The sequence below is a fragment of the Salmo salar genome, chromosome 03 (genome assembly GCF_965601325.2).
Source record: "Salmo salar chromosome 03, fSalSal1, whole genome shotgun sequence".
NCBI classification, from domain to species: Eukaryota; Metazoa; Chordata; class Actinopteri; order Salmoniformes; family Salmonidae; genus Salmo; species Salmo salar.
In genome coordinates, this window is record NC_138293.1 from 77,033,187 (window position 1) to 77,176,423 (window position 143,237).

General features: G+C 43.4%; 8 protein-coding genes across 14 annotated transcripts; 3 read left to right on the forward strand and 5 right to left on the reverse strand.

Moving 5' to 3' along the window:
- Nucleotides 1–14,174: 14,174 nt before the first annotated feature.
- Nucleotides 14,175–37,100, forward strand: LOC100380774 (adhesion G protein-coupled receptor E3). Its single transcript, XM_014194019.3, has 19 exons — nt 14,175–14,551; nt 18,448–18,525; nt 18,687–18,863; nt 22,062–22,214; nt 22,365–22,586; nt 22,904–23,032; nt 23,179–23,222; nt 23,393–23,497; nt 24,052–24,205; nt 24,505–24,624; nt 24,783–24,973; nt 25,193–25,357; nt 25,859–26,053; nt 26,415–26,632; nt 26,778–26,844; nt 26,941–27,032; nt 27,206–27,374; nt 28,234–28,335; nt 36,097–37,100. The coding sequence occupies exons 1-19, from the start codon at nt 14,482–14,484 to the stop codon at nt 36,136–36,138; spliced, it is 2,493 nt and encodes an 830-aa protein (XP_014049494.3). The 5' UTR covers nt 14,175–14,481; the 3' UTR covers nt 36,139–37,100.
- Nucleotides 37,101–48,694: 11,594 nt separating this feature from the next.
- On the forward strand, nt 48,695–58,907 carry LOC106601638 (prostaglandin E2 receptor EP1 subtype-like). The gene is made up of 3 exons (XM_014193976.3): nt 48,695–49,002; nt 56,741–57,699; nt 57,953–58,907. The coding sequence occupies exons 2-3, from the start codon at nt 56,782–56,784 to the stop codon at nt 58,214–58,216; spliced, it is 1,182 nt and encodes a 393-aa protein (XP_014049451.1). The 5' UTR covers nt 48,695–49,002; nt 56,741–56,781; the 3' UTR covers nt 58,217–58,907.
- Nucleotides 58,908–59,352: 445 nt separating this feature from the next.
- Nucleotides 59,353–75,529, forward strand: LOC106601642 (long-chain fatty acid transport protein 1). 2 transcript variants are annotated; one of them, XM_045715419.2, is made up of 13 exons: nt 59,353–59,461; nt 60,170–60,343; nt 60,548–60,942; nt 67,625–67,792; nt 70,907–70,976; nt 71,126–71,217; nt 71,378–71,487; nt 71,639–71,848; nt 72,064–72,190; nt 72,390–72,527; nt 72,680–72,844; nt 73,516–73,662; nt 73,807–75,529. In XM_045715419.2, exons 2-13 carry the CDS (start codon nt 60,177–60,179, stop codon nt 73,962–73,964), a joined length of 1,947 nt encoding a protein of 648 aa, XP_045571375.2. In that variant the 5' UTR covers nt 59,353–59,461; nt 60,170–60,176; the 3' UTR covers nt 73,965–75,529. The 2 variants fall into 2 exon arrangements, with proteins under 2 accessions (XP_045571375.2, XP_014049457.3); XM_014193982.3 differs by having other exon boundaries at nt 59,356–59,831; nt 60,176–60,343.
- Nucleotides 75,530–76,206: 677 nt separating this feature from the next.
- On the reverse strand, nt 76,207–85,267 carry LOC106601623 (E3 ubiquitin-protein ligase TRIM35). Of its 3 annotated transcripts, XM_045715420.2 has the most exons (7): nt 81,543–81,649; nt 79,812–80,676; nt 78,777–78,872; nt 78,391–78,621; nt 78,225–78,247; nt 77,047–77,165; nt 76,207–76,893 (listed from the first exon to the last, which is right to left on the reverse strand). In XM_045715420.2, exons 2-7 carry the CDS (start codon nt 80,211–80,213, stop codon nt 76,352–76,354), a joined length of 1,413 nt encoding a protein of 470 aa, XP_045571376.2. In that variant the 5' UTR covers nt 80,214–80,676; nt 81,543–81,649; the 3' UTR covers nt 76,207–76,351. The 3 variants fall into 3 exon arrangements, with proteins under 3 accessions (XP_045571376.2, XP_082828611.1, XP_045571377.2); XM_082972485.1 differs by lacking the exons at nt 79,812–80,676; nt 81,543–81,649 and adding an exon at nt 85,073–85,267; XM_045715421.2 differs by lacking the exon at nt 79,812–80,676 and having other exon boundaries at nt 81,543–81,900.
- Nucleotides 85,268–100,826: 15,559 nt separating this feature from the next.
- LOC123741712 (transmembrane protein 238-like) lies at nt 100,827–101,989 on the reverse strand. Its single transcript, XM_045715423.2, has one exon. The coding sequence runs from the start codon at nt 101,783–101,785 to the stop codon at nt 101,261–101,263; it is 525 nt and encodes a 174-aa protein (XP_045571379.1). The 5' UTR covers nt 101,786–101,989; the 3' UTR covers nt 100,827–101,260.
- Nucleotides 101,990–103,514: 1,525 nt separating this feature from the next.
- Nucleotides 103,515–104,389, reverse strand: LOC145877216 (uncharacterized). The gene is made up of 2 exons (XM_082972517.1): nt 104,304–104,389; nt 103,515–104,026 (listed from the first exon to the last, which is right to left on the reverse strand). The coding sequence occupies exons 1-2, from the start codon at nt 104,304–104,306 to the stop codon at nt 103,616–103,618; spliced, it is 414 nt and encodes a 137-aa protein (XP_082828643.1). The 5' UTR covers nt 104,307–104,389; the 3' UTR covers nt 103,515–103,615.
- A 1,368-nt stretch (nt 104,390–105,757) lies between these two features.
- On the reverse strand, nt 105,758–122,670 carry LOC106601640 (eukaryotic peptide chain release factor GTP-binding subunit ERF3A). 2 transcript variants are annotated; one of them, XM_045715422.2, is made up of 14 exons: nt 122,210–122,669; nt 120,204–120,251; nt 113,861–114,112; nt 113,450–113,483; nt 113,226–113,303; nt 111,510–111,690; nt 111,130–111,284; nt 110,691–110,831; nt 110,364–110,457; nt 109,964–110,044; nt 109,510–109,683; nt 109,286–109,375; nt 108,980–109,148; nt 105,758–106,063 (listed from the first exon to the last, which is right to left on the reverse strand). In XM_045715422.2, exons 1-14 carry the CDS (start codon nt 122,400–122,402, stop codon nt 106,011–106,013), a joined length of 1,743 nt encoding a protein of 580 aa, XP_045571378.1. In that variant the 5' UTR covers nt 122,403–122,669; the 3' UTR covers nt 105,758–106,010. The 2 variants fall into 2 exon arrangements, with proteins under 2 accessions (XP_045571378.1, XP_014049456.2); XM_014193981.3 differs by lacking the exon at nt 120,204–120,251 and having other exon boundaries at nt 122,210–122,670.
- Nucleotides 122,671–124,424: 1,754 nt separating this feature from the next.
- Nucleotides 124,425–140,447, reverse strand: LOC106596339 (pyridoxal-dependent decarboxylase domain-containing protein 1). Of its 3 annotated transcripts, none has more exons than XM_045715425.2 (23): nt 140,220–140,447; nt 138,683–138,759; nt 138,451–138,519; nt 138,224–138,304; nt 137,503–137,649; nt 137,238–137,427; nt 137,016–137,084; nt 132,473–132,551; nt 131,863–131,947; nt 131,704–131,752; nt 131,474–131,575; nt 131,142–131,267; nt 130,980–131,030; nt 129,248–129,308; nt 128,980–129,050; nt 128,800–128,905; nt 128,348–128,519; nt 128,055–128,173; nt 127,790–127,911; nt 127,514–127,606; nt 127,302–127,398; nt 127,115–127,213; nt 124,425–126,973 (listed from the first exon to the last, which is right to left on the reverse strand). In XM_045715425.2, the coding sequence occupies exons 2-23, from the start codon at nt 138,757–138,759 to the stop codon at nt 126,690–126,692; spliced, it is 2,349 nt and encodes a 782-aa protein (XP_045571381.2). In that variant the 5' UTR covers nt 140,220–140,447; the 3' UTR covers nt 124,425–126,689. The 3 variants fall into 3 exon arrangements, 2 of the variants coding, with proteins under 2 accessions (XP_045571381.2, XP_045571380.2); XM_045715424.2 differs by having other exon boundaries at nt 137,503–137,652; XR_014391621.1 differs by lacking the exon at nt 127,302–127,398 and having other exon boundaries at nt 126,687–126,973; nt 137,503–137,652.
- Between the last annotated feature and the right edge of the window lie 2,790 nt (nt 140,448–143,237).

Genomic DNA, 143,237 nt, shown 5'->3' on the forward strand with positions numbered 1-143,237 from the left:
CTTCAGTAAAGACCTAAAGGTTGAGACCGAGTCTGCGTCTCTCACATGGGTAGGCAGACTATTCCATAAAAATGGAGCTCTATAGGAGAAAGCCCTGCCTCCAGCTGTTTACTTAGAAATTCTAGGGACAATTAGGAGGCCTGCGTTTTGTGTCCATAGCGTGCGGGCAGGACCAAATCGGAAAGATAGGTAGGAGCAAGCCCATGTAATGCTTTGTAGGTTAGCAGTAAAACCTTGAAATCAGCCCTTGCCTGAACAGGAAGCCAGTGTAGGGAGGCTAACACTGGAATAATATGATCACGTTTTTGGTTCTAGTCAGGATTCTAGCAGCCGTATTTAGCACTAACTGAAGTTTATTTAGTGCTTTATCCGGGTAGCCGGAAAGTAGAGCATTGCAGTAGTCCAACCTAGAAGTAACAAAAGCATGGATTAATTTTTCTGCATCATTTGTGGACAGAAAGTTTCTGATTTTTGCAATGTTACGTAGATGGAAAAAAGCTGCCCTTGAAACAGTCTTTATATGTTCTTCAAAAGAGAGATCAGGGTCCAGAGTACTGCCTGTCATACTATATTTGACCTATAGCCATACTGCATGTCATACTATATTTGACCTATAGCCATACTGTCTGTCATACAATAAGTAACCTATAGCCATACTGCCTGTCATACAATAAGTAACCTATAGCCATACTGCCTGTCATACAATAAGTAACCTATAGCCATACTGCCTGTTATACTATAAGTAACCTATAGCCATACTGCCTGTTATACTATAAGTATAACCCTAAGGCTCGATCCTAGGCCCCACACTCTTCTCAATTTACAGCAACAACATAGCTCAGGCAGTAGGAAGCTCTCTCATCCATTTATATGCAGATGATACAGTCTTGTACTCAGCTGCCCCATCCCCAGATTTTGTGTTAAATGCTCTACAACAAAGCTTTCTTAGTGTCCAACAAGCTTTCTCTACCCTTACCTTGTTCTGAACACCTCCAAAACAAAGGTTATGTGGTTGGGGAAGAAGAATGCCCCTCTTCCCACAGGTGTGATTACTACCTCTGAGGGTTTAGAGCTTGATGTAGTCACCTCATACAAGTACTTGGGAGTATGGCTAGACGGTGCACTGTCCTTCTCTCAGCACATATCAAAGCTGCAGGCTAAAGTTATATCTAGACTTGGTTTCCTCTATCGTAATCGCTCCTCTTTAACCCCAGCTGCCAAACTAACCCTGATTCAGATGACCATCCTACCCATGCTAGATTACGGAGACATAATTTAAAGATCGGCAGGTAAGTGTGCTCTCGAGCGGCTAGATGTTCTTTACCATTCGGCCATCAGATTTGCCACCAATGCTCCTTATAGGACACATCACTGCACTCTATACTCCTCTGTAAACTGGTCATCTCTGTATACCCGTCGCAAGACCCACTGGTTGATGATTATTTATAAAACCCTCTTAGGCCTCACTCCCCCCTATCTGAGATATCTACTGCAGCCCTCATTCTCCACATACAACACCTCTTCTGCCAGTCACATTCTGTTAAAGGTCCCCAAAGCACACACATCCCTGGGTCGCTCGTCTTTTCAGTTCGCTGCAGCTAGCGACTGGAACGAGTTGCAACAAACCCTCAAACTGGATAGTTTTATCTCAATTTCTTCATTCAAACTCAATCATGGACACTTACTGACAGTTGTGGCTGCTTTGTGTGATGTATTGTTGTCTCTACCTTCTTACCCTTTGTGCTGTTGTCTGTGCCCAATAATGTTTCTACCATGTTTTGTGCTGCTACCATGTTGTGTTGCTACCATGTTGATGTTATGTTGCTACAATGCTGTGTTGTCATGTGTTGCTGCCTTGCTATGTTGTTGTCTTAGGTCTCTATTTATGTAGTGTTGTCTCTCTTGTTGTGATGTGTGTTTTGTCCTATATTTATATTGTATTTATTTATTTTATTTTTAATCCCAGGCCCCCGTCCCCGCAGGAGGCCTTTTGCCTTTTGGTAGGCTGTCATTGTAACTAAGAATTTGTTCTTAACTGTCACGTCCTGGCCAGTATAAGGTTAATTGGTATTGTAGTTTGGTCAGGACGTGGCAGAGGGTATTCGTTTTATGTGGTTCGGGGTGGTGTGTTTGTTGAAGGAGCATTTGATTTAAGTATTCCGGGGTTTTTGGGCACTGTTTGGTTTTCATGTATTCTATGTTGAGTCTAGTGTGTCTGTTTCTATGTTTGGTTAATTGGGGTTGGGACTCTCAGTTGAAGGCAGGTGTTGTCTATTTGCCTTTGATTGAGAGTCCCATATATTAGGGTGTGTTTGTGTTTGTCATTTGTGGGAGATTGTTCCGTGTTTAGTGTGTGTCAACATTACAGGACTGTCAGTTTATCGTTCGTTCTCTTTTGTTATTTTTGTGTTCATTTTGGAGTGAATAAATGTTCAAAATGAACAACCGCATGCCTGCTGCGTTTTGGTCCATTTCTACCGACGAGAACCGTGACAGAATCTCCCACCATTCCAGGACCAAGCAGCAGAGGAAGGAGCAGAGGAATTTCGAATTGGACAAACGAGAGAGATGGACTTGGGAGGAGATCTTGGAGGGAAAAGGCTCCTACACTTGGGAGGAGATCCAAGCAGGTAAAGATCGCCTTCCATGGGGACAGGTGGTAAGCGAGAGAGAGGAAAGGAGTAAGGCTGGTATGGACCGGGAACGTTTCCGAGGGACAAGACTGGCGTTGAAGCACGAGAGGCACCCCCAATAATTTTTTTGGGGGGGGCACACGGGTAGTTTGGCTAGGCATAGGAAGAGCCGGAAGCCAGCTACCCGTGGTTATATGGAGGAGCGTATGGGGTGGAGAGCGCCATGTTTCGCTGAGGAGCGCACTATCTCACCCATACGCACGCACAGTCCGGTGCGCGTTATTCCAGCCCCTCGCAGGTGCCGTGCTAGAGCGGGCATCCACCCTGGTAGGAGGATGCCTGCGCAGCGCATCTGGTCGCCGGTACGCCTCCGAGGACCAGGCTACCCAACTCCCGCTCTACGCACGGCTACCATCAGGCCCCTGCACAGCCCAGTCTGCCCTGTACAAGCACCCCGCTCGTACAGGGCTACTAGTTCCATCCAGCCAAGACGGGTTGTGCAGGAGGTAAGATCAAGACCGACTGTGCGCCTCCATAGCCCTGGGTTTCCAGCTCCTGTCTCTCGTGCGGACCCGGAGGTGCGTCAACCCAGTCCGACTCGTCCTGTTCCCGCTCCCCGCACTAGCCTTCAAGTGCGTAAACCCAGCCTCGCCAGTCAACAGTCGTCAGAGCTGCCCGCCAGTCAACAGTCGTCAGAGCTGCCCGCCAGTCAACAGTCGTCAGAGCTGCCCGCCAGTCAACAGTCGTCAGAGCTGCCCGCCCAACAGTCGTCAGAGCTGCCCGCCAGTCAACAGTTGTCAGAGCTGCCCGCCAGTCAACAGTCGTCAGAACTGCCGGAGTGGCCAGACTGCCCTGAACTGCCGGAGTGGCCAGACTGCCCTGAACTGCCGGAGTGGCCAGACTGCCCTGAACTGCCGGAGTGGCCAGACTGCCCTGAACTGCCGGAGCGGCCAGACTGCCCTGAACTGCCGGAGCGGCCAGACTGCCCTGAACTGCCGGAGCGGCCAGACTGCCCTGAACTGCCGGAGCGGCCAGACCGCCCTGAACTGCCGGAGCGGCCAGACCGCCCTGAACTGCCGGAGCGGCCAGACCGCCCTGAACTGCCGGAGCGGCCAGACCGCCCAGACTGTCCCGAGCGGCCAGACCGCCCAGACTGTCCCGAGCTGCCAGACCGCCCCGACAGCCTGGAACGGCCGGAGCCACCTCCAGAGATAGGTGGGTTGGGGAGGGGGGGTGTAGCACAGTGCCGTCGTTGACGGCAGCCACCCTCCCTTCCCTCCCTTTAGTAGGGGGGAATTTTTCTTTTTTGGTGTTGCTTGGGGTTATTTTTGTTAAGGTGCTTCCGGGGTTAGCACCTTTAAGGGGGGGGTACTGTCACGTCCTGGCCAGTATAAGGTTAATTGGTATTGTAGTTTGGTCAGGACGTGGCAGAGGGTATTCGTTTTATGTGGTTCGGGGTGGTGTGTTTGTTGAAGGGGCATTTGATTTAAGTATTCCGGGGGTTTTGGGCACTGTTTGGTTTTCATGTATTCTATGTTGAGTCTAGTGTGTCTGTTTCTATGTTTGGTTAATTGGGGTTGGGACTCTCAGTTGAAGGCAGGTGTTGTCTATTTGCCTTTGATTGAGAGTCCCATATATTAGGGTGTGTTTGTGTTTGTCATTTGTGGGAGATTGTTCCGTGTTTAGTGTGTGTCAACATTACAGGACTGTCAGTTTATCGTTCGTTCTCTTTTGTTATTTTTGTGTTCATTTTGGAGTGAATAAATGTTCAAAATGAACAACCGCATGCCTGCTGCGTTTTGGTCCATTTCTACCGACGAGAACCGTGACATTAACTGACTTGCCTAGTTAAATAAACGTTAAAAAATTAATAAAATAAAAAGTAACCTATAGCCATACAGCCTGTCATACTATACGTAACCTATAGCCATACTGCCTGTCATACTATACGTAACCTATAGCCATACTGCCTGTCATACTATACGTAACCTATAGCCATACTGCCTGTCATACTATGCATAACCTATAGCCATACTGCCTGTCATACTATACGTAACCTATAGCCATACTGCCTGTCATACTATACATAACCTATGGCCATACTGCCTGCCATACTATATGTAACCTATAGCCATACTGCCTGTCATACTATATGTAACCTATAGCCATACTGCCTGTCATACTATATGTAACCTATAGCCATACTGCCTGTCATACTATATGTAACCTATAGCCATACTGCCTGTCATACTATATGAGATAGTGATGGGCTAGTGATATGGGCTAGTGATATGCTGTCACAATCACTAGCCCATTCAAGCTTAACATCCTTACCATTTATCGCCCTCCAGGTTCCCTTGGAGAGTTCATCAATGAGCTTGACGCCTTGATAAATTCCTTTCCTGAGGATGGCTCACCCCTCACAGTGCTGGGTGACTTTAACCTCCCTACGTCTACCTTTGACTCATTTCTCTCTGCCTCCTTCTTTCCACTCCTCTCCTCTTTTGACCTCACCCTCTCACCGTCCCCCCCTACTCACAAGGCAGGCAATACGCTTGACCTCATCTTCACTAGATGCTGTTCTTCTACTAATCTCACTGCAACTCCCCTCCAAGTCTCCGATCACTACCTTGTATCCTTTTCCCTCTCGCTCTCCTCCAACACTACTCACTCTGCCCCTACTCAGATGGTATTGCGCCATCGCAACCTTCGCTCTCTCTCTCCTGCTACTCTCCCCTCTTCCATCCTATCATCTCTTCCCTCTGCTCAATCCTTCTCCAACCAATCTCCTGATTCTGCCTCCTCAACCCTCCTCTCCTCCCTTTCTGCATCCTTTGACTCTCTATGTCCCCTATCCTCCCGACCGGCTCGGTCCTCCCATCCTGCTCCGTGGCTTGACGACTCATTGCGAGCTCACAGAACAGGAAAACTAGCCTCCCTGCGGACCTGGCATCTTTTCACTCCCTCCTCTCTACATTTTCCTCCTCTGTTTCTGCTGCTAAAGCCACTTTCTACCACTCTAACTTCCAAGCATCTGCCTCTAACCCTAGGAAGCTCTTTGCCACCTTCTCCTCTCTCCTGAATCCTCCTCCCCCCCTCCTCCCTCTCTGCGGATGACTTCGTCAACCATTTTGAAAAGAAGGTCGACGACATCCGATCCTCGTTTGTTAAGTCAAATGACACCGCTGGTCCTGCTCACATTGCCCTACCCTATTCTTTGACCTCTTTCTCCCCTCTCTCTCCAGATGATATCTTGCGTCTTGTGACGTCCGGCCGCCCAACAACCTGCCCGCTTGACCCTATCCCCTCCTCTCTTCTCCAGACCATTTCCGGAGACCTTCTCCCTTACCTCACGTCGCTCATCAACTCATCCTTGACCGCTGGCTACGTCCCTTCCGTCTTCAAGAGAGCGAGAGTTGCACCCCTTCTCAAAAAACCTACACTCGATCTCTCCGATGTCAACAACTACAGACCAGTATCCCTTCTTTCTTTTCTCTCCAAAACTCTTGAACGTGCCGTCCTTGGCCAGCTCTCCTGCTAGCTCTCTCAGAATGACCTTCTCGATCCAAATCAGTCAGGTTTCAAGGCTGGTCATTCAACTGAGACTGCTCTTCTCTGTGTCATGGAGGCTCTCCGCACTGCTAAAGCTAACTCTCTCTCGTCTGCTCTCATCCTTCTAGACCTATCTGCTGCCTTTGATACTGTGAACCATCAGATCCTCCTCTCCACCCTCTCCGAGTTGAGTATCTCCGGCGCGGCTCACTCTTGGATTGCGTCCTACCTGATAGGTCGCTCCTACCAGGTGGCGTGGCGAGAATCCGTCTCCGCACCATGTGTTCTCACCATTGGTGTCCCCCAGGGCTCAGTTCTAGGCCCTCTCCTATTCTCGCTATACACCAAGTCACTTGGCTCTGTCATATCCTCACATGGTCTCTCCTATCATTGCTACGCAGACGACACACAATTAATCTTCTCCTTTCCCCTTTCTGATAACCAGGTGGTGAATCGCATCTCTGCATGTCTGGCAGACATATCAGTGTGGATGACGGATCACCACCTCAAGCTGAACCTCAGCAAGACGGAGCTGCTCTTCCTCCCGGGGAAGGACTGCCCTTTCCATGATCTCGCCATCACGGTGGACAACTCCATTGTGTCCTCCTCCCAGAGTGCTAAGAGCCTCGGGGTGACCCTGGACAACACCCTGTCGTTCTCCGCTAACATCAAGGCGGTGACCCGATCCTGTAGGTTCATGCTATACAACATTCGCAGAGTGCGACCCTGCCTTACACAGGAAGCGGCGCAGGTCCTAATCCAGGCACTTGTCATCTCCCGTCTGGATTACTGCAACTCCCTGTTGGCGGGGCTCCCTGCCTGTGCCATTAAACCCCTACAACTCATCCAGAACGCCACAGCCCGTCTGGTGTTCAACCTTCCCAAGTTCTCTCATGTCACCCCGCTCCTCCGCACACTCCACTGGCTTCCAGTTGAAGCTCGCATCTGCTACAAGACCATGGTGCTTGCCTACGGAGCTGTGAGGGGAACGGCACCTCCGTACCTTCAGGCTCTGATCAGGCCCTACACCCAAACGAGGGCACTGTGTTCATCCACCTCTGGCCTGCTGGCCCCCCTACCTCTGCGGAAGCACAGTTCCTGCTCAGCCTAGTCAAAACTGTTCGCTGCTCTGGCACCCCAATGGTGGAACAAGCTCCCTCACGACGCCAGGACAGCGGAGTCAATCACCACCTTCCGTAGACACCTGAAACACCACCTCTTTAAGGAATACCTGGGATAGGATATGTACTATTGTAAAGTGGTTGTTCCACTGGATATCATAAGGTGAATGCACCAATTTGTAAGTCGCTCTGGATGAGAGCGTCTGCTAAATGACGTAAATGTAATCATAAATGTAACCTATAGCCACACTGCCTGTCATACTATATGTAACCTATAGCCATACTGCCTGTCATACTATCCTTTCAAAATATCCCAGGTTTCCCATCTCATTTTAATTTTACCTTTATTTAACCAGGTAGGCCAGTTGAGAACAAGTTCTCATGTACAAATGCAACCTGGCCAAGATAAAGCAAAGCAGTGCGACAAAAACAACAACACAGAGTTACATGGTGAGGTTTGTAAATGTCTAACCAAGATGCCCGGACAAGTGAATACATTATTGCTCCTATAAATGGTGTCTCAGGGAAGCGGTGTTGGCAGATAAAAACAACTGACAGGACTCTAATAGAGGCCAATCATTCTAACCGTTACAATGACGTTGAAAGCTGAATGGAAAAGAGAGAGGAGGAGGAGGAGGGAGGGGTGAGTGCTTAGATGGGGAGAATGGGTGAAAGAGACTCAATGCAATTGTTAAAATTCTATAAATAAAAAAATGTAGATCATGATTTCCGAAAAGAAAAGTTTGCTCAGCCACAAATAGGACAGGCTTCATAAAATGAGAAGATTTTGTTGAAAAATGTGTTTTTAAATACCTAACCAACGTCTCTCTACCTCACTATCCATACCCTGACACAGGAAGCAGTAGATTTTACAGCGTTCCTAAAACAGCTGCCAGGAAATGGAACCTATTATGTCACCATCAGGGTATCTATTCAATAGCCTTGTCCCAGATCTGTTTGCGCTGTCTTGCCAATCCCGTATGGTCATTGTCACGCCATTGGCACAACAGATCTGGGACCAGGCTATCTATTCAGGGATTGGTTAACAGTGGGACCAGGGTTGGTACCCTTTTGCCTACATACTGTACTGTACAGCCAACAGTGCCACGTTGTTCACACACTAGTGAAAGTTCTGAAGCTGTGGTCAACAACATCAGACTGGTGTTAGAGTGCCACTTTCCATTGTGGACAGGCAAGGTGCTCTCATTTTAAGATATTTTTTCCATGAAGAATGTAGTCAAAATGTAATAATCTATCCAGTGCAGTATATTAGCTATGTGGTGGTACTGCTGTAATGCTTGACATGATGCAACAGTTCTGTTTCTGTTTGCAATGCAACAGTTCATTGGTTGCAGAGCAACAGATTGTGTTTTATAAGGGGATGTGGTTTTGAGAGGATGGTTTTCAGGGTTGAGTTAAATATATTCTGCTTTATAAAAGGCTGGCGTAGAGTAAGAGAGCAAGGAAGTCACAGCGCGAGCTGTGAAGAGATGATCTACACTAGATATCAGATAATTTTGTTTTCTTATAATGACTTTTCAGGAAGTAGTTGAGACATGCAGCCCATGTTTGAGGGTTGTCTCGATTGTTTGAGCCTTTAGAAAGAAACACAATAAAAAACAAATAGATCCAAAATAAAGCCCAAACATTTGTCTCATTTATTCATCATCTGCAGGAACAGAAAAAGGGGTGAGGAGACAACAGGATGAGCTGGAACCGTGCCAAGATCATATCTATTGACCTGTGATTGGCTCGCTAGCATATAACGGGATTGTGTGGAATTGTGTGTGTTGAATGGCTAGAAGAGGAACTTTGGGACAGAATAAACTGGTCTGTGAAGTGAATGTACAATGACCCATAAAAACCACTCCAAGATCAGTGACAAACCACTTACCCACTGTGCAAAAACTGGTTGAATCAATGCTGTTTCAACCCCAAAAAACTGATTGTGTTTGCAAAAATTCATCAACGTAAGGGAATTTGGTATTTTTTTCACCTAACTTTTCACCTAAATCCGATGACAGGGTGAAATTTGTGGTTGATTTCACGTTGAATTCACATTCAATTCAAGTTAGTTGACAGCTCAACCAAATGTAAATCCAAACTAGACGTTGAACTGATGCCTATGCCCAGTGGTTATGCATTACAATCAGTCAGGCTATTATGGTGAACATGCCCATTTTTCTAAGTCTGGGGTAATATGATGAAGCAAGAAGGGTAAACTCAAAGGGTAAAACAGAAGTGCGAACTTTAATCTGACATGGCATCTGACATGACATTTGACATGAATTAGGGTTTTCGTGTATTTAGTGAAAAGGTTTATTTTCTTTGGTACTGTAGCCCAGTCTCACTGACTGGCTTTAACGTCAGCTCTGAATAAAGTCTGTGGTGGACCATTTATACATCTGTGCTCCACATCTTCTCTAGTAGGGTCCAGAACATGTACAGTAGGCTAAATACTATTGTAATCCTATGTATAAGAACTACATTATCTAAAGCAAAGGCTTTGTGTACATACTCATTGTGAGTGTGAGGAAGTACAGCTGCCCACTAAGCTATTCTTTGTGTTTTTATGTATTGTAAGAAAGTTATGTTGGGAAATGAGCTACACTAGATGAATTATTGGCAGTGATTATTTTGTAAGGGATAAATGGTAGGTTATCAAAATGTTTTTCAGACCCCACCTGCTCAAATATCTCAAAACTGCATCTCTTTAATCACATTCTGTCACGGTTCTCGAAAGGATCGGACCAAAGTGTAGCGTGTGTTTCGTTACACATATTTATTTAATCCGTGAAAACTATGCAATACATCAAATAACTGAAATCTACAAAATAACAAACCGTGATGCAGAGGAGAAACAAACACTACTCACAAATAATCACCCACAAAAACAGGTGGGACAAACATTAGCTTAAATATGACCTCCACTTAGAGACAGATGACCAGCTGCCTCTAATTGGAGATCATACCAAACAAAACCAACATAGAAATACAAAACTAGAAACTGAACATAGAAATACAAAACATAGACAAACACCCCCTGTCACACCCTGACCTACTCTACCATAGAAAATAACCACTTACTATGGTCAAGACGTGACACATTCCTTTTCTCTGCATTAGTTCACAGTATCATTTGACGGTGTAACTTAGCCAGAGTTCACTCATCACTACCATAAGAATCCTTGACACCTAAGGGCAGTATGTACAACTGACCCACACTAGGAATCTTGATGAATTCTTTGATTCATTGTTGGCACCACTAACGTCTTGCCCAGGTCAGATTCTAGTCACACCAAGGTCACAGTACAGTAAACCTGCTGCTCCTCCCTGGGCACCAGAATGAATCCAGTCAAGGCCATGCCATGCCAATTGTCTGTCACCACTAGGTCCACAGGTCACCAGAGCTCCATGCCTGTGCTATTGTTTAGGAGCGAGGAACACTGACGTATTCCAGATGGCCGTCCCCACCCATCACCCAAATGTCCTCACCCCAAAACCCAAATTAGACAGAGCTATACTTGTATGAACAGACCCTGTATATATTTATTGGGAGCTAAGAGTTATAAGATGGGAGGTAAGGATCCATTAGCATTAGTTAGTATATACACTGAATGTACAAAACATTAGGAACACCTGCTCTTTCTATGACATAGACTGACTAGGTGAATCCAGGTGAAAGCTAAGCTCCCTTATTGATGCCACCTTCAATCAGTGTAGATGAAGGGAGGAGACAGGTTCATGAATGATTTTAAACCTTGAGACAATTGAGATATGGATTGTGTACAGTGGGGGGAAAAAGTATTTGATCCCCTGCTGATTTTGTACGTTTGCCCACTTACAAAGAAATGGTCAGTCTATAATTTTAATAGTAGGTTTATTTGAACAGTGAGAGACAGAATAACAACAAAAAAATCCAGAAAAACGCATGTCAAAAATGTTATAAAATGATTTGCATTTTAATGAGGGGACCACCCAAAGGACATCCCTACAGCTTTGTAGGGCTAAAAGCTACAATACAAAATCAAGATCCCACAAACAACAGGTGGGAAAAGGCTGCCTAAATATGATCCCCAATCAGAGACAACGATAGACAGCTGCCTCTGATTGGGAACCATACCAGGCCAACATAGAAATACAAAAAACTACCCAGCCTAGTCACACCCTGACCTAACCAAAATAGAGAATAAAAAGTCTCTCTAAGGTCAGGGCATGACAGTAAAATAATTATTTAGTATATTTTTTTATTATTTTTACTTTTTACAATACAAAACATACACATACAAACAACAACATTACAAAACACCCATTACATCACACCTGCCCAGACACACATGCTCACACCCCCATCTCCAGCGCCGCATCACTCTCTGCCACATGGCCTCAAACTGCACCACTTTGTTTCTCTCCATTGCCCACGCACTTTCAACATTTAAATAATAAAGCATTTGACCTTTCCATTGTGTTAACAATGGAGGATTGGTTGATTTCCAGTTTTTGAATATATGTTTTTTCAAGATGATTGAATATACCAAAAAAGTATAGTCCAACCTACTGAGTATCTCATTGCACCCTCATATGCCATGTCTTGAAATATGCAGACAGACGGAAAACTTTTGGACTTTAGAGCATTCCCAGAAGGCATGTATTATTGAGTCATTGTTAGATTTATATGACTCTGCCATTGAGCTGTAGAATTTGTGAATGTTGTCTCTTGTATAATACATTCTATACATTAGTTTAGTTTACACTGGATTAAGCATATATTTTTGTTAACTGTAATTGTGTTAGTTAGGTTCCAATATTTCCTCCAACTTGTGCCAATATCAGTTCTTTTTAAGTCTTGGTTTCAATCGTTTTTTTGTTTAAAGAGATTGGATAGTTGGATAGGCTCTCTGTAAGGTTTTTTGTTTAAAGAGATTGGATAGTTGGATAGGCTCTCTGTAAGGTTTTCTATATCATATAAGTATAGTTTTCTGACACAAATAGGATTCCCTCAGCATTACTCTGACGTCCTAAGGATTCCGTAATATAAACGTTTTAAGTTGCATGTTTTTGAAAATATCTACATTGGTCAATCCAAAATTGCTTTTAATGCTGTCATTTTGTTGATCTCTGCCCTTTAGGGTTCCATGACAACAACATGATCTCTCACTCACTCACTCACTCACTCACTCACTCACTCACTCACTCACTCACTCACTCACTCACTCACTCACTCACTCACTCACTCTCAGGAAGATGTAAAATATTGGTCCGGCATATCAGGATATCATCTTCCCCTTTCTAAAGCAATTTCATCCGATTATGTATTATTTGTGTATATTTTTGCTTTAGGACATTTATATATAACCCTTCTTACAGGTTTAGGATCTTCATTTGACCTGTATTGTGAGGCTCTGGCTCAGTTGGTAGAGCATGGTGTTGTCCACGCCAGTGTTGTGTGTTCCAAGGTGCCACTAAAAAGGTGTTGACAACACCATAACCAAAAAGAACACTGTGCCTCTATAACGTTGTCAGAAACGCCGCGTTGCACTCGGCTTCTTTGCTCTCAGCACTCCTTCTTCCTCTTCTAAGACAAATCATAACTGTACACGCAAGAGTAGCAGAAGTACAGTTGATATACTGTTGAAGATGTGTTACAGTATGACAACGAATGTTTAAGAAATAGAATAGTGGCATTAATAGTTAAAATCCTAAAGAAATTGATTATGATTGTGACACAACAGCAGTGATGATGATATTGTTGAATGTGCATTTTCTGTGTGGACCAAATAAATCACACGTTCTAAACCTGTAGTAATCCTGTGGCTTGGGTGGGTGACTATTCTGTTTTCTGTAATTCAAAAGCTATATTCTGCTGTCCTATACTTAAAAAAATATATATATAATAATAAATGTTTACTTTAAATCATAACATTTGATTTACGCACAGAAAGAAAATGACTTGTTTTTAATGTCCATTGTTAGTGGATTCCACTGGGAGTTTTGTATATTACACTACATTGTTACATTGTTACATTGTTATCAGTATGAACAGACACCATCTGCTCAAAGACGAAAAGGAGACAACCATATATTTGTCATCACCACCATTAATAGACAACCACAGCCTATGGGAGTGTGTCCAAGCAGTGTTCTGTATAACAATGAACAGTCTCACAACCCAGACTCCTTAATGTCTGATTCAATTTAGGCCATACAGTTTGATAGAGTGGAGGAAGTGGAAAACAAGGTTGTCGATAGAAAAAAAGACAGAGAGGGGGAGGAAACTATTTGCACATCATTACAACACAGTATATATCCATAATATGACATTTGAAATGTCGAGAGAGAGAGAGAGAGAGAGAGCTAAAAGGAAGCAATTCCCAAACCTTCCATAACAAAGCCATCACCTACAGAGAGATGAACCTGGAGAAGAGCTGGGGCTCTGTTCACAAACAGGCCCCACAGAGCCCCAGGACAGCAACACAATTAGACCCAACCAAATCATGAGACAACAAAAATATAATTACTTGACACATTGGAAAGAATTAACAAAAAAACAGCGCAAACTAGAATGCTATTTGGCCCTAAACAGAGAGTACACACTTATTTCACTTGCTTTGGCAATGTAAACAAATGTTTCCTTTGCCAATAAAGCCCCTTAAATTGGAGAGAGAGAGAGTCCAGTTTAGGTCGTGTTGTTGTCATGGAACCCTAAAGAGCAGAGATCAAAAAATAAAATTAAACAGCAGCAGTTGCTAAACCCCCTCCTCGTCCTCCAACCTCATTTCCCTGCCTCACTGTCTCAGGGGTGTGACTCAACAGCAGCGGCTTAACTGAAACTCTGCCCAGAAACCTCTTAGTATGTCAGTGAGCCAGACACAGCCCAGACCACCACAGCCAAACACACAGGGTGGAAGAGAAGGAGAGCGAGTCAGAGACAGAGAGTTCTAGGCAAGTGATGAGAGCACAGTGACTACTTTTCATTTTATCTCTCATTTGGTGATGTCAGCAGAACTCAATCTACTAGACAGAAGCTTGACTGAGTTGATGGATACGGGTGCCATTTTTCTTCAGTAAAACAACCCTGAGAAGTTTGGAGAAACTCCTGAGAAGAAAATAAGACGGATCTTTATCACACTTTTGAATAGACCGTTCAGATAGGGGCAGAGTTTCAGCCCTGGTCTATGATTCTCATAGAAGAGATAGTGAGATTCTTCTTCACCATGACAGGCAGAGTTCATCTCCTGATTCTGGGTGAGTCCTTTATGTAAACTGTTTACACAGAAGTCATGTTGCCATGAAGAAGGTTGTGGGTTTGGGAGAGAAAGCACTAAATCAGACAGTGTTTATGTTTGGTTGGGGATGATTAGATGAAGAGAAAAGTAGAAGACATGTGGCTGTTAAACTTGAAGAGGCAAATCCTAACTTGAATTGAAATTTCACTTAGTCTCCCACTGATATCAAAGCATAACATAGTGATATTTTGACTTAAATTAGGATTTGCCTGAAATGCTGATGTACAAATTCATTGGCAGGTCATCATGATCAGGGTCCCACAGGAGGTCACTACAGGGTTGAACACCTCTCAGCTTAGCCTGCTCCAAGATCTGTTCTTACTGTCTTGACAACCCCTATGGTCATGGTCACATACCAGACACAAACAGATCTAGGATCAGGCTACTCTCAGATTGCATTAGACATAATTTCTGACATAAGATGAAACTACTTTTAGGAACAACTGAAAAATGTTATTAAGTAAAGCGGAATGGTTGAGTTATCAGTGGTGGAAAAAGTACCCAATTGTCATACTTAAGCAAATGAAAGGTACCTTTATAGAATATTACTCAAGTAAAAGTGAAAGTCTAAAAGTATTTGGTTTTAAATGTACTTAAGTATCAAAAGTAAATGTATATATCCTTTCACATTCCTTATATTATGCAAACCAGACGGCACAATTTTCTTGTTTTAAAAATGTATGGTTAGCCAGGGGCACACTCCAACACTCAGACATCATGTACAAACAAAGCATTTGTGCTTAGTGAGTCCGTCATGCAGTAGGGAAGACCAGAGAATTCCCTTGATAAGGGTGTAAATTGGACCATTTTCCTGTCCTGCTAAGCATTCAAAATTAAATGAGTACTTTTGGGTGTGAAGGAAAATGTATGGAGTAAAAAGTACATTATTTTCTTTAGGAATGTAGTGAAGTAAAAGTAAAAGTTGTCAAAAATATAAATAGTGAAGTACAGATACACCAAAAATCTACTTAAGTATACTTTAAAGTATTACTACTTTACACCACTGTGAGTTATTTTAATCCTTTGTATTGAAAGGAGTCAGATGACAGCAGAAATGTATCTCGTTCTTCTCAGTAATTGCAGGTTTAATGATATAGTGGTTTAATCCTAACATTTGAGAACATCTCTAAGACATAAGGTAGGGGGGAGAGCACAGCATTTCCCGTTGAGATATTTGAGACGACAATGTGACATTGTGTGTGCCAGGGTTGGAATCCATTTAAAATCCTGTTAATAGCCTGTTGAAATTGTTGAGTTGTTCAGTTTATTGAAACTATTTTACAAGTGGCTAATAGATCTGTCTTGCTTCCTTGTGGAATCCCTTTTACGGCATTAGCATTTATAACTTATTTCCAGTAAGTGGAAAATCAGCAGACCGTTGTCATAACACTGAATGACTTTTGGGAATCTGAGGACTAAAAGCCTGAAGGAGCACATTCAGAGGAATTAGCAGTAGACAGAGAGACAGCCAGAGAGACACTCTCCCTATTCTTCATCCTAGACTCTGGGTCCCTCTCTCTAAAGAGACCCTCTGTTCCTCGGCCTTCAACAGTGGTATCTATACTCTGTGATCTCCCCTGAAGCACCCCACAGTCTGATAACATTCACACCCCTCACCCATGTTGTCTTTGAAACTCACACATGTGCATGTACACACACAAATACAAAAACACACACACGTATGCACACACATACACTTTCTGAGAGAGAAAAAAATGTCCTTGTTGCCATGACATCACAGAAAGGTGATAACATTCAGTGTGATTTATCGCTGCCGTGAAGTAGACAGGAAGTCTTTGATGACACGTTGCAAGGGGTGGCTAATTGAGGTGAGGCGACCATCCCTCTTTAGGTGCATTTGGTTAGTTAGTGTCTCAATGGCTGAAACCTTTCATGTCAAATTCTTTAGAATTTAGAAGTATGAAATAAAATTAAATGTTATTGGTCGCACACATATATTTAGCAGATGTTATTGGGGGTGTAGCGAAATGCTTGCAGTAATATCTAACAATACACAACAATTCACACAAATCTAAAAAGTAAAATAATGGAATTAAGAAATATAGAAATATTAGGACGAGCAATGTTGGAGTACGGAGTGTATGTATATAAAATAGTATGTAAAGTGACCAGTGTTCCATTATTAAAGTGACCATGACTATGTACATAGGGCAGCAGCCTCTAAGGTGCATGGTAGAGTAACCGGGTGGTAGCCGTCTAGTGACAGTGATTAAAGTTCAGGGAGGGGTATTGGGGCGGTGGCCAGCTAGTGGTGACTATTTAACAGTCTGATGGCCTTGAGATAGAAGCTGTTTTTCAGTCTCTCGGTTCCAGCTTTGATGCACCTGTACTTACCTCGCCTTCTGGATGGTTGTGGGGTGAACAGGCCGTGGCTCGGGTGGCTGAGGTCCATGATGGTCTTCCTGGCCTTCCTGTGACACCGGGTACTGTAGATGTCCTGGAGGCCAGGCAGTACGCCCCGGGTAATACATTGGGCAGGCCACACTACCCTCTGGAGAGCTCTGTCTTTGCGGACGGTGCAGTTGCCGCAACAGGCGGTGATACAGCCCGACAGGATGCTCTCAATGGTGCATCTGTAAAAGTTTGTGAGGGTCTTATGGGCCAAGACAGTTTCTATCTCAAGGGCCAAGCCAAATTTCTTCAGCCTCCTGAGGTTGAAGAGGCGCTATTGCGCCTTTGTCACCACACTGTCTGTGTGGGTGGACCATTTCAGATTGTCAGTGATGTGTGCGCCAAGGACCTTGAAGCTTTTCACCTTCTCCACTGCGGTCCCGTCGATGTGGATGGGGGCGTGCTCCCTCTGCTGTCCACAATCAGCTCCTTTGTTTTGTCGAAGTTGATGGACAGGTTATTTTCCTGGCCCCACTCCCCCAGGGCCCTCACTCCTTTCGCTGTAGGCTGTCTCGTCATTGTTGGTAATCAGGCCTACCACTGTTTTGTCGTCTGCAAGTGAACGTGACGAACGTGGCCACGCAGTCATGGGTGAACAGGGAGTACACAAGGGGGCTGATCCTGCACCCTTTGAGGATCAGCGTACTGGAGGTGTTGCTGCCTACCTTCACCACCTGGGGGCGGCCCATCAGGAAGTCCAGGACCCAGTTGCACAGGGCGGGGTTCAGACCCAGGGCTCCGAGCTTAATGATGAGCTTGGAGGGTGCTACACAACGTTTTAGAAGACTCTCTCTGTGACCACAACATTCCACTCTACTGCTGCCTCTTCTCTCCACTCATTACCACAATGGACTGACTACCCATTCACTATCATACAGACAGGAGGTTTACAGTCATTATCACACAGTCCCATGCCAGGTGATGGCTTCCTGGTAAAGAGAAAATGGTCACCTCCGGACAGCCGTGTGCAATGCAGGGGTTATTATGGGCATATCCTGTGAGCACAGTTGCCGTAGGAATCATCTGCTGAAATCCAGACAGGGGGAATACCTTTTTGAACAGAGAGAGATAAACCTTTAAACCTTTAAAAACTATTGCTGCAAGTTTCTGTGCCTGAGACCTCTCCAACTGATTAATGTTACAACCTTACAATCATAGTCAAAGGTTGGTTCTACGAAAGTAGTTTTGTCATGTACTTGTCAATATTGCACATGTTCAGGGCACTCCCCCAATACCATAATGTTCTGTGCTATCCAGGATCCTTGGGATGTCCCTACCATATTGAATTTGAAATGTAAAAAGGTAAGGGTGAAGGTTAGGGTAAGGTGAGGGTTAAGGTTAGGGTTAGCTTTAGGGTAGGGATGTTCCAAGTATCCAGGATAGCACTGACCACATGATAATGGGACAACTTATTGGAGAATCTGCCTGTTGCTTACTCTGCAGCTCTTCACCTTGCCCTGCTGATGGAACATGTATCAGGCTGTCCCCCAGGATTCTCTAAAAATGGGAGAAATTGCACTGGTATGTACATGTCTGTCTTGTATTATATCTTCTATATATATATATCTTCTATATATATATATATATATATATATATATCTTTTATTTTGAATGACCATTCCCATTCCCCAACCATTCTACCTCTCTTCACACTTTCTCAATGCCTCTGTTTTTGACCCCAGATGAGAATGAGTGTAATCTTCCTAGTGATGACTATAACGATGAAACACCACACATCTGTGGTGAGAATGCAACATGCATCAACACTGAAGGAAGCTTCTACTGTCAATGTGCTCTTGGGTTCAGATCATCATCACAGAGGGTGAGCTTCACAGCTGACTCACCTGAAAAATGTATAGGTAAACAACTCTCTTTTTTAGTTACCTTATAGCATTTCTGTACATTGCAGTCCTGGCCTAGAGAACACAGCACTGCTGCAATTTTGGAATCCATACACTTATTCGGTATAGTGACTATACTGTACTGAACAAAATATAAACGCAACATGCAACAATTTAAAATATTTTACTGAGTTACAGTTTATATAAGGAAATCAATCAATTGAAATAAATAAATTAGGCCATTATCTATGGATTTCACATGACTAGGAATACAGATATGAATCTGTTGGTCACAGATACCTTAAAAAAAGATAGGGGAGTGGATCAGAAAACCAGTCAGTATCTGGTGTGACCACCATTTGCCTCATGCAGCACAACAAATCTCTTTCGCATAGAGTTGATCAGGCTGTTGATTGTGGCCTGTGGAATGTTGTCCCACTCCTCTTCACTGGCTGTGTGAAGTTGCTGGATATTGACGGGAACTGGAACACGCTGTTGTACATGTCAATCCAGAGCATTCCAAACATGCTCAACATGTCTGGTGAGTATGCAGGCCATGAAAGAACTGGGACATTTTCAGCTTCAAGGAATTGTGTACAGATCCTTGCGACATGGGGCTGTGCATTATCATGATGAAACATGAGGTGATGGCAGCTGATGAATGGCACGTCAATGGGTCTCTGGATCTCATCACGGTATCTCTGTCCATTCAAATTGTCATAGATCAAATGCAATTGTGTTCATTGTCCGTAGCTTATGCCTGCCCATACAATAACCCCACCGCCACCATGGGTCACTCTGTTCACAATGTTGACTTCAGCAAACTGCTCGCCCGCACAACGCCGTACATGTGGTCTGCGATCGTGAGGCCGGTTTGAAGTACTGCCAAATTCTCTAAAACAACATTTGAGGCGGCTTTTGGAATTCTCTGGCAACAGTTCTGGTGGACATTCCTGAAGTGTCACGTCCTGACCAGTGAAAGAGGTCATTTGCCATTTGTGTCGCCCAAATTCTTTTGGGGGTGGGGACAGACGGGTAGATTGGCGAAGGCGAGGTTAAGACCTGAGCCAACTCCCCGTGCTTACCGTGGGGAGCGAGTGACTGTAGAAGCACCGTGTTATGCGATGGTGCGCATGGTGTCGCCCATGCGCACTCACAGCCGGTGCGCTCGGTGCAAGCTCCCTACCGTTGCCGTGCTAGAGTTGGCCGGCAGCCAGGGAGAAGTGCACCGGTTCAACGTATCTGGTCTCCAGTGCGTCTCTTCGGCCCAGGTTATCCTGCACCTACTCTACGCACGGTACCCCTCATTCACCAGCACGGCCCAGTTCGTCCTGTACCAGCGCTCCGCCCTTGCCGGGCTATAATCAACATCGAGCCAGGACGGGTTGTGCCAGCCCTAAGCGCCAGACCTCCAGTGCGCCTCCAAGGCCCAGTGTACCCTGTGCCTGCTCTGCGCACTCTCCCTCCAGTGCGCCACCATAGCCCAGTACGTCCTGTGCCTGCTCCGCGCACTCTCCCTCCAGTGCGCCACCATAGCCCAGTACGTCCTGTACCTGCTCCTCGCCCCCTTCCTCCAGTACGCCTCCATAGCCCAGTACGGCCGGTGCCTGCTTTGAGCACTCGGTCCTCAGTGCGTCTCCCCAGTCTGGTGTGACCGGTTCCAGCTCCCTGTAGGAAGCCTCCAGTGATGATCAATGGTTCGAAGCCTCCAGCGATAATCCATGGCACGAAGCCTCCAGTGATGATCCATGGCCCGGAGCCTGTAGGGATGATCCATGGCACAAAGCCTCCAGTGATGATCCATGGCCCGGAGCCTGTAGGGATGATCCATGGCACGAAGCCTCCAGTGATGATCCATGGCCCGGAGCCTGTAGGGATGATCCATGGCACAAAGCCTCCAGTGATGATCCATGGCGTGGAACCAGTAGTGATGATCCATGGCACGGAGCCTGCAGCGACGCTCCTCAGCCCGGAGCCCCCAGCAACGCTCCTCAGCCCGGAGCCTCCAGCAACGCTTCTCAGCCCGGAGCCTGCAGCGGTGGTCTGCAGCCCAGAGCCTTCAGCGGTGGTCTGCAGCTCAGAGCCTTCAGCGGTGGCCTGCAGCCCAGAGCCTTCCGCGGTGGTCTGCAACTCAGAGCCTTCCGCGGTGGTCTGCAGCCCAGAGCCTTCAGCGGTGGTCTGCAACCCAGAGCCTTCAGCGGTGGTCTGCAACCCAGAGCCTTCAGTGGTGGTCTGCAACCCAGAGCCTTCAGCAGTGGCCAGCAGTGCGGAACCTCTGGTAATGATCCACAGGTCAGGGTCCCAGAAGCAGAGGGATCTGCGGGCAGAACGGGGGCTACGCCCGGAGCCGGCGGAGGGTCTGGGTGTAGCACAGGAGCCGTCATGGACGGTGGCCACCCTCCCTTCCCTCCCTTTTTGTTTAGGGTTCTTTTTGTGGGGTTTTTGGTTTGGTATGCAGTCGGGGTCTGCACCTTCGGGGGGGGGGGGGGGGGGTACTGTGATGTCCTGACCAGTGAAAGAGGTCATTTGCCATAGTAGAATGGTCAGGGCGTGGCAGGGGGGTTTGTTTTGTATGTATTTTGGGTTTTCTGTTTCCATGTGGGTTTGTTCTAGTTGTCTATTTCTATGTGTTGGTTTTCATGTTCGGCCGGGTATGGTTTCCAATCAGAGGCAGGTGTCGTTCGTTGTCTCTGATTGGAAGCCATACTTAGGGAGCCCGTTTTTCCTTTGGGGTTGTGGGTAGTTGTTTTCCGTTTTGTCAGTGTACCTTACGGAACTGTTGTCAGTCGTTTTATTGTTTTTGGTTCTATTGTCTTCATTAAAAGTTTAAAGATGAGCACTATACACGCTGCGCTTTGGTCTACTCATTTCGACGCCTGTGACATGGAGTCAATTGAACGCTCCCTCAAAACTTGAGAAATCTGTGGCATTGTGTTGTGTGACAAAACTGCACATTTTAGAGTGGCCTTTTATTGTCCGCAGTACAAGGTGCACCTGTGTAATGATCATGCTGTATAATCAGCTTCTTGATATGCCGGATTATCTAGGCAAAGGAGAAATGCTCACTAACAAGGATGTAAACAAATGTGTACACAACATTTCAGCTCATGAAACATGGGACCAACACTTTACATGTTGCGTTTATATTTTTGTTCAATGTATATTCTACATATGCATTTGAGGTGTGACTGACTATTCCTTTCTCTGTGCCTCAAGACATCAACGAGTGTTTGGAGAATAAGAACACCTGTGGTCCCAATGCCGAGTGTAACAATATATTAGGGTCCTATTCCTGCATCTGCAATGAGGGGTTTGTCTCCAGTACTGGAGTGGAAAGATTTATATTTGGCCAAGGAGTCACATGTGAAGGTAAGATGCCAAAGAAAACTGGTGATAACACTAACTATCAAAAGATGTGTACAGTACATCCAGAGAGCATATCAGGCATATACAGGATGTCATCATGTATGAAAAGGTGAGAGTTTCCTTTTCCTAATGGTATTTTTTACCCACATGTAGATAGAAACGAGTGTGTGGACAACATCACAATTTGCGAGAAACATGCACAGTGCTTCAACACACCAGGCAACTACTCCTGTGTCTGCAATCCAGGGTTTGGCCTGAAGTCTGGCAAAGCTCAATTCACAGGGAATGGAGAATCATGTGAGGAAATAACAGATCAGAAAGCCACCACAGACCAGACAGCAACCACAGACAGTGAGGACGCTCAAGGTGCTAAAGGTATGGGAGGAATTGTATTATCACCATGGATGGGTTTTCTAGAAATCCTGGTTGGAGGCCTCCAGATTTCCTGCTAATTCCAGGAATCTTCCAACTGGGATTTGGGGAAAACCTGGGAATTTTGAGAAAGTTAAATAATTTTTTATCTATACCCTTTGATGTATTTTTTCTCAATTGCTCCTCTTCCCCATGAAGCACCAGATACTAATTTCTTTATGACCAGAATGTGTAATTGATATTATGTGAATTGATCGGTTTTAGGTAGATCTGAACATCTTATGAAATTGTCACCTGTGCTTTCTGTCATTCCTTTGTAGACTTGTGTAAAATAAATAAGTTTATCTGTGGAGGGAATGGAACGTGCCATAATGCCACCAACAGTGGCCATCGGTGTGCGTGCCATGCAGGATTCACCAACTACGGAGACCCGCAGGGGAGATGTACTGGTGAGAATCACATTTATAGATCATCATTCTCATTGAGATGGAGCTGTTTCAACATGATTAAGTTGTCATCACTTCATCAATAATTTCATTAAAAAATATATTTTCATTTAAGATGCCTTATTCATTCATCTCTTCTGTTTCCACAGAGTTGAACTGTGACACGTTTGCGAGTGAGAAGCATCTTAAGATGGTAAGCCACATGAGTATACAGTGTAATGATTCACACCTACAGGGAATAGGTGTGAATATCTGCAGAACAAAATACAGACTAACTTCCTCCTCTCTCTACCCCCCCCCCCCCCCCCCCCCCCGCCTGCTCTCTCTCTCTCCTCACTTTCTCTCCTCATCCCTCGTTCTCAGGTCATCCCAGGTCTGCAGGATGCTGTGGCCCTGATGAGGACCAGTTGTCTGGAGTTGAGTGAGAGTAATACGGCAGAACAAGTCGATGGAGAGGCCCTGCTAGAGGTACTACTGCTTATTTATATATTTATAGTTGAGGCTCTTATTTATATTTGAGGCCCTTATTTATATTTGAGGCCCTTACTTATATTTGAGGCTCATTATAACCCAGGCATCCATCATAGAGGTTGACATATGCAGGTTCAGACTCAGCCCACACACATTAAGGAAAGGATACATGCAGTGAAACAACGACTGATGACCAGCACTGTTGGTACATCTAGCTTACAATGGAACCTAGCCTCCTTTCGCTGTATGACTTCTAAACATAGCATTGTGGTTAGTGTATGCCAAATATATAGTAATGTACATTTCGGAATTGGCCCTGACCCTGCCGTATATAACATTCTTCTTCTTCTTTTCTTCTTCTCTTATTTCTTGTGTTTTATTTCATTTATTTATTTTATCAGTTATACTATTTTGATATTGAATACTGCAATGTTGCGTAGTTGCAAGTTAAGAATTTCACTGTACTTGTGCATGTAACAAATAAAAGTCTCAGCCTCTCTGACTGTGTCTATGTAACCCCTCCTCCCCCACCTCTCTCTGTGTCTCTGTAGACTCTGTTGTCTGCTATAGACAGGCTCCTGTCTGGCGGGCCTCTGAATAATAACAAGGAAGTGAGTGTCTTGCTGGACCTGGTAGAGACTGCTCTGAGAATGATAGGACCTCTGCTGAAACACCCCGAGACCAGGAGGTTCAACACTCACACCGGTAGGAGAACATCCTGAACTCAGCCATGAGTCCAGACAACATAAACTCAGCCATGATTGTTTTGGTTTTTGAAGCCACCTAACGGAAGACAAGTTGTCATAACTTCCTTCATAGAATATGTTCATTTGTGGCCATTTTTGAATAGCTTACAAAGTTTTTCATTAGGCTATATGGGTCACATTTCATTGCATAATTTCCTGCGCACAAGTCTGCCTTTCTAGCAGATAACCATTCGGAGAGTTGTAACATCTCACCTACTGTAGGCCTGTTTGTGAAGATGTGAATGTATTTGCTTCCAGAGGTGGAGCTGTTGGTGCAGAGAAATGCCTCCTCACCCCAGGGACCCCTCACCTTGTCCTCTACACATGCTCAGCTAGACAGCCACTGGGAGACTGCTGCTGGAGACACCTCCTACCCAGGTTACCATCTTCATCATCCTCATCTTCATGATCAGCTTGAACACTGCCAACATAATCCCACCACAATCATCAGAACCAATCTTTATAATGTAATGATATAATGTGAAATTAATGTACACAGTGTACAAACTCCTAGACTTAAACATTTGCTTTCTCAGGATTTGCAACGGTGTCCCTGCTCAGCTATAAGGGTCTGGAGACATCCACCAACCATTCCTTCTCAGAGCTGAAGGCACAGGAGGGCCACAGCTTCCAGATCAACTCCAAAGTGGTGACGGCCACCATTAGTAACAAGGACACGTCCTTTCTCAAGGAGCCAGTCACGTTCACCTTCTCCCATTTGAAGGAGGTGAGGAGCAAAAGCATTACCCCTCTATCCCATTATGATGGTCTATGTGAATGTGGCAGTATCAAATCTTATTCATATGCTGCACTATATTTCAAGATCTATGCAGACATCTGAGTGAACCTGCTTTGCTTTTTCTGGGATGGTCACTATGTGAAGTGTCCTGGAGTAACATTGTTTTTCTACTTCTCTTCTATGGTAATTGTGAATGTTGTTTCCCAGTCAGATGAAGGGAACTACACCTGTGTGTACTGGGATGCTGAGTTGGGAGAAGGGACCTGGTCTGATCGAGGCTGTTTCCTGGTGAAGTCCAATGCCACCCACACGGTGTGCTCCTGCTACCACCTCAGCAGTTTTGCTGTTCTTATGGCTCTCTATGAGTTCAAGGTGAGGGGGATTTTTATTTTAGTCTAGCTGTACTTCTGCTGTAAGACAGAGCAGGAACAAGGCCTTTTCTAATAGTTTCATTTCACTTTCTATGTAATAGTGCAATAGGAGATCGTTTGGCTTTTAAAAAGTTTGCATTCCTTTGAGAACAGTGAATCCATGAAGATTTTTTTTTATTTTAATGTGTTCTGTGTCTTGCCTGGCTAGATAGGGCTCCATTATTATTGATCCAGGGGTATGTTGTCTATATTATTAAGACACATCCTTGAAAGTTGTCAGTCACTGTGACTCACAGGGGGTTGGTGACACATTACCTGGGGCTCGTAGTAATGGAGTGGAATAAGTGGAATGGTATCAAATTCATCAAACATATGGTTTCCATGTGTTTGGTACCATTCCATTTACTCCGTTCCAGCCATTATTATGAGCCATCCTCCCCTCAGCAGTCTCCACTGCTGTGACTATATGGTGACGTGTCTTCGCCTCCATTCCTCCCTCCAGGACACATTCCAGCTGCAGCTGATCACCTGGGTGGGCCTGTCCCTGTCCCTGCTGTGTCTCTTCATCTGCATCCTCACCTTCTCCCTGATCCGCTCCATCCGGAGCACCCGCAATACCATCCACCTCCACCTCTGCCTCAGCCTCTTCATTGCCAACCTGGTCTTCCTTGTCGGCATCTCACGCACCGAGAGCCAGGTAAGCTTGCATCCAACCAATCACATACGCTCTGCCCTCGAGGCAGAATTGCCCTCGGAACAAGATCGAATAAGGAAAACTCCACTGAGCTTTTCTGGCGTGGGCGGTCAGAGGATGTGACAATGTGTGTAACATTTACATGTGGTGTAGGTACTCTGTCTATGTGGGTGGTGAGAAAAATGTTTTAGTAGGAAGAAATGTTAATGTATGCAGAGATTGTGTGTTCAGTTGTGGGTAACTTATTGTATTGTGAACCTTATCACTATCTACAGTATATGTCATTTCGCTCACATTTAGTTTTCTCGATCACTCTCACCCCTTTATTTCCTTTCTCTTCATCCCTCTCTCCTCTCTTCCTCAGTCTGCTTGTGCGGTGGTGGCTGGGCTGCTTCACTTCTTCTTCCTGGCAGCGTTCTGCTGGATGTGTCTGGAGGGAGTGCAGCTCTTCAGGATGGTGGTCCTGGTCTTCAACACCACCTTCAGGCCCCTCTACATGATGGCGGGGGGCTACGGCGTTCCTGCTGTCATCGTCGCCATCTCTGCCCTCGTCAACGCCAAAGGATACGGAACCGAGCGCCAGTGAGTGACCACTGCATCGATCCCTGACAGTGTCATCTCCTGACTGGATTCCCTATATATATTTGTCTGACTCCCTGTCCTTCTCTGTTGTGTACTATAGAGATCAGGTATTGATGTGTCTTCATGTGTGCATTGTGTGTTTTAGCTGCTGGCTCAACCTTGAGGATGGATTCATCTGGAGCTTCTTTGGCCCTGTCTGTATCATCATCATGGTGCGTATCACAGATGAAAGGTGGAATAGTTTCATCACTCCTACTTACAATGTTTTGTGTCATGTTAGTTCTACTTATCTCCCTCTCCCCTCCTAGGTGAACGTGTTTTTCTTCCTCATCACAGTGTGGAAGTTGGCCCAGAAGTTCTCCAGCCTGAACCCTGACCTTGACAAACTCCGCAAAATCAAGTGAGCCGGCAAAGAAACGGACGTTCTCACACAGGCTGTGTTATAGCCCATAACAAAGGACCACTGTTTTTCCTGGCCAGAACATGTGGGAAAAAAACAGGCCTTACTATAAAATGACATGTTGTGACCCATGCCCTCGATCTAACTTTATGTGTGTTTGTCGCCTCCTGCAGGGCATTCACCATAACTGCAGTTGCTCAGCTGTGTGTGCTGGGCACCATGTGGATCTTTGGCTGTTTCCAGTTTGAGGAAAGCACGCTGGCCATGTCGTACCTGTTCACCATCCTCAACAGTCTGCAGGGGGTCCTAGTGTTCCTCATGCACTGCCTGCTCTCTAAACAAGTACGTCACGACTCAAGACTCTGTCAACCAGGGGCCTTGAAACAGTTCTAATATGGACATTGTACAGATGAGTCCAAACTGTTGGGCTTGGTGGGATGAAATGTAATCTCAGTAGTGGGCCGTGAACCAAAAAACCTGAAATAACATTGTTCATCAATACATAAGATCATTCTGGAAGCTTCTGGCGGGCCAAACCAAATGTCAAGGACAAAGTCAAGGACCCTCCCCAAACAAAAGCCTAGGGGGAGGAATTCATCATTGTTTAAATATTCCCCATGTAATGTTAAATGGGGAGCTAACATGGCTGTCATAGAATGTTGTAGTGTCATGTACATGCACCATTATGTTCATTCTATATAGTATTTTTTTGGAGCTAACAGTGTCATGTAAATGCATCAAAATGCAGAAACCACACTGGCCCAACTCTCTAAATACATGGCTTTGGGTTATTCTACTTTGGATAAATTCCAAATGAGTTGTTAAGTGTTTAAATAATACTGATTGAGTTTAGTTTACTGTAGGGCCTACAGTTAAGGGTAGGCGAATATGTGCTTGTTGGACTCATAACAAATATGGTGGATAATTAAGATGATGCATAAAAGCTGTTTACCATTGAAATAAATGGTCAAGGTTATGTCTATGTAAATGGCCGTTCCCTGTCTCTCATGAGTATGCTCAAACATGGTAACACTAGAGAACGAACACCCACTTACAGAAACAGGAACAGTGACCATTTTTTTTAAATTGGAAACTGCACAATAACAGCTGGTTCTGGTCTACTTATTCCCTTCCCCCCACCCCTGCTCGACCAGCTTTCTCTACCATCTTTGCTCATAGTGCTCTTTTTTGCACCTTGTAGGTGAGAGAGGAGTATAGCAAGATCCTGGTCAGCATCTGTGCACTACAGAAGATGAAGTACTCAGAGTTTTCCTCCAACCAGTCAAGCAACAGCAAATCACAGGTATTAACTCTTACTAATTGAGTAGCCAATATCTAAAAGAGCAGAAAGTCCTTTAATGTGATGTAAGTACATGTCCTCCAACACTGTTGAATTTGAGTGACAGCGAACACGAAGCGAAGTTCTGCATAAAAGTTCTGCATAAAAGGTCTGCGAGGTAAAGTTCTGCGAGGTAATGTTCTGCGAGTAAAAGTTAGACCATATTTATTGTTTACAGGAAAGTCATTAAATATATTCTGACGAACTGCCCTTGGAAAAAAGAATGGGATGGTAAAATCTATTTCTGTCATGTACTAAGAAATTCTAGATCTTGAGGTGCAATACGTTTAAATAGATCCTCAAGGAAGATGGATTGCTTTGATTATACTATTTGATGATAAACACATGGCTCATACATTTATATGGACCGAATAATGACCATCCAAACTTCTTTGAAAATATTTATAATAAACTAATTAGATACAAATAACACTATTACAGTTTTAAGTAAGTCAGTAGACCGTAAAGGAAATCATACTACCAACTATCACCGTCTGGCGTTCATAGAGATTATGAATATTATGGGCACGTTGGAATTGACTGACATTGGCTCAGAAACCCGGATCTCGTAAGATATACATGGAGGAGGCTTAATCAAGCTAGTCGGATTGATTATTTTCTGGTGTCCTTTTCTATGGTGCCAAAAGTGAAATATGTATTGATTGAGGATCGAATGCGATCATATCATCAACTTATATCCTTCCATATAACTATGACAGACTTTCCACGAGGACAGGGATATTTACAATTTTAACTGGGTTTATTGACTGACAGAACTTTCTTAACAAAAACTAAGGACATAACATACTTTTCTTGCACAATACAGGTTCAACGGATCCACGTATCATATGGGAGGCCAATCAATTGAATCTTCATCCCCAAAAAATTGGTCAACAGAGAAAAGGCTTACAACAGAAATAGAAAATCTAACATTAGACATCAATGGTGTTGATGAATGTACTGCAGAAGCACTGAATAATCTATACACAACGTAAAAGGAGTTTGAGGAACTTATTCATGAAAAAAATAATGCTTAACTTATCTAAAAAACAGAGCAAATTGGATGGAGAATGACAAAAAATGCACCAAGTTTATCCTAAACCTTCAATAAAGAAACACAACCAAAAATAACCTACAGAAAATAGTTACAAAGATGGATAAATCCTTATCCCACCAAAGGATAAAAATATTTTAAACAAGTTCCTCAAACCTCATTTGACAATGAGTTTTGTGATATCTTTCTCCCAAAAAATCATGTTAAACTATTTCAGACACCAAAAAAATATTGTGAAGGCCTAATTACACATGACAATCTATGGTTGGCACTTGACTCCTTTCAGACAGGAAAAACCTCTGACCTTGATGGCATTCCAATAGAGATATATTCAACTTTTTATGTTCTACTGAAAGATCCATTACTATTATGTTTTAATTACTCGCATATTAATTGCTACCTGTCGGACACACAAAGAGTGAATGATCACTCTCTTACTGAAGCAGGAGCCAGGAAGGCAGTACAAACACCCAACATCTTCAACAACAAAAAAAGCAAAAAAAATCATTTTGAATTAAAAATGTCCTACCAGACATTATTCAACACGATCAGACGGGATTCTTAAAAGGAATATATATTGGAGACAACATTACACAACTACTAGAAATAATTGAAAACTACGGGAATGCAGGGAAAACAGGTATAATCTTTATAGCAAATTTTGAGAAAGCCTTTTATCCTGTCTAGAATCTGTGTAAGTGCCTGGATTTTGTTGTTGTTGCAGAATCTCTCATAAGATGGGCAAAAGTAATGTACAACAATTCTTCATGCAAAATAATAAATAACAGTTACTTCTCTGAGAAGGTTGAATAGTTAAGAGGAGTAAAACAATGTGCCCTCTGTCACGAGACTTATTTGTTATAGCCATTGAACTGTTAGCTGTAAAAATCTGATCTAGTGATAACATTAAAGCAACACTGCAGAAATCGCTCCACCATTTCCTGGTTGCTAAAATTCTAATTTTAGTATGTGACAAAACAAGCACATATAGTGTAGGGCATCCTTGAACCATCTAAACCACTGATAAATATATGTTCCATAACCAAAAATATTGTACTTTCAGCTGATGTACAAAACTGAAATTAAAAGACGCAAAAACTAAACTTAAGAATGGGAAGCATAGAAATAGCTCACAGAACAGATCTACCGCTTCTTAGATTTGCTTTTAATGAGAATGACAGATCTATAACTATAACTTACTTTTTTATGTGAATTTGGTCGCCCCAAAAGTTACATATTGCAGCTTTAAGGGGCAAAACATTTGTGAATTAGAGACAAAAGTATCTATGTACGCCGATGATTCAAGATTTTCTTGAGTCCTCAATCTTCAACCTTCAAGGGCCTTATGTGGCCTCTCGATTGAATGGGTGGATGGTGAAGTTTGTGCTTGGTTTACATATACCAGAAAAGTTTAACGATCTTGGAACTATTAACTTCGATAGAAAACAAAATAGAGAGGGAAACACCTGTCCATCTATGGGAAAGTTACCCTGATTCATTCTCTATTGATATCTCAGTTTATATTTACTAATGGCTACTGGCTTCAGGAGAATCCTTTTTCAAGTCATGCGAGAAACAAATATTTAATTTTAATGGCAAACCAGACAAAGTTATATTTATGTAACAAACATGAGTTTGGATATTAAGGCATTAAACCTCTCTCTTAAAGTCTCTATTATACCAAAATTATATCTAAATCCAAACTGGTTTTCCAGATGGATACTAAGAGGCAGATCCAATTTCAAAAGTGAGCTTTTTGCTTTTATACTGATTAAAACAAACCATTGCCGGTGGATTGATAACGTAACCCTGTTTAAAGTATTCTTATTTTAAAATGAAGCCATACAGAGCTGGTCAAAATTCAAATTTCATCCTCCAGAAGAGGCAGAACAAATATTACAGCAAATAATATGTCTAAACTCCAATGTACTGATTTTTTGGGGGAAGAAATGTAGAAGGAAGGTATCATGTTTATGAATGACAATGTAAATAAGGACAGTAAAATTATGTCACATGAGAAATTAACAAATGTGTATGGCGATAAATACAGAACAGAAGTATAACCAACTCATTGCAGCTCTGCCACAAAAATGGAAGAGACAATTACTCAAAACAGAAACAAATTAATTGGTTTGTCTGCCTCCAATGAAAAACCATGCATAGCTTAAAATGACAGGTATAAATCATAAAATGTACCAGTTTCAATATAGGGTTGAGAGGTTTGACAACTATACAGCATAAAATTCAAGATAGTTGGGAACAGGTTTTTGATGTCCCAATACCATTGAATCAGGTTTATGAACTGATATCCTCTTACATCTAGACGTTCCGCTAGCGGAACACCTGCACCAATATCCAATGATGGGCGTGGCGCGAAATACAAACTCCTCTAAAATCCGAAAACTTCCATTTTTCAAACATATGACTATTTCACAGCATTTTAAAGACAAGACTCTCCTTTATCTAACCACACTGTCCGATTTCAAAAAGGCTTTACAGCGAAAGCAAAACATTAGATTATGTCAGCAGAGTACCCAGCCAGAAATAATCAGACACCCATTTTTCAAGCTAGCATATAATGTCACAAAAAACAAAACCACAGCTAAATGCAGCACTAACCTTTGATGATCTTCATCAGATGACACACCTAGGACATTATGTTATACAATACATGCATGTTTTGTTCAATCAAGTTCATATTTATATCAAAAACCAGCTTTTTACATTAGCATGTGACGTTCAGAACTAGCATACCCCCCCCCGCAAACCTCCGGTGAATTTACTAAATTACTCACGATAAACGTTCACAAAAAACATAACAATTATTTTAAGAATTATAGATACAGAACTCCTTTGTGCAATCGAGGTGTCCGATTTTAAAATAGCTTTTCGGTGAAAGCACATTTTGCAATATTCTGAGTACATAGCCCGGCATCACAGGGCTAGCTATTTAGACACCCAGCAAGTTTAGCCTTCACCAAAGTCAGATTTATTATTAGAAAAATGTTATTACCTTTGCTGTCTTCGTCAGAATGCACTCCCAGGACTTCTACTTCAATAACAAATGTTGGTTTGGTTCAAAATAATCCATCGTTATATCCAAATAGCGGCGTTTTGTTCGTGCGTTCAAGACACTATCCGAAGTGTAAATAAGGGTCACGAGCATGGCGCAATTCATGACAAAATATTTCTAAATATTCCATTACCGTACTTCGAAGCATGTCAACCGCTGTTTAAAATAAATTTTTATGGCATTTTTCTCGTAAAAAAGCGGTAATATTCCGACCGGGAATCGGCGTTTAGGTAAACAGACAAAAGAAAACAAAGCATGGGGTCGACGCGGGCACGAGCCTGAGTCTCACAGTACTGTAACCAGCCACTACCCAAACGAGCTACTTTTTTTCAGCCAGAGCCTGCAAAGCCACGATTCAGCTTTTTGCCGCCTTCTGAGAGCCCATGGGAGCCGTAGGAAGTGTCACGTAACAGCAGAGATCCTCTGTAATGGATAGAGATAATCAAGAAGGGCAAGAAATTGTCAGACAGGGCACTTCCTGCATGGAATCTTCTCAGGTTTTGGCCTGCCAAATGAGTTCTGTTATACTCACAGACACCATTCAAACAGTTTTAGAAACTTTGGAGTGTTTTCTATCCAAAGCTAATAATTATATGCATATTCTAGTTTCTGGGCAGGAGTAATAATCAGATTAAATCGGGTACGTTTTATATCCGGCTGTGAAAATACTGCCCCCTAGCCATAACAGGATATACAAAACAAAAAATGGACGCATCAATCCGATCTTTTCAATGTAAACTACTATATAGAATTCTCGCCACAAACATAATCCTCAGTATATGGCACAATGAACAGTCAGCCCTGTGCAGACTCTGTCATGAGGAAACACAATAAAAAGATGATCTCTTTTGGTACTGTCCTTCAGTGGCTCGGTTTTGGAGTCATGTCCAGGAGTGGTTGTTACAGTGCCTTGCAAAAAGTATTCATCCCTCTTGGTATTTTTCCTATTTTGTTGCATTAACCCCTGCAATTTATATAGATTTTTATTTGGATTTCATGTAATGGACATACACAAAATAGTCCAAATTGGTGAAGTGAAATGAAAGAAATTCAAAAAATAAATAATGGAAAAGTGGTGCGTGTATATGTATTCACCCCCGTTGCTATGAAGCCCCTGAATAAGATCTTGGGCAACCAATTACCAAGTCACATAATTAGTTAAATAAAGTCCACCTGTGTGCAATCTAAGTGTCACATGATCTGTCACATGATCTCAGTATATATACACCTGTTCTAAAAGGGTCCAGAGTCTACAACACCAACACCAAGCAAGTGGCACCATGAAGACCAAGGAGCTCTCCAATCAGGTCAGGGACACATTTGTGGAGAAGTACAGATCAGGGGTGGGTTATAAAAAAATATCAGAAACTTTGAACATCCCACAGAGCACCATTAATATGCCATCACAACAAACCTGCCAAGAGAGGGCCGCTCACCAAAACTCACAAACCAGGCAAGGAGGGCATTAATCAGAGAGGCAACAAAGAGACCAAAGATAACCTGCCAAGCTCCACAGCGGAGATTGGAGTGTCTGTCCATAGGACCACTTTAAGCCGTACACTCCACAGAGCTGGGCTTTATGGAAGAGTGGCCAGAAAAAAAGACATTGCTTAAGAAAAAAATAAGCCAACACGTTTGGTGTTTGCCAAAAGGCATGTGGGAGACTCCCCAAACTTATGAAAGAAGGTACTCTGGTCAGATGAGACTAAAATTGAGCTTTTTTGCCATCAAGGAAAACGCTATGTCTGGTGCAAACCCAACACCTCTCATCACCCCGAGAACAACATCCCCACAGTGAAGCATGGTGGTGACAGCATCATGCTGTGGGGATGTTTTTCATTGGCAGAGACTGGGAAACTGGTCAGAATTGAAGGAATGATGGCTGGAGCTAAATACAGGGAAATTCTTCAAGGAAACCTGTTTCAGTCTTCCAGAGATTTGAGACTGGGACGGAGGTTCACCTTCCAGCAGGACAATGACCATAAGCATACTGCTAAAGCAACACTCAAGTGTTTTAAGGGGAAACATTTAAATATCTTGGAATGGCCTAGTCAAAGCCCAGACCTCAATCCAATTGAGATTCTGTGGTATGACTTAAAGATTGCTCTACACCAGCGGAACCCATCCAACTTGAAGGAGCTGGAGCAGTTTTGCCTTGAGGAATGGGCAAAAATCCCACTGGCTAGATGTGCCAAGCTTATAGAGACCTACCCCAAGAGACTTGCAGCTGTAATTGCTGCAAAAGGGGGCTCTACAAAGTATTGACTTTGGGAGGGGGGGGTGAATAGTTATGCACACTCAATTTTTCTGTTTTTTTTGTCTTATTTCTTGTTTGTTTCACAATAAAAAAGATTTTGCATCTTCAAAGTGGTAGGCATGTTGTGTAAATCAAATGATACAAACCCCCAACAAATCCATTTTAATTCCAGGTTGTTAGGTAACAAAATAGGAACATGCCAGGGTGGTGAATACTTTCGCAAGCCACTGTAAGTCATATCTCTGTTCAGATGGACCTACAAACAGTACTGTTAGGAGAACTGAAAAACCACGATCAATCGATGGGAAATATGATTACACTCTTCGGTAAAGTAGTTATCTTTAGGGTAATCTTGGTAGAAATGGTACAAATAGAGAGGTTCAAGACGCTCGTAAGACATCACAGTAAAATAGAAGGATGTATTGCAAAAGGAAATAGTAAAATGGTCGTGTACTAGGAAAGATGGGTTAGTCTGTGGACATTGGAGGGTTGGAATTAAGATTACAGTGTACTGTATATGTGAGCTAAGATAGCTGTGAGTAGCAGTAGAATAAGTATTGTTGGCCGTTAGTTTTCTCCAATCAGCGGAGGATTGATAGTGCTGAAAAAAATATATATAATAATAATAATAATAATAGGGGGATTAGAAATTAGACAAACATTTGCATGATAGAACCCAGAATCTGTAATATTATTAAGGCTGATCTGCAAGTTAAAGTTCTGCATAAAATATTACATTTACTGTATTATACAAAGGATATAAGCATATTAGAATATTTAGATACAAGTCAAATGTGCATTCATCCAAACTTCAGAGTACTTCAATTTCAATTTCTCAGAGGGCACACTCTTATCAGGTTAACGGCCAATTTGGAACATTTGTTTTACAGCGCATTGTAAAATTCTCACTTCTTTCCCCATCCAGAGACATCTTTAATTAATCAGTCCATTAATTTAATCGTTAATTATTACTGACCATGGTTTGGGACATCATGTTCAGGCCTGAGCAGAGGTGTGATCAGTCTAGTCATTTCCTTCAAGTGAGATTGCTCAAAGGCAATTTTAAAAACCTTTCAAAGCACAACAAAGGAGGAAAAGAACTGTCATTTTTTATGGTTTCCGTAAAATAAGCAAACGTGTGATTCTGGGCCAGGGCCGAAGCTCCCTAAAGATGATGAGGTGGGTGAGGAAGGTGTTAAGTGAAGCATTTTGTCTGGCGGGTGAAAGAGAGAGACAGCAGAGCCACTTGTGCATTAATAATGAAGGACTGTGATGACGGAGTCTGATCAAAAAGCAACTGATTGACGTTGTTGTCTGTCTTTGCCCTCTCTCTTTGCCCAGACATCCAAGAGCGCCCAGAACACGAGAGAGTCTCAGATCTAGGGGGCTGGATGCTGGTTGCTGGACATGACCCCATGATGCCTGACCTCGTGACCTCCTAGCAACACCTGGGAGTTTTATAAAACCATAATCACCCTGGTTTAATGACAGGCATAAGTTAATGCTTGCCTGGTCTGAGATCTGTTTGTGCTGTCTTGCCAAAAGAGCACAAAAGGACCAGGATAGATTGATGGGATGGTTGATGTCCGTTCTTTTGTGACAACTATATTTTGCTTTAAGCAGTATTGTGCAAGACGTTTTACGATTCTGTAAATATTACTGTACTTTCTCGTTGGGCTGGCCTGGATATTATTTTAAGCTAAAACTCCAAAGAGTAACAATTACAAAGTTATTCATTGTTTTACACTGATTTTCCTATTGACAGTTTCATGTGTCTTTTTCCAACCTTGATATTCTTTGGATTATATAATGCTGATGAGAAACCCCCCTCCTACTGTAGAAGAGTGGACTAGTCCTGCATGGTTTAACCAGGGACAACTCATCATGGATTATTACATTATGCATTATCCAGGTACTTTCTCTGATCTTAAACATAGCAGATTAAAGCAACAAATTATAAAAAATAGTCATAAGCAATCATGGTTTTATAAAAAAAATCATTGTTTAAAACATAACCACCAAAGGTCGAGTTATGAGAGTCAGATTGAAATGTATATTTTGTGTATATAGTTTTATAATTGTATCTCAATTTTAAAAGAGATCAACCAAAACATGTACAAGAATCATGATCATGACTGTTACATTTGTTTCTAGTAAGGTGTGCATCCTGTCAAATAAGGACAAATTAAAATCATTGTAAATATTTTCTTTGTAAAGATCATTTGTATGACTGTTTTTTTTACTGGGTAATGGCATGCTTTTATCCCTGTACTGTAACTTCTCTGTTTTTAGACTTTATTTGCCACGCGATATTTTAATTGAATAAAATGTAAAAATATTTTGTATCTGTGCAGCTTGATTTATTTTGTTAAATGTGGTTCAAGATACTGTATATCTAAGAAATGTTTTTCTGTCTCATTTTTAGATTAAGGCAACTGCAGTATGTGTAGTCTACCTGAATCTGATGTGGAAATGTTTTGAAAAGGTTTCTGATTGGTTCAGAATTGTTTGTTTTAGTACAGACGTCAAAGTCTGAATGGGTGGGGATAGAGTCTCCATCAGATTGTCTCTCATCTCAGAAGATGCAAACTGACAAAGGCAATTTCAGTTATTTAGAGCCTCAATGGGTTTGCTAGTCAGAGTCACATGGTATGAAAACAGGAAATTAGAAATGTTCGCCTTGAAGTACCTTGATTTATTATAATTGCTTATAAACAGTCACCTCCAAAATTATTGGAACCCTTGATAAAGATGAGTAAAACAGACTGCATAAAATAAATACAAATACTGAGCTATAATGTATGCTAAATAAAAATAGAAAATTATATTGTTTTATAAAAATAAAATTGTAAATAATTGTTAAAGAATACTTTGTGCACCTTCCTCATTCCGTCAGTAGAGGATGCCTGGTTAATCTTTAAAAGTGCTTTCCTCACCATCTTAAATAAGCATGCCCCATTCAAAAAAATGTAACTAAGAACAGATATAGCCCTTGGTTCACTCCAGACTTGACTGCCCTTGACCAGCGCAAAAACATCCTGTGGTGTACTGCATTAGCATCGAATAGCCCCTGTGATATGCAACTTTTCAGGGAAGTTAGGAACCAATGCAGTTAGGAAAGCTAAGGCTAGCTTTTTCAAACAGAAACTTGCATCCTGTAGCACAAACTCCAAAAACTCCAAACTCTCTTTCACATCGTCTGAGATTCCTAAAGATTGGAAAGCTGCCACAGTCATCCCCCTCTTCAAAGGGGGAGACACTCTAGACCCAAAATGTTACAGACCTATATCTATCCTACCCTGCCTTTCTAAAGTCTTCGAAAGCCAAGTTAACAAACAGATCACCGACCATTTCAAATCCCACCGTACCTTCTCCCCTGTGCGATCTGGTTTCCGAGCGGGTCATGGGTGCACCTCAGCCATGCTCAAGGTCCTAAATGATACCATAACCGCCATCGATAAAAGACAATACTATGCAGCCGTCTTCATCAACCTGGCCAAGGCTTTTGACTCTGTCAATCACTGCATTCTTATCGGCAGACTCAACAGCCTTGGTTTCTCAAATGACTGCCTCGCCTGGTTCACCAACTACTTCTCAGATAGAGTTCAGTGTGTCAAATCGGAGGGCCTGTTGTCCGTACCTCTGGCAGTCTCTATGGGGATGCCACAGGGTTCAATTCTTGGGCCGACTCTTTTCTCTGTATATATCAATGATGTCGCTCTTGCTGCCGGTTATTCTCTGATCCACCTCTATGCAGACAACACCATTCTGTATACTTCTGGCCCTTCTTTGGACGCTGTGTTAACAAACCTCCAGACGAGCTTCAATGCCATACAACACTCCTTCCGTGACCTCCAACTGCCCTTAAATGCAAGTAAAACTAAATGCATGCTCTTCAAATTAAATCTAGAATCAGCATCCTATTTTGCAACAAAGCATCCTTCACTCATGCTGCCAAACATACCCTCGTAAAACGGACTATCCTACCGATCCTCGACTTCGGCGATGTCATTTACAAAATAGCCTCCAACACAGCAAATTGGATGCAGTCTATCACAGTGCCATCTGTTTTGTCAACAAAGCCCCATATAATACCCACCACTGCGACCTGCATGCTCTCCTTGGCTGGCCCTCACTTCATATGCGTCGCTAAACCCACTGGCTCCAGGTCATCTGTAAGTCTTTGCTAGGTAAAGCCCCGCCTTATCTCAACTCACTGGTCACCATAGCAGCACCCGCCCATAGCATGCGCTCCAGCAGGTATATTTCACTGGTCATCCCCAAAGCCAACTCTTCCTTTCGCCGCCTTTCCTTCCAGTTCTCTGCTACCAATGACGGGAGCGAATTGCAAAAATAACTGAATCTGGAGTCTTATTTCTCCCTCACTAACGTTATGCACCAGCTGTCAGGGCAGCTTACCGATCATTGCACCTGTACACAGCCCATCTGTAAATAACCCACCCAACTACCTCATCCCCCATATTGTTATTTATTTTTGCTCCTTTGCACCCCAGTGTCTCTACTTGCACATCATCTTCTGCACATCTATCACTCCAGTGTTAATGCTAAATTGTAATTATTTCGCCACTATGGCCTATATATTGCCTTACCTCCCTAATGTTACTACATTTGCACACACTGTATATAGATTTTTTTATTGTGTTATTGACTGTATGTTTGTTTATCCCATGTGTAACTCTGTGTTGTTTGTGTCGCACTGCTTTGCTTTATCTTGGCCAGACCACAGTTGTAAATGAGAACTTGTTCTCAACTGGCCTACCTGGTTAAATAAAGGTGAAATAAATAAATAAAAAATCCCCTTGCGAGGATAATGGTGCTTAGCCTTTTTATAATGTTTTATGAGATTGGAGAACACATTGGGAGGGATCTTAGACTATTCTTCCATACAGAATCTTTCCAGATCCTTGATGTCCTTCGGTCTGCACTTATGGACTGCCCTCTTCAATTCAAGACACAGGTGTTCAATGTGGTTCAAGTCCAGAGACTGAGATGGCCATTGCAAAATTTAAATTTTGTGGCCAATTAACCATTTCTTTGTAGATTTTGATGTGTGCTTGTGGTCATCGTCTTGCTGGAAGATCCACTTGCCGCCAAATTTCAGCCTGCTGGCAGAGGCAACTAGGTTTTTGACTTAAATGTCCTGGTACTTGTAGAGTTCATGATGCCGTTGACCTTTAACAAGGGTCCCAGGACCAGCGGAAGCAAAACAGCCCCAAAATGTGTGGTAGCCTTAGCCAGCCCTAAGACAGATAGGCCTAACATTATCACAGCAACTTGTTTCCAATAAAATATGCATCAAACTGCTTATGCTATTGAACAATTCACATTGAACAGGCTGAAATAAACATGTTTTTTGTGATTTACTTTGTTGTTTATATCACTTATGGCAGTGCACAGGGAATGGAAAGTAGTTGATAGAAGATTCTCCGACTTGGGCGAGCTACACTAAATAGAAAAACATGATACTCAACTTTTACTCAAAATAACATTACTTCCTGTAGCTTAGAACGTGACCATTTTCCATTGATTTCTGCCTGAATCTTCACTGCGCAAGCGCGAATTACAGGAAGTAATGGAATTGCTAGTTGAGTCTCTTGGCAGACTAGCATCTTGAGTTCAATTTTCTCCGGCAATAAAGTTATACATTTTCTGTGACCAAAAGAAATGTCATAAACAGAGCTGACAGAATTCCATATTTACATGTCATACGTATTTTGTTATATAATATATTTTAATCTGAACTTTGTGTTTGCATTATAATGTGTCTTATGTTACCGGCTACAATGGTGTTCTATGAATCCTGAATGCACTATGTAACTAACATTTATAGCAATAACTACACATTCTAGCTATAACAATAACACTAATAATCAATAAACATATCCAACGTTGCTACTTACAAGTGTCTACCCAGCAGAATAAGGCCATCCCTTTCTTGCTTGAATGCGTCTTCCACCAAAACAAGCCTCCATGCTGAACAGCAACTGTCAGGGTCAATGCATTTTGGTGGGGGATGGGCAGTACTGGCCATGTATATGTGACTCAAATAAGGATAGACTGAATATGATGCTGTTGAATGACAAAGACCTATCCAATTGTTTACCAGATAGATACAAAAGCACAGCATACAAACCGTGTGCAATACTGTGTTGTGTGAGAGGCACATGCTAAATCACTGCATAGGGAGGGATACGCATACATGCTATGTCTGCTATGTCGTAATACTTCAACCGAATAGGACATGTTATACATTGTTGTAAAGGTCAAAGGCTGTATAAATCGAATGTGCGTGCATATGTTCTGCGCAGAATATTTATCTAGAAGTCGATTTATTCGTAGCCAAAATGTTAATACAATGACATAAAAACCGGATTTTCTGGCGGGATTTTTGAAATAATGTTTATTCATTATTAAGTCATGAAAAATATTAATAACTTTCCACCCACGAGGCCACTATAGGGTTTTGGTCAGGAAAAGGGTGTTGGAAAAGGGTTTTGGTCAGACTGCAGGAAAAGGTTTTCAGTATTTTTGTTGTTGTAGTGGGGACAGTAAGTACAGTACTTTCTAAAAAGGATACTTCAAGGAAAATTCATGAACATATTTTTACAATTTTAAATGTTTATGTTTAACTCACATTATATAATCTAAAAGTATGCATTAAGGTGTCTATAATATAATAAACATGGCAAAAACAAGACAAATAAATGCATTTCTTTAGCTTACAAAATATTGGTTATAATGGTGGGGGAGTGCCAAGATGGAGGCGTGTAGGCTCAAAACAGTGCCCCCTGTCAGTCATCTAGAGTGTATATATCAATCCTTGAATGAAGGTCATTATCAAAGCCTGCAACCCCAACTTTCTCTCTTCTCCTCTCCCTGTATTTTTACTTCTCTCCAATCCTCCTCTATCCCTCTCTCCAACTCCAACTGCCCTTTGTGTTAGTGCTATTCACCTGGCCAGGAGTCCCATACAGAGCAAAAGATGGATAGGAATATAGAAGCAGAAGGAGAGTGTCCTTCCTTCCCTCTCTCTGCTGTTAATACTCTTCATCTGCTCAGATGGAACACAATCACCCCACTGGGCATACCTTCGTAATTTCAACGTGGAAATTTGGGTAATATTTGGTTGAAACGTTGATCCATGAGATTTCAACCTTTATTCACCCACTCAAAAAGACAGCCAGAAGTTTGTTGAATTCCCAATGTGTATTCACTATGCTTTCAACCATCTAAAAGCACAAACAAATTCCAATTGAAAAACAATGTTTGGTTTTTGGTCTAGTTGTCATCAAAATCTCTTATCAATGTGGTTTCAACCATTTAAATAACAACAAAGTTCAAAATACAATGTCATATATTTTGTATTTATAAAACAACTTAAAGTGTTATCACTGTCCTTCATCTAATAGCACAACCAAATGACCTGGATTGCAGTTCAGATTACATAAAAAATATATAGTGCAAGTGATCAATGCTGTTTGAGATTTTGCACAGATTATTATAAAAATTGTGAAGATCTCCACAGACCTGCAACCTTCGCGTACTATCTTGAACATGCACCCTTTCTATGATTACGTAAGACATTTATAGTTACAGTAACCTCAAAATGTGGCCATGAATATTACTAATTTTAAGGTTGAATAAATACTGGTACATTAGTTTGTAAGATAGCCTTAATTTCCGGCAATTTACTGTATTGCAAAAGTAATATTGAATTGTGTTTGGCTTGGTTGACAATGCAACCAAATATAAACATTTAGGCTAAAGGAGATCTATCTAATGCTTGGATAGTTTCATCTGAGCCACTGGCTATTCTTGAACTTTTATTTTTGGTTTAGTTGGAGACGTGAATCCAACTTGTTAACAAGTTAATAGGCTATTTACTGTATTACATACTGAATTGTGTTTGGCTGTCAACGCAACCAAATATCAACATTTAAAGGAGATGTATTTTCTGTGCCACTGACTTGGTCTGGCTTTATTAATTAATAATACATACATTTGATTCACGTCTCCATCTCAACAAAAAATCTAAGTGAAAGAATAGGACCAAATCAAATCAAACTTTTAATGCACTTTAAATCAACATTGATGTCACGTCCTGACCATAGAAGCTTTTATTTTCTATGGTAGAGTAGGTCAGGGCGTGATGGGGTTGTGTCTAGTATAGATTTTCTATGTTGTCATGTTCTTGTTTCTGTATTTCTATATTTTTCTTTTGGGATGATCTCCAATTAGAGGCAGCTGGTCATCGTTGTCTCGAATTGGAGATCATACTTAAGTAGTTGTTTTTCCCACCTGGGTTTGTGGGAGATTGTATTTTGAGGTAGTGTATGTTTCACCTCTTCGTCACGGTTTGTTATTTTGTATAGTAGTTTATTTGTGTGTCTTGCATAGTTTCACAGTTTAAATAAAATGTGGACCGATACACACGCTGCGCTTTGGTCCCCTTCTTCAGACAGACGTGACATTTGATTTGGTTTAGTCCTATGCTTGAAACTTTTACTGCAGTGTGTTGAATCAGGGTCACACAGTGTATTTCTTAATAGTCTTAAACAAATCTACTTTAGTTATGGTCTTAAAAAAATGCCAGATAAAGAGTTGAAATGTATTCCATTTTGAGTTTGCCTCCCAAAATTACACATTATATACAGTTGAAGTCAGAAGTTTACATACACCTTAGCCAAATACATTTAAACTCAGTTTTTCACAATTCCTGACATTTAATCCTAGTAAAAAGTCCTTGTCTTAGGTCAGTTAGGATCACCACTTTATTTTAAGAATGTGAAATGTCAAAATAATAGTAGAGAGAATTATTTATTTCAGCTTTTATTTCTTACATCACATTCCCAGTGGGTCAGAACTTTACATACACTCAATTAGTATTTGGTAGCATTGCCTTTAAATTGTTCAACTTGGGTCAAACATTTTGGGTAGCCTTCCCACAATAAGTTGGGTGAATTTCGACCCATTCCTCCTGACAGAGCTGGTGTAACTGAGTCAGGTTTGTAGGCCTCCTTGCTCGCACACACTTTTTCAGTTCTGCCCACAAATTTTCTATGGGATTGAGGTCAGGGCTTTGTGATGGCCACTCCAATACCTTGACTGTTGTCCTTAAGCCATTTTGCCACAACTTTGGAAGTATGCTTGGGGTAATTGTCCATTTGGAAGACCCATTTGCGACCAAGCTTTAACTTCCTGACTGATATGTCTTTGGCTATGCCGGATTAAGTGATATGACATGCTATTGTATAAAATCATTTCTCTGTAATTAATATTACCTGACTAAGCTAATCAGGTAAACGTAATTAACTAGAAAGTCGGGGCACCACGAAATAATGTTTATAGAGCTGCTATCTTCCGAATAAACTCTTAAAGACCTAGTAATCTTTTACATCAATAGCAGTCAATATTCAATCGTCACTTTATTTAGTCTCATCTGAAAGTTGTAAATTCTTGGTTATCTTCACGAACCCTGGCTAACAAGGTGAATCAGCAATACAACATTTAGTTTAATTATTTATTTACTAAATACCTAAATAATCACACAGAATTACATCTACACAGAATGGATCATACATTGATTACAAATTATGTCATGAAGGAAAACATCCCTAGTGGACGGAACAGATATGACGGCTGGTTACACAAAGAAAGGGGGTTGGGTTTTGAATGAAAGAGAGGGAAGACTGAGTAACAAAGGGAGAAGCTATGCTATCGTAAATACAGTATCTTATGCATTCAAATTACCACCCATTTGAAAAAGGAAAATGCAAGAAATATTTACTCTGAGCTGCGCTTCGGTAGATTGGTCGTAGATAGTAGACCGGGTTGTCCTTTGAAGAATGTCTGGTGGTAGAACGGATACTTGGTAGTACCGTCGTCGTGTGGTAGACAGATACTCTGTCCGTCCTCTCCTAGCCCACGTCTACAGTTTCTGCGCTAACGCAACGGCTAGGAGGTATCACTTCTTTAGTGAAAAAGAGTTCAAAGTTCATACTAAGTTGCCATACTTTAAGCTCATGCTATATTCCGGCTGGTATAGTCGAAATTCATCCTTCCGGCGTGTAGGTCGTCACCTTCACATTGAAATTCAATGCTAATTTTGTTAGGTTCTTGCTGAGGTTGGCTTAGTTCTGTAGGTGGTCTTTGTCCTTTCAACATGGGGACCTCAAGTCCACACATCCTTGGAACAGGAAGTTACATTTTCGTCAACGGGTTTATATAGTGGTGAAAGAAGGGTGTGTTTCATAGTTTACATCCCATGTCTGTTCACTTGGGCGGGGCCTCTGAGTGAGCAGAGTGGTGTTCTTCTGACAAACCGTTCTCTCATTAAGAAGCTAAAAATTACATTTCATGTTTTCACAAATAGTTTAATATTTAAACATTTAAATTGCACAAAAATTCCATGTGAATCTGTTAACTAGAATGTGTAGATTTTCCAAGATACAGTTTATGTCGTCCTATCATCAGTAATCATTTCTCAGACGCCAACTGAACTGACGTTATATTCATTAAGTCCCAAAGCATATTTTCAACTGGTTGGATTACCAAAATATGGTTCCGTTTCCCATCTTTTGATGTCACCAGACTCTCTCTCAATGTTAACAAAGGCTTTACAAGAGTCAACTCTATAGAGTAGAGAGAGAGAAAAGGGGAAAGGTATTTATGGGGGTCATAAACCTCCCTCATCAGGCCAACGTCATGACACTGAGGTCTTGAGATGTTGCTTCAATATATCCACATAATTTTCCTGCCTCATGATGCCATCTATTTGTGAAGTGCACCAGTCCCTCCTGCAGCAAAGCACCCCCACAACATGATGCTGCCACCCCTGTACTTCACGGTTGGGATGGTGTTCTTCGGCTTGCAAGCCTCCCCCTTTTTTCTCCAAACATAACGATGGTCATTATGGCCAAACAGTTCTATTTTTGTTTCATCAGACAAAGATCATACTTTTTTCTCCAAAAAGTATGATCTTTGTCCCCATGTGCAGTTGCAAACCGTAGTCTGGCTTTTTTATGGCGGTTTATGAGCAGTGGCTTCTTCCTTGCTGAGCGGCGTTTCAGGTTAGGCCGATATAGGACTCGTTTTACTGTGGATATAGATACTTTTGTACCTGATTCCTCCAGCATCTTCACAAGGTCCTTTGCTGTTGTTCTGGGATTGATTTGCACTTTCGCACCAAAGTACGTTCATCTCTAGGAGACAGAACGCGTCTCCTTCCTGAGCAGTATGATGGCTGCGTGGTCCCATGGTGTTTATACTTGTGTACTATTGTTTGTACAGATGAACGTGGTACCTTCAGGCATTTGGAAATTGCTCCCAAGGATGTACCAGACTTGTGGAGGTCTACATTTTTTTTCTGAGGTCTTGGCTGATTTCTTTTGATTTTCCCATGACGTCAATCAAAGAGTTTGAAGGTAGGCCTTGAAATACATCCACAGGTACATTTCCAATTGACTAAAATGACTGTCAATTAGCCTATCAGAAGCTTCTAAAAGCCATGACTTAATTTTCTGCAATTTTCCAAGCTGTTTAAAGGCACAGTCAACTTAGTGTATGTAAACTTCTGACCCACTGGAAATGTGATACAGTGAATTATAAGTGAAATAATCTGTCTGTAAACAATTGTTGGAAAAATTACTTGTGTACTGCACAAAGTAGATGTCCTAACCGACTTGCCAAAAATATCGTTTGTTAACAAGAAATTTGTGGAGTGATTGAAAAACAAGTTTTAATGACTCCAACCTAAGTGTATGTAAACTTCCGACTTCAACTGTACATCACAGAAGACTGAAATATAACAAAACGGTTTGAGAAAGAAACACCAGATTTTCGGACTTTAAAAATGGTTTATGTTTAATAAAATATCAATAACATTCCACCCATGAGGCCACTAGAGGGTGATTTGGTCATTTGGCTGCAGGAAAAGGGCTACATTAGATTTTTGGTTGAGATGAAGACATGTATCCAAAATGTTAAATATTAACTCGTAGATTCAATTTGAAATCAACCAATGCTTGAAACCCTACGCCTATATGTATTGTCTAGTTTTAGTTGAAACCTGGTTTGAATTCAAACAATAGTTGTTGATGACTTCACAAATGCTATAGGCCTAAATAGTATCATTGATGATTATGCTTTATGAAGTATGGTTACATTTAATTTGCTCTGTTAAACCTACCCTTTGAATGACTTTAATAGCAACAGTGAATCTATTTAGTTATTAAGAGATCTCTCAATAATCATTCTCATGATAGCACATTGGTGGTAGTCAGTGACAAATATAAAATCTAAGCAGGGCTCTGTTAAAACTCTGGAAAGGAGACCAAAGGGATATGGCTGGGGTCTTTGACAATTTTTAGGGCCTTCCTCTGACACCGCCTGGTGTAGAGGTCCTGGATGGCAGGCAGCTTAGCCCTGGTGATGTACTGGGCCATACGCACTACACTCTGTAGTGCCTTGCGGTAGGAGGCCGAGCAATTGCCGTACCAGGCAGTGATGCAACCCGTCAGGATGCTCTCGATGTTGCAGCTGTAGAACCTTTTGAGGATCTCAGGACCAATCCCAAATCTTTTTAGTTTCCTGAGGGGGAATAGGCTTTGTCGTGCCCTCTTCACGGCTGTCTTGGTGTGTTTGGACCATTCAAGTTTGTTGGTGATGTGGACACTGAGGAACTTGAAGCTCTCAACCTGATCCACTACAGCCTCGTCGATGAGAATGGGGGCATACTCGGTCCTCCTTTTCCTGTAGTCCACAATCATCTCCTTAGTCTTGGTTACGTTGAGGGATAGGTTGTTATTCTGGCACCACCCGGCCAGGTCTCTGACCTCCTCCCTATAGGCTGTCTCGTCGTTGTCGGTTATCAGGCCTACCACTGTTGTGTTGTCTGCAAACTTCCTGATGGTGTTGGAGTCGTGCCTGGCCATGCAATCGTGGGTGAACAGGGTGTACAGGAGGGGACTGAGCACGCACCCTTGGGGGGCTCCAGTGTTGAGGATCAGCGTGGCAGATGTGTTGCTACCTACCCTCACCACCTGGGGGCTGCCCGTCAGGAAGTCCAGGATCCAGTTGTAGAGGGAGGTGTTTAGTCCCAGGATCTTTAGCTTAGTGATGAGCTTTGAGTGTACTATGGTGTTGAACAGTGGTGTTGGTACCTTGCCTATGGTGTTGGTACCTTGCCTTATCTTTGTGTTACCTACCAGACCTGTAAAGAAATTAACAAAACCTTTTTAGATTTTACGTTGAAAAATAAATAAAAATAAATCTGTCCTGTCTAGTAAATGGTCTGAAGATGGTTTTGAATGTTTGCAAATTGTTTTATCTGATACTTTATACTTTATGAAAACGTTTAAATATGGGTGCTCTACAGTTCCTTTTGAAATGTAATTGTCTACCAATTATCTAATATCTACCAATCAAATTTTCCATGAAGAAGCTCTTTTAGCTTTGAACTTTTCTCCTCACAAAGTACTACTGTGAAACAACAAAAATATTACCATTAAAACAACTCTGTATTCTTCCCTAAATGGTATTATATCTTAGAAAATTGCCTAAGCGGCTAATAAGAGACTGGAATGAAAAATGTATCTAATATGTTACTTGACAACCTTTTTATACTGAAACCAATTAGAATTATTAGTGGAGGCAAAAAGGTGACAGGACCACACAGCCACACATCTGACCCCCTGCAGCCCAGCTGGTACTTATAATCGTTATCACAGACAGACCAGAGACTTTATTAGGCAGAACATCCTGGTGATGATGTCTGTGATAAAGAGAAAACATGAGAAAATATGTGAGAATTATAATTAGATGGACAGTAGGAGGGCTCAGACACCCAGAGAGGGGCTAAGAGAGAAGATTATGCAAGTCCTGCAGGCGAAGATCAGATAAAAGTGACAGAAGAGTCAGAGAGAGGGGGTTGGGAAGGGGGAGAGAGAGTGGAGAGCGAGAGGAGATCTAGACTCAGAGAGAAAGAGAGGAAATGAGTGTCACAATGAGTGTCTCAGTGACTGGACTATGGTAATGAGAGAAGAGATGGTGCTCATCTGCCTGCAGAATTGAGTTTGACAGACTCATGCTGGCACAGCTGCAGACAAGAGAGGCTGATTTGGGTATCGGATGGGTAAGACCTTCGCACCTCATCCATCAATCCTGCATTCTGTATCATTCCACAAAGTGACTTTCATATGAAGAACCATGCCCGACTGATTGTGTAAGGTAAGTGTGATTAACTCAGGAATAATCATGTTGGCACTAGGCATGCAATTGCTTAATAAAATATTCAAAACATTGGTTCAATTACTTACATTGGTTCAGTTATTTTAATTAGCTATGCCACAATTAGGTTCTAACTTGACTATGTCATCTCATCAATCAAAATAGGGGTGGGGGGGGGGGGGGGTTACTAAGCTAACATATGGAATTGTTTTAAGATGGTCATACTATGGATCATTTAGCTATTTGATTTAGAATTGTAGAAAGTATATACAAAATATATATAAAAAATGATTTGATAAATAATTGAATTTGGCCTTTACTACTATAGCTCATAGAAACGCATTGAATAACACATTCAAAAATGAAAGAAAAGAGAGTAAAAAGATAAATCATAAGAAATACAGTTTTGAAGTGTCTGTCTTATATCTAGGAGATATCTGTTTTTTTGGACACATATTTAATCCCTTATTTTTGTTGGCACAAAACTACCTCCATACTTCTATGAATTTGTATGGAAGAGTCTCCTCTTTCCACAGTGAAGTCATATTAGTTTGTAGCCCAAACGGTTCAGAAGCTACAGACGGTTTCGTGAGAAGACCCCTTTTAGGGATGTCTCCTGGTCTGACAAACAGCGCTGTAGCTCTGCCACTTTCCACTGCAGATGCGGAAGGACAACATTGGCGGATGTGGTGGATTGAGACATGCAAAATAACAGATATCTCTACTTTAAATGTAAGGATTTTTATGTGGATTATTGTATTATGTTAATTAGATAGTGTATTTCTAAATATACTGCTCAAAAAAATAAAGGGAACACTTAAACAACACATCCTAGATCTGAATGAAAGAAATAATCTTATTAAATACTTTTTTCTTTACATAGTTGAATGTGCTGACAACAAAATCACACAAAAATAATCAATGGAAATCCAATTTATCAACCCAAGGAGGTCTGGATTTGGAGTCACACTCAAAATTAAAGTGGAAAACCACACTACAGGCTGATCCAACTTTGATGTAATATCCTTAAAACAAGTCAAAATGAGGCTCAGTAGTGTGTGTGGCCTCCACGTGCCTGTATGACCTCCCTACAACGCCTGGGCATGCTCCTGATGAGGTGATGGATGGTCTCCTGAGGGATCTCCTCCCAGACCTGGACTAAAGCATCCGCCAACTCCTGGACAGTCTGTGGTGCAACGTGGCGTTGGTGGATGGAGCGAGACATGATGTCCCAGATGTGCTCAATTGGATTCAGGTCTGGGGAACGGGCGGGCCAGTCCATAGCATCAATGCCTTCCTCTTGCAGGAACTGCTGACACACTCCAGCCACATGAGGTCTAGCATTGTCTTGCATTAGGAGGAACCCAGGGCCAACCGCACCAGCATATGGTCTCACAAGGGGTCTGAGGATCTCATCTCGGTACCTAATGGCAGTCAGGCTACCTCTGGCGAGCACATGGAGGGCTGTGCGGCCCCCCAAAGAAATGCCACCCCACACCATGACTGACCCACCGCCAAACCGGTCATGCTGGAGGATGTTGCAGGCAGCAGAACGTTCTCCACGGCGTCTCCAGACTCTGTCACGTCTGTCACGTGCTCAGTGTGAACCTGCTTTCATCTGTGAAGAGCACAGGGCGCCAGTGGCGAATTTGCCAATCTTGGTGTTCTCTGGCAAATGCCAAACGTCCTGCACGGTGTTGGGCTGTAAGCACAACCCCCACCTGTGGACGTCGGGCCCTCATACCACCCTCATGGTGTCTGTTTCTGACCGTTTGAGCAGACACATGCACATTTGTGGCCTGCTGGAGGTCATTTTGCAGGGCTCTGGCAGTGCTTCTCCTGCTCCTCCTTGCACAAAGGCGGAGGTAGCGGTCCTGCTGCTGGGTTGTTGCCCTCCTACGGCCTCCTCCACGTCTCCTGATGTACTGGCCTGTCTCCTGGTAGCGCCTCCATGCTCTGGACACTACACTGACAGACACAGCAAACCTTCTTGCCACAGCTCGCATTGATGTGCCATCCTGGATGAGCTGCACTACCTGAGCCACTTGTGTGGGTTGTAGACTACGTCTCATGCTACCACTAGAGGGAAAGCACCGCCAGCATTCAAAAGTGACCAAAACATCAGCCAGGAAGCATAGGAACTGAGAAGTGGTCTGTGGTCCCCACCTGCAGAACCACTCCTTTATTGGGGGTGTCTTGCTAATTGCCTATAATTTCCACCTGTTGTCTATTCCATTTGCACAACAGCATGTGAAATGTATTGTCAATCAGTGTTGCTTCCTAAGTGGACAGTTTGATTTCACAGAAGTGTGATTGACTTGGAGTTACATTGGGTTGTTTAAGTGTTCCCTTTATTTTTTTGAGCAGTGTACATTCCAATATTCAACTACTTATATTTTCAAGTAAAAACTATCAAAATAGTTACTTCAAAATGTCTTTGAAAGTAAGTGAAATACCCTAAATAATATTTGAACCCACACCTGTTTCATATGTATTTTAGCTTGTATAGCTCTTCTCAAGTTTGTGAGGGGAGGAGATGTGTTTGCAGTTGTTATAGCATGGTTGCATCTGCAGTTAGTTTTGATAGGGAGCACTTGTGTTCTGTGATTCAAACAGGAGCACAACGCAGTAAGGAGAATCAAGGGGAAACGTAATGTATTCACTTCAGATGACATGACGACTAATGGCTCGTCTTAGGTCATTGTCACTGCCCTGCCTCTACTAACATGAAACCTGTGGTCTTATAATCAGGGAGGTTCTTTGTCAGTTTTACTTACTCTCTCAAGTTGAAATGTGCAGCTTTATATTCGCCTTGGTTCCTCCATGAATATACCTTCATTGGCAAGGAAGCCTCTTAAAGAAGGGGGGAGGGGAGTGACAGAGAGGGTGCAAAAAACTGCAGCAGATAGAAAGAAGGATAAAGGAGTACAGTGAAAAAAAGCTATCCAGCAAGTTTACAAAGCTACTGATTATTCCCATGCCCACCTGGAGATGTCATTTTGCTGTATTGTGCCAGGTGTAATTTTACCCCAGCAGAAGGAAGGAAAGGTAAGGATGGATGGTTGTAATTTGCTGTTTGAAAAGAGCTGGCTCATGAGTGTGAAACATCATTATCCTCTGTCAGGCTAGCATGGCTGAAGTGGATTGGGCAGCTATACTAGCAGACTGTAGAGGAAATGAATGAAGACTTGAGTGCTGGCCATGTTCAGTGATGAGATCAGTAATTTTCTCATTCAAGTGTTGACTACGGGCACAGAGCAATAACCCTGCATATATTTTCTGTTCTGAGCTGCTCAGAAGTGCCCTGTAAGCAATCTGTTTTTCACTCTCTTTCTTTAACCCGTTGAGACCCAAGCATATATCCAAATAAAATAAAAATATATGCAAAATATTGCCCTTCAGAAATACTTTTAATAGGCCTCTGATAATGAAAATAATGTATTTAAGTTTGTAGAACAATTTTCTGGAAACGTTGCAAAAATGCAACATTGTGCTTCAAAGGTATGTGTATTAACACAATTGTGAAATAATATTAAACGGAAACAATCTCTCTAACTTGTCTATCAATTAATTAATGTGACCCGATGCTCCCTGCAAGAGACTAGGTTGTGCAGGAAAAGACTACCATTACTCAAGGACTAAGCATACACAAAGCAAGGACTGAAAACAACCTCCACAAACCAATCTGTTGGCCTGTAACTATTCAGCAAAAGCAGCTGTCACAAAAATCTGCCCCAAAAAATCATCCTTGGTTATTAGGTTTACCCATTCAATTGTTGGGAGCATACAGTATTTAGAGTGTGCGACTTTCTGTCTTTCTTTTTTATCAGCCAAACCACGTAACTAGTACTCAGTTCTGTGATGATGAGTAATCATCGCCCATTCACACGGCTATCTGCTCCCAGGGTGCCCCATGGGTCTTGTTATGTGTCATTTCTGTCACGACAAATACAGAAGCTGTGCTCTTGGAGGACCTTGGAAAAAGGGATATGTATGCCTGGAGAGTGCAGAGTGACACTAAGGCAGAGATTTGAGGGCAGGCTTGAAGTTATCGGGTTTGATGTGTGTGCGTGCATGCCTGGTGTGTGTAACCATGCATACATAGTGCATTCAAATCAAATCAAATGTTATTTGTCACATACACATGGTTAACAGATGTTAATGTGAGTGTAGCGAAATGCTTGTGCTTCTAGTTCCGACAGTGCAGTAATATCTAACAAGTAATCTAACAATTCCCCAACAACTACCTAATACACACAAATCTAAAAGGGGTGAATGAGAATATGTACATGTAAGTATATGGATGAGCAATGGCCGAGAGGCATAGGCAAGGTGCAAAAGATGGTATAAAATACAGTATATACATGTGATATGAGTAATGTAAGATATTTAAACATTATTAAAGTGGCATTATTAACCTCTCTGGGCTAGGCGGGACGAATTCGTCCCATTACGCAACCGCCAGTCTAGTCCAGTGATGCGATTTTCAAATACCGTAAAAATCCTATTACTTCAATTTCTCAAACATATGACTATTTTACAGCTATTTAAAGACAAGACTCTCGTTAATCTAACCACACTGTCCGATTTCAAAAAGGCTTTACAACGAAAGCAAAACATTAGATTATGTCAGCAGAGTACCAAGCCAGAAATAATCAGACACCCATTTTTCAAGCTAGCATATAATGTCACAAAAACCCAGAAGACAGCTAAATGCAGCACTAACCTTTGATGATCTTCATCAGATGACAACCCTAGGACATTATGTTATACAATACATGCATGTTTTGTTCAATCAAGTTCATATTTATATCAAAAAACAGCTTTTTACATTAGCATGTGACGTTTTTTATCCAGCCGTGTCAATACTGCCTCCTAGCCCTAACAGGTTAAGTGGCATTGTATAAAGTGACTAGTGATCCATTTATTAAAGTGGCCAGTGATTGAGTCTCAATGTAGACAGCAGCCTCTCTGAGTAAGTGATTGCTGTTTAGCAGTCTCATAGCCTTGAGATAGAAGTTGTTTTACAGTCTCTCGTCTCAGCTTTGATGCACCTGTACTGACCTCGCCTTCTGGATGGTAGCGGTGTGAACAAGCAGTGGCTCGGGTGGTTGATGTCCATGATGATCTTTTGGCCTTTCTGTAACATCAGGTGCTGTAGGTGTCATGGAGGGCAGATAGTTTGCCCCTGGTGATGCGTTGTGCAGACCGCACCACCCTCTGGAGAGCCTTGCGGTTGAGGGCGGTGCAGTTGCCATACCAGGCTGAGATACAGCCCGACAGGATGCTCTTGATTGTGCATCTGTAAAAGTTTGTCAGGGTTTTGGGTGACAAGCCAAATTTCTTCAGCCTCCTGAGGTTGAAGAGGCGCAGTTGTGCCTTCTTCACCACACTGTCTGTGTGGGTGGACATTTTCAGTGTGTCATTGATGTGTACGCCGAGGAACTTAAAACTTTACACCTTCTCCACTGCTGTCCCTTCGATGTGGATAGTGTGGTGCACCCTCTGCTGTTTCCTGAAGTCCATGATCATCTTCTTTGTTTTGTTGACGTTGAGTGAGAGGTTGTTTTCCTGACACCACCCTCCGAGTGCCCTCACCTCCTCCCTGTAGGCTGTCTCATCGTTGTTGGTAATCAAGCCCACTACCTTTGTGTCATCTGCAAACGTGATGATTGACTTGGAGGTGTGCATGGCCATGCAGTCGTGGGTGAACAGGGAGTACAAGAGGGGGCTGAGCACGCACCCTTGTGAGGCCCCAGTGTTGAGGGTCAGCGAAGTGGAGATGTTGTTTCCTACCTTCACCACCTGGGGGCGGCCCGTCAGAAAGTCCAGGACTCTGTAGTCCACCTGTGGTAAATTCAATTGATTGTACATTATTTGGAAAGGCACACACCTGTCTATATAAGGTCCCACAGTTGACAGTGCATGTTAGAGCAAAAACCAAGCCACGAGGTTGAAGGAACTGTCCGTAGAGCTCTGAGACAGGATTGTGTCGAGGCACAGATCTGGGGATGTATACCAAAAAACGCCTGCCGCATTGAAGGTCCCCAAGAAGACAGTGGCCTCCATCATTCTTAAATGGAAGAAGTTTGGAACCACCAAGACTCTTCCTAGAGCTGGCCAGCTGGACAAACTGAGCAATCGGGAGAGAGGGGCTTCGGGACAAGTCTCTAGCCAGAGCCCGGACTTGAACCCAATCAAACATCTCTGGAAAATAACTGTGCAGCGATGTTCCCCATCCAAACTGACAGAGCTTGAGAGCATCTGCAGAAAAGAATGAGAGAAACTCTCAAAATACAGGTGTGCCAAGCTTGTAGCGTCATACCCAAGAAGACTTGAAGCTGTAATCGCTGCCAAAAGTGCTTCAACAAAGTACTGAGTAAAGGGTTTGAATTCTTATGTAAATATGATATGTCCATTTTTTATTTATAATAAATTAGCAAAAAATTCAAAAAACCTGTTCTTGCTTTGTCATTTTGGGGTATTGTGTGTACAAAAAAGATGGGGAAAATGTAATCAATTTTAGAATAAGGCTGTAACGTAACAAATTGTGGAAAAAGTCAAGGGGTCTGAGTACTTTCTGAAGGCACTGTAAGTGTTTGGATATGGTTCCTGAAAGGGCACAGAGGCAAAGAAAGAGCCAGGCAAGTTCCCATTAGTCTCATTACAGTCTTTTCAGTGCAATCAGGGTCTGTTGTAATGCAAAATCCTCAAGAGTCCTACACAGACCACCTGTCACTATTATAATCACTCAATGTGCCTCCTCAAAGTGAAGCATACAATGCTTGTAATCACACAGGTGCACTTGAGATATCTAGGAGTTTTGTTAAATTAAATTAGTACTAAGTTGTAGTCATGCAGAAAATTAATTTCCCTTCGGAGAGACATTTCATTTTGACAATTCAACATAATTTATTTTTAACTGTTCAATGGCCTTATGTAAGTATGACTCTCAGATTCTCAAATTGTCTCTATTAAAGTCACGACAGTACTCATCCCTGTCCCATTACAACTGATTACACAATCTGGTCTCAGAGCATTTCATATAATTCTGCACGTAAATCCATGACACTCCATTTAGTAAGTTAAGTTTCATATGGTAGTATTAATTTGTTGATGTCCATCACCCATTTCGTATGATATGTTACGAATTACAATTCGTATTATGTCACAAATTTGCAAAAGGGAGAATGTTACAAATGTGCAAAAACATACAATATGTTATGACTTTGCTAAAAGTATGATATGTTATGAATTCTAGCTAGGTGGCTAACGTTAGCTAGGTTAGGGGTTAGGGGTAGGGTTAAGTTTAGGAGTTAGGTTAAAGGGTTAAGGTAAGGGTTAGGGGAAGGGTTAGCTAAAAGGACTATGGTTAGGGGCATGGTTAGCTAACATGCTAAGTAGTTGCAAAGTAGGTAAAAAGTAGTAAGTAGTTGAAAAGTTACTAATTAGCTAAAATGCTAAAGTTGTCCGTGATGAGATTCAAACTCGCAACCTTTGGGTTGCTAGACATTTGCGTTATACACGCACTCATCCACCCCAACTTAAGTAATCATCTGTCTTATGTACCCATACCAAACGTAACATATGATACAAATTTGTGTGCCCTGGATTTACATGTACTATGTTACGTCTAGTCTATGAGACCAGGCTGGATTACATAGATCTAATAAGCAAGTACTGTTTGCTTACAAACGTTTGAACCAATCTTCAACTTAATATCTCTCATTCTTTGCAGATGGCATTGAAGCTGAATACTCCTTGCTCCTCTATGACATCATGGCTACAGTCTCTGCCCTCTCCTCTCCCTCTGTCCTCTACCACCTCCCAGAGCTCAACTTCTCCTCCTGCCCCTGTCCATCCATCCAGACCCTGAATGCCACCACACTGCCACCCCCCATCAACCCTCCTTCCTTTGGATTGTCCTGTTTCACCATGACCCTGGGTGGCCTCTCCAACCTAAGCGCCCTGGGCATCCTGGCCAAGTCCTATGTACGCTTCAGACAACGGGCCAAAGCTCCGTTCCTGCTGTTAGTGGGGGCTCTTCTGCTAACCGACCTGGCTGGTAATTTGATCCCTGGTGCCTTTGCCCTCCATCTGCACCTGGGTCGAAGTCGGAGGCACAGGGTGGCTGCAGGAATGCGTGACACCACCGAGCCTGCCGGGATGTTCTGCCAACTGTTCGGTGCCAGCTTGGTGTTCTTCGGCCTGTGCCCTCTATTACTGGGCAGTGCCATGGCCGTGGAGCGTTGTATGGGCATTACCCAGCCCCTCCTCCACTCTGCCCTGATCACGGTGGCCCACATGCGTCTGGTTGTCCTCCTGCTGTCCTCCTTGGCCCTGCTGCTGGCCGGGCTCCCCCTGGTGGATGTGGGTAGTTACACAACCCAATTCCCTGGTACCTGGTGCTTTCTGACAGTCCACGGGCCGCTCTCCATGGCTGACGCCAGCCTGGCCCTCACCTTCTCCGGCCTGGGGCTCACGGCGCTCAGCCTCTCCCTGATTTGTAACACCCTGAGCGGGCTGGCACTGCTGCAGGCCAGGCTCAGCTCCCAGGGCATCAGGACAAACACTACAGCAGCACCTGGACGATATGGAAGAACCTCCTCCTCTCCCCTACGCTCGCTGGATGTAGAGATGATGGCCCAGTTGACAATGATCACGATGGTGTCCTGTGTGTGCTGGAGCCCGTTTCTAGTGAGTAGCTAGAGCCTCCACTAACATTTGACCTTGTTTATACTGTAGCTGGTTTAACATTGGTAGCCTGCTTATCGTAGACAAGGCTTTTGCTTGTTTAAACACAGACACACAAGTGTTTCTAAAATTAATAGTAGATTACAACATATTCACCTCATTGATTCAGGCCTGTCTCATATACAGTGTGCCTTTCAGTGACCCACAGTGTCTTTTATGTCCCTAACATAGTGGCTTTTCTGTCCACCATCACCAGATCTCCATCTCTCTGCTGGTGGGTCAGTTCTGCCGCGGCGGGCGAGGCTCCAGCCACACGGTACATCAGTCAGAGAGGCTGGTTTTGTTGGGCCTCCGCATGGCCACCTGGAACCAGATCCTGGACCCCTGGGTCTACATCCTGCTCAGACGGGCTGTGCTGCGCAGGGTCTTCCGCATCCTCCAGCCAGACTCCAGGTCCACCCCGACACAGAGCAGCTCCTGCACTACAGCCTCACGCAGACAGGGAATTGGACTACACTGACCCATGAACGTGTGTATAGATATTCCCATTTGTGGATACGCTCTCTGTGATGAACTGAGTGAAGAGAGAACTTAAAACACCAAGTGAAACAGGTTTGAGATGCTGCACATCGATGCATAGGCCTACAGTACAAGAATGTGGACATATACTCATAGCAGAAGAGCAGTTGGCAATCATGGGATAGTCAACTCATAAACACATAGAGATGTTTCACTTAGTTTGGTGACCTGTAAACACCTGCAAGCGTATCAGTCTCTAATTTGTACTACTGTATTTGTGTTGAAATGCTTCTAAACAGTGAAGAGGCGAAGCGACAGGATTTACTCCGCCCAAAATCTTTCCATGAAAATAAGACCACGAAGTGAGGAATTTTTGAATGGCCAATGAGTGTCAAATTTGGTCAACAAAAAAATGTAATTGCTAATTTGCTACGTGAGGCTTATTTGATCGAATATACGTTTTGTAATGGTTAGGTTGTTACACGTGGTATTTCGGCAACTTTGAAAAAAAGTACTTTATATCAGAGTTATGCCTGTTGTTCATACGCTTTTTCTGCCCTCTCATTGGCTAGAATGGTCCCACCTGATCTCGCCTCCCGCACCTGCTTTCCATCTTTGAGGACATGTATTTCCATTGTTAGAGCGGCCACTTGACTATCTTGTCAATATAATAGATCGTCTTTGTTGTAACCCACCAGACTGTAATGTTTATGTTTACTTTAAATGGCTGCATGGAATTGCTTCATTGTGATTCAAAATAAATAGCTGCTCCTTCATAAAGTTTCATTTCAACATTTGTAGAACGAATTAGGCTACTGTAGAGGTCAAAACTATTTGACTCATAACGAAAGTATAACCTACCTGAGAGCCTCTGTATGACAAAGTAGAGAATAGAGCAGGGCTTTTTGCATCACACACATATATCGTTTCAATAGGATATCTGTATACAGTACACAGTATTTGTCTGAATGTGATTTAATATTCTCAATATGTAGCAACACTTGCAGTCATTGGTCAACTGGATGAAGTGAACCTGAAACGGGCGGGTCAAGAGGCGGATTCCCCTTCGTCATCATAACATCGGCCAATGGGATTGAGTCGGTAATTCGATGAGGAGCAAATGGCTGAGTTCACAGAGAAAGGACGATACTATTAGGGCGGTGCTGTTGGTGATCGTCGCAATGCAATAACATTCAATATGGAGTACATAGTACTGGGCTTCTTATATTTCGGCTACTGCAAATAGATAAGTATCCATTAACTGTCTAGTCATTCCATCATTTAGTGAATCTGTTTCGGAATTCTTTAGAGCGCGTAGGCTATGTATTTGATGCATTGTTACATGACAGGCGTTGTTCTGATAGCAATTTGGTGCGGTGACAGTTAAACTGTCAAACTGTTGTAACATTTAGATACGTATTAATGTAGCAATATTTCAAATGATAAATGTTATCCTTGCAACGAACTCAACAGCGTGTGGTGGCGATTCTAATTTGTGTACAAGCTTGGTAGTGGCTAAAGCGCTATTGAACGTATTGTAGAATACTCGGTTACTAGGTTAAAGGTTAGGGACATCGCTCTCAAATAGTTCGTCGTCGGATCGTGTATGATCTTAGGTAAGAGACTAGGCCTACGCTCTGTAGGCAACGCTGTATTATATGATTTGCACGGTGCACTTGAACTAGCCTGCCTAAAACAAATAAATCACGGTTCAAACACCAACTATACAGTATGTAATCCTATCAGGTCGAGGCTACCTCGCATTTAATTTTAATTCATTACACATATTTACATTTTCACTGTTGAAATTAGTCAAGTTAGGTATTCATTTACAGTCAAGTTAGTCATTTTAATAAGAGAGACTGGTCCTAAAGCACTCTTAGCTCTCTGTCCTCCACTGCCACGTGTTGCACACCCTCTATCCTTATAACCCTTTGAAACTCCTCTCCTCCACTGCTAGGATGCGCAATGCAGCGAGTGCCTCTTTGTCTCTGGGATCGCTGGGTCTGCTGCGTCTCTTCGGGGTCCCCTGGTCCTGGAGCTTAGCAGCAGGCTTCGGGGTCTTTCTGGGCACAGGTGGTTGGAAGTACCTCTACATCGTAGTCCGTACTGCCAAAAGAGACCTAAAGTGAGTGCCTTTAATTTGTTAAGAATATGTAGTGTGCTTGCGTCAACTTCTACTACCATAAAAAATAAACACATTTAGACTGCTGAAGCAGGCACACACATTTTCTTCAGGAAATGTAACTTTTACTAGTTAGTCATCATCACTATAGGTAATGGTAAAATAGTAACATTCTCTCCCTAATCTCCCTCTCTGTACTCCTTCCAGTGGCCTTTATGTGTTGTTACGAGTCAAGATAGCCTTGTGGCACCACCTACGACGCAACTCCAATATCCCCTCCATCTTTGCCCAGACAGTGAAGCAGCACCCAAATAAACCCGCCCTCATCTACGATGCCACAGGAGAGACGTGGACCTTCACCCAGCTGGACCTTCTGTCTAACGCTGTGGCCCAATGGGCTCTGGCCCAGGGCTGGGCCCCGGGGGATGTGGTGGCCCTCTTCATGGAGAGCCGGCCCTTGCAGGTGGCCCTCTGGCTGGGCCTGGCCAAGGTGGGGGTGGAGGCAGCACTCATCAACTTCAACCTGCAGAGGGACGCTCTCCTGCACTGTGTTGGAGTGTCTGCGTCCAGAGGGATCGTGTTCGGAGCCGAGCTGGCTGGTGGTAGGTAGAGGTCGACCGACTATGATTTTTCAACGCCGATACCGATTTATTGGAGGACCAAAAAACATTTTTTATTTTTTTATTTGTAATAATGACAATTACAACAATACTGAATGAACACTTATTTTAACTTAATATAATACATCAATAAAATCAATTTAGCCTCAAATAAATAATGAAACATGTTCAATTTGGTTTAAATAATGCAAAAACAAAGTGTTGGAGAAAAAAGTGCAATATGTGCCATGTAAGAAAGCTAACGTTTAAGTGCCTTGCTCAGAACATGAGAACATATGAAAGCTGGTGGTTCCTTTTAACATGAGTCTTCAATATTCCCAGGTAAGATGTTTTAGGTTATAGGAATTATAGGGCTATTTCTCTCTATACGATTTGTATTTCATATACCTTTGACTATTGGATGTTATTATAGGAACTTTAGTATTGCCAGTGTAACAGTATAGCTTCCGTCCCTCTCCTCGCTCCTACCTGGGCTCGAACCAGGAACACATCGACAACAGCCACCCTCGAAGCAGCGTTACCCATGCAGAGCAAGGGGAACAACTACTCCAAGTCTCAGAGCGAGTGACGTTTGAAATGCTATTAGTGCGCACCCGGCTAACTAGCTAGCCATTTCACATCGGTTACACCAGCCTAATCTTGGGAGTTGACAGGCTTGAAGTCATAAACAGCGCAATGCTTGAAGCATTGCGAAGAGCTGCTGGCAAAACGCACGAAAGTGCTGTTTGAATGAATGCTTACATTTTACATTTACATTTTAGTCATTTAGCAGACGCTCTTATCCAGAGCGACTTACAAATTGGTGCATTCACCTATAATATCCAGTGGAACAACCACTTTACAATAGTGCATCTAAATCTTTTAAGGGGGGGGTTAGAAGGATTACTTTATCCTATCCCAGGTATTCCTTGAAGAGGTGGGGTTTCAGGTGTCTCCGGAAGGTGGTGATTGACTCCGCTGTCCTGGCGTCGTGAGGGAGCTTGTTCCACCATTGGGGTGCCAGAGCAGCGAACAGTTTTGACTGGGCTGAGCGGGAACTGTGCTTCCTCAGAGGTAGGGAGGCGAGCAGGCCAGAGGTGGATGAACGGAGTGCCCTTGTTTGGGTGTAGGGCCTGATCAGAGCCTGAAGGTACGGAGGTGCCGTTCCCCTCACAGCTCCGTAGGCAAGCACCATGGTCTTGTAGCGGATGCGAGCTTCGACTGGAAGCCAGTGGAGAGAGCGGAGGAGCGGGGTGACGTGAGAGAACTTGGGAAGGTTGAACACCAGACGGGCTGCGGCGTTCTGGATGAGTTGTAGGGGTTTAATGGCACAGGCAGGGAGCCCAGCCAACAGCGAGTTGCAGTAATCCAGACGGGAGATGACAAGTGCCTGGATTAGGACCTGCGCCGCTTCCTGTGTGAGGCAGGGTCGTACTCTGCGAATGTTGTAGAGCATGAACCTACAGGATCGGGTCACCGCCTTGATGTTGGTGGAGAACGACAGGGTGTTGTCCAGGGTCACGCCAAGGCTCTTAGCACTCTGGGAGGAGGACACAAGGGAGTTGTCAACCGTGATGGCGAGATCATGGAACGGGCAGTCCTTCCCCGGGAGGAAGAGCAGCTCCGTCTTGCCGAGGTTCAGCTTGAGGTGGTGATCCGTCATCCACACTGATATGTCTGCCAGACATGCAGAGATGCGATTCGCCACCTGGTTGTCAGAAGGGGGAAAGGAGAAGATTAATTGTGTGTCGTCTGCATAGCAATGATATGAGAGACCATGTGAGGATATGACAGAGCCAAGTGACTTGGTGTATAGCGAGAATAGGAGTGGGCCAAGAACAGAGCCCTGGGGGACACCAGTGGTGAGAGCACGTGGTGCGGAGACAGATTCTCGCCACGCCACCTGGTAGGAGCGACCTGTCAGGTAGGACGCAATCCAAGCGTGCGCGGTGCCGGAGATGCCCAGCTCGGAGAGGGTGGAGAGGAGGATCTGATGGTTCACGGTATCAAAGGCAGCAGATAGGTCTAGAAGGATGAGAGCAGAGGAGAGAGAGTTAGCTTTAGCAGTGCGGAGAGCCTCCGTGACACAGAGAAGAGCAGTCTCAGTTGAATGCCCAGTCTTGAAACCTGACTGATTAGGATCAAGAAGGTCATTCTGAGAGAGATAGCAAGAGAGCTGGCCAAGCACGGCGCGTTCAAGAGTTTTGGAGAGAAAGGAAAGAAGGGATACTGGCCTGTAGTTGTTGACATCGGAGGGATCGAGTGTAGGTTTTTTCAGAAGGGGTGCAACTCTCGCTCTCTTGAAGACGGAAGGGACGTAGCCAGCGGTCAAGGATGCGTTGATGAGCGAGGTGAGGTAGGGGAGAAGGTCTCCGGAAATGGTCTGGAGAAGAGAGGAGGGGATAGGGTCAAGTGGGCAGGTTGTTGGGCGGCCGGCCGTCACAAGACGCGAGAGTTCATCTGGAGAGAGAGGGGAGAAAGAGGTCAAAGCACAGGGTAGGGCAGTGTGAGCAGGACCAGCAGTGTCGTTTGACTTAGCAAACGAGGATCGGATGTCGTCAACCTTCTTTTCAAAATGGTTGACGAAGTCATCCGCAGAGAGGGAGGAGGGGGGGGGGAGGGGGAGGAGGATTAAGGAGGGAGGAGAAGGTAGCAAAGAGCTTCCTAGGGTTAGAGGCAGATGCTTGGAGTTTAGAGTGGTAGAAGGTGGCTTTAGCAGCAGAGACAGAAGAGGAAAATGTAGAGAGGAGGGAGTGAAAGGATGCCAGGTCCGCAGGGAGGCGAGTTTTCCTCCATTTCCGCTCGGCTGCCCGGAGCCCTGTTCTGTGAGCTCGCAGTGAGTCGTCGAGCCACGGAGCAGGAGGGGAGGACCGAGCCGGCCTGGAGGATAGGGGACAGAGGAAATCAAAGGATGCAGAGAGGGAGGAGAGGAGGGTTGAGGAGGCAGAATCGGGAGATAGGTTGGAGAAGGTTTGAGCAGAGGGAAGAGATGATAGGATGGAAGAGGAGAGAGTAGCGGGAGAGAGAGAGCGAAGGTTGGGACGGCGCAATACCATCCGAGTAGGGGGAGAGTGAGAAGTGTTGGATGAGAGCGAGAGGGAAAAGGATACAAGGTAGTGGTCGGAGACTTGGAGGGGAGTTGCAATGAGATTAGTGGAAGAACAGCATCTAGTAAAGATGAGGTCAAGCGTATTGCCTGCCTTGTGAGTAGGGGGGGAAGGTGAGAGGGTGAGGTCGAAAGAGGAGAGGAGTGGAAAGAAGGAGGCAGAGAGGAATGAGTCGAAGGTAGACGTGGGGAGGTTAAAGTCACCCAGAACTGTGAGAGGTGAGCCATCCTCAGGAAAGGAACTTATCAAGGCGTCAAGCTCATTGATGAACTCTCCAAGGGAACCTGGAGGGCGATAAATGATAAGGATGTTAAGCTTGAAAGGGCTGGTAACTGTGACAGCATGGAATTCAAATGAGGAGATAGACAGATGGGTCAGGGGAGAAAGAGAGAATGTCCACTTGGGAGAGATGAGGATTCCAGTGCCACCACCCCGCTGGCTCGATACTCTAGGGGTATGCGAGAACACGTAGTCAGACGAGGAGAGAGCAGTAGGAGTAGCAGTGTTATCTGTGGTGATCCATGTTTCCGTCAGCGCCAGGAAGTCTAGGGACTGGAGGGTAGCATAGGCTGAGATGAACTCAGCCTTGTTGGCCGCAGACCGGCAGTTCCAGAGGCTGCCGGAGACCTGGAACTCCACGTGGGTCGTGCGCGCTGGGACCACCAGGTTAGAGCGGCAGCGGCCACGCGGTGTGGAGCGTTTGTATGGCCTGTGCAGAGGAGAGAGAACAGGGATAGGCGGACACATAGTAGACAAGCTACAGAAGAGGCTACGCTAATGCAAATGAGATTGGAGTGACAAGTGGACTACACGTCTCGAATGTTCAGGAAGTTAAGCTTACGTTGCAAAAATGTTATTGACTAAAATGATACAGTACTGCTGGCTGGTGGAGTAGGCTAGCTAGCAGTGGCTGCGTTGTTGACTTTGAACGTGTAGCTGGCTAGGTAACCTCGGTAGTTTCAGTACTACACCTTGTCATGATACAAAGCAACTTTGTAGCTAGCTAACATAACACTAATCAAGACGTTCCTTGTAGTGTATTTAGTTTCAACAATGCTGCTCGTCGGTAATAGTTGGCTAGGTTAGGAAAAATGGCGTCGCGGGGGACGGAAATAGCTGGCTAGCTAACCTCGATGGCTGGCTAGCTAACAATTATCAATTAACAATTATCAAGCTATGACAAAGACAACTAGGTAGCTCGCTAGGTAACACTGCACTAGTCAAATCGTTCCGTTGTGAAGTATTAGTAACTACAGCGCTGCTAGTCGGTAACGGATGGCTATCTGGCAGTGGGTTAATGATGACTAGGTGTGTTGAGTAAGTCTGGCGCCGCGTCGCGGCTGGCTAGCACACCTCGATAATACTCAAACTCAAGCTACACAATTATCTTAGATACAGAGACAGCACAGACAACTATGTAGCTGGCTAACTAACACTAACACCACACTAATCAAGTCGTTGCATTGTAATGTAATAGTTTCTGCGGTACTGTTAGTCGGTAGAAGTTGGCTAGCTAACAGTGATGACTAGCTAGCTAGCAGCTAGCAGTGTTGACTACGTTAGGAGGACGAAGATAGCTAGCCTCGATAATTACTCAGTTACTCTAAACTACACAATTATCTTTGATACAAAGACGGCTATGTAGCTAGCTAAGAAGAATTGCTCAGATCAAACAAATCAAGCCGTTGTAATGTAGCGAAGTGGAATATTACCTGTGGAGCGAAGCGTGGTGCGACTGCTTACGAGCCTGCTGGTGCCTACCACTGCTCAGTCAGACTGCTCTATCAAATCATAGACTTAATTATAATATAATAAACACACAGAAATACGAGCCTTGGGTCATTTAATATGGTGGAATCCGGAAACTATCATCTCGAAAACAAAAAGTTTTTTCTTTCAGTGAAATACGGAACCGTTCCGTATTTTATCTAACGGGTGGCATCCCTAAGTCTAAATATTCCTGTTACATTGCACAACCTTCAATGTTATGTCATAATTACATAAAATTCTGGCAAATTAGTTCGCAACGAGCCAGGCGGCCCAAACTGTTGCATATACCCTGACTCTGGATTTCTTTTAGCTAAATATGCAGGTTTAAAAATATATGCTTGTGTATTGATTTTAAGAAAGACATTGTTTATGGTTAGGTACACGTTGGAGCAATGACAGTCCTTTTCCGCGAATGCGCACCGCATCGATTATATGCAGCGCAGGACAGGCTAGATAAACTAGTAATATCATCAACCATGTGTAGTTAACTTGCGATTATGATTGATTGATTGTTTTTTATAAGATAAGTTTAATACTAGCTAGCAACTTACCTTGGCTTCTTACGGCATTCGCATAACAGGCAGGCTCCTCATGGAGTGCAATGTAAAGCAGGTGGTTAGAGCGTTGGACTAGTTAACCGTAAGGTTGCAAGATTGAATCCCCAAGCTGACAAGGTAAAAATCTGTCGTTCTGCCCCTGAACAAGGCAGTTAACCCACCGTTCCTAGGCCATCATTGAAAATAAGAATGTGTTCTTAACTGACTTGCCTAGTTAAATAAAGGAGTAAAAAAATGAAAAAAAATGGAAAGGAAAAACATCGGCTAATCGGTGTCCAAAAATACCGATAACCGATTGTTATGAAAACTGGAAATCAGCCCTAATTAATGGGCCATTCCGATTAATCGGTCGACCTCTAGTGGTAGGTGGGATTCAGAGATGGGGAAATGTGGGGTTTGGGGTCTGTATTCACAAAGCGTCTCAGAGTACGAGTGCTGATCAAGGATCGGGTCACTCCTCTTATTCATTATGATTTAAAAGGCAAAACTGGTCCTAAATCAGTCAATGCAGGCTTCTTCTTGCAAGCATTCCAAAGATAATTTCCAATGTTCTGATGGCCTGTTGCAATATTCCATCTCAGAATTCTGTCTCTGTACATCTGGGTGGGTCAACTGTCTGGCAACAGTCTTACGTCTGCTTATTTCAGACATCTAACTATCATTATAAAGCGTTCCAACAATTTTTTTCTGATGGTCTGTTCCAATATTCCATCTCAGAGTTCTGTCAGTTGATTCTGTCTGGGTGGGTCAACAGTGATGTTTTGTCTGCTCATTTGTTTTGTTGCACTTTTATTGTCAACATTCTATGCATAATGCATCAGTGCGTTATCTTTCTTGTAATTATGATTTGTCTCTTCCCTTGACAAGGTAGTTAATCGATAACTACCTTTCAATTCTGTATTCACTCTCCCAGTGAAAGTCCCCTTCTGAAATATCCTGTGGCTCACTCCTCTACTCTCCGTCTTCTATCCCTCTCCGTCTTCTCTCCGTCTTCTATCCCTCAACTCTTCTATCCCTCTCCCTCTTCTATTCCTCCTCTATACCTCTCCCATCCCTCTCCCTCTTCTATCTCTCTCCCTCCTCTATCCCTGTACTCTCCCTATCCCTCTTCTATTCCTATTCTATCCCTCCATCTCTCTCCCGTCATCTCTCTCCCTTCTTTCTTTCTCCCCCTTTCTCTCTGCCTCATATCTCTGCCTCTATTTCTCGCACTCCTATCTCTCTCCCTCCTCTCTTTCTTTGTTTCCTCAGCCATGTTGGAGGTGAGCTCATCCCTGAGCCCGTCGATGGTGCGGTTTTGTACAGGAGAGCTCAGTGTAGACTGTCTGGCCTCCCTGGCTGCCCAGAATCTGGACTATATCCTGGCTTCGGCCCCTACACTGCCCCCTCCTCCCTGCATCCCACCCAAGAGCTTCAATGGTGAGTGTCCTCCTTCCCCTCACATCTTATTGTTCATCCAGTCTCCTATAACCTGTGGCTGGACACTTATTTTGAAGCATTTCAGAATGTAATATTGTGTATAACATCATAATACTACACACTACTATGCTCTCTTGCTGCCAAGGTAACATATACCTCACGATCTCTGGCCGTCTCCAACAAGATAAAATGTATCTCGCCATATGTAAAACAGTTTAGCTGGAGTCCACAACTATCTGCTAATACCCATCTCACATTGACAGCTTAGTAGGTCAGAGCTGACGGGTAAAATGAGCCCACATGAAAAAAAATGGATCTGTATGCATGGAGTGTTTTCCACATGAATATTCCACTGTCATCCTCACTTTTTCAAGTGAAATAAAATAGTTCAGTCACTTTTCCTTGTCACTCACTGTCTCACTCAGACAAAGAGCTGTAATTACCAAGACTAAATTGGAAGCTCTTTCCCTAAGATGATTGATCCATCCCAATTTCCTGGTGATTTTGTATTCTACTCAGTCCTGGTTATTTTTTGGTATCCGTGTCACAGATTCAATCTAGGGCAGATGTGGCTTTGATTGACAGCTCCAGGTGTCAGCTGAGCTTTGAGTAAATCATGTGTTGTTAGTATGAACTTATCTCCAGGGCAAATTAACTTCTCCTCACATACCCTCAGCCAATTCCATGTATTTTATTTATTCCAGTACTAGCATACCTGATTTAACCTGTCAACTAATCATCAAGCCCTTGATTAGATGTATCAGGCCTCCTGAGTGGCACAGCGGTCTAAGGCGCTGCATTACAGTGCTAGAGGCGTTACTGCAGACCCTGGTTCGTTCCCAGGGCCGTGATCGGGAGTCCCATAGGGCAGCGCACAATTGGCCCAGTGTCGTCCGGGTTAGGGGAGGGTATGGGGGTTAGGCCATCATTGTAAATAAGAATTTATTTAACTAGGCAAGTCGGTTAAGAACAAAGGTTACATGTACAGTTGAGGTCGGAAGTTGACATACACCTTAGTCAAATGCATTTAAACTCAGTTTTTCACAATTCCGAACATTTAATCCTAGTAAAAATTCCCTGTCTTAGGTCAGTTAGGATCACCACTTCATTTTAAGAATGTGAAATGTCAGAATAATAGTAGAGAGAATGATTGATTTATTTCAGCTTTTATTTCTTTCATCACATTCCCAGTGGGTCAGAAGTTTACATGCACTCAATTAGTATTTCTTAGCATTGCCTTTAAATTGTTTAACTTGGGTCAAATGTTTCGGGTAGCCTTCCACAAGCTTCCCACATTAAGTTGGGTGAATTTTGTCCCATTTCTCCTGACAGAGCTGGTGTAACTGAGTCAAGTTTGTAGGACTCCTTGCTCGCACATGCTTTTTCAGTTCTGCCCACATATTTTCTATAGGATTGAGCTCTGGGCTTTGTGATGTCAACTTCAATACCTTGACTTGATGTTCTTGACTTGATGTTCTTCAGCTATTTTGCCACAACTTTGGAAGTATGCTTGGGGTCATTGTCCATTTGGAAGACCCATTTGCGACCAAGCTTTAAATTCCTGACTGATGTCTTGAGATGTTGCTTCAATATATCCACATAATTTTCGTACCGCATGATGCCATCTATTTTGTGAAGTGTACCAGTCCCTCCTGCAGCAAAGTACCCCCACAACATGATGCTGCCACCCCCGTGCTTCACGATTGGGATGGTGTTCTTCAGCTTGCAAGCCTCCCGCTTTTTCCTCCAAACATAAAGATGGTCATTATGGCCAAACAGTTCTATTTTTGTTTCATTAGACCAGAGGACATTTCTCCAAAAAGTACCATTTCTGTCCCCATGTGTAGTTGCAAACTGTAGTCTGGCTTTTTTATGGCGGTTTTGGAGCAGTGGCTTCTTCCTTGCTGAGCGGCCTTTCAGGTTATGCCGATATAGGACTCGTTTTACTGTGGATATAGATACTTTTGTACCTGTTTCCTCCAGCATCTTCACAAGATCCTTTGTTGTTCTGGGATTGATTTGCACTTTTCGCACCAAAGTACGTTCATCTGTAGGAGACAGAACGCGTCTTTTTCCTGAGCGGTATGACGGCTGCGTGGTCCCATGGTGTTTATACTTGTGTACTATTGTTTGTACAGATGAACGTGGTACCTTCAGGTGTTTGGAAATTGCTCCCAAGGATGAACCAGACTTGTGGGTGGAGGTTTACAAAACACATTCTGATGTCTTGGCTGATTTCTTTAGATTTTCCCATGATGTCAAGCAAAGGGGCACTGAGTTTGAAGGTAGGCCTTGAAATACATCCACAGGTACACCTCCAATTGACTCAAATGATGTCAATTAGCCTATCAGAAGCTTCTGAAGCCATGACATTTTCTGGAATTTGCCAAGCTGTTTAAAGGCACAGTCAATTTTAGTGTATGCAAACTTCTGACCCACTGAAATTGTGATGCAGTGAAATAATCTGTCTGTAAACAATTGTTGGGAAAATTACTTGTGTCATGCACAAAGTAGATGTCCTAACCGACTTGCCAAAACTATAGTTTGTTAACAAGAAATTTGTGGAATGGTTGAAAAATGAGTTTTAATGACTCCAACCTAAGTGTATGTAAACTTCTGACTTCAACTGTATATATTTATTTATTTTTATCAGGTGTACTAGAATGGGAATTAATTGAATACGTGGAACAGGCTGGGAGTACTCAAGGAGAGGTTTGGGAAACTTTCTCTTGGGTATTTCTTAGTCAATCTCAGGCGTATCAGTGGGCAGCCCAGTCAGTGAACTGGCCATCCCAGAGTTATGGAGATGCAGGGGTTTTGCTAAATGGGCTATCTGGGGTCTCTGTGCTCTCGTTTAGATGTGGTGTGAGGACAGTGTGAGTGGGTGTCCGCATCTTGGTTTGCGTGGGTACCAGTTACCACTTGTCTCTCTGGTTGTGATTGTCAGTCTCACTGTTGTAAATAGAATGTGTTGTTTCAGTCATGTTATTTAACCTTCCCTTCCTCTCTCCATCCTTCGCTCCCTTCCTTTTATCCTTCCCCCCCGTCCCTCTCTTCACCCTTTCCTCTCTCTCTCCTCTCTCCATCCTCCCCCACAACCACCAACCTCAACAGATCGTCTGTTCTATATATACACCTCAGGCACCACAGGACTCCCTAAAGCTGCCATAGTGGTGCACAGTCGGTGAGTCTCTCAGTCTCAGCATCCTAATATCCAGCAGCGATACACTTGTCTAGTGTTTCTGCGTATGATGATTCCCAATGCTATAGCTTAGCACCCACTGCATTCATGTTTTTGATTATTGAATCCTTTTTGTATTGTTCTATCTTCAGGTATTACCGTATCGCTGCTTTTGGATACCATGCTTTCCGCATGCGCCAGGATGACATCATCTATGACTGCCTTCCCCTCTACCACTCTGCAGGTGTGTGTCTTCTCTTCATTCGTCTCTCCATCTTTTGCTTCTGTCCCACCACCTTCCACTGTCTTTCAGGAGTCATTTGGTTTGGTCTGACAGTGTGGTCCTGATTCTCCTCCTCAACCTGTCACCCTCACTGGCTGTCCAATGTTCCTCTCCTGTACAGGTAACATCATGGGTGTAGGCCAGTGTCTCATCAATGGACTCACTGTGGTGGTGAAGAAGAAATTCTCAGCCAGTCGCTTCTGGGAAGATTGCATCAAGCACAACTGCACTGTAAGTAGAAAAAAGCTTATGTATCCTTTTCTATGAGCATAGGAAGAACATCCTGACTCTTGAGTGGTCGATGTACAGCTATAAGCGTTTTGATTGAAACCCGCATTGAATTTAAATCTGATGTCTACGCTGTTCCCCATCCGTCCACTAGGTGGTGCAGTACATAGGGGAGATCTGTCGCTACCTGCTGTCCCAGCCGGTGCGGCCATCTGAGAAGGGTCACCGGGTTCGCCTGGCGGTGGGGAATGGGCTGCGCCCTAGTGTCTGGGAGGCCTTCACTGAGCGCTTTGGGGTGGCACAGGTTGGGGAGTTCTACGGAGCCACCGAATGCAACTGTAGCATCGCCAACATGGACGGCAAGGTAGGGGTCATGGGCAATGTTGTTAACTGCCTCAATCAACAATTATGTAAATAATAGAGAGCAATATTTTTTTGCTGAAGACTGCGACTTTTATAGAGCCGCAATACAATGTGGTGTACCTCAAGGATCTATTCTTGGGCCATTATTATTTCTTAATTACATAAAAGGATCTTCCTGTGGTATCAAATACTTTTTATGTCTTCTCCACTGACAAGGTGGGAGCTTGTGGGTTCAACAGCCGCATCCTGCCCAATGTGTACCCAATCCGCCTCATGAAAGTGGATGAGGAGACCACTGAGCTGGTGAGGGACAGGCACGGCCTGTGTGTGCCCTGCCGTCCTGGTAAGTAAATGGGCACCGATATCAAAAATCTACATTTTTAGACACGATATCGATAAATATAGGACTTTTACAAAACCAACTCTGTGTGTGAATGTTAACCTGGGTAACTGTAAAGCATGTTGTGAAAAATTTATGTAAAAAGGGATTCATAACTACACTTGGATAGATTGACCTCTCCATGTACGACTCCTCTCTTCAGGGGAGCCAGGGCTGCTGGTGGGAAGGATCAACCAACAGGACCCGCTACGGAGGTTTGATGGCTACGCCAACCAGGACGCCACCAGGAAGAAGATCGCCAACAACGTCTTCAAGAAAAATGACTCGGCATATCTGTCAGGTAAACCCATAGGCCCTTAGTGTGATTAAACAATAATTATGGATTTAATGTTTACTTCGATTATCATACTTGGAATTAATGCTTTTATATCCGTCCTTATCTTTACCACAATGTAATGTGTAATCAACTCGCCTCTCTCTACCTCCTCCCAGGGGATGTGTTGGTGATGGATGAGCTGGGCTACATGTACTTCCGGGACCGCAGTGGGGACACGTTCCGCTGGAGAGGAGAGAACGTCTCCACCACCGAGGTGGAGGGAACACTGAGTGGTCTGCTGGGCCAGGCCGATGTGGCTGTGTATGGGGTAGCTGTACCAGGTGAAATGAAGTTCACATTATGTGCACCATGTTACATGTATGATAGTGACAGGAGGTGAAACCAGGAGTTACTCTCCACTTAAAGGCCCATTGCAGTCAAAATTCTGTTTTCCCTGTGTTTTGTATCATTGTACAGCTGATGAAACAAACTCTGTAAAAGTGTTAACAAAATTGACCAGTGCTATTTCCTGATAGTTGCTGGTTGAAAATATAATCTACACAGGAACTTCTAATCAGCAGGTTTTGCCTGAGTGGAGTTTCGGCTTGCCTGGGGACATCACCAGGTGGTAATTCTAGTTAATCGGCCAATAAGAGTTCCAAACCTTTCTGCCAGTAACAGCTAGTTTTCAGTTGTCTCCTATCCACTCAAACCACTCCCAGGCAAAATTCTTGCTTGAGAAATAGCTTTTCTTTAGCAAAAAAACTATTTTAATTTTTTTTAATTTTAATGGAAAAATATCACTATTGTACTTAATTGTTACCCAGAAATGATTTGATATTGATGTAAAAACAGCTGAATTGGGCCTTTTTAAATGTTGATTTGACAGCATTGTCCCTGTTAAATAAATGTAAAAATCGACCAGTCAACAGGGTGATTAGGAAGACTTGTCTTTGGCCCTTTGCAGCATGGTGTTGTGAAAAGCCTGATGTGTATGTTTGTCTCTCCGTAGATGTGGAAGGGAAGGCAGGGATGGCTGCCATCGCAGACCCAACAGGGACATTTGACTGTGACGCGTTCCTGCGAGGGGTCCAACAGGCCCTGCCTCCTTACGCCCGCCCCGTGTTCCTACGCATCTCCCCACAAGTAGACACCACAGGTGAGTGGACTGGACACAAGGCTAATTCTAATGTGAAATATTGATCAATTGTATTTTTTATAAGGCCTTGCATGAAGCATCTAATGCTCATTCCAAGAAATAATCAAATATATTAATGACCTATTTTCTTTGTTTTCCTCCTAGGTACCTTTAAAATCCAGAAGACCCGGTTGCAGAGGGAGGGATACGATCCACGCTTATCAACCGACCAGATCTACTTTTTGAACTCCAGAGCAGGGCGTTATGAGGCTGTGAATGAGGAGCTACACAGTGCTATAGTGGAGGGTAGAATGGCTCTATGAGATGGACTACTTTAAGCTGGGTTTACACAACACGTTTATCAGGCTGCTTTGAGCCACAGCTTGTTATAGCTACGTTAAATCTAATCACATAACTGTTTTCGCGAGACACGTATGTATGGACAATCCTCACGACCAAGTGAGGAATGTTGTAGTGTGTGTGACCCCTGTCTGTGCCACATGGTTTAGTGTGGCACCACTACGTTGGCAAGACAACAAAATACTACAGGAAAGATGGTCGTTTAGTGCGAGAGGCTCAGCCATGTTAGGATTGTGAAAGTCATGTAGTGCAGACCCGGCTTTAGGAAAGTGACCGTCAAGGTGTCAGATACTGGAGACTGTGATATGCTGGAGTGGAAAAGCCTTATCATGCCGTTATAATGCAGTGTAAGACTTGTCATAAGCATGCATGACCCCTTATCATGTCTTATCAACTCATAATGATCCTGTCTAAACATCCGGCAATTTTTTGTCAGTTGATATTTTCATATGTTGTGAAAAATAACATAGTATAAGCCTTATTATAAAGGCTCATCTGTGCTTAGAACACATTATAAAGCATTACACCTGCAGGCTTTAAGTAGTGTTATTGCTGAAGTCTCCATGTATCAGTGTTTCTCCCTACACCAGCTCCCTAGTCTAGATCTGGGGACCGAAGGGCTACTGATCAATCAATAGGGAAACCTTAGTACTGTTACAAAACCATGCTTTAACACTGTATCAATAATATCCAAGGACAAGCTTGGATGAGGGCTTTTTCCCCCTCTTTACTTCTTCATTTGTGTTTCTTAGTTTAGCTAAATGAAAACGTTCAAGCCTTCAACACTACAATGCACATAGAGTAGAGCAAGTTTTCACTTGAAACCAGGACTTCTGTTACAATGACAGCATTTGTCTGTTTGTTACAATGAGAGTGTAAAAGAGATGAGAGCCGGGACTGAATATACCACAGTCGTTGAGAGACCAGTCTCTTGAAGAAGATTGTGTTCCAGGCTATTTGCTCCCAACCTTGTAATAGTAGTGTGCCACCATGTAAAGAACAAAATACTGAACAGGTATTTAGCAATACTTGAGTGTCCATGTTGGATGAAGTGTTGCTACCTGTGTGTTGGTAGTATGATAGAACATGCTGCAGCTGAACAAGCCTCGTATTCCAAACACTATCTAACCGTAGGAGTTTCCATTGTGAGATTACTTTTTTTTTTTATGTAAAACTAAACCCGATTACGTAACATGGATGATATGCACTGACTGACCACTCAGGTTCACACACATTGATATTCTGTGCCTTGTGGGAACCCTGTGGGAACCCTCTGGGAGCCCTGTGTGTCCTGGAACTATTGGGGTTTGATGCTTAACCTGACTAAGGAACTCCAATACATATGAGAGAACACTATTTAAACAATATCTTGAAAATCTTTCAGTGATAATGGCTGCCTTATTATTATGTAATAAAGCAATTTTTCAGAGTAATATTGTAGATAGAATTGATTGTGAACATTAATCTAGCTCTCCATTTTCATACATTTGTTTAGGTGTAACTCAAAAATAAAGGTTTGTAAAAGACACCAGTGTTATTTTATTTTGTGATTCAGAACAGAGTTATAAGGGCTCTGACATTCTAGGACAAACTTGTACCTTTTTAGGGCTGCTAACTAGTTTCAGGTCTACCTATTTCAAGACTTGCTACTTTTCAAGTCAACATGTACGCTGACTGTCCAAAACAATAGGAACACCTACTTTTTCCATGACATAGACTGACCAGGTGAAGCTATGATGCCTTATGTGTATCACTTGTTAAATCCACTTCAATCAGTGTAGATGAAGGGGAGGAGACGGGTTAAAGAAAGACTTTTATGCCTTGTGACAATTGTGTATGTGTGCTATTCAGAGAGTGAATGGGCAAGATAAATGGGGTATGGTCGTAGGTGCCAGTGGCACCGGTTTGAGTATGTTTAGAACTTCAACGCTGCTGGGTGTTTCACGCTCAACAGTTTCCTGTGTATATCAAGAATGATCCATCACCCAAAGGATATCTAGCCACCCTGACACAGCTGTGGGAAGCATTGGAGTCAACATGAGCCAGCATCCCTGTGGAATGCTTTCTACACTTTGTAGAGTCCATGCCCTGACAAATTGAGACTGTTCTGAGCACAAAAGGGGTGCAACTGAATATTAGGAAGTTGTTCCTAATGTTTGGTATACTCAGTGTATATCATCAGTAGACACATAATACTCACAAACATAAGACCATTACATGCTTTATTCCAGACTGTCCCTTCCAAGTGATCAGCCTCCATCATCTAGGACTAGGTAGTAAACTCAACTGGATCTATCTGTAAGTAACTGAGCCTCCACTGCTTGTTAGTAATGAACCCCCATGGAGCCCTCTAGAGCTCCACAGCAGCAGACAGCCGGACGGGCAGCAGTCTCAGTGGGTGTTCCTTACAGGCCGTGCAGAAGTAAGGAAACACCCGGGGTGAGATGACGTCTGTAAACGTATAGAGGGGTGTCCTCTCCCGAGGGTCAAAGAAGGTCACCTTGCCCCTGTCCATGTCCAACACCACCCTGATGACCTGGGGCTCCTTCCTCATCATGGTCAAGGGTGCCCACGGTGCCGTGCACGCCTTGTGCTCGCCGTTGCGGAAGCGTATAGTCCAGAAGCCCTCGGCTGGCGTCAGCACGTGCTTGCCCTTCCTGTTGATGGACTCGCTGGCCACGCCTACCACCCAGTACGTGTTAGCCTTTACCTCTACCTCCCAGCTGTGGCGGCCAGAGCAGAATCCCTCAGAGCCCAGTAACTCAGCGCTGATGTCAAACCTCTCGGGGTTGTTTGGGAGCTTGAAGACCTGGGAGCAGCACTGGACCACGGTCAGATCCTCAGACAGGATGAAGCAGCTAGCGGCTGTGTTGGGGTCCAGAGTCACAGGAGCTGGGGAGAGAGGAGAAGAGATGAGCCTCAAATGGATGACAGAGATGATCGAAAGGGCAGAACTGAGATTAAATTGAATATATAGAATAACTTTATTTCCTGTGAGGAAACAGTACAGTCACTTCTACTGACTCATATTTGATTAATACTCACTATATTGAATGATGCTCTTCATCTTGTCCCAGATGTTGAACTTTACAGAACCCAGGTGCTTTGCCACATCAATCAGAGTTCCAGGAATCATCTTTGGATCCAGCGGCATATGCCAGGTTCTGAAATGACAACATTCAGTGAAGACTCATATCCTGTCTATTATACCAGCGAAAATATATCTTCTTTTACCATGAAATTGATGTATGATGGATTGTATCATATTTATTGCTATTTTGTGTCAAAGTAAAGTTCATTTTAACATGATGATCTGTTTTTTTTAAAGGTAGACTCAGTGAAATGACATTGCCCACGAGCAGCACCGCAGATATTGCGATGAGCGAGATGCAAGACTTTCACACAGTCATACAGAGTATCTATGTGTGCATGGGTTTGCTTCATGCTGTTAGAGTGTGGTAGGGACCAAAACAGCTAAGAAGTTTACCCTCGCGCTTCAACGCTCTTAGTTATTGTATGCTGTTTACTTTGTGCACCTGCGTCATATCGCTGAGTCTACCTTTAAAGGCTCTTTTCAATCAGTTACGCTTAAGCCGACATCCGCATAGCAGTTGTTTTGGCGATGTCGGAGATGGAACTGTGTTAGAGCTGTCAAATACACAAGCGGCTCCTGGCATTACACCTAAAGTGGACATTGCTGTTGGCTGCACGGAGACGCCTTGTTTACAATTTAGAATACTGGAGTTTGAGATGTAATCTACACCTCAATTAGGCTGATACAAATTGTTATTATTTAGTTTTATGATTTTCTATTTGAGTGTCATTATTTCTATATTGCCTAAACTTTGTCATTTTAAACTTTCAACGTGAGTGGGAGGGGTGTGACTATGATCAAGAGCATCTGCTCACCATTCTGACAGCTCCAACACAGCTACACCTTCGACACCGCCAAAACATCAGCAATGCAGGTGTCGGCTATCGCTGGTTAAAGATCTATCTGATTGATTCTAGGCCTAAGTAAAGATAATAATTGAATCTGGAAACACACATTAGCCTTAGATGTGTCTGCCACATTCACTAGCTAGATGACTGTTTTCATTAGTATATTATGGGCACACGATAGTGAGGCAGTATGGGTCTCTGTCTATTTTTGTATTTTGCCTCTGTTAGCTCATGACATCAACCCATGGGTCAAACGAATGGCTATTCCTGACTCTACTTACCTCTTGATGATATCCTTGTAGTTCTGAAAAGCAAGTAAATGTATCACTTTTAGATGGACAGCTACAATATTCCACATGCATGTTATGTTTCTATATTTTAGTCTTTATTTTGCTATGGGAATTCCCTTTGTACTGTAAGTAGGGTTTAACTTCATACTGTGTATACCTGTAAGAATGGGATGTCCGGAGACCTCATCTCTTGCTCTACGGTTCTGATGGTGTTTGAGAGGGATATCAGTTCGTTGGACATCTCCTCAATCTTCTCCTTTAGAAGCAGACTCTTTTGATCCTCCTCTGCCTTCAGAACATTCAATCTGGCTGCCTCCTCATCTCTCAGGAACTGGTGAAGGGTTTCAAACTCATCCTTTATCTGCCTTTCAGTATGCTCAACCTGGTTCTGGAATTAGACATGTTTAGACATGAAAGACCTGAAACACTCAATGAACCCAGGTTACATTACTGATGATGTGTTCCATGAGCATTAGAAGATGTATTGATCCAGATAGGACACCATCAAAATCTTTCTAAAGTGCTAGAAATACAATACCCCACCTTGATGTGCTCTGCCGTTTGATCACAGACGACCATAGCCTTCTTGAACAGCTGCAGCTTCTCCTTCAATGGGGTCAATGCAGTCTTGAGTTCCTCCTGGAATGTAATGGCAAGATATTTACACTTTAACACATACTACAGGGTCAGGCTGGCCATAAGCCAGGCTGTCAACAGCACAATGTGTTGGTTTCATCTGTCAGGTACCGCTGCATCGCAGCCCCATCACAGCATTCAGCTGCATGTGTAAAAGTTCCCAATACCTCCTTGACTGGAAGATCCAAATCAATTGATAGCTGGACCTAGCTAATGCCAGGGCAACATTAATAGAGTCTGGATCATGTGACTGAGTGACAGAGAGGGTGGAGACGATGATGAAACAAAAGACTACACACAGATTCAGAAAGTCAATGTGCCAGAGCAATGTAGAAAGTTTGGACATTGAGTTTTCTGCATTGAGGCACACTGAGCTCATGATCCATGCTCTGTTGATGTTGTCTTTGAGTATTAAATTCTAACATTAAAATGTTTCTTGTTCCTAAAACAGGGTCAAAGACAGCTGGTGGGCCAGGGGAGGAGGGGAATGTAGAGGGGTACACTTGAGAGACCTGGGATCTGGTTTCATTCCTCCCAGGGGCCCAAGCATCGACCAACCCAACATATGAATCTATTAAAAGAATGATCAACTTTTCCAAACCCCCCTGTTAACCATCCCACTGTGTCAAAGATGGTTTCTATAACACACACGTTTTTACAAAACAAAACTGTCAAACAAAAAACTAAAAAAGTAATATATTCCTTTTCATGATGAAAGAAGTGCTGCTGGTTTAGCAACTTGTGAAAGTTTTGTGCAAGTTATTTGACAATGCGGGCGGTAAAGGATGGCAGCTGGAGGTTAGATGAGACTGAACGTACAGATGAAAGTTAGTTTCCCTCTGACAAGCAAAGTTAAGAGCGAGGGTATGGCTGATGAGAGACACATTCGGTGACAGTGACACTGACGGCACGGTGAAGACAACCAAGGTTGTGCTCGCCTACCTTACAGTCGTGTGCACCTTCCCCAATGGGGTAGAGCCTGTGCCCCTTGTGTACCACCGACGTCTGGCACTCAACACAGATGGGCTGCAGATCGTCCAGACAGAAGAGTGAGAGTGTCTCTCCGTGTTCCTTACACACCATAGGGTTATTCCTGCTGCTCATCTCCTTCTTGAAGGACTCGCAGGTCTTCTCCAGAATGGTGTTTACCACAATCTCATTCATGGAGGAATGTCTCCAGCATAGAGGGCAGAAGTGGCAGTCGTCCTCACCATCCTGGGTACTCCAGCTGTCTTGAAGGCATGTTTTACAGAACCTGTGTCTGCAGGAGAGCACAACGGGCTGGTTGAAGATAATTCCACAGAGGGGGCAGGAGAGATTGTCTTCGCTGTGCCTTGACGCCATTCTGCCTGTCAGGTTTTTAAAACAGGGCTGGCGCAGCAGCAGGGTCAGATAAGGTTACTGTGCTCCTCCCACCGCTGTTGCCGGGGTTCTCTGGGGTCTACCTCAGTTAAACTTTAATGCTTAAAGGAAATGAATATGTCCATAGGGCTTCCATCGGCTTGAGTAGTGGATATGCAAAGAAACACCTCCCACTGCATGATAAATCACAGCTATCCACCAGATATCTTTGAAGGAAGACCAGAGAGCGAGTGATAGTCCCATTTCATTGACGCAGTGTTCTGAGATCAGTGTTGTTGGAAAGGGGGGAGATTGGCACGTCAGAGTGATGATGCAAGGGGGTCTGCCTTATACAGCCAATTACATTTTGATGAGGGTGATGCAATAATCATTTGATCATTTAATAAGTCACAAGACTGGTGGGGCCAGCGTATTCCATAAGAATGATACGGTCCATCTGGGATGTCTGGGAAGAAACACAATAACCAAGAAAAGATGGGAAGATGGTGAGTATTAATAGATGGAGAGAATGTATTAGGTGGGAGGGAGGAGGGTAAGAAAATACCCCTCCACTGACCCCTGCAAAGTTTTCCACAGTCCAACTTAGCCTTGACTAAGTGCTGGGTCTAACATTTGACAAATCCCTGTCCTAAAAACAGCCCAGGGTCCAAGATGTATTAAAATACTAAATTGTTGTACAAACGGGCCTTAATTTACTCTTTTTTTTATTTTGTCCTAAATAAGTCCATTTAAGTCACTGTAAATTACTAACCTGCATTTGTTGGTAACACTTTACCCAAAGCCTACAGGTATAATTCATTATGCTGTGGTTGTAATGCATTTGTAAGACCTATAATGTCTTAAAAGGATAGATTGCTTTTTAAAAAGTTTAGCTAATTTTCAACCTAGGGTGTTGTTGTTTCTGGATGTTACTAAATAACCAGCAAGCTCTTTAAAACCGTTTGGTGGAAACAACAACACCCTAGGAAAGTTGAAAATAAGCCAAACTTTAAAAAAAGTAAACTATCCCTTTAATGTATTCATTTTGTTGTTCTGTCCAGCTTTCTGGTGCCTGACGCTCTCATTCAAATCAGAATCATGGGTTTTAGAAGAGGAACATCAAAACAGCAACACTTTTGGGCACACTTAGGGACTATTTATTGGGGACGAAGTCATTAAAGTTTAGTGGCATTTAGCTGAATGTGCATTCTGGTTGCCGAAACTATTATTATAGTAACCTAATAGTTTGGGTAGTGGGAGTTAGCCCACAAGGATCAACTCCTGCACTGGGAAAAGATTTAAACACTAAATAGATTTGCTGTCGCGGCTTACCTTGCAGTCCACCACTGCCTCAGCTATTGGGTACACTTTGTGATCCTTATGGTCAACTGACCAATGATAATCACAGATAGGCTGTAGGTCTGTGACACAGAAGATCTTCAGTTTGTCCCTGTGTTCCTCACACGTTCTCTGAGGACCTCCAGGGTAGTCGATAATGCACAGAGGACATATTTCAGAACCCTGCTGCTCCCAGAACTCATCCAGACAGAGATTGCAGAAGCTACAGCCACAGGTATGACAGCTGAGAACCACGGGAACAGAGAAGACCTTTCTACATACAGCACAGGAGAGATCATCATCCTCCAGGAGAGTGGAAGCTTTGGCCTCCATTCTCCCACAGAGCTAGAGCTGGACTCTGGTATGCATCTATAATAGGCCGCAGTGGCTCAGATATGGTTACGCTGGCCTGTGAGCCTTCGCCCCTCTGACGTTTATTTTACTCCAAGCTTTGTAAATCAAGTGTGAATTTTATAGTGACATTGAATAGCAGCCCAAGTGAATATCTACAGTGCCTTGCAAAAGTATTCATCCCCCTTGGCGTTTTTCCTATTTTGTTGCATTACAAGCTGTCATTTAAATTGATTTGTATTTGGATTTCATGTACTGGACATACACAAAATAGTCAAAATTGGTGAAGAGAAATGAAAAAAATTACTTGTTTTAAAAAAATGTCAAACGGAAAAGTGGTGCATGCATATGTATTCACCCCCTTTGCTATGAAGCCCCTAAATAAGATCTGGAAGCAACCAATTACCTTCAGAAGTCACATAATTTGTTAAATAAAGTCCACCTGTGTGCAATCTAAGTGTCACATGATCTGTGTATATATACACCTGTTATGACAGGCCCCAGAGTCTGCAACACCACTAAGCAAGGGGCACCACCAAGCAAGCGGCACCATGAAGACCAAGGAGCTCTCCAAACAGGTCAGGGACAAAGTTGTGAAGAAGTACAGATCAGGGTTGGGTTATAAAAAAATATCAGAAACTTTGAACATCCCACGTAGCACCACTAAATCAATTTTTTTGAAATGGAAAGAATATGGCACCACAACAAACCTGCCAAGAGAGGGCCGCCCACCAAAATTCACGGATCAGGCAAGGAGGGCATTAATCAGAGAGGCAACATAGAGACCAAAGATAACCCTGAAGGAGAAGCAAAGCTCCACAGTGGAGATTGGAGTATCTGTCCATAGGACCACTTTAAGCCGTACACTCCACAGAGCTGGGCTTTACAGAAGAGTGGCCAGAAAAAAGACTTTGCTTAAAGAAAAAAATAAGCATTTGTTGTTTGCCAAAAGGCATGTGGGAGACTCCCCAAACATATGGAAGAAGCTACTCTGGTCAGATTAGACTAAAATTGAGCTTTTTGGCCATCAAGGAAAACGCTCTGTCTGGTGCAAACCCAACACCTCTCATCCCCCTGAGAAAACCATCCCCAAAGTGAAGCATGGTGGTGGCAGCATCATGCTGTGGGGATGTTTTTCATCGGCAGGGACTGGGAAACTGGTCAGAATTGAAGGAATGATGGCTGGCGCTAAATACAGGGAAATTCTTGAAGGAAACCTGCTTCTGTCTTCCAGAGATTTGAGACTGGGAAGGAGGTTCACCTTCCAGCAGGACAATGACCCTAAGCATACTGCTAAAGCAACACTCGAGTGGTTTATGGGGAAACACTTAAATGTCTTGGAATGGCCTAGTCAAAGCCCAGACCTCAATCCAATTGAGAATCTGTGGTATGACTTAAAGATTCCTGTAGACCAGCGGAACCCATCCAACTTGAAGGAGCTGGAACAGTTTTGCCTTGAAGAATTGGCAAAAATCCCAGTGGCTTGATGTGCCAAGCTTATAGAGACCTACCCCAAGAGACTTGCAGCTGTAATTGCTGCAAAAGATGGCTATACAAAGTATTGACTTGGGGGGGGTGAATAGTTATGCACGCTCAAGTTCAGTTTTTTTTGTCTTATTTCTTGTTTGTTTCACAAGAAAATATATTTAGCATCTTCAAAGTGGTAGGCATGTTGTGTAAATCAAATGATTCAAATCCCCCAAAAATCTATTTTAATTCCAGGTTGTAAGGCAACAAAATAGGAAAAATACCAAGGGGGGTGAATACTTTCGCAAGCCACTGTAATTTGTGCCAAAAGAGAACCTGAACTGGAAAATTATTATCATTCGTGATTATAATTAACTACCTTTTGAGAAGAATATTATCACCTCAGAAAAAAATTTGAAATCAACTGAGGGCCTCCAGAGTGGCGCAGCGGTCTAAGGCACTGCATCGCGGTGCTAGAGACATCACTACAGATCCGGGTTTGATCCCAGGCTGTGTCGTAGCCGGCCACGACAGGGAGACCCATGAGGGGGTGCACAATTGACCCAGCATCGTCCGAGTTAGAGAAGGGTTTGGCCGGCCGGGATGTCCTTGTCCCATCATGCTCTAGCGACTCCTTGTTGCCAGTGTTTCCTCTGACACATTGGTGCGGCTGGCTTCCAGGTTAAGCAAGCAGTGTGTCAAGAAGCAGTGCGGCTTGGCAGGGTCGTGTTTCAGAGGGCGCGTGGCTCTCGACCTTCGCCTCTCCCAAGTCCATACGAGAGTTGCAGCAATGGGACAAGACTGTAACTACCAATTGTATATCACAAAAATTGTTGAGAAAAAAGGGTAAAAAGTACAACAAAAAAATCAACTGAGATCAATTTCCCTGACAGAATGACCCCTCTGAAGAGCAGCATGAAGTAAGTACAGAGACTCTTCAATGATGGACTCCAGCTACTATGCAAATGTACACCAGCGCTGACACTGGGACGCTTCTGATTCCCAGGTACTACTGACACATACACCCACACAGCCATCCAATGACAGAGACAATCAACTGAGCCCACATATGGTGGTTCATCCCACCCTACAATATAGCTGACTGAAGAGACTGACATGAGTGACCGACTTCACACTGAGCCAAGGAGGAATGGCGGCTGAGGTTAAAAACTGGGTGTTACAGCCCAAACTTTTAAGGTACTAAAAATGTTGAATAAATCATGCATGAGACATAAATAGCCTTATCTTTAGGCTATTTTACAACTTAATGTTAGATGGTTCCTAACCCTGAAAGTAGTCTATCAGCCAGGAGAAACTATTGTCCATGGTTTGAGTTTCATTAAACAGTCACTACAAACTTCAGCTAAGATTAGCCACCGCTAGCTAAAATTCAATAGAATGATTGGGGCAACAGCATAATTTCTAAAGTTTTTTTGACCAAATCACCTTAAAGTAACATCAAATTAAGTCATGGAGTTAATTTCAGTTGATTTGACTTTGAAATGTAGAATATTGCACAGTTGCCCCATCAGTTCCATCTAGCAGTGGCTCAAGTTTGCACCATAGATTGTGGTTTCTCTAAGCCCATGTACTACTTTCAGGTTAAGGAACCATCTAACATTAAGTTGTAAAATACTGAACTTATCCTTTAAGGTTATTCAGATATCTGTGAAACAGACCATAACAAACTACTCCTTTAAGCATACCTTGCAGTCCTCCAGAGCCTCTTTAATGGGGTACACCCTGTGGTCCACATACTGCCCTGTTAGAGGACACTCAGAAAAGATAGGCAGCAAGTCTGTGACACAGAAGAGTGACAGTTTGATCCAATGTTCCTCACACTTTCTCTGTGGAGGTTTCTGAGGAGGTCTTTTGATGATGCACATAGGACATACTTCAGAGCCCTGCTGCTCCCAGAACTCATCCAGACAGGGTATGCAGAAGCTGCAGCCACAGGTCTGGCAGCTGAGGTCCAATGGGACAGTGAAGACCTCACTACATACTGCACAGCAGGAAACACGTGTTCCTGGAGAGTTTTAGCCTCCATTCTACCTCAGAGCTGGAGTTGAATGTACAGCTCTTTATTGCATGCATGTGTCTATAACAGGCTGCAGTTGCCTCAGACATGGTAAATCCAGTGTTATTGAATGTGGCATTGAATGGGAGAAGGGGGAATCCACAAGTGAACAGGTCATTTGCGCAACAATTATTTTTATCTACACATGAACAGAACATTATCACTTCACAGAAAAAGTATAATTCAATTGAGAACAATTTTACATTGGATGACCCCTCTGAAGAGTAGCATGCACGTCCCTTCTGATTCCCAGGTACTGATTCCCAGATACTGATTCTCTCTCTCCATCGCTCTCTCCCCCTCTCTATCTCTCCACATCTCTATAGCTCTCTCTCTCATACACACACACAGACAGACCTACAGACAGACCTACACACAGACCCCCCCACCCCCTTCCGCCCCACAAACACACACAAAGCCATCCAATAACAGACATTCAACTGACCCAACTTATGGCTGTTCACCCAAACTACAATATAGCTGACTGAAGAGACCAACTTTAAAGTCACGCTGTGTAAGACATGCATACCATCAAAGAGTGGGCCACCAACAAAAAAGAGACCGTTGTACAGTAGGTTGCTTGTTTTGGTATGGTATTTGCCCCAAAAATATGTATTGTTAAAGTAGTCTATGGGCCAGGAGAAACGGCAATTCATGATTAGGTTTTCTTTAAACAGCCACAACAAACTTCAGCTAACATTATCCACCACAGCTAGCTAAAAATCTATGGAAGTGATATGGGCAATCATGCAATATTATTTATGTATTATTGACAAATCCCCTAACTAATGTCAAACAACATGATTGAGTTGATTTCAATTGATTAAGCCATACATTTTAGAAAATTGTATGGTTGCCCGTATCAGTCCCATTGATTTTTAGCTAGCAGAGGCTTGTTTGTAGTGCCTATTTAAAGAAAACCAAACCATGGACTACACTTTTCCTGGCCCATAGAATTCTTTCAAACATCTACATTAAGTAGTAAAATTCGGCACACTTTGTAACAGCTGTCTTCAAAAATGGACCAAGGCGCAGCGGGAATGTGGATACTCATAGTTTTAATGAATCAGACTAAAGCATCCACAGGGAAAACAATAAACGATACTCACGAAGACAGGAACAGTTTTGCAGGCACACAACACGCAGTGCAAAAACAACTACCCACAACCCCAAAGAAAAACACACACTCCTATATAGGACTCCCAATCAAAGGCAACTCAACACACCTGCCTTCAATTGGGAGTCCTAATCACCAACACAACACTTAACACACAAAAAACCTGCCAGGTCCTGACCAAAACTAATACAATACCTCCCTCTGCTGGTCAGGACGTGACAGTACCCCCCCCCTCAAGGTGCAGACTCCGGAATGCACCTAAAAGAAAAAACAAACCCCCAAACAACAAAAAATATCCCCCTAAACAATAAGGGAGGGAAGGGAGGGTGGCTGCCGTCAACGACGGCACTGTGCTACACCCTCCCTCCCCAACCCACCTCTCCTGGATGTGGCTCAGGTGCAGGACGTGGACCTCGCTCCACCTTCGGCGTCGCCCACTTCGGTGGCGCCGATAGCTGCGCCGGGCAGACGGGCCACTCGGGCTGACCCTGGCAGACGGACCACTCTGGCTGGGCCGGAGGACAGGCGGGCCACTCGGGCTGGCCCGGAGGACAGGCGGGCCACTCGGGCTGGCCCGGAGGACAGGCGGGCCACTCGGGCTGGGCCGGAGGACAGGAGGGCCACTCGGGCTGGGCCGGAGGACAGGCGGGGCACCCTGGCAGATCCGGGCAGGCGGGCCACCCTGGCTGGGCCGGAGGACAGGCGGGCCACTCGGGCTGGGCCGGAGGACAGGCGGGCCACTCGGGCTGGGCCGGAGGACAGGCGGGCCACTCGGGCTGGGCCGGAGGACAGGCGGGCCACTCTGGCAAATCCGGCACGGCGGGCCACTCTGGCAGATCCGGCATGGCGGGCCACTCTGGCAGATCCGGCTCAGGATTCACCAGGCTGGGGAGACATAAAGGAGGCCTGGCTCTGGGCAAAGGCCCAGGACTCACCAGTCTGGGAAGACCCGCTGGAGGCCTGGTTTGAGGAGGTGGCACAGGAGAGACCAGGGTGGAGAGACCCACTGGAGAACTGGTCTGTGGAGGAGGCACGGGCTTGACCAGGATAGGGAGACCCACTGGAGGACTGGTCCGTGGAGGAGACACGGGCTTGACCAGGATAGGGAGACCCACTGGAGGACTGGTCCGTGGAGAAGGCACGGGCTTGACCAGGATGGGAAGACATGCAGGAGGCCTGGTTCTGGGCATAGGCACAGGACGTGCCGGGCTGGGAAGACATGCAGGAGGCCTGTTTCTGGGCGCAGGCACAGTCTTTATCAGACAACCAGCACGCACCTCAGGACGAGTATGGAGAGCTGCCTCAGGTGACATCATTCCCACGACACGCTCATTAGGGCGAATGCCGTACTTTATGCACCACACTAGCAGCTCTCTCATCTCTCTCTCTTAATTTCCCCATTAACCTCGTCACAGTCTCTGCCTCATACCCCTCGCTCACCTCCAATGTCATCCCGACTGGCTCTGGTTCCGACCTCAGCTCCACCGACTGTCCCGTGTGCCCCCCCCAAAAAATTATTAGGGCTGCTTCTCGCGCTCGTTGCGCTCTCTCTCCTCGTAATAGTGCCTCTCCGCTCTCGCCGCTTCAATCTCCCACTGCGGGAGGCGATAATCCCCAGCCTGAGTCCATGGTCCCTCTCCGTCCAGGATTTGTTCCCAAGTCCATTGGTCCATCACGCTGTACTCCTGCTGCTCCTTCCTCCTCCGCCGCTTGGTCCTGGTTTGGTGGGTAGTTCTGTAACAGCTGTCTTCAAAAATGGACCAAGGCGCAGCGGGAATGTGGATACTCATAGTTTTAATGAATCAGAGTAAAGCATTCACAGGGAAAACAATAAACGATACTCACGAAGACAGGAACAGTTTTGCAGGCACACAACACGCAGTGCAAAAACAACTACCCACAACCCCAAAGAAAAACACACACTCCTATATAGGACTCCCAATCAAAGGCAACTCAACACACCTGCCTTCAATTGGGAGTCCTAATCACCAACACAACACTTAACACACAAAAAACCTGCCACGTCCTGACCAAAACTAATACAATACCTCCCTCTGCTGGTCAGGACGTGACACACTTCCCCTGAAAAAGTACTATAGTGTATACTATGGTAGGAATACTATAGTATTCACTGTAGTGTTTTTGCAGACTTTAATGTAGTATTTACAGTTTATTATAGTATAAATACTGTAGTAAAAAAATAGTATATACTATATTATTCACTGTAGTTATAACAACACAAGGCGAGACCCAGATGCAGGCACAGGAGGCAGATGGTTTGAGCTCTGATATCTTTTATAGTCCAAGGGGCAAAAGGCAAGTCGGGGACAGGCATAAGTTCATAACCAGGTCAGAGTCCAAAATGGTACAGGGAGGCAGGCAGGCTCGAGGTCAGGGGCAGGCAGAATGGTCAGGCAGGCAGGCTCAGCGTCAGGACAGACAAGGGTCAGAACCAGGAGGATGAGGAAAAACAGAGACTGGGGAAAAAACGGCGCTAGGAGAAAACCGCTGGATGACTTGGCAAACAAGACGAACTAGCACAGACAGACAGAAAACACAGGTATAAATACACAGGGGATAATGGGGAAAATTGGCGACACCAGGAAGGGGGTGTCAGGTGAAACAGATCAGGGTTTGATAGTAGTGCTAAAGTGTTTTTGTTTTATTATCTTTGACATAGAAGTGGAGGCTTCTCCTTGAGGAACACTAAAATAGCAAATCTTCCATAACAAAAGGATAGATATAAAGTCTATACTTGGCATGTAGGCTTTTCACTTACGGGTTACACATACTGGGATATGGGAGAGGGGAATGTGCAGGGTCTATACAAATGAAATACTGTAGTATTTACTATAGTATAAAAATGGTAGTCTTTTTTGTGCACTGTTGTCACGGTTGTCGTACGAAGGAGACCAAGGCGCAGCGTGTGTATCGTTCCACATTTTATTATAACTGTAAAACTATGCAAGACATACAAATAAACTACTAAACAAAATAACAAACCGTGACGAAGAGGTGAAACATACACTACCTCAAAATAATCTCCCACAAAACCTAGTGGGAAAAACAACAACTTAAATATGATCCCCAATTAGAGACAACGATGACAAGCTGCCTCTAATAGGAGATCATCCCCCCCCCCAAAAAACATAGAAATACAGAAACTAGAACTCCACATAGAAATACATAAACTAGATAAAAAACCCAACATAGAAAAAAGAAACTAGAACCAACTATAACTAGACAAAACCCTCTGCCACGCCCTTACCTACTCTACCATAGAAAATAAAAGCTTTCTATGGTCAGGACGTGACAGTACCCCCCCCAAAGGTGCGGACTCCAAACGCACAACCTTAAACAACAACAAAAAAACAGGGAGGGTTAGGGTGAGTGTCTAATGTCGGTGGCGGCTCTGTTGCAGGACGAAGAACCTTCAGATCCCGTGGATCCTTCTGCATCGGAGGCGGTTCTGGTGCGGGACGAAGAACCCTCACATCCTGCTTATCTGCCAGCATAGGAGGCGGCTCCGGTTTTGTGTCACCGGACCGTGGATCATCGCCGGAGGCTCTGGACTGCGGACCGCCGCTGGAGACTCCGGACTGCGGACCGCCGCTGGAGACTCCGGACTGTGGACCGCCGCTGGAGACTCCGGACTGCGGACCGTCGCTGAAGACTCCGGACTGGGGGACGTCGTTGGAGGCTCCGGACTGGGGGCCGTCGCTGGAGGCTCCGGACTGGGGGCCGTCGCTGGAGGCTCCGGACTGGGGCCGTCGCTGGAGGCTCCGGACTGTGGGCCGTCGCTGGAGGTTCCGGACTGTGGGCCGTCTCAGGAGGTTCCGGACTGTGGGCCGTCTCAGGAGGTTCCGGACTGTGGGCCGTCTCAGGAGGTTCCGGATTTTGGGCCGCCTCAGGAGGTTCCGGACTGTAGGCCGTCTCAGGAGGTTCTGGACTGGGAACGGTCGCCAGAAGCTCTGGACTGGGAACTGTCGCCGGAAGCTCTGGACTGGGAACTGTTGCCGGAAGCTCTGGACTGGGAAGGCGCACTGAAGGCCTGATGCGTGGGGCTGGCACAGGTGGTGCCAGACTGGTGACACGCAACTCAGGGCAAGTGCGAGGAGCAGGCACAGGGCGTACCAGGCTGGATTGACTCAATGGAGGCCGGGTGCGTGGCGCAGGTACAGGATATACTGTGCCGTGGAGGCGCACCGGAGGTCTCGAGAGTAGAGCTGGCACAACCCGTCCTGGCTGGATACTTACTACTAAACAAAATAAAACACTGTGACTTCGTGAAACATACACTAGCTCAAAATAATCTCCCACAAAACCTAGTGGGAAAAACAACAACTTAAATATGATCCCCAATTAGAGACAACGATGACCAGCTGCCTCTAATTGGAGATCATCCCAAAAAACAACAACATAGAAATACAGAAACTAGACAAAAAACCCAACATAGAAAAAAGAAACTAGAACCAACATAGACATAAAATAACTAGACAAAACCCCCTGTCACGCCCTGACCTACTCTACCATAGAAAATAAAAGCTTTCTATGGTCAGGATGTGACAACTGTAGTGTTTTAGCTGACATTTCTGTAGTATTTTTTTATTTTTTATTTCACATTTATTTAACCAGGTAGACAAGTTGAGAACAAGTTCTCATTTACAACTGCGACCTGGCCAAGATAAAGCAAAGCAGTGTGACACAGACAACAACACAGAGTTACACATGGAGTAAACAATAAACAAGCTAATAACACAATAAACAAGTCAATGACACAGTAGAAAAAAAAGAAAGTCTATATACAGTGTGTGCAAAATGCATGAGGAGGTAGGCAATAAATAGGCCATAGGAGCGAATAATTACAATTTAGCAGATCGTTGTCATCGTTGTCTCTATCACTGGATAAATGAGCATATGATGATGTGCAAATAGAAATACTGGTGTGCAAAAGAGCAGAAAAGTAAATAAAATAAAAACAGTATGGGGATAAGGTAGGTAGATTGGGTGGGCAATTTACAGATGGACTATGTACAGCTGCAGCGATCGGTTAGCACCTCAGGTAGCTGATGTTTAAAGTTGGTGAGGGAAATAAAAGTCTCCAACTTCAGCGATTTTTGCAATTCGTTCCAGTCACTGGCAGCAGAGAACTGGAAGGAAAAGCGGCCAAATGAGGTGTTGGCTTTGGGGATGATCAGTGAGATATACCTGCTGGAACGTGTGCTGCGGGTGGGTGTTGTTATCGTGACCAGTGAACTGAGATAAGGCGGAGCTTTACCTAGCATAGACTTATAGATGACCTGGAGCCAGTGAGTCTGGCGACGAATATGTAGCGAGGGCCAGCCGACTAGAGCATACAGGTCGCAGTGGTGGGTGGTATAAGGTGATTTGGTAACAAAACGGATGGCACTGTGATAGACTGCATCCAGTTTGCTGAGTAGAGTAATGGAAGTTATTTTGTAGATGACATCGCCGAAGTCGAGGATCGGTAGAATAGTCAGTTTTACTAGGGTAAGTTTGGCGGCGTGAGTGAAGGAGGCTTTGTTGCGAAATAGAAATCCGATTCTAGATTTGATTTTGGATTGGAGATGTTTGACATGAGTCTGGAAGGAGAGTTTACAGTCTAGCCAGACACCTAGGTATTTATAGTTGTCCACATATTCTAGGTTGGAACCGTCCAGGGTGGTGATGCTAGCCGGGCGGGCAAGTGCGGGCAGCGAACGGTTGAAAGCATGCATTTGATTTTACTAGAGTTTAAGAGCAGTTGGAGGCCACAGAAGGAGTGTTGTAAGGCATTGAAGCTCGTTTGGAGGTTTGTTAGCACAGTGTCCAAGGAAGGGCCAGAAGTAGCCTTCCCTGTAGCTCAGTTGGTAGAGCATGGTGTTTGCAACGCCAGGGTTGTGGGTTCGATTCCCACGGGGGGCCAGCACAGAAAAAAAAAAAATTGTATGAAATGAAATGTATGCATTCACTACTGTAAGTCGCTCTGGATAAGAGCGTCTGCTAAATGACTAAAAATGTTTTAAAAAATGTAAGTATACAGAATGGTGTCGTCTGCGTAGAGGTGGATCAGGGAATCGCCCGCAGCAAGAGCGACATCATTGATATATACAGAGAAAATAGTCGGCCCGAGAATTGAACCCTGTGGTACCCCCATAGAGACTGCCAGAGGTCCGGACAACATGCCCTCCGATTTGACACATTGAACTCTGTCTGCAAAGTAGTTGGTGAACCAGGCGAGGCAGTCATTAGAAAAACCAAGGCTATTGAGTCTGCCGATAAGAATATGGTGATTGACAGAGTCGAAAACCTTGGCCAGGTCGATGAAGACGGCTGCACAGTACTGTCTTTTATCGATGGCGGTTATGATATCGTTTAGTACCTTGAGCGTGGCTGAGGTGCACCCGTGACCGGCTCGGAAACCGGATTGCACAGCGGAGAAGGTACGGTGGGATTTGAAATGGTCAGTGATCTATTTATTAACTTGGCTTTCGAAGACTTTAGATAGGCAGCGCAGGATGGAAATAGGTCTGTAATAGTTTGGATCTAGGGTGTCACTTCTTTGAAGAGGGGGATGACCGCGGCAGCTTTCCAATCTTTAGGGATCTCGGACGATACGAAAGAGAGGTTGAACAGGCTGGTAATAGGGGTTACAACAATGGCGATGGATAGTTTTAGATAGAGAGATTGTCTAGCCCAGCTGATTTGTACGGGTCCAGGTTTTGCAGCTCTTTCAGAACATCTGCTATCTGGATTTGGGTGAGGGAGAAGCTGGGGAGGCTTGGGCGAGTATCTGCGGGGGGGCGGAGCTGTTGGCCGGGGTTGGAGTAGCCAGGAGGAAGGCATGGCCAGCCGTTGAGAAATACTTATTGAAATGTTCAATTAACATGGATTTATCGGTGGTGACCGTGTTACCTAGCCTCAGTGCAGTGGGCAGCTGGGAGGAGGTGCTCTTGTTCTCCATAGACTTTACAGTGTCCCAAAACTTTTTGGAGTTAGAGCTACAGGATGCAAATTTCTGTTTGAAAAAGCTAGCCTTTGCTTTCCTGACTGACTGCGTGTATTGGTTCCTGACTTCCCTGTACAGTTGCATATCGCGGGGACTTTTCGATGCTATTGCAGTCCGCCACAGGATGTTTTTGTGCTGGTCAAGGGCAGTCAGGTCTGGAGTTAACCAAGGGCTATATCTGTTCTTTGTTCTGCATTTTTTGAACGGGGCATGCTTATCTAAGATGGTGAGGAAATTACTTTTAAAGAATGACCAGGCATCTTCGACTGACGGGATGAGGTCAATATCCTTCCACGATACCCGGGACAGGTTGATTAGAAAGGCATGCTCGCAGAAGTGTTTTAGGGAGCGTTTGACAGTGATGAGGGGTGGTCTTTTGACTGCGGACCCATAGCGGATACAGGCAATGAGGCAGTAATCGCTGAGATCCTGATTGAAAACAGCAGAGGTGTATTTGGAGGGCAAGTTGGTCAGGATAATGTCTATGAGGGTGCCCGGGTTTACGGATTTAGGGTTGTACCTGGTAGGTTCCTTGATGATTTGTGTGAGATTGAGGGCATCTAGCTTAGATTGTAGGACTGCCAGGGTGTTAAGCATATCCCAGTTTAGGTCACCTAACAGAACGAACTCTGAGACTAGATGGGGGGTGATCAATTCACAAATGGTGTCCAGGGCACAGCTGGGAGCGGAGGGGGGTCGATAGCAGGCGGCAACAGTGAGAGACTTATTTCTGGAGAGATTAATTTTTAAAATTAGAAGTTCGAACTGTTTGGGTATAGACCTGGAAAGTATGACAGAACTTTGCAGGCTATCTCTGCAGTAGATTGCAACTCCTCCCCCTTTGGCAGTTCTATCTTGACAGAAAAAGTTGTAGTTGGGTATGGAAATCTCAGAATTTTTGGTGGCCTTCCTAAGCCAGGATTCAGACACGGCAAGGACATCAGGGTTGGCGGAGTGTGCTAAAGCAGTGAGTAAAACAAACTTAGGGAGGAGGCTTCTGATGTTGACATGCATGAAACCAAGCCTTTTTCGATCACAGAAGTCAACAAATGAGGGTGCCTGGGGACACGCAGAGCCTGGGTTTACCTCCACATCAGGAGTAGGATGAGGGTACGGCTAAAGGCTATCAAAACTGGTCGCCTAGAGCGTTGGAGACAAAGAATAAAAGGAGCAGATTTTTGGGCGTGGTAGAATAGATTCAGGGCATAATGTGCAGACAGGGGTATGGTGGGGTGTGGGTACAGCGGAGGTAAGCCCAGGCACTGAGTGATGATAAGAGAGGTTGTATCTCTGGACATGATGGTTATAATGGGTGAGGTCACCGCATGTGTCGGAGGTGGGACAAAGGAGGCATCAGAGGTATAATGAGTGGAACTAGGGGCTCCATTGTAAACTAAAACAATGATAACTAACTTAAACAACAGTGTACAAGGCATATTGACATTTGAGAGAGACATACAGCGAGGCATAAAGTAATCATAGGTGTTGATTGGGAGAGCTAGCTAGACAACAACGGGTGAGACAGCAACAGCTGATCAGCTAACACAACAACAGGTAAAATGGAGATGACTGGGCAGAGAGGGTCAACTACAGACAGAGCCTGAGTTCGCGGCTGGGGCCAACAGATAAACAAAAAATAAACAGAATGGAGTACCGTGATTAATGGACAGTCCAGCATGCATCAGCTATGTAGCCAAGTGATCATAGGGTCCACGGGGCAGCAATAGATGGTACAGGGAAGCCGTGGAGTAATCGCTACTACGCTAGCACGCGTGTGACACGGCGTTTAAAGTTAGTAGCCAGGGGCTAGTAGAAGCGTCTGCTCCGACGTCCGATGGAGGCAGGTTGAAGGCACAGAGGATGGAGTATTCGTCGGCAGACCAGTTGTGGTGGTGCAGCGGGGCGCCGTGTCGACAAAGGATCCAAGCCAGATGGCGAAAGAGGTATTGTAGCTTACGGCGAGGATCTGGTGGAGTAGGGGGTTCTAGCCGTGTTTGGGTGGAGTCCGGGTGAACAACTAAGTAGGCCGGGAGGTGGGCCTCAGGGATAGCTTCAGTGCTAGGTAACTCGGTGGGTGCTAGCTGGCAGTGAAGATCAGGAGTAATATTCCTAGGATTACGTCAGGAATCCGGCGTTGTAGTGGAGAGACAGTCCGATACTGGTAGGCTGGCGAGTATTATCCAGGCTAAAAAAAGGGCTGGTATCTGTGCAGAAGGTAAAAGCCGCTAGCAGTGGCTAACAATGACTAAATAGCTTGTAGCTGGTTAGCTTCTGATGGCTAGGTGGTTCTTGCTATAAGGTCTAAAAATGAAAAATAATAGCAGTTCCGTATCGCATTGGGTGAGGCAGGTTACCGGAAGGTATAATTGAATTAAAATGGAAAAGACACTGAAAATAAAATTGAAATATATACAAAAAAAGACGAAAAATACAAAAGTACACGAGAGGACGAACAAAACACGTCTGCACTGCTATGCAATCTTGGTTTATTCTACAGTATACTACAAAATGATATGCTAAATCCTACACATGATCAAGGGATACTACAGTGTGTAGTGTAGTATTTTTTTAAAGTGGAAAGGACCTTTTTCAGAGCCATGCTGCTCCCAGAACTCCTCCAGACAGGGTTTGCAGAAACTGAAGCCACTGATATTGCAGCTGTACAGTGCATTAGGAAAGTATTCAAAACCCTTGACTTTTTCCACTTTTTGTTACGTTACATCCTTATTCTAAAATTGATTAAATAGTTTTCAGAAATGTTTGCAAAATGTTTGCAAAAAAAAAAAACTGAAATACCTTATTTACATAAGTATTCAGACCCTTTGCTATGAGACTCGAAATTGAGCTCAGGTGCATCCTGTTTCCATTGATCATCATTGATATGTTTTTACAACTTGAGATGTTTTTACAATGTTTTTACAACCTCCATCATTCTTAAATGGAAGAAGTTTGGAACTGCCAAGACTCTTCCTAGAGCTGGCTGCCTGGCCAAAGTGAGCAATTGGAGGAGAAGGGCCTTGGTCAGGGAAGTGACCAAGAACCCAATGGTTACTCTGACAGAGCTCCAGAGTGCCTCTGTGGAGATGGGAGAATCTTCCAGAAGGACAACCATCTCTGCAACACTCCACTTATCAGAACGTTATGGTAGAGTGGCCAGACGGAAGCCACTTCTCAGTAAAAGGCACATGACAGCCCGCTTGTAGTTTGTTAAAAGGCAGCATAAGACTCTCAGACCATGAGAAACAAGATTGTTTTGTCTGATGAAACCAAGATTGAACTCTTTGGCCTGAATGCCAAGCGTAACGTCTGGACGAAACCTGGCACCATCCCTACGGTTAAGCATAATGGTGGCAGCATCATGCTGTGGGAATGTTTTTCAGCGGCAGAAACTGGGAGACTAGTCAGGATCGAGGGAAAGATGAACGGAGCAAAGCACAGAGAGATCCTTGATGAAAACCTGCTCCAGAGCACTCAGGACCTCAGACTGGGGCAAAGGTTTACCTTCCAACAGGACAACGACCCTAACCACACAGCCAAGACAATGCAGGAGTGGCTTCGGGACAAGTCTCTGAATGTCCTTAAGTGGCCCAGCCAGAGCTCAGACTTGAACCCGATCGAACATCTCTGGGGAGACCTGAAAATAGCTATGCAGCAGCACTCCCCATACAACCTGACAGAGCTTAAGAGGATCTGCAGAGAAGAATGGGAGAAACTCCCCAAATACAGAAGACTCAAGGCTGTAATCGCTGCCAAAGCTGCTTCAACAAAGTACTGAGTAAAGGGTCTGAATACTTATGTAAATGTTATATAAAAAAAAAAAATATATATATATATATATATATATATATATATATATATATATATATATATATATATATATATATATATAAAAATGTGCAACAATTTCTAAAAACCTGTTTTTGCTTTGCCATTATGAGGTATTGTGTGTAGATTGATGAGGGAAAAAAACTATTTAATCAATTTTAGAATAAGGTTGTAATGTAACAAAATGGGGAAAAAGTCAAGGGGTCTGAATACTTTCCGAAGGCACTGTATGTATGGTATGTACATGGCTGGCAGGCCAGATATAGTTACAGGAAGGGGAATTCCATACCAAAGCTTAGCATAATTGCCTCTTGTTGAATCCATTTCCTCTTCTTGAGCCCACAAACTGTTAGGACCTACATAAATCTGTCCCAACAGCAGAGTCCAAACAGCAGTCCCAACACCTTACCACTGCTACACCTGGCTATCAGCTGAGCCTTGTCTAGCAGCTAAACATTTCATTCAGCCTCATTTACTGCCTTTTAAAAAAACATAGCTGATATGGCTGACTTGCTTAAACAAATGTGGTTTCTACTGAGATGTACAAACTATGGCATAAGGGGACAACAAGCGGATAAGAGGCAATCCATAATTTCGATTAAGACATTAGTGAGCGAGCTAGGACGGACGTAGTCAATATGACTATTTGTTGAGCACTTTTGAAATGTACAGCGACAGAATTCAGAACATGGGCCGTTCTTACAGTGTTCTACCTGTACAACAAGTCAGAACCATAGGATAAATAAAGGGGGCATATAAGCAGACAATGAAAGCTCTTCCAATATCCAATGATTACATTTCTCTAAAACAGGTTATAGGCTACATGTGTACCACCAAGTCAGAAAAGTAGGCAAAATTAAGAGGGGAAAATGGACCAAATTATTAGGGTGAGGCACATGGGTTACTAACAGCTTACTACACAACATACACTTAGTATTACTTTCTTAGCTACAGTATACATATCTCCCTGTCATATTACATAATTTATGCAGAAGCATACAAGACATTTTTGGACTCACCTTGTTGTGCTGTGCTCACTTGAACAGGAAGGTGGCGCGGCGGTCATTTGTGGGCAAATTTTGTAATCAAAGTCTGGTATTCTCTGGATATATGGTGCTCTCAAGACAACTGGGAACTCAGAAAAAACAAGGTTGAATCATGATGACGTCAGGGATCTTCAGGTTGTAGCTCTAGAAAGAGGCCTGAGTTCCCGACTTACAATTCTGCGTTGGATGACCGTTCAAAACTTATTTTCCCAGTTGGCACTTGTTTTTTCCCCGAGTTTCCAGTTGTCTTTAATTCACTGAAGTCAGATTTCTCAGTTCCGAGTTAACAGTTGTTTTGAGCACGGCAGAAATCATGCTGGATTGACAGCATGGCCAATGCTGGATGTTTATCATTTTAAGCTTGGAAAATAGAACCTTAAACCCAGACTTGGACCACACACCCACTCCACAGAATAGCAGGCTAGTGATTGCTTTCCAATGCTTGCAGTTAGCCACTGATTCCTTCCAAACCATTGTTGAATTTGCGATTCCCAACTTGATGTGTAGTGTTTATGTCCAATGGCCGATGAGTACCGATACGTTTTTATCTATTATTTATCTTCAAATGACAAGGATTAAAAAGGATTTCCCTGTAGATTGTCGACTTGATTCATGATGATGACTGCTAGCTAAGATTTTGAAAGTATGATGTTGATATGATCAGTCCATTCAAAGCTACTGTAGATATAACATGATTTGACATCATTTTATCTGTGGCCAATGAGCCTTCTTGGATGGGCAGTTCTAATGTAACTCTATGGCAGCACCCAATGGGCTTAGAGTTGCGGTGACGTAGTGTCCCCATGAGTGACAGAACACTGAGCAAATTAAGGCGCAACTAGAGAACACTGCCAACCCCTATGCTCCGTATTTTCCACTGGCTGCCCCACCACCACAGAAACCACTGAGCTAAGCTGAAACACCTGCATTTTGGAGCTGCCTTACTCAAGAGAGCAAAAAATATACCATGTTTGTATGCGGCTTTATTAACTCAATGAATATTATGATAAAAACAATTTTTTACATTGTTTGCAAACTGATATGTGACACGTATTAATACCAAAATAGTCAACCCCCCCTCCAAAAAAACCTGCTTTTTTTTGCTAAAAATGTGGGGCTCAAAAGCACCACCTGCCCTGAATGACAGGTCGCCACTGTTGCTGACTGACAAAGCGTTTGTTTGATTGATAATTTGTTTGGTGACTAATGATTTGAGATCTGTGTGATTATTTCTTCATACAAGTCTATCATGTATGTATAGTATATGTAAAATGTCCACAATTTCAGCCACCTGAAATTTGGCAGGGTAGCCTACAGATGTAGGATCTGAATTTGAGCCAGTTTGCTACAGCAGGAAAATAATCCTGCAGCAACAAGAAATGTGAATTGTTATGTGGATTATAATTAATGGACAAGTTTGACATTTCAAAGTGGAAATTACAAACTTCAGAAGCCTTTTTAAACCAGGAAAGTTATCCTGCAACCGGGTGATCAAATTAAGATCCTACATCTGTAGTACCTCTCATCCATTCAAAAAAACGTTGCAGTTCCTCATATAATCACTGTCAATGTGATAAAAGGACCCTGGCTGAAGCTCAAAACCATAATACAGTACACCGCTCCCATACTTTATTGTGTGGAGTAACAAGGTGTCAAGGTCTAAGCTAGCCTATTGTAGATAATCAAAGTGTTGTCACCACACAGTAACACTCATATGTTACTCTAGTCAATGTGTAGGTACTGTGTTTGGCAAAAATCTGAGAATTGTCGGTTGGAAATACAAACAGGTAAAATGTTTTGTTTTCACCTTGGGAATCATAAAGCATGATGAGGCAGCCATATGGACATACAAAAGTAATGTCTGTATAAATAAAGGTATGGAAATCCATAGGGTACAAAGGTCGTTAATATTGCTTATCACCACTGTGGACGGGGATGTAGAATACAGGTGCCAGGTCAAGTTCACAACAAACACCTTCTCAGTAGCACTTAGTCCTAAAAATGAAAGTCTGACATATTTGCTAGAAAACAATCTCTGTATTATCAAAGTATTGCATCAATTATCCACAAAGTATTCACAAATTATTCACAAAATGAACATAAAACAAACAAAAAGTCCTCACTGAGGAGCATTATTTGATTTTAAAAATGAAATGTTTCAAAGAAAAAAAGCCCATAGGACAATATTAAAAACGAAATGTACTTGTAAACATTGTGAGATGGACAAGTGAAATGTCCTTATGGGGCTCAGTGCTGCCAAGCCTCTAACTTCTGTTGGACAAAATATATAGTCACCTCATGATGTCATAGTTGCAACATACAGTCATACTGTAGCTTACATCAGTTTAGATCGATGTCAAAAATGTGTCCTAACTCCTAAGATAGACAATTGCTGGTCAACCTACGTTTCTTTGTTTCATGTAGCAGCAGCTCTATTTCGCCCTCTCAGAAACAGTTTTATTGTTTGAACAGGGCTTGTCTTTAGGCGTGCACTGCCATTCAATGGCGTTAATGGTTAACAGAAAGATAAAGGAAGTCTGTTTCCATTAGATCACACAGTTTCTTTCCTCATTCACTGGAACACATTGTCATTTCATTTTATTATAAGGAACATTATAGCCTACTGAATTGTGGATAAAAGTTGTGGGCTATTATCAAGCAAAAACAATAGCCTAGAATGAAGTTGGCCTATAAAACCTATAATCTATGCACATGTTTAATGAAAATTAGGCCTGTCCAATAACAAAATGTATCCCTAGGCTATAGCCTAAATGGCTTAATGACTGATTGGAAATAGGCTAACCTTGTGCGCATTGCGCATCATATGGCCGAGGTCTCTGTAGCTGTGTGCCGGACAGGTATGTCAGCGTCCACGGATGCAGACACTGTGTGCATGTCCTCATCAAGCGGCCCCATCGCCAATACGACAGGCGGGGGCTTCGGTTGCTGTTGGGCATCCCTCATGTGAGTCGTAGACAGCCCGGTCCCTGCCCTTCTCGCGACCCCGCGGGGGGGGCCTCCATTCCGCCGCAGAGAGTTCCTGACACTGTTGGAGAGACGGCTGGATAACCGCCTCACCGCACCTGCGATGCCCCGCTCCTTCTTCAAGAGCCCGACGTCATCCTCCAGCTCCTCCGGGGGGACCTCGATGTTGCCCGTGTACCAGAACACCCACCAGACGAGGCTGAGGAAGATGATGATTGCCCCGGCGTAGATTAAAAAGTCATAAAAGAATATGTCCGCAAAAACCCCGATCAAAAGAACGAGCAGCCCGAATATGTCGAAGGACACTGCCAACCAAAAGGCGCAGGAACAGCGCCCTAGACCGCGGTACGTCGGCTCCATGCCTCTAAATTGGCTTGGAGATAGAGGCCTAACAAATACTTTGTTTAGACCACCTTTTCTTTTTTAACTATCATTTGCGGTTGGTTTCCTAGTGTAATTCGGTGAATTCGGGTTGGGTCGAGTTTCAAACGGAGCCGTTTGTTTGAACAGGTAAGGTGAGACAGGTGAGGAAGCTCGCCCCTATTCATGTTTTCCTGTGTCACAGCACAGGGAGAGGTGGGGCGTGGTAGCCGTAGACAGGTGAGGGAGGGCTGGGTAGACGGGATACTGGCATGACACCAGCCATATTAATACTGCAAAGGAGGTAGGACATGTGTGACATGCACTGTAGAAAGGAACCATTATGGTTCTGATTATCTAGATATCGGTCATCAGTCCAATATGCAGAGAGACGCCAAACATGGCACACTAATGTCTGTTCATAAGCATCATGATATTCCTTTCACCTGTGGACTGACATTCTGGACAACATTTGACTCATGACATGTTTCTCTCCCTCATTTCTACAAGAACAATGGCAGAAATCTATTCACATCCAGATTTTTTCTATGAATTAAAACAGTAATGACAGACAAAAGCCTCTAAGGCTGTGTTTACACAGGCAGCCATATTCTGATCTTTTTTCCATTAATTACTCGTTTGACCAATCCCATCAGATCTTTTCACAGATCTTTTTCAGAGCTGATCTGATTGGCCAATTAGTAGAAAAAAAATATCTGATTTGGACTGCCTGTCAGCAGCCTCAGTATAATGTGATTACACCCAACCTCTCACCTGACTGCTAAGTAATGGCGTGTAGGCCTATTGCCACCTTGTGGTCTTTTGTACAGAAAAACATGTGCCCCCATACAATTTATTACTGTACATTGAAAATGAAAGACTAAATCAAATCAAATGTTTTATTCATTACACAATTCCTGCATTATGTTCATAAATAAAATTACACATTTAGAAAGAAGATAAAGGGTGCTGCTCTCACAATGTTGGATATTACATGGAATCAGTAGCCTACATGACTGATTGAATGAACAAATGCAATACAATGTAAAACTAACATCTCAAGTTTAGGTAAAAATGTAAACATTTTGGCTAACTTAGACCGAATTCAAATCCCACAGGCCCCACCTCCTTTAAAAAATGTTTTGCTTTTGACCAGATGGACACATCCTTTTTGACCCAGAAACATAAAAGGTTATATTCTTTAATCCAGTAGCAGTATTGAGGGACAGAGCGAGGGTGCACCCACTACCACTCAGTGTCCAACTGTCCATCATGACTTCAACAATCAGCTATAATAATGTCCAGTAGAATTTTCTGACTCTGTAATCCTGTTTCTGAAGGATTTAGCAATCCACTACAACAGCAGCTACAAGGAAAACAGCGGCTTATGGTGGAAAAACAACAACTATTACAGATCACAATCAGACAGACAGATGGGATAGCCTGGGCTGCAGCAGCAGGGCCATGTTCCGATCATGTTAAAGCCCTCCAACAGAGCAATCACATGATGTTCCCTTTTACAGGACGAGGTCATTCAATCCCATATTTGTATTAGGGCCTAGATAGAGGACAGCTACATACAGAAGATAAACAGTGCATTTCACAGAGGTCTCTCTTACAAAATGGAATCTATATGAATAAGACTAACCTGCATAAATAAAGGTTAAATAAATACAAATCCATCTGTTATGTTACACTTGCCTCCTCATACATTTATACATCTTTTAGAAAGTGTGCTTTTCAGAATTCTGTTGGGAGAAAACCCCACTAACACAGTTGACCTACTCTACAGTACTAAACAACATAGTTTTAGCTTGAGTCCATGGCTCTTCAGTGCTGTTCGTGCACCTGAAGCGCCTTGCCATTGACCTTGGTCAGAGCATTGTGCTCTAGTCTCTGTTTCACCACGGGCACCCACACCAGCCCCGTGACCAGGAACATGAGACCCACAGAAAGGAACACAGGACCCAGCAGGTAGGGCACGTTCCCCACCTGGGTAAAGTAGAGCAGAGAGAGGGCCGTGCCCAAGCCGAACAGCACTCCGCCGATAAGGATGGCCAGGATGGGCCTGGTGAAGTAGTACCAGCAGGGGACGTTAGTGCCCAGGGTGACCCCGTCAGGGACATGGTTCAGTGGGGTCGTTGCTTCAGTGTCCCGGGTCTCATGGTTGGTGCTGGTGCGGCTGGTTTTACGATCCATGTCTGACACGGTGACCACTGTGGATTGCATCCTTGGGTTGTGCTGAGGAAGGGATACCAGATCAGACACCACTTAAAAGTATAGGACTTTATCAATCACTGGTACTTCACAGACATACATTCAGAGATGTACGGTTTAGTATTTTATCAACCAATCTGTCATTGCAGAACTCACTATTTCAGATCTCATTTGACTTGTTAAAATTGCAATAAAACTACATGGAAAAAGAAATTCCATCCCATTTGTATATTTTATCAAATCGTGCAGTCTTCAATTTAATTCAAAACAACAACAAAAAAAAAACAATGTCCTCACTTACCATTAGGCGTTTCGCCTGTGTTGTCTCTTGCTCTTTGCCCAGTGTTGGTCAGAGGCTGGCTGGCTGCTCCTCTGACGACTACTGTCAAAACCACTACTATGGCCAAAGCCACACCCACACAGAACAGTGACCCCACCCTGTAGTTCCCCATCCCGCTCTGTGTCCCTCCACCATGTCACGACAATCTCTGCTTTGCTCCTGTTTGTGCCCTGTTGACATACAGTATATTCTCCCCACATGGCATTTTAGGCTATGTATTATGGGAAAATGGAACATTACAATATTCTTTCTAAGATGTCAGCTGGAAGGGCTATGGCAGGGCCATGCCATCAGGACTGTTTCTGGTGGGGCCTGATGGCAAAATTCTACAAATAAAATCAATTGAATATTGTACATTTGAATGCTACAAATTGATAGAATTTAAGTTTGAAAAGGGCATGATGCTTATGGAGAATGGGCAATTTATGGTATGGGAGAGTATTATAGACACATTCTAATTGGGTCCAGATGTCAGTTGTGTATGGATAATTAGGTTTGCGTAAATACAAGTCATGTTTGATTTATTAAATTGATCTGTGATTAAAACAATATCCATTCAAGTAAAACTTGAAAGGGAGAGGCGCCACCTGCTGGTCATGTAATTTAGAAGAGTACAAAAAGGTACACAAGTGGTCATTACACACAGGCAAATATCCAGCTGTAGGGCACATTCTGTATGGGTTGAAATGAAGTATTGTAGGCTTTGAAAAGGACTGCCCGAACACACTTGTGCCATGAAACAGCTCTACTAAATTCCATCTTTCAAACAGGGTAAAGAATCTTTGGTATGCATGATAAAGATTAAATGACAAATTTAATATTTTTCCTCCAACGTTAAACACTTCTGTGAAACAGCCCAAATAAAGAACTAGCACTTCTCCAATTTTTATATTTTATTGTCATAGTAGTTTCCTTTTATAACATGTGAAGGCGCTCAGGCACACTGCCAGAACGCCATATAAGAGAAACCAAAAGTGGGTAAAAGCAATGGGAGACATGTACAACTAGGGTTGCAAAAATCCATTAATTTTCGCAAAATTCCCAGGTTTTCCAGAAATCTTGGCTGGAAGATTCCGGATTTCCCGCCTATTCCACCCTGATTCTGAATTTTGGGAAGTTAGTGGATAGTTGCAACCCTTTGTACAACCAAGATAACAACATTTTGGTTTCAACTTGTTAAATTCTCAAACCATCTTTTTTTGTAAATAATATATTTTTCTGTATTACAAGCAAATCCTGGTCCTCGTCTGGTTACAGATATAAATGCTGCCATTGTAAATTTAATGATGGAAGAAGAAATAATAAAAATAAAAAACTGGAAGAGAAAACAATTGTGTTTTATGGTCATGAGTAGACCAGACTAGGGGTGTGAGGGAATGGGTTTGGGGGCGGGGCCTAACCCAAAAATGGCATAGCTGAGCTCTCAATATGAGAAAGCTGACTTGTGTGTACTTGATCTCGTTTTTCATTTGCTTAAAAACAGGTTTCTTTTTCAGATACGTTTTTTAAGCTGATCATCGACAGGTCAAGGGGCGGAGAGAAGAGAGGAGGGCCGCGAGCAGAGTTGCCGTCACCGCCGCCTGTTCCGATCGATGACCCCTGACCCCACTCTTCACCCCCACCCCACCATGGTGCCGGACTGTGACCGGGGACTCCCATGCAACTGCTTCAGTCCCTCTCAGCAACGAGCTTCAACACCTTACCAATGGCAATGGTCTTACCTGGGGAGAGGACACAGAGACGTAGGTTAACAGCAAAGCCCCGGTCTACTCATGTCCAAATGGGCTAGTTTTAAATTAAAATCAAAACTTTATAAGTGGAGCCCCTCCACTCTCTGACCCCCTCCTACAGACTTTCTCCCTCTTTAGGGTCCCAATGAATGACACATCCCCTCTACCCCACTCCCCAACCAACAGTACTTTTTCACCACGAATGCAACTCAACCACTAAGACTTTAATCTAGGGCTGGGCAATATGACCAAAATATTCTATCACGGCATTTTAAAAAAATTGGCGGTAGGAATGTTTTTAGTTTTTGAATAAAAGTTCTACATTTGCTTTATGAGTAGTGAGTAATCCTAGGTTGGCAACACATACATTCTAAGTGATTTCAATGAGTCTTTCCCCATTCTGATTGTTTTATACTGTCAATTTAACTTCAACCAAAACAAATGTCAGCACTTATCATTTCTGCATCTCCTGCACTCAATTGCAGTGGTGGGAAAAAGTACCCAATTGTCATACTTGAGTAAAAGTAAAGATACGTTAATAGAAAATTACTCCAAGTAAAAATCACCCAGTAAAATACTACTTAAGTATAAGTATTTGGTTTTAAATATACTTAAGTATAAAAAGTAAATGTAATTGATAAAATGTACTTAAGTATCAAAAGTTAAAATAATTTAAAATTCCTTACATTAAGCAAACCAGACTGCACCATTTTCTTGCTTACGGATAGCCAGGGGCACACTCCAACACTTAACAATAATTTACAAACAAAGCATTTGTGTTTAGTGAGTTCTCCAGATCAGAGGCAGTAGATGACCAGGGATATTCTCTTGACAAGTGCGTGAATAGGACCATTGTCCTGTCCTGCCAAGCATTCAAAATGTAACAAGCACTTTTAGGTGTCAGGGAAAATGTATGGAGTAAAAAGTATATTTTCTTCTTTAGGAATGTAGTGAAGTAAAAATAGTTAAAAATAAAAATAGTAAAGTACAGATACAAAAAAATAAATAACTTAACTTCTATGGGCTACGTGGGACGCAAGCGTCTAGAATATGCATATTATTAGTAGATTTGGATAGAAAACACTCTGAAGTTTCTAAAACTGTTTGAATGGTGTCTGTGAGTATAACAGAACTCATATAGCAGGCAAAAACCTGAGAAAAAGTCAACCAGGAAGTGGAGGATCTGCGAATTGAAGTTCTTTCTAGTCCCTTTCGAAACTACAGTATCTGTGGGGTTACGTTGCACTTCCTAAGGCTTCCATTGGCTGTCAAAAGCCTTCAGAAAGTAGTTTCAGCTTTCTCCTGGTACTGGGCAGATAATAGGAGCTCAGTTACTGAGTGGACAAAGGGATTGGATATACGCGGTCACGCGAGCACGCCGTTCCTTCTTTTTCTCCTTGAATGAATACGCCATTGTCCGGTTGGAATATTATCACAATTTTACGTTAAAAATACCATAAAGATTGATTTTAAACAGCGTTTGACATGCTTCTAAGTACGGTAATGGAACATTTTGACTTTTTGTCTCTGCCTTTGGATAGTGCTCTGAATGCACGAACAAAACGGAGGCAATTGGACATAAATATGTATTATTTCCAACAAAAACATTTCTTGTGGAAGTAGCAGTCCTGGGAGTGCATTCTGACGAAGATCAGCAAAGGTAAGAGAATATTTATAATACTAATTCTGAGTTTAGGTTGCCCCAGAACTTGGCGGGTGTCTGTATAGCTTGCTTTGATGGCGAGCTATGTAATCAGAATATTGAAAAATGTGCTTTCGCCAAAAAGCTATTTTAAAATCTGACACAGCGGTTGCATAAAGGAGTACTGTATCTATAATTCTTAAAATAATTATGTGTTTTGTCAACGTTTATGATGAGTATTTTTGGAAACTGATGTGGTCATTCACCGGAAGTTTTGGTGGGAATACATTTTCTGAACATCACGCGCCAATGTAAAATGCAGTTTTTGGATATAAATATGAACTTCATCGAACAAAACATACATGTATTGTGTAACATGATGTCGTAGGCGTGTCATCTGATGAAGATCGTCAAAGGTTAGTGCTTCATTTAGCTGTGTTTTGGGTTTTTGTGACATATATCCTAGCTTGGAAAATGGCTGTGTGGTTATTTTTGTCTATGTACTCTCCTAACATAATCTAATGTTTTGCTTTCGCTGTAAAGGCTTTTTGAAATCCAACAATGTGGTTACATTAAGGAGAAGTGCATCTTTAAAATGGTGTAAAATTGTCGTATGTTTGAGAAATTGAAATTATGATATTTTTGATGTTTTGTATTTCGCGCCATGCTATTTCACTGGCTGTTGAATAGTGTGGGACGGTCACGTCCCACCTTGCCCAGAGAAGTTAAGGAACATCAAACGCGCTCCTTGAGTGACAGGGGGCGTGGCTAGGTCTGTGGGGAAAGTGGCACGGAGAGAAAGAGCGGAGAGAGATGACTCAAGTTGCGAAGTAAGCTATAAAAATTGACATTACACATGGCATATCACATTTAACAAACCAAACATTCAAATACCGGTATAGAAGGTAAAGTAAAAACCCAAACCGGTCCGTCCCTGCATCAATACCGGTATATCATAAAATACGGTATATCACCCAGCCCTACTTTAAACTTGGTTTCAGTTTGGACTACATTTAAACCATTGTTCCTTCCAGCATGGCCATTTAGGGACTACTAAAATTGTATATATACACTTTCATCATTCAAGAGACGCTCTTATCCAGAGCGACTTACATAAGTAATCAGAATTAAGTGCCTTGTTCAAGGGCAAATCGCAATTTTTCAAGTAGTCAGCTTGGGGATTCGACCGAGACATTTCCTTTACTGGCTCAACACTAGGCTACCTGCCGCCTACTAACAGTCCCAGTGATGGCAGAGGCCCGTACCTTCATCCCGAAGGGTGAACCGTCCCATCTGGGGGAAGTCTTTGAAGGTTTCAAGGCAGATGGTTCCGGCGGTGCGCAGACGGGCAATGCACACTTGGTCCTGTTTCACAAAGCGCGGTCGCGTCTTACTTTTCTCACCCGACTTCTTGTCTACCAGACAGATTAAGGCCTAGATGTGGAGCGGAACCATCACAATAACTATAGTGGCATGTCTTTAAAACACTTTGTCAGGTGCAGTTCAAAGGGAATACATTGCAGATTCAAAATTAAGATGGTTCCTTCTGTAAGTTATGACAGTATCTTTACCGTAATTTGCACTTCTTCGATGCAGGTGTGGATGTGGAGGACAGCATTGTAACCAGGGCAGATAATGGACTTGTGTTCAATGATGACAATCTGTGAGAACACAAAACTGAGTAAAAACAAACACCAATAAATCCAATATGTTTGTCATTAGGGCGACATTCAGACAGGACTACGGTCCAACTCCAACCGCCTTAGTATCTGTGGTGGCGTGGTGACTGGCGTACCTGGGCGTCAAAGGTGCGTCCAGAGTGGCAGAGGTTCTCAGCATTACAGAGGATGAAGCCTGGCAGGATCTCCTCCTCCTCGATGCCCTTCAGTCTCAGCTTCAGGTTCTCTCCAGGAGAAGCATCGTCTGTCTCCACGTCATCACTCAGCAGGCTCAACACCTCCACTGTGTGCTACAGGGAGGGATGGAAGGAGGAAGGATGGAAGAGATACGCAGCCATTAACACACGTTCATAATAAGAGATGGAGCGAACACCTTTATGATTAAAAAACAAAAAAACAAGAGGGAGATACCATGTGGCACAGACAATTGGAAAATACGAGAAAAAAATAGCTATGACTAAACAACTCTGGCTTAAGATACTTGCCACCCCATTAGCAAGGATTAGCTATAGCTCTAATGCTCTGATGGGCGTTGGATGTTCCATGGCAGGCTGCTGGAGAATGTCTTACCCTGTTTGGCATCATGACAAGCTGCTGTGCTTTACTGATGGACCCTGACTCCAGTTTCCCCAGGATGACAGTACCCATGTCCTATAGGGTGGGGAACAACAGCAGAAAGAGGCCAGATTAAGTAACCCAAGTCAGAAAAAGGTCTTCTACAGTAGTGTGAGAGGCTTAAAAACTATTGTTGTTTAATAGGCTTTTTATTACCAGGAAATTGGATGTTACATGTAGTGTAGCTGCTGATGTGGGCCGTACGAATGACATGGCTCACTAGTTGTTGACCATCAAAATACTGTCATGTAAAGGACAACCATATCTAAATAAACACTTAAATATAATGAGTTGGTTGCCATATTTATGGCAATAGAATAAAAATATTAAGGTTTCATAATGTAGTCGTCTTCACCTTGTATTTGTCTACGATGGGTAATCTGACTGGTCCGTCGCTCGCTCTGTTTAAGTTTGGCAAACTGTCCAGATGTGGAATGAATGGTAACCCCCTGGCAGACAGAGAGGAGATAAACAGGTCAGGACAGTAGAGTCAGGAGAATATTCAATCCATTCACACTTGAACGTCATAGTACCTTTGGCGTGGCTTCGTTAACAGAGAAGGAAGGAGCGTTTCTTACTGGAGAAGAACAGATAGTACCTCTCCATTTTGGACTGTTTTTCTCCGTTTCGTACCTAGTGAACACAGCCCAGGAACAGCAGTGTAAAAGCTGGTGATACTCACGTATACCAAGTGCACGACTCAACAGGCTCCTTGAGGTTGGCTCCTGTGAGACCAGAGCAGGGCATGAAGTGAATGTCTTTCTTGGGGTTGAAGCCAACCTTCTTCAAAAATGGCACTAGTTTTTCCTTGCATTCTTCGTACCTGAGGTTTCAGGTTAAAGAAAAAATTAATTGTGGGTTGAGATGGATTTCAGATGCATGAGAATAAATGTTAAACTCTCGAGCAAATCTTGTAATGATGTCAATGTATGCATGATTTCCGTTAAAGTTCTACAAAGACCCTACATTAACAAAGGATTCCACCCTAGGCTTTGACCATCACTATATCATCTTGTCTGTAATGGGTGTTTTCATGTTAATGTAAACTGAAGCAAGCACTCATGACTACCAGTTTCCTGTAGCGTGATGTCATTTCTGTGCTCTAAGTGGTAACTGCGCACCTCTCTAGGCTCCAGTTCACTGTGGGGTCGTCCATTTTGTTGACGAGGATGATCAGATGCTTCACCCCCGCCGTTTTGGCCAACATGGCGTGCTCCCGTGTCTGTCCACCCTTCTCAAAGCCCGTCTCAAACTCTCCCTTCCTGGCTGAGATCACCTAGGCAGGAGAAATACACATTGAAAATCATTCAAGGAACCATGACATTGCTGTGTAGATTTCAAAATTTATTTTACGATCAAGTAACAAATATTTATCATTGTTCCTTCTTAATTTCAAATTGTTATTTTTATAATGTTTACATTTACCATTTCAAGAGATCTTGGTCTCTCAACTGAATATTTTGGTATTTGCAGCCACAACAGCATGATACTATGGACTCACCAGCACAGCCAGGTCAGCTTGCGACGCTCCTCCGATCATATTGGGCACAAAGCTTTTGTGGCCTGGCGCGTCCAGGATGGTAAAGTGCTTTTTCTCAGTTTCAAAGTATGCTCTGCCCACCTCCACAGTCTTCCCCTTGTCTCGCTCCTCCTGGTTAGTGTCCAGAGCCCAGGAGAGGTACCTGGCAGACAGAGGAAGGGAGAGGGTTAAACCCTTGTTATACTGACAGGCTTTAACCTGTTAGGGCTAGGGGGCAGTATTTGCACGGCTGGATAAAAAAAATGTACCCGATTTAATCTGGTTACTAATCCTACCCAGTAACTAGAATATGCATATACTTATTATATATGGATAGAAAACACTCTAAAGTTTCTAAAACTGTTTGAATGATGTCTGTGAGTATAACAGAACTCATTTGGCAGGCAAAACCCTGAGACATTTTCTGACAGGAAGTGGATACCTGATGTGTTGTATTACCTTTAAACCTATGCCATTGAAAAACACAGGGGCTGAGGAATATTTTGGCACTTCCTATTGCTTCCACTAGATGTCACCAGCCTTTACAAAGTGTTTTGAGTCTTCTGGAGGGAGATCTGACCGAACAAGAGCCATGGAACGATGATGGCCCATTAGACACCTGGCGCGCGAGTTCATGTTGGGTACCCTCGTTCCAATACGTTATAAAAGAGTATGCATTCGTCCACCTTGAATATTATTCATGTTCTGGTTAAAAAAGGCCCTAATGATTTATGCTATACAACGTTTGACATGTTTGAACGAACGTAAATATATTTTTTCCCCTCGTTCATGAAGTGAAGTCCGGCGGGCTTAGATCATGTGCTAACAAGACGGAGATTTTTGGACATAAATGATGAGCTTTTTTGAACAAAACTACATTCGTTATGGACCTGTGATTACCTGGAAGTGACATCTGATGAAGAGAATCAAAGGTAATGGATTATTTACATAGTATTTTCGATTTTAGATCTCCCCAACATGACGACTAGTCTGTATCGCAACGCGTATTTTTCTGGGCGCAGTGCTCAGATTATTGCAAAGTGTGATTTCCCAGTAAGGTTATTTTTAAATCTGGCAAGTTGATTGCGTTCAAGAGATGTAAATCTATAATTTTTAAATGACAATATAATATTTTACCAATGTTTTCTAATTTTAATTATTTAATTTGTGATGCTGACTTGACTGCCGGTTATTGGAGGGAAAGGATTTCCTCAACATCAATGCCATAGTAAAACGCTGTTTTTGGATATAAATATGAACTTGATAGAACTAAAAATGCATGCATTGTCTAACATAATGTCCTAGGAGTGTCATCTGATGGAGATTGTAAAAGGTTAGTGCATCATTTTAGCTGGTTTTATGGTTTTGGTGACCCTGTCTTTGAATTGACAAAACATTAAACACAACTCTTGTAAATGTACTGTCCTAACAGTCTAAATTTATGCTTTCGCCGTAAAACCTTTTTGAAATCGTAAAACGTGGTTAGATTAAGGAGATGTTTATCTTTCAAAGGGTGTAAAATAGTTGTATGTTTGAAAAATTTGAATTTTGACATTTATTTGGATTCAAATTTGCCGCTCTTGAAATGCACCTGCTGTTGATGGAGTGCACCACGGGTGGGACGCCTGCGTCCCACCTAGCCCATAGAGATTAGTCATGCCATTTCATATTTTTTTGGTAAAAAGCAGAGTAACTCACCAGGTTTCCCTGTTCTTCTCCTTGGCTTCTCTTTCATACTTCTCCAGAGTTCTCTTCTCCACCATGCCCGTTAAATACCTACCAGTGAGGAAGGGGATAACCAGAGGGATTGATGAAGAGGGGGAAAGGAGCAAAGAGTGGAGGGGTGGTGAGAAATGCAACAGGTGTTAAAAGCCCCATTGGACTGAATGAATCATAACCACAACAGAAAGATAAATACTCACATGATTTGTCCTCCGATGGTAGACTTGCCAGCATCTAGGGAGAGATGAGGGACAACGGAGTGGTGAGAGCAGATAAAAATGGCCTGTGCTGTCTAGCCTTGTAACAGGGCTGATTAAATGAAAATACAAAACATTGCCTTTTCACTGTTTCCTATTAAGGCAATAGCATCGTTTCCCCTAGATTTGTTTCTTTGACAGACCCCCCAATCAACAATCTAGGTGTGACAGTGACAACTATACACTATGGATGTTATATAGGGCTGCCAATAAATATGTTTTATTGGATCAAATGAAACCCCAAGAAATAACAGAGCAACTCAGAGATGACCCACACACCTAAATGATAGTATGTGAAACCACTGCAATAGCCATGAAAAAGAGGAAGAAACAAGCAGATGTGCCCCCACTCACCAACATGACCGATGAACACCACATTCACATGTTCCTTCTTGGGCGCGTCTGGTGGGAGGGCTACCACTTTAGGCATGATTGGCACATCTTCCTCCTCCTCCTCCAGGACTTCCTCCTCCAGAATCTCCTCAACAACTATTGGTCCCCCGTTGCCACCAGGCCCTCCTCCTGGTTCTTCCTCATTGGGCTCCACCCCTTTCAGGTCCCATGTCTCCTCTGTGGTCATTTCAGAGTCGCCGTTCTCCACCGGGGCTGACCATGGACAAACCGAACAGCGCATTAGTGGTGTGGAATAAGTATTCATGATTTGAGTTTGAAAATAGATTCCTTTGGTCTCAGGTCTGATGTGAAAAAGCCTACCACCGTAGCTAAGAATTTGGTAAATTAAGTTTCTCTACAAATGTTTTAGTTTAGATAGATAAAAAAAAATGTCATTAGTTTGACAAAGGATTTCCTATTCAAAGGACAAAACTAGGGCTACACTACAGGCTGGCAATGATGCAGAGTACTCATACAGTACAGTTACAGCCAATTAGCCATGAGGGGATTGTTCTACGAGTAAGCTTGTTAACCTCTTATGGCTAGGGGGCAGTATTTTCACAGCTGGATAAAAAAACGTACCCGATTTAATCTGGTTACTAATCCTACCCAGTAACTAGAATATGCATATACTTATTATATATGGATAGAAAACACCCTAAAGTTTCTAAAACTGTTTGAATGGTGTCTGTGAGTATAACAGAACTCAAATGGCAGGTCAAAACCTGAGAGATTCCTTTACAGGAAGTGGCCTGTCTGACCATTTCTGGAACTTCTTTGCCATCTCTATCTTTTACTAAGGATCTCTGCTCTAACGTGACACTTCCTACGTCGTCCATAGGCGCTCAGAGCCCGGGAAAAACCTGAATGTTGTCATCCCAGCCCCAGGCTGAAACACATTATCGCCTTTCTCAAGTGGCCGATCAAGGGACTCTGGGCTTAGGCGCGTGACCTGGCCGCCCCCGTCTTTGTGATTTTTTCCTCTTTTTGCCGAAAAGGAGATTCCCGGTCGGAATATTATCGCTTTTCTACAAGAAAAATGGCATAATTTTTTTTTATTTTAAACAGCGGTTGACATGCTTCGAAGTACGGTAATGGAATATTTAGAATTTTTTGGTCACGAATTGCGCCATGCGCACGACCCTTCTTTACCATTTCGGATAGTGTCTGGAACGCACGAACTAAACGCCGCTATTCGGATATAACGATGGATTATTTTGGACCAAACCAACATTTGTTATTGAAGTAGCAGTCCTGGGAGTGCATTCTGACGAAGACAACAAAGGTAATGAAACTTTTGTAATAGTAAATCGGAGTTTGATCAGGGCTGAACTTGGTCGGTGTCTAAATGGCTAGCCGTGATGGCTGGGCTATCTACTGAGAATATTGCAAAATGTGCTTTCACCAAAAACCTATTTTAAAATCGGACATATCGAGTGCATAGAGGAGTTCTGTATCTATAATTCTTAAAATAATTATGTTTTTTGTGAACGTTTATCGTGAGTAATTTAGTAAATTCACCGGATGTTTGCGGGGGTATGCTAGTTCTGAACGTCACATGCTAATGTAAAAAGCTGGTTTTTGATATAAATATGAACTTGATTGAACAAAACATGCATGCATTGTATAACATAATGTCCTAGGGTTGTCATCTGATGAAGATCAAAGGTTAGTGCTGCATTTAGCTGTGGTTTTGTTTTTTGTGACATTATATGCTAGCTTGAAAAATGGGTGTCTGATTATTTCTGGCTTGGTACTCTGCTGACATAATCTAATGTTTTGCTTTCGCTGTAAAGCCTTTTTGAAATCGGACAGTGTGGTTAGATAAAGGAGAGTCTTGTCTTTAAAATGCTGTGAAATAGTCATATGTTTGAAAAATTGAAGTTTTTGTATTTTTGAGGAATTTGTAATTCGCGCCACGCCTATCATTGGATATTGGAGCAGGTGTTCCGCTAGCGGAACGTCTACATGTAAGAGGTTAATGGTTACTACAGCTAAACTTCTGGCATCAGTTTTGACAAGATTTTACAGCTAAAACTACAGAAGGCCAAATCTACAGAACATTAGAGCTTAAGGTCAGAGTTCATTCCAATAACATCGATACAATTTTCCTTCTTTGATTTCCAGAAAAAGCCGTTTAACACCCGAAATAGTGTAACCATTTAGCACCCTACAGGCTTTAAAGACCGTAGTAGTGATGACAGACCATGCTGACACTTGGAGAGTATGGCTCATCATTCCAACGATGAGACAGTGAAATCAGTAGTGTTTAATCCTGGTCCTGAGGACCCAAAGGCGTACACATTTAGTTAACTTAGTACTACACACCTGATTCCACTTAAAAAAAAGGTTAAATTAGTTGATTAGTAGAACCAGGTGTGTAATGCTAGGGTAAAAACTAAAATGTCTACCCCTTTGGGTCCCCAGGACCAGGAAACACTTGCCGTAGAATATTGGTTAGAGGTCAGTGAGTGCTCCAAGGCAGCCTGGGCCTGGACATGTTTGGCTGGACTTCAAGCCTTTCTTCCATCCTGCACATTCACAACTTTTAGCCTAATGTAAATGATGTAAGACCTCAACAGTAAGGAAGGCTGAAGTCATTTTGCCAGTCACAGGAAAAGTCAGACTAATTGAATGGAGTGGCTGGGGATCATTCTGGACCCCTCTTCCCAACAGCGAAAGGTCCCAAAGCTTTCGCACGTGTCGGATTCTCTACTTTACCCACAGTCTCTGCTCTACTCAGAGGAATGGTGCTCATTCAATAAAGTTAGATCAAAGGTGAATCAATGTCTGCTAGATCACATAATATAATAACTATTTTACTCTTGTCCAAAACTCAAAATAAGTGCTTTGATTTAAACTAAACACATAGGTAGGCTATGCTACAGCTTCTTAACACCATCTGCTCTAAACTTCACCCACTGGCCTGGTTACCATCCAATTGTCCACAGGTTCACGCTAACATTCTCAAATCTGTATAAAAACCAACATGCGCATTTCCCCACCAGAGATGGGTTTCCATCAAATGTACCTATGCGTGATGACAGTGCACATAAAAATACCCTTTGCGGTACAAGTTAAATGGGTTTCCTTCACATTTTCAACTGATGGGTTTCTCACACAAAAAAATGTGCATTATATAGCGTGTGCCAACTTTGGAATTGGCACGCTCGCTCTAGCCAACAGCGCCATCTGCATGCTTTTGGCTAAAGAGCACATATAAAAGTGAGACAAAAAAGCGAGATTTAAAATTTGTCATAACGGCATCCAAGCATCGATCCTCATGTCACCAGAATAAGACCCTTAATATTTATAGGAAAGGAGCATCAAGCTCATCACCTTGCACTTTCACCACCCTGTGAAGTTCATAACTTATTTAATCTGTAGCCTAATAGGCCTAAACCGCATGCTTTCCCAACGAGTCGTAGTGGGAGGACCAAACATGTCATCGACTGACTCCAAGTTTATGATGGTTATTATAATATTTGCGCACAAGTGTTTCCACCGACATTTCATAGAATTCAGTTAAACCAACAAAAAGATCCCACAGTCTAGCATAGTTAGTTTTGTCGACATTTTGAAAGTTCCCCAAATTTTTTACGTACTTTACTCGCATAAAAAAAAAATTGGATGGAAACCTGGTTACTGTTCATCATTTTAGACAACTGTAGGCTACTTCCAAACTGTAGAACTCATGATCTAAATGAAAATCCCCATGAAACTGATTGAGATCAAATGGTTGGTATGCAACCGTTTCATCGGTAAAACTTTAATTATACTTCACCATGAGGTTGAGTGCACACTCTGGGGTAAAGTGGAAAATGGAATAGGCAGAGGCTACAAATACAGAGTTTCCACCCCCGCCCCTAACTTCTCAAAACGAATGAGCCGAATCATGTTCTGCACATGTTATTTCACACACACGCTCAAGTCTCTTTACTCAATTCAATTCAAGGGGCTTTATTGGCCTGGGAAACATATGTTAACATTGCCAAAGCAAGTGAAGTAGATAATAGACAAAAGTAAAATAAACTATGCTTCACTCACACTTTACTGAACCCTCAACCAATTTGATTGACATGTAGCCCGTCTATCTGCCTCAGTTCTGGAAAGCTGATTGAAACAAACATTCCAAAAATATATATGAAGGCGCCGTCTGTTGTAACAGATATTGCTGTAGCACAAGCAAGACGTAGTCTGCACTTTGCACTGGCACAAAACGATCAGAGTTTTGTGATGAAATCTTTCGATTTATGCCGACATATTTACTGATAAAGAACTCTGCCTCCCAATAGCCAACATTTGCATATTAAAATCACTGTTGACAAGGGTTGTAACGGTTCACCAAACCCAGTTAGGTGGGTATTGCAGTTTTGGGGTCCCGGTTCGGTAAAGCGGAAAATTAAATGCCAACAGTTACAAATTCCATATATGATCATGAGTCATAATACCTGATGAGAGCACAATCAGGAATACCAACACTTTGTATTTTCTTAAATGAAAACACGACTACCCATCAACACTAAAATAAAAGTGCAATGTGTGTGTGAAATCAATATGTAAACATGACTCAGACATTGTGTAGGCCTATGCTATAATGTTTTCTTACAAAGAAAAATATGCGCACGTGTGACTCGAGTGTAGCACAGTAGTTCTCATTTCCCACTCCGGGGTAAAGTGATGGGCTGTCACAGTGAAGTAGCTCTGTAGCCCTGGTGGTCCATCCATCTGTAGTAAGGGCAACACAGGGTACATTGGTCAATTAATTGACAATTTCCTCTTTAGCTTGCTTACATAGAACGGGGACTAACACCTGTTTGCTGAAACGGGTGCGAGAGGGCAAAGTTCATGACGTGGCTTGAGCACTTTCACGAGGTGATGAAACCCCCTATTCTTCTCAACAACCAAGAATGGGCGCAAATATCTGCAGCTATAAAACATAGCTATCGCTCTTGTAATTTCCGTGGCAGAATCAGCTGCAAAGGGTTGCTTGAATACAGAGGGGAGAGTTACTGTTTTGCATTTCCATCTTGCTCCAGTGGTAGGTATACTGGGGTGAAGTCGGCTTAAATGTGTCATGTTTGAGGCGTTGGCAGTTGTATAGGCACTTTTGTTGATCAGTGGCGACATACTCTGTTCATTGCTGCTGTAATCTTCTGGGAAGCAAAAAGTTTTCCAAACTGGAGATTTAAACAACAGAGAATCGTCCTGGTTTTTTGAACACACCACTCACAATCGTACAAAACTAGTTCCCGGCTGCGCCTCACAAAAGAACAGATTGAAATGCGCCAAATACGATTTGAGTTTTGATTACAACATGCGCATAAGCTCTAGTTGTTAACGGAATAGCCCAAAATGCTGTTTTTTTTTCAACTTTGACTTACTTGAGGAATACAACGCAGCGCAGGCCTAGCATTTTTATTTTAGCATTTATGTATTCATTCAGGTTCACTGTGTGGAATGAACCAAGGTCCCTGTACCAAACGGCTCAGTAGGAATCTTGTAGCGTTACACCCGTACTACTGACTGCCTGTTGTGTCTTGCTTATGTTCGCTTTGATTACTGTTACAGCAGACAAAGAACAACGTTTCTTCGAACAAGTGGCAGCGGAGTCAAGGAGTGAGCAAGCACTGAGCAGTAGCTCAAAGGACTCGGAGGGGAAAGCACGCAGTGGATCCTGCACATGCGCAGAAATCTCTCTTCAGTCCAAAACTTCCGTTTCGCAGAAAATTATGAACTGCAGCCACTCCAAATGGAATAAGGCACCAAGTTGCCACACCAGACATCAAGTTTGGTCTTTGTCTGCACCAAAGCTATGTGCGCAGACAGAGCTAGCCAGCATCAATCTGTTTATTATGACACAGTACAGCACCCTCACAGAATTCACTGGCATTACAACACACCTTAATTTGTACTTATAGAGAGGGTGGGTTCTTGTCTAAATATAATGTAACAAGACATTAGCTAGTCAACTGGTGGTCATCTACACATAATCAGACATACAGAACCCTTCCACAGTAACAATGAATGTGCACAAAAAATGTGTTCTAGAAGCTGTACTAGATACATGTCAGAACTTTGTCACTACTAATTGAGAAGACTGAGGCCCACGACCATCAATTAGTGATTCATACCAGTGACAGTTGCTTTGGTGGACGTTGAACAGTGGGTTGACAGGATTTACAGAGGTCTTTGTTAGAGGCCAGAGGCTGGGCCCATAGATTGTGATGCTAGCAAAGCTATTCATGGATAATGCTGAACAGAGCAAAATGACCACAGGTGTAAAACACACACGTATACATACCTGCAGTTTCTGCGACCTCCATGGTGGCAACAACTGGTTCAACAACCGCTAAAAAAAAAAAGGAGGTAGAGCGTATGCACATTAACGCTTCTTTCATCAGACATTTTTCATCAAATAAAATGTAAGGTGGGATTGGTGTGAAATCTACCGACCAGCGCTCTTCCAGTCTACCACAATGGTCACAACTAATACAGTTCTTATGAGGCCAACAAACTGCAACACCAGTTCCCCCAGTTAACTGGTTCGCAATATGTACTATAGACAGGTTGGTTGTTTAGCAACAACCAAAGCCTGCACAACTATGGGGCAAAGCATACGGGTTGGCTTAGATTGTTGACAACATGTGAACTATATTTCTTAAATGTTAATTTAAAAAAAAGGTGCAAAATCAGCATTTGTGATCTCAAATACATTGTTACAGTTCTTGGTTAGCTAGCAAATTTCAGTTAACATGGAATCAGTTAAAACACCTAAACACAAGACATGGTCTCAAGAACAAGATGAAACTGGCTGACAGTCACGATTCCCCACATGGCAGTTTCTTGTCATTGTTGGTAGCCACCTGGCCACCCAGAACCACAACATCTGACTTCTGCCCCATTGAAGTGTCAACCACTTGTGACATTGTCAGCTAACCCATCCATACGCAACAACACTCCACCGGAAGAAGTTAACCCACCAACAGCTCGATGTTTACTATACTTTTACTGGGCAGCCAATTTCCTCAAGAGCGGTTGAATATCTTTAGTATAAACACACATAGGTGATGTCCATCAACAGCAGAAAGCCTGTACAGGCAAGCCGAGGTTAAAGGATAAGAAAACTGCTGTAGGTCAAAAATATCAGACTGGGAAAATAGCTAGATTTGAATCCCCTCATGACTTACAAGTTAGTATTGCCTAATAGATAATGCATAACCACCACAATCTAAGAGTTTTTCTATAAAGGATGGTAATTTATGTTTCAAGATGAAGCACCTTGCATATTCCCCTCCATATTGGATTTGGCAAAAGAGAACTGACCAAAACATGCCACAGCTCATTTTCATTACATCAAAACGTAAGAGTAACATGTATGAATGGCTCTGACTTGTTATTTCTGCTTTCTTGGTCTGCTCAAATGGGACACTTTGTTCACAAGTTTGTCTTCCACTTATGGACCGTATGTAAAGTAAGATGGTCCACGTCACACCAATAATGTCAACACTAGTTACCAGTTCCTAAAGTTGTCATGTCTTGCAATTTATAAGGGGCAAGGTTGTACCCGTTCAAATAATTACTAGTTTTCTATCTACAGTGCTAGTTGGGTACATATCTTGAAATTCTAACTTACATTGTGGGAAGGGTATAGACCAAAAAAAAGCACAATTTGCCAAGAATGTCTTAGCTAGCCATTTATGACTACATAGCCCACGCAGACAATAAAAACATTTTTGGGACCGTTTGTCTTACCAACGTTACGTACGCAATTGTCACACGACTGCCATAGGATTGGCTAACTAACGTTAACTTAGTTATGCCAGTAACTAGCATTTGGTAATATGATAACGTTTGCTACTTTCCCTAGTTAACTAAAACCTCGAATGTCCAAAACCTTACATATGGTTAATATTAGCTAACGTATGTAACTATAGACACTGTCGGCGACAGATGGCTAAAAGCAAGCTACGTTTGCTAATCGGCAACTAGCTAGTAAGTAGTGGTTAGAAACAAAGTTTCTATAGTTAGCTAAAACCTCCAGAAAATATTAGCTACTAACAATCCATCAACTACCGAATACAGCTAACGTTACAGTAACTTAGCTAACTAACAAACTAACGTTCGGTTGCTAACTAACTAGCCTAGCTAAATACCGTTAATTTGGTAACTAATGCTTGCCTTTAACGTTAACTAGCTACTTTACGCGGTCTCTAAAGTGTAGACGCATGTGTGTTGTGGCGCTTGTTAGCTAGCTAACTAAGTTAACTTGCTAACCATCTAGCCAAACGTGAGTGACCGCGAACTTACCACCGGAATCAGGATCTTCCGAGGGGCCTTTCTGAAAGAAGGACGGGACAAATTCGACGGCATTTATGTTGGGGACAAACGGTTTGGCATTCACGTTGAGGGCGGCGAATTCGGAATCGAGTTTCCCGTCGACCGGGGCCTCAACATCATCCTCTTGTTCCCAGGAATCAGGGGCAGCGTCTCTCGGGTCCATCGTGGGTCTTTGCTAGATGTTCACTACTGTGGATAAATACTTGCGTTACGCAGTTGCTGAACGGGCTAGTGTCCGCCCCTATTATTAACCCGTTGTTGAGGTCACCCGATAAAATATATCAAACTTCCCCTCTAATGTCTAATATGTGTTCGATTTACTTGCAATAAAATAGCCGGTTTCTCTCGGTAGAGGGATACGCGAAAGCAAGATTCGACTCAGCACTCCCAGCAAGTCCTCGTGTGCTGCTGACTCTCCCCAACCGATGGGAGCGACAACCAGTTGCATACTGGGAGATGCTGTGCATTGCAGGTGTCGCCGTTATTCGGAAGAACGGAATGGAGGAAGCGAGAAAACTACATTTCCATATACACGGAAAGCACACTTTTTACGTCAACGTTGCTGACCCATCTTGCAGGTTCAACATTTTTTAGTTCCGATTCGGCAAACGTTGCACGAGACGCTCAAACGCCAGTCTGAACACTGAAAATTATTTACAGAACACACGTATCCCGTTTAAACTTCAATTTCATTACCTCAAATTAACATCTCGCACAAAAATCTAGGAAGTGCATCTGCAACAAACTGTATCATTGGATATTTTTGTGTAGGCCTGTATGTGAGTTTCTGAGTTCTTTCCACAGTGTAGGCCTTCTCTATTGACAGACAGTGGGTATCTAATGTCATTGCAGTTCTTTTCACATAGGTAAACATATGCAAGTTTAGGTCATTTTCATTCCCATCGAAATAAACGTGAATCATACTGAAAAAAAATAAACGCAACATGCAACAATTAACGTGTTTACTGAGTTACTGTTCATAGAATCAGTCAATTGAAATACAGTCGTTAGGCCCTCATTTATAGATTTAACAAAAGGGCTTTATTACAAACAGAAATACTCCTACTTCTTGATATGGCACACCTGTCAAGTGACCGGATTATTTTGGCAAATGAGAAATGCCCACTAACAGGGATGTAAATAAATGTTGTGCACAAAATGTGAGAGTTAAGCTTTTTGTGCGTATGGATAATTTGTGGGATCTTTTATTTCAGCTCATGAAACATGGGACCAACACTACATGTTGCATTTATAATTTTGTTCTGTATGGACACTGCTGAGGTTCAGCTGAGGCCTTGGTGCAAAGTACTAATTTTGCCACTAGGGGGAGACAATGTCTAGCAAAATTTCCAGCAGCACAAAACTGTGCATCAACGAAGGCAGGGCTAAATAACATTGAGGAAAAAGTTTGAGCATTGCAGTGTGTATTTGGGTTCTTTAATTCCCCATACTGCTTCCATTGATTATTTCTGACGGGGAGAAACACATCACTGGTCACCCCCAAAAGCCAATTCCTCCTTTGGTCGCCTTTCCTTCCAGTTCTCTGCTGCCAATGACTGGAACGAACTGCAAAAATCTCTGAAGCTGGAGATTGCCCATCTTCCTCACTAGCTTTAAGTACCAGCTGTCAGAGCAGCTCACAGATCACTGCACCTGTTCATAGCCCATCTGTATACCTCATCCCCATACTGTATTTATTTATTTATTCTGCTCCTTTTGCACCCCAGTATCTCTACTTGCACATCTATCTTTTACACATCTACCATTCCAGTGTTTAATTGCCATATTGTAATTACTTTGCCACCAATGGCCTATTTATTGCCTTAATTCCCTTATTTTACATAATTTGCACTCACTGTATATGGACTTTTTGTTTTCTTTGGTTCTACTGTATTATTGACAGTATGTTTTGTTCATTCCATGTGTAACTGTGTTGTGTGTGTCTAACTGGTATGCTTTATCTTGGCCAGGTTGCAGTTGCAAATGAGAACTTGTTCTCAACTAGCCTACCTGGTTAAATAAAAGGTGAAATAAAAATAAATAAAAATCAACCTGACATTGGTACCAAATCAGGATTTCAATGATGTTGACTGTGGAATTACTGATAAATTGGTAACAAACAATTTGATTAACACCTTTGACTTGTAAATTCAAGAGTCCCTGCAAATGATTGATAACACAAACCTGTTTTATATCATGTTTTAATAAAGCTGATTGGATTCTTCAATATATCCCTCTTTCCATCCCATTAAATTACATTTCACCAGTGTTTTTCAGACATCTTTGAGAAACAGGCATTGAACTTCAATGAGACTAGTGCAGTACTTCAACCACCTATGTCCTTAAAACATTACTCTATTAAATATTCACTTCAGAAAACGAAATTAATGGTGTATCAAAAATAACGCTCCCAGTTCAACATTAAATATCAGTTAATTTTCTCCTTTGCTATGAGTAGATTATTGCACCAGAATTGCTGATTAGGAGCAGAATAAAAAGTAACATGTACATACATTTTTAATGAATATGAAAACAATGTCCTCAATAAAGTAAGGTGATAAAGACATAATAACAAAGCCTTATGACATTAAACAGATATACAACAAATGGAAATTATATCAGAGTACAGTGAACCAAGACCATCTATAGTATCAAATTCAGAAGACAACAATTACGGTTATATTTTCAAGTTAAGTGCACATCCTAAGTTAAGAAAAACTTAAAAGTATAAGCTCATTCCATTCTGTCTGCTTTGGATATAAAAATGTCTAACGGCACAGTGTTGTACAGTGGATACAAAAGCAGTTTTATAAGCAAATGATTCACATTTCAAAGTCATTGTAACGTCAGTAGTCTGACACCCTAGGTCATTAAAGTTCTCCCAATTTTTATGACTACATAGCAGAAATATGATTGGGCAACGAGAATGTAACACCTATCATTTCAATAATTACAACTGTGTACAAAACATGTCGTAAACCCCCTTAGAGTTGTAGGTCGAGAATAGTTAAATTCTCTAGATAGCTTCTCCCTTTTGAAGACAATGGTGTGGAAGGAACATAAATCTGGATCCTTGACAAAGGGCTTAGAGAAAAGGTACCGGTATGTGAAATCAAATAGAGATTGTAATGGAAGCAGGACGGAAATATTGTTGTGTCATTTCAAGTCAGGAATCATAATTCTTCATCCAAGTAGTTATTGCAACAAATTATAGACTTATTTTGAGAATAAAAATAAATGAATTGAAAAGGTTTTGATTAACACATACTATGTGCAACATTAAATAAGGTAGTGCAGTAATAATGGACAGAACAAATGGAATATATATATATATATATATATATATATATATATTTTTTTTGTTGTTAAACAACTGCATCGAAACCAAATCATTTAACCTGCAAATATGCTATCATCAGTCTAGGCATTATAATAGCTACAGTATGTCTTTCTCACAGGAAACATCAACATAACTTAGAGCCACTATATTTTTTGGCAAAGAAAAAAAAAAAAAAAGTATTTCCTCAGAATGCATGTTAAGCAAGACTTTGCTTGTGGATGTAAGGAAATGTTATTATTAAAAACATACATTTATATTGTTAAAACATTTTTTTTTAAATAAAACACACCAATCAGACCCAAGTATGTGCAAAAATTAACAGGAGGGTGTTTGACAAACCGTGGAGGGTCTATTGGGGTAGTGCACATATACTGTGGGTGTGTTTAAAGATCAGAAGCAGGTGGATGTGTGTATTCTTTCTCATTCAATTCATATCACAGTATGCTTTCATTTTTCTACTACATTTCCCTCTATATAGAGCTGGTTTTACTGATCATGATGGCGATTGAGTGGATAGAAATAGGTGTGTATACATTACATACAAACTAAAATTGTTTTATTTCCAGTATTAGTCACATGTTACTTGGCTTGCATATAAGCCGTTTTACCTCCGGGCCATGACGAGACCGACTGAAGGCCATGAACCAGGAAGTCCTCAGACGACCCTTCACCTTTGACTCCCTGCCTCAGGTGTAGTTCCTGCTTGACCAGAGTTCTTAGGTCCTACTCCTACATAGTTATTTATTAAACCACAATGATTGAGTCCTCAGACAGTCAGACACAACCCTAGAGACTAAGGCTGGATTCCATTCTGAAATCCTGGTTCCGTCCCTTTGTCCTTGACCTCTCCCAGTCATCAAGGGACTGGAAAGAAAGAATAAAGTAGAGATAAAATGGCAACCCTTCTGGTAGGCTAAATGAAGCCTTTGCTGTCTAATTATCTCTCATCCCAGTTTCCAGTCCCTTTAGATCTATAAGGAGACAGTTGTCAAGAAAAGAGGCAAGGGAGAATCATTTGAGAATGGAATGAATCCCTGCTCTGCAACACCTGCTGGACTGGCCTGGAACCTTTCAGAGCTGGTTTCAAATAACTCTGACCTGGGGGCTGTCCTATCTGCCTGTCTCCTCCACTGGTGCCTCCTGGCCCTCAGGCTGTCTCTCCTCCTCTTCCCCTTCCTGTGTACCCACCTCGCCGTTCTCCTGCGTGGGCTCGGGATCAGCCGGCACCTGGGGGGTCTTTGAGCTCTCAGGGGCCACGGAAACCGCCTCGCCTGGGATAGGTGGGGTGGGTTGTGGGACCCTCTCCTTGGAGAGATCCTCAGCCTGGCCCACGGAGCTGGTCTCACTGTGGGAGTCAGAGCCCCCCGCACCCTCGCGCCGGAACAGCCTCTGTCCTGCAAGTGGAGGAGGATAAGGAGGATTTATTGAATAGTAGTCTAAGATTTCCAGTATTTTTAATAAATAAAATACATCCCTTGATTTTAAGAGAATGACTGCGAAAGAACATCCCATCTATAGATTCTGTGAGACCATACCTGGCAGTCTCTTGGCATTGGAGGTAGGGGTTTCTGGCGACGCCAGCCCACCTGTCTGGGCCTTCATGGAGTAGGTGGGCTCTGTAGAGTCCAGGGAACCTATGGGAAACACACAGTCACTTATTATACCATCAGAATGCAGATGTACAGGAGCAACCTGGGAGCAGGCACACACACAGTTGTGTACCTGCAGCCAGGTTAAAGGTTCTGCCCTTCACAGTGCTCTGGAACGGAGAGAACCAGTTCAACACGGAGCCGACCAGAGGAATCTGTCTCAACACACCCTGAGAGAGAGAGAGAGAGATGATGCAATTTTTTAAATACAAATCAGTCCATAAAATGTGCATGTATACAAAGCATTGATTAATGTCATACACATACAAAAATGCACACACACACCTCCTCCATGAGTTTGTCCTGGTTGTCTTTCTGGAGCTGGAGCTCTGCCTCCTGGATGCCTTTCCTCACCACCTCTGTCATGTTCTCTAATAGCTAGTGACAAGACGGGACAGAAGAAAATAGTAATTTACAACTCAATCAATGCAATAGGATTGTAGTATTGCATAGATTTTTGATTACATTTTATCATCAAAAATCTATATAATCTGGAAGTACCAGCCATGTTGGAGGAAGTGACAGACTTTAGGTAAACAGAGTAGAAGGAGATAGCGTTACCCTGCCGTTCTCCTCTATGTCCCTCCCCAGGGTGGCTATCGTATCTACTAGCTCTGCCACGTCTAGGTCCTCCGTTGCCATGCCAATAAATATGCAGTCCTTCTCGGGTCCAAACTCCAGGCCTGAGGATGGAGGGAGAGAAGAGGTAAAGCAGGCAGAATCAGAACCAGGTCTGAATCATTCCTTGAATTGAGGGAAAGAACGAAATCTTGCGTTTCAGATGTGATAAAAGGAGCTCTGTGCTGTGGACAGGCACAGTACTGACCGGTGGAGAAGATGAGGTCTGCGTCCAGATCCCCTAGTTTCACCAGCAGCTCACTGTTGATCTTCTCCACCTCCAGCTGTCTCTTACTGTCGTTCAGCTCCTCAATCCTTGGCTCATACCTGAGTGGATACACACAATCATTTTGTGGACACATTGCTTTACACAAAATATTTTGGTTGCAGTTGCACATTATTTTACTGTACAGAAATGACCAGGTATTTACTATGAAATGGAATGGTAATTACATAGCTACTAATGATACTAATACTGAATGAATAACAGTATATTCCTACCTGACGGCTCCCAGGCCAGGCCAGCTGAGGTCCTCTATGTAACTGAGGGCAGAGTGGCGGTACACCTCCTCTCTGAAGTCCAGTCTGAGACGCAGCGTACAGTTCAGCACAGGAACCAGCTCAGTCAACCGCTCCACCAGCAGATCCACGTCACACCTCTGGGTCCCCAGGGCTGGGAGGGAACAGGTCAGAGGGCAGAGTTCAGAGGTCAACAGCTACAGGCTCAACAAAAGGAGAGTTGTGCCTGACTAACACCCACTATGGTGGGTGGATTGACTGACGATGATCAGGTGTTCTTCATTAACTGTACAGGTAAGTGTGTGGAATACAAATTATGGTATGTCTAACAGGTGAGTGTGTGTCTTACATGTGAATGTTTATTTTACAGGTGAGTGTGTGTCTTTCTTATGATGTGTGTGTGTGTGTCCTACAGGTGAGTCTGTGTGTGTTACCTGCGGCGGTCATAAGAGGGGTGAAGCGGACACAGGTGCCCTCGTCCTCCAACTCCACTATGTCTACCCCGCTGGCGGGCACCAGCTGTGCCAACCGCTCACACAGCTACAGGCAGACACAATCAATCAACCAACCAACCAAGATTGTCTCACTCATTACACATGTATACAAATGCTCACCCATCTGTTGAGGGTATCTAGCACTTCTCTCTCTCCAGCAAAGTAGCCCTCTACAGAACCACCACTCGATTCTGAGTAGAGGGAAGAGGACATAGCATTATGACCTATTACATATAACATGCCAAATTCAAATCCATACTACATTTATACGATACTCATTTGAATGCATTATTACATAATTCGATGTAAGTTGGATGTAGCTGAATAAGAGTTCCTGGTTAGTTGAGGAAAATGTGTTGGAACAGGAAGAGTAGTGTTAACCACTCACCTGCACTGGTCTCCTGGGAGAACCTGAACACAACTACTGGAGAGTTGAGCTCATCCTCCACCTGCAGCACAGGAAAGGAGAGACAGACACACAGGTAAGGTTCCACACATCCAGGATCATAACCTTTGACCTTTAAAACTCTTGTCATTAACATGCAAACAGGTGTACTGTGTGATAATGGGCCGGAGAAGCTGTGTGATGTGATGCTATGGAGATGCCTGGGTTTGAGACACACATCCTCTGTTTGAGCAGTCAAACTGGTCTGCATGGAGATAGTTAAATCATGCAACTTTAAAAAAAAAGTTAAATGTTTGGGCGTAAATGTCAATGACTATGACTTCCATTCACAATGGACATGGCTGTGTTCTCCATGGACTTTATATACATGACTAACTCTTACAACCTACGACACAACCTACGACAAATCCACAACTGACCATTATATTGTATGTACTGTGTATACTTTCTACATAAAATCATTGAGTCGGGAAAATGTTCGTTTTGGAGAAAATCTCAGCACAGAAAAGACACTACTCTTTCCTTCTGGTAATTTCTCCCCACCTGTAACAATTCACAGTAAGGGTATGTACTACCCAGTACCCATAGCAGGATTGACTGGTTGAAGTGTTACTGTTGTACCCAAACAGGGTAGTTATGTAAACACAGTGAGGTCCATCTTTGATGACACCTGGGCCAAAGTTCAACTTTAGAGTCATCAGGATTCTGTGAAGATGTAGTGGGGGGACAGGATATTCTCTGCTGTGCCTAAAACATGCCTGTAGGGATGATTGGACAGGAACCAGGAAGTGGACTGATTGCAGTTTTAGCAAATGAGTGCCCTCGATTTGAGCGGTGTCTCAAATACAGTGCCTTTCAGGGCATTCAGGTGGACAAACATGGTCAGGTACGGAGTGAAACAGAGAAAGAAAGGGGGGAGCAGGCAGGGGGAAGAGGGTTGGTCCCACCTACAATAGACAGAATGAGAGAGCCCAGCAAGTCCCGTAGAGAGCCCCCTGAGATCGGCGGGATCCGAGAGAGAGACACCACACCCTGTAACCAAGGCAACCCAACAGCTCACTATCTACAGTATACACACACTTCCTACACACGACACTCACTACAACAAACAGTACTCAAAGCTACCATCAACACAGTAACCAGACTCACACACTCCGCTTGTTCACCAGATCAGCTTTAGCAGTTACTGCACTGCACCGTTCCAATGATCTCGATATCATCTACATGTGTCAATCATATTCACACTCTGTTTCAGATTATATAAAGGGCACTATCTGCTCAGAGCTGATGCCTGTGAATAAGGTCTTTGTTTTGCGACAGTATGACGGAGGTCTCTGTTAGCGAGGCTCAGTGGTGTTTCTTTACCATAGTCAAAGCATCACGAAAGATCTGAGTCAAGCTCATCCTGATGACAAAACAGACGTCAGACGCCTGCATCTTTAGCTGTGTGTTATGTGTTAGAGTTGAGTGTGATCTTATGATTGTTTTCTTAAGTTATCGGATCTTAAAACTCAACAAGCAAAAGCTCATATATTGGGGGGCCTTCGTCATATGACCCACCTATGTGTAATGGCTTTATAGTGCCTTCGTTTACACTCATAGTGCGTTATAAAATACAATAAACAGCTTATGACTGCTTAGAACAGTCAATGCATAAATGCTTTCCACACACATTAATAGTAGTAGATAGTTAAACAGCAAGTTGTAGACCTACTGAAGTTTTTATGGAAGCCAGATTCTTCAGTTTCTCCAGAAGCTGTTGGCTCTACAGACAAAAAGAGATAGGTCAGTTTGTTAGCAGTTTGTTAGCAGTAAGGTGATATAAATTAATACAGATCGCTAACCCACATGCTAATTACTAACCCAAAGTACTTACGAGCTCTACAGCGTGTCTAATCTTCGCCACTATCCCATCATGGCCCAGGTACTGCAGGGAGAGCCAGAGAGGCAGGGCACGCAGCTTCTCTACTGGCTGGCTGGAGGTCAACCCGGCTGCCAGAGACTAAGACAGGAGAGAGAGAACTCAAATGGATAAGTGAAACCAAAAATCCCACCACATAGCTTACACCAATCCAGTCACATCAGATCTCTAGTAACTTCAAGGGAGGCAGGAAGGAAGGATGCAAGTTTAAAGGCCCTACAGCTACAGACAGGGAGAGAGTTAAGAGGGGATACCAAAGAAGAGAGAACAGGAAGGAGAAAGTGTACCAGGGCTGGGTCCTCGTGTCTGTAGAGGGTGACAGCTGGGACAGCAGGCAGGCCCAGCCACGGACCCAGAGTCAGGGTCATACTGTCACTCCTGGTGGCCGCCTGGGGACAGGGGAGGGGGCAAAGACACATAGTAGACATATGACATTACCGTACTATACAGGCATCTTAGAGTGTATTCATTTAGAGTTCTGAGGGTCACAGAATGGGAGAGCATATCCTATCCGTACCGTCACGGGGGACGAGACCTCCCCCAGAGCCAGGGTGGCCAAGTTGACCCTGAGAGACAGAAAAGACCAAGCAGTTATAAAGCATTTACAAACCACTCCAATATGGTTGATTAAAGACATATTAGAAGTATTACAAGTATGTGTAATGTTGTGACCCACCCTTCTATGTGGAGCCACATGCCATACTGTTCACACAGCTCCTTTAGACGGCCCAGCTTGTCTGTGTGTCCCGCCCCAGGGGTGCCTGGGAACACAGGCAGTGAGTACGCTCTGAGTCACTCTGCAGTACGTCTTGGTCAATATGTCAGTGATAGAGGGACTGACATGTTGATTTAACATTTATTTGACCAGGTAAGTCATACAATAACATCCTGGTTGGTCAAGGGGTAAACATTGTTTCACTTTAGGGTGTAAACCTGTGTGTTGCGACCATGTTGATGTCATGTTGTGTTGCTACCATGCTGTGTTGTCTTAAGTCTCTGTGTTGCGTTGTCTCTTGTTGTGATGTGTGTACACATACACACATTTTTTATTTTTTATCCCAGCCCCCGTCCCCACACGAGGCCTTTTGGTAGGTAGTCATTGTAAATAATACATTTGTTCATTAACTGACTAGTTAAATAAAGGTTACTTTTTTTTTTAAAGTGTGTCACCATGCTAGGTTTTTCAATATGCACACAACCTTGGAGAAAATAAAACACTTTTAAAGAGTAGATGTGTGTTCGTTGCCACTTCTTGTATTAAAAAGGTGATAGAATTCCCCACTAACCAGCATTGGCGATCAACAGCAATGGAAGCTTCCCAGTCTCCACATCCTCTCTGATCAGCTTGTCCAGCATTGCAATGTCCTGCAAACAGCAAAACACCCAGGGAGAAAGATATTGTTTTCCCATTTAAAAAAAAAAAAATCAGGGTAGTATGGTAGGTAGTACGCATACAGGCACCCCAGTATCCTAAATACATAAACAACAAAAAAAGAAACGTCCCTTTTCCAGAACCCTGTCTTTCAAAGATAATTCGTAAAAATCCAAATAACTTCACAGATCTTCATTGTAAAGGGTTTAAACACTCTTTCCCATGCTTGTTCAATGAACCATAAACAATTAATGAACATGCACCTGTGGAACAGTCGTTAAGACACTAACAGCTTACAGACGGTAGACAATTAAGGTCACAGTTATGAAAACTTAGGACACTAAAGAGGCCTTTCTACTGACCTTGAAAAACACCAAAAGAAAGATGCCCAGGGTCCCTGCTCATCTGCGTGAACGTGCCTTAGGCATGCTGCAAGGAGGCATGAGGACTACAGATGTAGCCAGGGCAATAAATTGCAATGTCTGTACTGTGAGACGCCTAAGACAGCGCTACAGGGAAACAGGATGGACAGCTGATCGTCCTTGCAGTGGCAGACCATGTGTAACAACACCTGCACAGGATCAGTACATCCGAACATCACACCCGCGGGACAGGTACAGGATGGCAACAACAACTTCCCGAGTTACACCAGGAACGCACAATCCCTCCATCAGTGCTCAGACTGTCCCAATAGGCTGAGAGAGGCTGGACAGAGGGCTTGTAGGCCTGTTGTAAGGCAGGTCCTCACCAGACATCACCGTCACCCATGGTCACAAACCCACCATTGCTGGACCAGACAGGACTGGAAAAAAGTGCTCTTCACTGACGAGTCGCGGTTTTGTCTCACCAGGGGTTGATGGTCGGATTCATCGTCGAAGGAATGAGCGCTACACCGAGGCCTGTACTCTGGAGCGGGACCGATTTGGAGGTGGAGGGTCCGTCATGGTCTTGGGCGGTGTGTCACATTATCATCGGACTGAGCTTGTCATCATTGCAGACAATCTCAACGCTGTGCGTTACAGGGAAGACATCCTCCTCCCTCATGTTTTACCCTTCCTGCAGGCTCATCCTGACATGACGCTCCAGCATGGCAATGCCACCAGCCATACTGCTCGTTCTGTGCGTGATTTCCTGCAAGACAGGAATGTCAGTGTTCTGCCATGGCCAGCAAATAGCCCGGATCTCAATCCCATTGAGCACGTCTGGGACCTGTTGGATCAGAGGGTGAGGGCTAAGGCCATTCCCCCACAGAAATGTGCAGGAACTTGCAGGTGCCTTGGTGAGGTAACATCTCACAGCAAAAACTGGCAAATCTGGTGCACCGCAGTACTTAATGCACCGCAGTACTTAATGCAGCTGGTGGCCACACCAGATACTGATTTTGACCCCCCCTTTGTTCAGGGACATATTATTCCATTTCTGTTAGTCACATGTCTATGGAACTTGTTCAGTTTTTGTCTCAGTTATTGAATCTTGTTATGTTCATACAAATATTTACACATGTTAAGTTTGTTGAAAATAAACAGTTGACAGAGAGAGGACGTTTCTTTTTTTGCTGTTATACATACACATATATATACATACATATATACATATACACACACACATATATACACACACATACATATATATATACATACATATATATACACACATATACATATACACACACACACACACACACACATACACTGCTCAAAAAAATAAAGGGAACACTTAAACAACACAATGTAACTCCAAGTCAATCACACTTCTGTGAAATCAAACTGTCCACTTAGGAAGCAACACTGATTGACAGAAATTTCACATGCTGTTGTGCAAATGGAATAGACAACAGGTGGAAATTATAGGCAATTAGCAAGACACCGCCAATAAAGGAGTGGTTCTGCAGGTGGTGACCACAGACCACTTCTCAGTTCATATGCTTCCTGGCTGATGTTTTGGTCACTTTTGAATGCTGGCGGTGCTTTCACTCTAGTGGTAGCATGAGATGGAGTCTACAACCCACACAAGTGGCTCAGGTAGTGCAGCTCATCCAGGATGGCACATCAATGCGAGCTGTGGCAAGGTTTGCTGTGTCTGTCAGCGTAGTGTCCAGAGCATGGAGGCGCTACCAGGAGACAGGCCAGTACATCAGGAGACGTGGAGGAGGCCGTAGGAGGGCAACAACCCAGCAGCAGGACCGCTACCTCCGCCTTTGTGCAAGGAGGAGCACTGCCAGAGCCCTGCAAAATGACCTCCAGCAGGCCACAAATGTGCATGCGTCTGCTCAAACGGTCAGAAACAGACTCCATGAGGGTGGTATGAGGGCCCGACGTCCACAGGTGGGGGTTGTGCTTACAGCCCAACACCGTGCAGGACGTTTGGCATTTGCCAGAGAACACCAAGATTGGCAAATTCGCCACTGGCGCCCTGTGCTCTTCACAGATGAAAGCAGGTTCACACGGAGCACGTGACAGAGTCTGGAGACGCCGTGGAGAATGTTCTGCTGCCTGCAACATCCTCCAGCATGACCGATTTGGCGGTGGGTCAGTCATGGTGTGGGGTGGCATTTCTTTGGGGGGCCGCACAGCCCTCCATGTGCTCGCCAGAGGTAGCCTGACTGCCATTAGGTACCGAGATGAGATCCTCAGACCCCTTGTGAGACCATATGCTGGTGCGGTTGGCCCTGGGTTCCTCCTAATGCAAGACAATGCTAGACCTCATGTGGCTGGAGTGTGTCAGCAGTTCCTGCAAGAGGAAGGCATTGATGCTATGGACTGGCCCGCCCGTTCCCCAGACCTGAATCCAATTGAGCACATCTGGGACATCATGTCTCGCTCCATCCACCAACGCCACGTTGCACCACAGACTGTCCAGGAGTTGGCGGATGCTTTAGTCCAGGTCTGGGAGGAGATCCCTCAGGAGACCATCCGCCACCTCATCAGGAGCATGCCCAGGCGTTGTAGGGAGGTCATACAGGCACGTGGAGGCCACACACACTACTGAGCCTCATTTTGACTTGTTTTAAGGACATTACATCAAAGTTGGATCAGCCTGTAGTGTGGTTTTCCACTTTAATTTTGAGTGTGACTCCAAATCCAGACCTCCATGGGTTGATAAATTGGATTTCCATTGATTATTTGTGTGATTTTGTTGTCAGCACATTCAACTATGTAAAGAAAAAAGTATTTAATAAGATTATTTATTTGATTCAGATCTAGGATGTTGTTTAAGTGTTCCCTTTATTTTTTTGAGCAGTGTATGTATGTACATACATACATACATACATACACACACACACACATATATATATACATACACACATACATATATACACACACATATATAGACACACACATATACACACACACATACTTCAAATTAGTGGATTCGGCTATTTTTGCTGGCAGGTGTATAAAAATCAAGCTCAGTGACATTCAACGTGGCACCATCATGGGATGCCACCTTTCCAACAAGTCAGTTTGTCAAATTTCTGCCCTGCTAGAGCTATCCCGGTCAACTGTAAGTGCTGTTATTGTGAAGTAGAAATGTCTAGGAGCAACAACAGCTCAGCCGCGAAGTGGTAGGCCACACAAGCTCACAGAACAGGACCACCAAGTGTTGAAGTGCGTAGCTCATAAAAATGATCTGTCCTCGGTTGCAACACACACTACCAAGTTCCAAACTGTCTCTGGATGGAATGTCAGCACAATAACTGTTCGTCAGGAACTTCATGAAATGGGTTTCCATAGCTGAGCAGCCGCACACAAGCCTAAGATCACCAGGCGCAATGCCAAGCATCGGCTAGAGTGGTGTAAAGCTCGCCGCCTTCTCTGGAGTGATGAATCACGCTTCCCCATCTGGCAGTCTGACGGACAAATCTGGTGTTGGAGGATGCCAGGAGCACACTACCTGCCCCAATGCATAGTGCCAACTGTAAAGTTCGGTGGAGGAATAATGGTCAGAGGCTATTTTTCATGGTTCGGGATAGGCCCCTTAGATCCAGTGAAGGGAAATCTTAACGCTACAGCATACAATGACATTCTAGACGATTCTGTGCTTCCAACTTTGTGGAAACAGTTTGGGGAAGGCCCTTTCCTGTTTCAGCATGACAATGCCCCCGTGCACAAAGTGAGGTCCATACAGAAATGGTTTGTCGAGATCGGTGTGGAAGAACTTGACTGGCCTGCAGAGCCCTGACTTCAACCCCATCGAACACCGACTGCGAGCCAGGCCTAATCGCCCAACATCAGTGTCCAACCTCACTAATGCTCGTGGCTGAATGGAAGCAAGTCCCCACAGCAATGTTCCAATATCTAATGGAAAGCCTTCCCAGAAGAGTGGAGGCTGTTATAGTAGCAAAGTGGGGGGGACCAACTCCATACTAATGCCCATCCTTTTGGAATGAGGTGTCCACATACTTTTGGTAATGTAGTGTACATTGTATGAGCCCTATCTAAATGAGGCTGATCTACCATTTGGTGCTGGGATCCAAACATGGTGTTACAGGGGACGGTGCACAGGCTGGACAGAGGCAGACCCAGCTGAGGAAGAGAGGATTTCTGTTAAAGTCAATCTACATCGAATAACTTCTGAAATATCTGCTCTTATAACACTAAAGTAATATCAAAAAGGTCTGTCTATGTGTCTTCATGTAAGAATACGCAATGCGTTTCTATGCCTGCTTCTACGCCTACTTGGCTGCAGAGGTGCTGTCCCAGGCCAGGCCTGCAGGTGGCGCTCTGGTAAATGACTGGCTGTCTGGAGTTGAGCACGGTGTAGCCCTCTGTGGAGTAGTCCTCATAGCGGGTGTTGATGACCAGGCGACACACCTTCAGCAGGCCCTCTCTGTCATCTTCATGGTAGTATGCTGAGCCACTCTCATACCTGGCAGGACATCAAAATTAGCAATGCACCAGGAACAAGCACACGCATGCACTTGACAGACAGACCCAGACACACCTGAAGAGTCTGCAGAGCCAGAGTGTTGTGTCAGACGCGATGCGTGTGATCAGCTTCCTGAGTCTCTCCCTGTCCAGCACGGAGATGTAGGCTGCTAGGCTGTGTCCTAGCAACGCCATGTGACCTTGCTCTCCGACATTCTGCATCCTGCTGGGGGACAAGACACACACAGGAAGTGAGGTCACAAAGACGTGATGTTGATAAACTGTATTATACTGATTGTATTGGGAATATTTAAGATGAATAAAGTTCATATACAGTGAAGAGTGATTAACACAATGCTTAGCATATTTATATGTTTTCACGTTCTGTTTGTGCAAGGTTCTGTTGATTGTGATTGACGCCAGAGTGGAGGTACAAGGACACTGATTATTACTGTATTCTGTGAAACACGGTGTGATTCTGTAGCAGCTGACAATGTCACTGCAATTTGTTTTGACTTCCTACAAGCCTCTTGGGCTGTTTTTTACAGAACACTTGGTACTGTCTGATTAGAATATAAAGGGCCTGTCTCCAAGAGGCCAGATAGTCATTTTCTCTGCCTCTGTTCTGGAGGCGTCTCCCTGTTGCAACTTTAATAAACCGGATAGATTTTTTATTGATATTATCAACGACTTCTTTTTGTTCACTTGGAAATTCTTATTATAGTGATAAGAAAATTCTAAGATGGCCTTCCAACTGACATATGCTCTCAGTAGTGGTGTTTTAATGTCAGACCTACCGATGGCTTGGCTTGTCTTCCTCCTCATCTTCATGCATGAGATTCTGGACCAGCTGGAGTATACTGGCCACATCCTGCCCACTGGAAGTTTGGAACAAAACACACAACGCGTTGCTTGAGGGAACTCAATGCTTCTGTGAAATACCATCCACATTTGTACGTGTGAGAGAGAGACAAAGAAAGATACTAGATTGAGAGTGAGAAACAAGGGTATCTGCTGTACTCACTCTCCCTGTAGGGGTCCAGGGATACTACTCCTGCTGAACTGTCGTCTATCTGCATCCGGTTCTGATGCCCTGGAGAGAAACAAACAAAACCAACAAGTCAGAAAGTCCTTCAGGTGTGTGCATCTGACTTGTGTTAACATACAGTATGTGCGAAGATATGTGTGTCATTAACAGCCAGTGTAATACTCGCCAATACATCTTCATGAACAAACACCAATTGATAAAAGCTTACTTTCGGCCATCCTCCAAGATCTTCATGGCCTCGTTGAGGTTCTTGCCCATTTCAGCGAGTGTGGGGTCGACCATCATCTACGGTCAGAAGTCAGAGACTGAGCAAAAAGACACTAAAGCAGATGGATACCTCATTCCATCTCAGAGTTAGACAGAGCCATAGCCAGAGACTAGCTAAAAACACATCTTTCAGTTCTCTCTCCCCCTAAAGCCTTATATTTAACACTAATCCTCCCTCTACCCTCCTCTGTCAACTATTGGACTGCACATTGAGGTGGATCAGAGGTATAGTAGACAGAGGTCAATATAATTGTTAACATTAGTCAAATATTGACATTGGCATGATGTAACAGACTCTACCATAGTCTAGCTCATGTTATTGCCAATTCCAGGCAACTGGAGAAGCAGTTGAAAGTAAATACAGTCTGACTATAACTTCTGTTCATTACCAGTGGTGCCTCAAGGCCCTAATTTATGTTTGAAATGATAATGGGTGTGGTTACGGATACACCTGTTATGTGATAGAGTTGGATTACCTGTCTGATTTCATCAAACCGGATTTTCTGCTTCTACAACATGCCACTCAATATATTTATGATCTGCCTAAATATTTGTCTTTCAGTAAATGTCTGTTAACCAATAAATAACATCCTTGATCATGATGACTCTCTGACTGTCTACTGAAGTATGTTCTGACCAGGGGAGTTTAAGAACTCTGACGCTTGTTCTATAACATGCATCGCTTGACGTACGATTTTGGAAACATAAGATACGTATCTTCCATATCAAATGAAAATACTACACAGCCATATCTCCAAGTTGCATTACTTGTTTACGGAAGACATAGGTGGCCACCTATGCTAAATAGCCATCTAGCATGCTCCAAATATCTGTGTGTAATCGTAACTGTGGAAAGTGTAGTTCGTCGACTGGAAGCACACACATATCTTGTGCGTATGTGCAAAACTGCAAAAGTAAGTGTATATTTTAATTTTATTGCTGATATGAAAAAGGGACATATCAGCATGTTTCGAAAATCGGTTTGAAAGCGATGATTATTGACCTTTCTAAATGTTAAAACACAGCATCGGAATTGTAGTTCAAAACGATTTCCCCAGTCGGAGCTCGTTTCCCCCCCCCCCCCCGTGTTCTCAGTTGTCTTGGGGGCGCTGAAGTCGGAGATTTCAGAGTTCCCAGTTGTTTGAACGCGGCAACTGCGCTAGTCAGTCAGCTATCCGTGACCACCCATAACAAATTAGCAGCATCGTCATCACGATGATAAGCTGTTTTATGAATGGAAGGTGGCAGCTTCTTAATTGACGACATAAGCCATGAAAAAACAAGGACATACAAGGGTTAAATGCCGCATTGCATTGCATTGCGTGAATAAAGGAAATACATCTAGTTCCGCGTAATTCTTAGCAATGACAGCAGGTTTACCGCTGTTGGTGCTGCTAGCCTAACTAGCATTGCTAGCCATAGTTTGCCTAGCGTTACCGCTTGGACCACACCAAGATTGACAGCTCGTTTGTGCTTACCCTGTGACGCGGTGGCTTCAGACAGTTGAAAAGCTTGAGAAAAGGGTACGCCGCCTATCCACTCTGTATGGACGTGGGAAATATTATAATATTGACGGCTGAACAGCTTCGTTATCCCGCTAAATCCTGTAAATTTTAACTTCCTGGACTGGCGCTCCGTATTCCACGCTGGCAGAGCTGACGTATCGCTACACCACCAATGTGGTGCTGTGTGTATCTTGATTGGCTGACGAGAAGACAGTGGCGTGCAGGGTTTTTAAATTGTGCCCCTGTAATACTTTGAGATAGCCTAGTAATTAATTCCTCCATTCAATGAAGTAATGATATATTTGGATGAAAGCAGGGCATCTAGTGCATAATGCACCAGTCCATCATAGACAGATAAGTGATTATTTCAGTGAAGGTAGGATGTATTCAAACAGAGGGAGAAGAAAACAGCCAAAAAGTCAAAATTGGCTATATTTTACAATTTATCTTCTTGAAATCTGATTTTAAACCTAACCTTAACCATGGCAGGTAGCCTAGTGGTTAGAGTGATGGGCCAGCAACTGAAAAATTGATGTCAGCTCGGGGATTCGATACAAGGCAAAAATCTGTCGTTCTGCCCTGAACAAGCTGGTTAACCCACTGTTTCCTGGTAGGCCATCATTGTAAATAAAAACTTGTTCTTAACTGACTTGCCTAGTTAAATTAAAAAACCACACAGAAAACCTTATGCCTAACCTTAAATTAAGACCAAAAAGCAGATTTGTGTTATCTAGTGGAAACCACTCCCAATTGGATGAGGTCAAAGGGGAGGGGAAGTGAAGAATCAAAGAAATGCAATTGAGATTCTCCCAGAGTGCAGTACACGTTCTTATTATTATACCTCAGTGGTTGTACCCTAGAATAGATGATGTGATGACTAATAATGAATATGGATGTGTGTATGTAATTATATTACTATGTAATTATTTGGACAGTAATGCTGAGACTTTAAATTTGGCTCTATACTGCAGCATTTTGAATTTGAGATAAACATTTTAACATGAGGCAACAGTACAGAATGTCATCATTTATTTGAGTTTTTTTCATAAATATCTGTTTTACCGCTTAGAAATGAAAGGACTGTGAGTCAAGTCCCCCCATTTGAAGGTGCCAGAAGTACACTACATGACCAACAGTATGTGGACACCTGCTCGTCAAACATTTCATTCCAAAATCATGGGCATTAATATGGAGTTGGTCCCCCCTTTGCTGTTTCCCAGAAGAACAGCCTCCGTTCTTCTGGGAAGGCTTTCCACTAGATGTTGGAACATTGCTGCGGGGACTTGCTTCCATTCAGCCACAAGAGCATTAGTGAGGTCGGGCACTGATGTTGGGCGATTAGGCCTGGCTCACAGTTGGCGTTCCAATTCATCCCAAAGATGTTCGATGGGGTAGAGATCAGGGCTCTGTGCAGGCCAGTCAAGTTCTTCCACACCGATCTTGACAAACCATTTCTGTATGGACTTTGCTTTCTGCATGGGGGCATTGTCATGCTGAAACAGGAAAGGGCCTTCCCCAAACTGTTGTCACAAAGTTGGAAGCACAGAATAGTCTAGAATGTCATTGCATGCTGTAGCGTTAAGATTCCCCTTCACTGGAACTAAGGGGCGTAGCCCGAACCATGAAAAATAGCCCCTGACCATTATTCCTCCTCCACCAAACCTTACAGTTGGCACTATGCATTCGGGCAGGTAGCATTCTCCTGGCATCTGCCAAACCCAGATTCGTCCGTTGGACTGCCAGATGGTGAAGCGTGATTCATCACTCCAGAGAACGCGTCTCCACTGCTCAAGTGTACAATGGCGGCGAGCTTTACACCATTCCAGCTTGGCATTGCGCATGGTGATCTTAGGCTTGTGTGCGGCTGCTTGGCCATGGAAACCCAGTTTATGAAGTTCCTGACGAACAGTTATTGTGCTGACATTGCTTCCATAGGCAGTTTGGAACTTGGTAGTGAGCATTGCAACTTAGGACAGACAATTTTTATGCACTACGCGCTTCAGCACTCGTTGGTCCCGCTCTGTGAGCTTGTGTGGCCTACCACTTCACGGCTGACCAGTTGTTGCTCCTAGACATTTCCACTTCACAATAACAGCACTTACAGTTGACCTTAGCAGCTCTAGCAGGGAAGAAATATTACGAACTTACTTGTTGGAAAGGTGGCATCTTATGACTGTGCCATGTTGAAAGTCACTGACCAGTAAGGCCATTCTACTGCCAATAATTGTCTATGGAGATTGCGTGGCTGTGTGGCTGAAAAAGCCAAATCCACTCATTTGATGGGGTGTCCACATACATTTGTATATACAGTGCATTCGGAAAGTATTCAAACCCCTTCCCTTTTTCCACATTTTGCTACATTACAGCCTTATTCTAAAATGGATAAAATATATATTTTTCTTCATGAATCTACGCACAATACCCCATAATGACAATTTTTTTGAAATGTTATAAAATGCATTACATATAAAAAATCAAATACCTTATTTACAGAAGTATTCAGACCTTTTGCTATGAGACTCGAAATTGAGCTCAGGTGCGTTTCCATGAATCATCCTTAAGATGTTTCTACAACTTGATTGGAGTCCACCTGTGGTAAATTCAATTGATTGGACCTGATTTGGAAAGGCACACACCTATTTATATAAGATCCCACAGTTGACAGTGCATGTCAGAGAAAAAAAAAAGCCATGAGGTCGAAGGAATTGTCCATAGAGCTCCGAGACAGGATTGTGTTGAAGCACAGATCTGGTGAAGGGTACCAAAAAAATGTATGAAGCATTGAAGTGAAGGTCCCCAAGAACACAGTGGCCTCCATCATTCTTAAATCGAAGAAGTTTGGAACCACCAAGACTGTTCCTAGAGCTGGCCGTCCGGCCAAAGTGAGCAATCGGGGGAGAAGGGCCTTGGTCAGGGAGGTGACCAAGAACCCGATGGTCCCTCTGACAGAGCTCCAGAGTTCCTCTGTGGCGATGGGAGAACCTTCCAAAA

Bases quoted from the DNA above. Each gene is read 5' to 3' on its own strand.
- LOC106601640 (XM_045715422.2), bottom strand. From the start codon at position 122,402: ATGGACCCGAGAGACGCTGCCCCTGATTCCTGGGAACAAGAGGATGAT. The intron at 114,113-120,203 runs GTATGTATACGT...GTCCATGGTCAG, and splicing joins GGAGGTCGCAGAAACTGCAG to CCCCGGTGGAGAACGGCGAC. The intron at 110,045-110,363 runs GTGAAGACGACT...CCCACCCTATAG, and splicing joins CCATCGTAGACAAATACAAG to GACATGGGTACTGTCATCCT.
- LOC100380774 (XM_014194019.3), top strand. From the start codon at position 14,482: ATGATTCTCATAGAAGAGATAGTGAGATTCTTCTTCACCATGACAGGC. The intron at 23,498-24,051 runs GTACTACTGCTT...GTGTCTCTGTAG, and splicing joins ATGGAGAGGCCCTGCTAGAG to ACTCTGTTGTCTGCTATAGA. The intron at 25,358-25,858 runs GTGAGGGGGATT...TCCTCCCTCCAG, and splicing joins TGGCTCTCTATGAGTTCAAG to GACACATTCCAGCTGCAGCT.
- LOC106596339 (XM_045715424.2), bottom strand. From the start codon at position 138,759: ATGATGGTCGACCCCACACTCGCTGAAATGGGCAAGAACCTCAACGAG. The intron at 138,520-138,682 runs GTAAGCTTTTAT...GTTTCTCTCCAG, and splicing joins ATCTTGGAGGATGGCCGAAA to GGCATCAGAACCGGATGCAG. The intron at 127,607-127,789 runs GTAACGCTATCT...TCTTGTCACTAG, and splicing joins ACATAGAGGAGAACGGCAGG to CTATTAGAGAACATGACAGA.
- LOC106601642 (XM_045715419.2), top strand. From the start codon at position 60,177: ATGCGCAATGCAGCGAGTGCCTCTTTGTCTCTGGGATCGCTGGGTCTG. The intron at 71,849-72,063 runs GTAGGGGTCATG...TCCACTGACAAG, and splicing joins TCGCCAACATGGACGGCAAG to GTGGGAGCTTGTGGGTTCAA. The intron at 72,191-72,389 runs GTAAGTAAATGG...TCCTCTCTTCAG, and splicing joins GTGTGTGCCCTGCCGTCCTG to GGGAGCCAGGGCTGCTGGTG.
- LOC106601623 (XM_045715420.2), bottom strand. From the start codon at position 80,213: ATGGCGTCAAGGCACAGCGAAGACAATCTCTCCTGCCCCCTCTGTGGA. The intron at 78,622-78,776 runs GTGGGGTATTGT...GTCTAATTCCAG, and splicing joins AAACGGCAGAGCACATCAAG to AACCAGGTTGAGCATACTGA. The intron at 78,248-78,390 runs GTATACACAGTA...CTTGCTTTTCAG, and splicing joins CGGACATCCCATTCTTACAG to AACTACAAGGATATCATCAA.
- LOC123741712 (XM_045715423.2), bottom strand. From the start codon at position 101,785: ATGGAGCCGACGTACCGCGGTCTAGGGCGCTGTTCCTGCGCCTTTTGG.
- LOC106601638 (XM_014193976.3), top strand. From the start codon at position 56,782: ATGGCTACAGTCTCTGCCCTCTCCTCTCCCTCTGTCCTCTACCACCTC. The intron at 57,700-57,952 runs GTGAGTAGCTAG...CACCATCACCAG, and splicing joins TGTGCTGGAGCCCGTTTCTA to ATCTCCATCTCTCTGCTGGT.